Raw genomic sequence first — 141,267 nt, forward strand, 5'->3', positions numbered from 1 at the left:
TCCTTTAGCCAGCCACTGAGAAACCTGGGAGAGAGCTTTTCAAAAAGTGTTGCTACGGCTCTTAGAGAAAGTGCATTTTCCAGAACGGACATGCCACAAAAGCAACCGGAAGTGAAAGGCACTTTTTCTTCTAAATTGTTGCCTTCAATAATTTCACGAACTCTTGTCAACCATGTTTAGATGGGCCTGCTTATTAAAAATAAAAGATCTGTGCTGAGACCTCAGAGGATTTGACAAAGTTAACGCCCCTCGGAGAACACCTAGCATATCAGAATATAAAAACGATGTCTCCCAGAGTCTGATTTCTTTTAATCCCCGGTATCAGGTGAGCACACAGATGCTCTAGACATACGAGTGCTCTGCTGACACGACGAGGACAGCTTCCGGTGCGCACTAGAGCGGCTCAGGGCGGTCTGGTTTGCACTGGGGCCACCTGCTCCCCGGGGAACCTGCTCTTAGACCACACCAGGAGGCGGGAGGACTCTCGTGGGGCTGCCTGCACACACGCGCGGCCTGGCTTCGTCTTTTTCCTGTCGGTGTGGACAGTGCCATCAGGTCTAGCTCTGGGGCCGGGCACAGTCACTCTTCGGACTTGTACTCCCGACTCTGGTGCATCTTGGAAAGAACGCGCTCGTAGAACAGCAGGTAGGCGCTGGAGGACAGGACCTCCTGCAGGCTGGCCTTGCGGACAGTGTCGTCGGAAATCCACAGCCACTGGTTGCTGGTTGAGAGAGGGTTCTTGGCCGAAGGTGGGGATCGTCGGTAAGTCACGAAGTGTCCGGAGTGCATGTCTCCATGGTGGACAACAACTGCCATCAGCCGGAAGAGGTACGTGGAGGAGCTGACCGGTAGGAACAAATGCCAGTGGTTTATGAAAGCAAAAAGTAAAACAATCCTAGATATTCAACGATAAGGGGCTGATTCAATGGTACGTCCATATAAGTGAATGCTACACAACCATTAAAATACAGGCCTATATTTACTGGTACGATGTCCGTTCTATGAGCGTATGTATAAGTGCACGCACACACATTACAGAGTGGAAGACATTAAGGATTTAACTGGTGATCTAGGTAGTAGCCCAAGATATTAAAAATTTTCTGCTTTACACTTTTTCTACATGCATTCATACATGTATGCACACATACACATATATTTAAATTTTATAATTCTTATATTTATAGTGACTTCCACTTTGGACAAAAATAAACAGGAATGCCTAATAGTGAAGTTCCACCTTAAAATGAAAGACAGCCATGTCCACACTGTCATTCACTTCGCGAGGAGCTCATTTTGGAAACCCCAGAAAACCAGCAGCCTCCACGGAATGAAGGCTGCCTCTAAAGAGCGGCTCACCTGTAGTCCGGAACCACCGGGAGGGGGAAGGGCACTGGGGCTGGCAGGGTGGGCAACAAAGACGGGGAACAGGCACCATTCATAAAAATGTGGGTTTTGGGGCCCCCTGGCTGATTCAGAACTGCAAGAGAAAAAGGCCCGAGGCAGTTAAAATTAGCAATGGGTGTGGGTAAAGCAAAACATGGTTTTGATTACGCTGAAATGTAACTACCCAATAATGCTACAAAGAAAACACAAACATTTCTTTTTGTTACTGTCAAGCTTCCTGCCTTTTTGTCCCTGTTTTCATCACCAACAGCAAAAGCACCCGGAGTTCCCGGTCCCCTGTTCACTTTGATGGCTTTGTCAATGGCTGCCTGCTCACGGGCCCGGGTCAGAATTCAGCAGCTGAACCTACACCAACCTTGACCTACACCAACCTTGACATGCTCAACATTCGGGATGGGTAATTATCTGTTGTGGGGGCTGCCCTGTGCATTGCAGGAAATCTAACGTCATCTCTGGCCTCTACTACTGCATACCTGTGACATCCCTTCTCGGCCAGAAATGTCACCAGCCACGGCCCAATGTCCCCTGGGAGGCAAAATTCTTGTTTCGAACCACTGACCTAAACCTTCTCTCTCCTTTCATTGTCAGCTTCTAAGGAATACCAACATGTAACAGTATTAACACATGCTCATGGGAGTAGATAAAATAACTGAGGAGATATTTACCTCTCGTTTCCTCTCAAGTGTCACATGGGAGGGGCTTTAAGTACAAGGAGTTCACTGCTGGCCTCTAACCATGGCCACCACGCTGGGACCGTGAGCAGACCTGCGCTCCCACCCGGGAAGACGGCCGGGACTTGGGTGGGAGCAGCACGAGGTGGTGGTTCAGGCTTGGAGCACTTAACATCGGTGGGTTTCCTCCTCTCTAACTCTAAAGCTCTCAACAGATGCTATCAGAAGCATTTGTAACACTGCCCAACACTGCCCTCTAGTGCCCGTTCTCTGCGGTTTGCCTGGGGACCAATCATTTAACCTCTTGACGCCTAGATTTTCTCCTCCGTGAGACTGAGGGTAATAATAGCGACCTGCTTCACTGGGACCCCATTCAACGAGGGACCTCAAGTGGGGCCAGTAACGGAATTAGATAATAAGTTGTTCAGTAGAGGAGAGGATCAACCCCAATGAGACATACAGTGATCTCTACCCAGGACATTTCTTCCCCACAGTTTCTGTATAATTGAGATGACTGTGCTAGGGAAGAAAAGAGAAATTCACTGGGCCCTGGCTGGTGTGGCTCAGTAGGCTGGGCATCGTCCCCTGCACCAAAAGATCACAGGTTCCACTCTCAGTCAAGGCACATGTCCAGGCTGCGGGCCTGATCCCCAGTGGGGGGCCAATAGGGGCTGGGTGGGGGGCAACTGATCAATATTTCTCACATCAATGTTTCTCTCTCTCCCTCTCCCTTTCTCTCCCTCTCTAAATAAATAAATAAGTAAATAATCAATAAAAACATTTAGAAAAAAGAAAAAGCCTGACCGGCATGGCTCAGTGGTTGAGCGTCGACCTATGAACCCCAGAAGGTCATGGTTTAATTCCTGGTCAGGGCACATGCACAGGTTGTGGGCTCCATCAACAGTGTGGGGCGTGTAGGAGGCAGCCCATCAATGATTCCCTCTCATCACTGATGTTTCCATTGCTCTCTCCCTCTCCCTTCCTCTCTGAAATCAATAAAAATTTATTTAAAATAAAAAGAAGAAGAAATTCACTGGAGTGATATGTGAACCAATTATTACTTAGTCAAAAGACCAGACAGAAATCTTAAGCTTTTCTCCCTATATTTCTTCAACTGTGATCGTTTTTATTTATTTATTCATTTATTTAATTTTTAAATACAGGGCGTGCAGGAGGCAGCTGATCAATGATTCTTTCTCATCACTGATGAAATCAATTAAAACCAACAACAACAAAAACGATACCTCTCATTACTATATAATTTTAACTTCTTTTAAGAAACCTTAACCCCTCCAGCCCCAAACCTGCTGTTTTCAAGAATTTCAGCAACCGCTGGACAAGCCTTCAGGGCAGAAAGGCCCCAGAAGCTAGTGATGCCCAACTCCTTCTCTCTGCGCTGCAGGCCCCGCTGCCTTAGCTCCTCGGGCACATACCTGATCTGGGGGCCGCCGGCCCGTCCTGCAGGTCCAGCGCGGGCCCTGCCTTCTCCTTCCGTTCAGGACTGTGTTGGCCCGGTTTGTGTCCAAGGAGGTGGTACTTGTAGATGTCCATCATCAGGAACTCGTTGAACTGCACATGCTCGTGCCGCTTCAGGGGCGTGCCCTGGCTGGACCAGCTCAGCCGCTGCAGGTGGATGCACAGACACTGGGGGAGCTGCGGGTGGGAGAAAGCGGAAGTGCCGAGTGTTGGGAGCGGGCCCCCAAAAACAGGGCCAACAAGGTGTGTGGTGTGGGCTCACCTTCCCTAGTTTTAACTGCTTAACGAAAGTGGTCCTCTGGTGTTCCACCTTCTCCCCATTCAGCGTCCCTTTGGCTTCAATCTGGAATAAAAGAAACAACATCCATCGGCTGAAATTCTCGAAAGGACATCTCTGGAGAGCTGCCCATCAGGGTGGTGTTTATACCTGCACTCAACTGGCACTTGACTACCTGCTGACATGAACTCAGCTGCCCAATGACTTGTGGGTTTTCAGTGTTTTATTTTTATTTTTATTTTTTTTAAAGTACAGTTGAGTTTTTTTATTTATTTTTTTTATTTTATTGATTTTTTACAGAGAGGAAGAGAGAGGGATAGAGAGTTAGAAACATCGATGAGAGAGAAACATCGATCAGCTGCCTCCTGCACACCCCCTACTGGGGATGTGCCCGCAACCAAGGTACATGCCCTTGACCGGAATCGAACCTGGGACCCTTGAGTCCGCAGGCCGACGCTCTATCCACTGAGCCAAACCGGTTTCGGCAGTGTTTTATTTCTTAAGTACCAGCAACCATGGAGGCAGGAGAAAGAAAGAAGCTCTGACACTGGCATTTAACCTGTTCTGTTGTATCTTTAGAAATTCTGTTCCACAGAGTCCCTCTTAATTCAGCTGCTTAGGGAGGTAGGCAGGTGGCACAGGTAAGGCGGGTGTGAGACAAGTGGGAATGGAGGGGACTGGAGCAAGTCGGAAAGGGCATGCCCAATCTCAAAGCATGGTATCAAACTTCTTCTTTGAATAGTTGGTGGCTAAAACAAAACTCATCAGGGAGAGAGACTTGCTCCATGGGCTGCCAGGTGCCCAACCTGAGGTGGAAATGGCAGTGGCGGGAAGGACCCTCGGGGAATAGTCAGAAGAGCTCTGGGCCAATGGTGTGAGAGGCGCTACATCGGGGCACACAGACCACGGGGGAGATGACATTCGGGGCTGAAGGCCTACCTTTGTGCAGTTGTCACATACAACGTCCCGCACTGATTCTGATGAGATGAAGTGGTGAAGGCAGTGGTCCAGGGTCAGGGGATGACCCTACAGCACAAGAAGAAAACGCTTTGTCACAATTCAAAGGGGAGCTACTGACCCGGTGAACAGATGGCATCACGAGTCCCAGAGCTTTCTTTGTGCTCGTGGAGGCAAAAAAAAAGCATCACAGACACAACTGGCTGCCTTCTGAACCAAGATGGAGCTCACAGCACCCTAGACTGGCTACCGCGATGGAGTCAAGGGTATGAGGACATAATGCTGCAGACAATTATGGACTCCCACACTGTTTTAGGTATTTTTGAATTTGAGATTAATATGTGTGTGTATGTATTTTAAAAAGCCAAAATTTCTGCAGCAAGAGACAAACCGTCCACCTCCTCTCCCCCCAAACCGGGCCATGGTCCTACACATTCAAACTAAGACGGGTTCAGCCAACCACGGGTCTGAGGAACACATGGCCCCTGAGCTGCACAAAACGCCTCAAAGCCCGTTCAGACTCAGATGTCTCCGAAGCAGACCCCAAAGGAACCACAGGTCAGTACATACCCAGGTGGCAGCTGGAATACTTAGTGAAAGGCTATCAAAGGTATCGAATCGAACGGGACTCTGAAACAAATATTGCAGAAAATCCACAAAGGACTGAGGTTCAGTTCAAAACTTTATAGATGGGAAAATACATGCTTATTGAAGTTTAATATTTAGAAGTTCAACACTAACATAATGTACTTACCTAGAAGCAAATTCTACTGAAAACAACCTTGTAAACGTGAAATACAATAACATCAAACAGCTTGGAAACACTAAGATGACATGGCTGACCCAGAAATTTTGGGATTTTATCCTAAGGAAATAACCATGGACATAACTACAAAGATGATCATCACAGCATTATTGATAACAGCAAAATGTGATCATCGACATTTCTATGGAATGATTAAATAAATTCTATCATGTCCATGGAGTGGAGTGGAATACTACATTAAAAGTAGAGTAGGATAAGAATGTGTGATTATGTGGAAAGATGTGTGTTTTATTATTAATTGCAAAAGAAAAAAAAAAAAACCATGCTAAAATAGGGTAAGAGTTCCTGCATTTGGTGATGGCAGAGTAGCATGATTAGACGAACTCTCCTTGAGATAACAATTGTAGAATCTGGACCCAAACAAAACAAAACTATATGAATGACTGGAGAGCTAGCAAAAGCAGGCAGAAATTGAAGAGAAGTCATGTCTTGGAAAAATAGGAGCTCCATGGGTGAGATTTGCATTGTGTGGCTTTTTGTCTGAAGGTCTCCCTAAAACAATGTACAAATTTGGTGAAAAACATAGATGCACAGATTCAAGAAATGCAGCAAACTCTAAACAAATACAAAGAAAACTATGTTTATGTACTGAATGGGCAAACTAATGAAACCCCAAAAATGAAGAGGAAATCTTGTAAGCAGCCAGAGAAAAAGTGACACTTTCTATACAAAGGGATGAAATGACTGATGCTGACTCTGCATTAGAAAAAATGCACGTCAGAAGACAACAATGCCTATAAAGGGATGAATTTAAAATAAACCAAATGAAACTGAAACAACAGCAACCCCAAATTCTATACCCAGCAAAACTATTCTTAAAAAAAAAAAAGGCAAAACGAAAAACATTTTCATACAAATTAAATCTAAGTGAAACTGTTGCCAATAGATCTGCAAGAAATGTTGAAGGAATCCTTTTAGGCTGAATGGAAAAACCATCAAATGAACTTGGGTCTACAGAAAGGGCTGAAGAAAACTGAAAACAGCAAATGTAAAACTGTTTTCTTTTTTTTTTTCTTTTAAACATATTTAACTGTCTAAAGCAAAAAGTATGACAGTATTATGGGATCTGTGATGTATGTAGATGAAAACATATATGACAAAAATAACACACAAAGGATGTGGGGCTAGAACTATATTTTTATAAATTTCCTGTATTTCACATGCAATATAATATTAACTCTAAATGGTTAAAATTGCATGATTTCATCATAACCTGCCCCCCAAAAATTTAAAAAGTACAGCTAAAAGCCAACAGAGAAATTACAACAAAATACTAAAAAGTATTCTAAGGAATTTACAACAAAATTTCTGAAATCAGTAAATGAGTTTTTACAAGAACACAAGATAGAGGGTCAATATACAATTATATTTCCATATATTAGAAAAAGATTTTAAAATCCCACTTACAATAGTATCAAAATACAAATAAAATGCAATGATCAATGGGAAAGTTATAGATTAAAAGATATTTAAGACAATGAATTTTTAAGTTATGGACCTTTTTTTAATCCTCACCCATTATTGATTTTAGAGAGAAAGGAAGGCAGAGGGGAGGGGAGAGAGAAAGAGAAATGGGGAGTAACTGCCATAATAGATCCAGGTTTTTTTGGGGAGGTGGTTGATAATGAAAATATCCTAAAATGGTTTGAGGTGATAGTTGTACAATTCTCTATTTCTGTATTTACTTGGAAAATTTCCAAGTAAAAAAAATATTTTAAAACTTCAAAAGAAAAAACAAAACAACAGTCCTACCATCAGTTTAGACCCAAACTCAGGACCTGAATTCTTGCAACCCACAGGGGGTCTGTGGTTCTTGGTGCAGCAGATGCCGCCTGAAGATCAGTGAACATGTTAGTACTGACCACAGCGGGGTGGTCTGTCCACTAAGGGCCCAGGCAATCACAACGGATTATACCAAGGTTAGTCCACACTCCTCTTCTGACCCTTCATGAATCTTAACTTAAAAGAAGACATCGCGAGAAAATATAAAGCACTGGCGTTGTATTTACCTGGTGTTCACAGTGTTTGCAGACCATGTTACTAGTAAGTCTCCCATGAAAGGGATGCTGAGATTTCCAGTGATTGGACGTGGGATGAGGTGCCCCTGCAACACAAAACATCTTTGGATCTGCCACCTCCTTTTTATTTATTTATTTTTATTGATTATTATTTTTTTAATATGTTTAATTGATTTCAGAGAGGAAGGAGAGGGAGAGATAGAAACATCAATGATGAAAGAGAATCACTGACCGGCTGCCTCCTGCACACCTCCTATTGGGAATCGAGCCCGAAACCCAGGCATGTGCCCTGACCAGAATTCAAACTGTGACAGCCTTGCCCCACCGGCATGGCTCAGTGGTTGAGCATTGACCTATGAACCAGAGGTCACACGTTCGATCCCAATCCCGGTCAGGGCACATGCCCAGGTTGCGGGCTCGATCCCCAGTGTGGGACTTACAGGGGGCAGCCGATCAATGATTCTCTCTCATCATTGATTTTTCTATCCTTCTCTCCTTCTCCCTTCCTTTCTGAAATCAATAAAAATATATTCTAAAAATACAAACAAACAAACAAACAAACAAGAAAACCGTGACCTCCTGGTTCATAGGTCGATGATCAACCACTGAACCACACCGGCTGGGCTACCCTCCTTTTTAGTATGTGGTAGCAATGCTCTCTTTAGAAAAAAATACCCCTGAAAATTAAATTAAAAATAGCTTTTCTTATTGATGTACATAAAAAAGACAAGCCATTCCCTTCACAGGAGAACTTCTACAGGTCCTTAAATGTGGTTTCTGTATAATGGGTACAGCCACATTTTAGAAAGGAATTTGTGTTTAGTGACGTCTTTTCATAAACATATGCTTAAAATGTTTGAGATGTCAACAGGATACCATAAGTGAACATTCCATAAAGTAAGATGAACTTCTGAAATGCCATCAGAAGCAGCAAGTTCTGAAAGACACTTTTTAAAAACAGAATGGGGGCTAGTGGAATAAACACAGTGTGGTGTGCTCATTAGACACACAGGCCCTAGAGTATGGCTGCCCTGGGCTCATTAGCTAAATCATATCATCTCTACAAGCCTCAGTTTGCTGGCAATGGGAATAATTATTGTCCCATTATCACCAATATCATCTACTTTATAGAGAGGTTGTGAGACTTAAATGGGACAGTACACTGCCTGGCACACAGTACGGGTTCCAAAGATAATCGTGTGGGTTTTTAAAAATATATATATTTCTATTGATTTCAGAGAGGAAGGGAGAGGGAGACAGAAACATCAATGATGAGAGAGAATCACTGATCAGCTGCCTCCACATGCCCCACACTGGGGATCAAGCCCACAAACCAGGCATGATCCCAAAGGTAATCGTTCTTATAGCTACTAATGCACAAATAATTGATGTCTTTATTTTTTTATATATAAGTTTAAGTCTTAAGAAAACAACGATTTCCTTCTATTTGTAGTAAGCTGGCCAAGGTAGAAATGCTGAGAACATGAGCTTCAGCTTACTAAGTTCCTCACAGGATCACTTCAGGAAGGTAAAAAGAGCCTGGCTCGGTGGTTGAGCGTCAACCTGCGAACCAGGAGGTCACGGTTTGATTCCCTGTTGGGGTACAAGCCAGGACTGCAGGCTCGATCCTCTGTAGGGGGCGTGCAGGAGGCAGCTGATCAATGATTCTCTCTCATCATTGATGTTTCTATCTCTCCCTCTCCCTTCTCTCTGAAGTCAATAAAAATACATTCTTTTTTTAAAAAAGGAGGTAAAAATAAAACCCTCCCTTGTAGTTGAAATAAGTCCATTTGGAAGAAACTGAGCAGACTAAGATGGGAAGGAATTATTCAAGATGTTCACCGAGGGAACCATTTAAAGCTGTTTCCAAAACACAAATTCCTTTGGGAGTACACACAGTTCAAGCTGGATTAGATGTCACCAGAAAAAAAAAAAAAATGTAAATGAGCAAATGGTTGTCATATCTAGAAAGTACCCATCTTATGTGTTGCAGTTCAATGGACAATGACTACCTCTTGTGCGGCAGGTTATTTGTGTGGGAGTGACTTCCGGCTGCTGCTGTAAGGGAAAGAGAAACAGACTGGAGACCCTAGTGCAACCCTTTTATCCCCCTCAGCCCACTCCCAACCTCACAAGTTTCTGTGCTGACTGCACCACGAAACCAACTTTTCACAAAGGTTTCTAAAAGCAGCCTGGATCACGCTCTCTGGTTGGTTACTGTGCCTATTCCTTCATCAAATGCAATCAAAACACATTTCCTCTCTCGGGAACATTACCCCCCTTTACCAGTTAACTTTTATAATGTTTCAGGGAAATGAAGACTCACTTAGCATCCCCAGGACTCTGTGTTCCCCTGTATAAAAAAAGGGGGGAAATGCATTTTTTCCTTTTTCAAGCCAACACAAATTGCAGCCATGAATCATTTTTAAGTCTTCCAAGTCACTACCTGCAAAGACCCTCTCCCCGCCCAACCCCCACTGCCGATGGTTACTGAGTCTGACTTGTGAGTTTAAAGTTGTACAAAGATCATACTCGTGGTCCCTACACCTGTTAACCATGCCCGAACCACATTAAATGCATTGGAAATCTTCATGGTTTACCTCCAGGGAATGCACATCAAACAAATGTGTGACCCGGGGCTGGCGGTCGCGCTCATCTTCCAAGGACGAGGTGATGACGTGGAATAGCTCGTGAGCATCCTGCCAAAGGGCAAAGCATTCTTCAGAGAGGCCCGAGGAGGCCAGGGCAGCATCAGCACCACCCCCGTGTGGTCCACTGGGCAGCCCCCTCCAGCTAACGTGGGCAGGATTTGCTGTCCACCTTCTCAGGGCCCGGCTCCTTCAACGGAAACAGTTCCATCCTGGCCATTTTCTCAATGAAGACCCTCCCCAGACGGAGAGCTCACTGGTGGGAAGGAGTCTCTAAGTAAACCTGTTTTGAATGTTGTGTTCACCTGCTCTTCAAAGGAAGAGATCTGCCATCTGTACATCCTTAAGACGTCCAACAGGCAGCTTGCATCCAAGACCTCATCATCAGTAACTTCTTGGCAGGATAGAGCTGGAAACAAAAATGGTAACATAACTATTAAAATTCATCAGCGTAACAACTAACCAGAAAACCTGCACAGCACAACATACCAAAGCTAATTAAGAATTTGAGAACTGTAAAATTCACCTTGGAGTCATATCTCTTTCTTCATTCTTCCTTGTAACCTTAGTACACTATGAGGCGCCTGGTGTTTGTTGAATGAATGTAACTTTTCATAAGGCTGCAGCATTTAAATAAAGCAATTGCTTTTTAGTTACTTACTTGAATTATCCTCAACATAAATTTATTGTTGCAAGATTCTTACTGAATAAAATGATTTTAATTCGCAGCTCTCAGGGGACCCTTAACCACTCATCTCGTCCAACCCCACATTCAGTGCTTAATTCCTCTCCCATGGCCATAAGGCCTTCACTTGTATTTGTCTGCATGTGAGTTTCTGATTATCACAGCAAAGCATCAAGCTACACGTAGCAGCTCAAATGTGCCTGCTGAGTTCTTTACTTTTTAATCCTAAATAGAATCAAACCTAATAAACAAAAATAAAACTATGATGAGCTTGCAGGCCAGAAGGGAGTGGCACGAAATATTCAAAGTGATGAAAAGCAAAGACCTACGATGAAGATTACTCTACCCAGCAAGGCTATTATTTAGCACAGAAGGAGATAGAGTTTCCCAGACAAGAAAAAGCAAAAGGAGTTAATCAAACTAGTATTACAAGAAATGTTAAAGGGACTTAGAACAAGGAGGAGGAGAAATAAAAAAATATGAATAAAAAGGCAATACTGACATACCTATCAATAATTACTTTAAGTGAAAATGAATTAAATATGCCAATCAAAAGACATAGGATAGCTGAATGGATAGGAAAACAAGACACATAAATATACTGCCTACAAGAGACCCACTCCAGATAGAAGACACATACAGACTGAAAGTAAAGGGATGGAAAAAGATATTTCATGCAAACAGAAACAAGCAAACAAACAAACAAAAGCAGAGGTGGTAATACTTACATCAGACAAAACAGACTTTAAAACAAAGGTTATTAACAAGAGACAAAGAAGGACCCAGCAATTCCACTTCTGGGTATTTATCCGGAGAAACCCAAAACACTAAGTTAAAAAGACACACGCCTCCCTATGCTCACCGCTGCAGTATTTACAATAGCCAAGCTATGGAAGCCACCTCAGTGTCCACGGATGGACGAATGGATAGGGAAGAAGTGGCACACACTGTATTTTGGTTATTAACCCCTTGTCAGAGCTGTTGTTTGCAAGTATCTTCTCCTACTCACTTGTGACCAGTTTCTTTTGCTGTGCAAAAGTTTGATGTATTATTTAGTTTGATATACTACCCTAAAAATTTGAAAACATTTATTCGCAAAGATATACAGGGGAGGGCAAAAGTAGGTTTATAGTTGTTTGTATGGAAATAATACAAATAGATAATACAGTAATTGATCAATAATGATACAAGAATAAATTTCACAACTCTAAACCTACTTTTGCCCACCCCTGTCTACAAAATGGAGTCTTACTCCACCACAAAAAAAGAGTGGAATCTTGCCACTTGTGACAACATGCATGGGCCTAGAGCAGTGATGGCGAACCTATGACACGCATGTCAACACTGACACGCGTAGCCATTTCTGATGACACGCAGCGGCCGCATGCCGAGGATGAAACATTTGCTGCTCCTGAGGATGAAACATTTGCGAAATAATGTTTTTTTTCCCTCAAAGTGACACACTACTCGAGGTATGCTCAGTTTTTTGGCGAAGTTTGACACACCAAGCTCAAAAGGTTGTCCATCACTGGCCTAGAGGGTATTATGCTAAGTAAAATAAGTCAAACAGAGAAAGACAAATATGATATGATTTCACTTATATGTAGAATCTAAAACACAAAGGAACAAACTCAGAGAGAACAAACTGATGGTTTCCAGGTGGGAGAGGGGTTGGGAGGTTGGATGAAAAATATAAAAGGATTAAAAGTACGAATTGGTAGTTACAAAATAGTCACGGGGATGTAAAGTACAGCACAGGAAATATAGTCAATAATATTATAATAATTATGTGTGGCATCCGGGGTACTAGACTTACCAAGGTAAGTTACAGAAACGTCTGACCACTACGCTGTACACCTAAAATTAATATATTGGTTTTTTGTTGTTGTTAATCCTTACCCGAGGATATTTTTCCATTGATTTTTAGGAAGAGTGGAAGAGAGAGGAAAAGACAGAGAAACATCAATGTGAGAGAAACACATTGGTTGCCTCCTGAATGTGCCCTGACCAGGGCCTGGACAAGGGAGGAGCCTGCAACCACAGTACATGCCCTTGACTGGAATCGAACCCGGGACCCTTTGGTCTGCTGGCCGACGCTCTACCCACTGAGCCAAACTGGCTAGGGCTTACCATATTCTGTATCCTGCTCTTTTAAACTTAATATTATAGCTTATACCCTCTCCCAAATTAGGAAAAAACAAGACTTCATAAAGATGATTCTGAATGGCTATGTACTACTCATGGATTGCTTAATCATTCTACTGTGGGACACGCATACTCTCTCCTTTTCCCCCTTTATAAGGAGGTGTTGGAGATCTTTGTGCATACACCAGCAACTCCCAAACTGCGTTCTGTTGAATGCCCTCAGGATGTTAGCAGATGTCAATGTGGTGGGTAGGAGGAGGGACAGTTCTGCAGTCAAATGGTGGTTTAAAAATGAAGTTAGAGCCCGGCCTCCATGGCTCAGTGGTTGAGCATCGACCTGTGAACCAGGAGGTCATGGTTCGATTCCCCATCAGGGCATATGCCTGGGTTGTGGGCTCGATCCCCAGTGTGGGGTGTGCAGGGGCAGCCCATCAATGATTCTCTCTCATCATTGATGTTTCTATCTCTCTCTTCCTTTCCCTTTCTCTCTGAAATCAACAAAAACATATATAAGTATTTTTAAAATGAAGTTAGATAAGTGACTCTCCGGGCTCAGGGCCAGGGTCCAGCCATTCCCGCACTCTCCCGCCCCCACTCAGGCTGGTGGAAATCACAGTCTACATTTCTAACTGTTTCCTTAAGCCAGGCTTCCAGACAAGGCACTGCTAAGGCCAATGGTGCGGACCATTCGGCAAGCCATGACGGTGCAGTTCCAAACCGCTTCCCTGAAAGTTCCCCTCCCTCCCCACAGTGAGTAGGAACATGTCACCCAACAGCTGGTCATGACCGTGGAGTTGTTTTTCTATCCTTGCTGACAGGCAAAAAAAAACCACCACCACCCAGGGTGCCTCGCTGTTATTTCATGTCATATTTGAGCCCTAACCGGTTTGGCTCAGTGGCTAGAGCGTTGGCCTGCGGACTGAAGGGTCCCAGGTTCGATTCCGGTCAAGGGCATGTACCTTGGCTGCGGGCACATCCCCAGTGGGGAGTGTGCAGGAGGCAGCTGATCGATGTTTCTCTCTCATCGATGTTTCTATCCCTCTCCCTTCCTCTCTGTAAAAAAAAAAAAAAAATCAATAAAAAAATATATATATTTTTTTAAAAAGATGCATATTTGAGTGTCAGATACACTTTTTATCTATTGAAATACAATTTGTATTATTTTTCTTCCTTCCTAGGCTAACATACTTAAAAAAAAACACACACTTCAATGTTTTTGAAATCAGAGTATTCGATAATCAAAATGGTTATGTCGCCGAAACCGTTTTGGCTCAGTGGATAGAGCGTCGGCCTGCGGACTCGGGGGTCCCGGGTTCGATTCCGGTCAAGGGCATGTACCTTGGTTGTGGGCACATCCCCAGTGGGGGGTGTGCAGGAGGCAGCTGGTCGATGTTTCTCTCTCATCGATGTTTCTAACTCTCTATCCCTCTCTCTTCCTCTCTGTAAAAAATCAATAAAATATATTTTTAAAAAAAATGGTTATGTCGCAATGGGTTTTCTTCTTCCCTAGAAGTCTGTTACTAAGCTGATCATTTTTAGAATAGGTGGTAATATATTGGATTTGATTTTTAAAGCAGCTGTTTGTATCTACTGGGCTCTTAGTGGTTTTTCCCATAATGACCGGTATGATCTTTTCCTGCACAGAGGCTATTAGCCCTCTGCCTATCATCCGAGCTGCTGCTATGAAAATGCACACAGTCCCCCTTCAGTTCCCAGCTAGATACCTTTCAGGAGGTGCAACAGTGTCAAGGATAAATACTGGTGTGGGGGGGGCTCCTTGTGATCCCCGGTGTACTGCGTGGTGAACTCCTCCAGCCACCGGATGAAGGCGGGGCAGGCAGACAAGCCTTGCAGCAGGGAGTTCAGGAAGCAGGTGTTCCCCAAGTTGACGAGGCCAGGCACGAGCCCTAGAAGTGGGGGGATGGGGAAGAGAACATGCACATCACATTGGACCCACTCTCTTATTCTCTCCCATTCGTGGCCCAGAGTTCCTGCACCGTGGCCTGGGATTTGAAATCTGAACGTGAGAGAGTTCTCATCCACAGGGATCCGGAGCCAGGCGTTCTGTCCAGGCGGAGCCCTGTCCATGCACCGCTCCTTCAGGTCCCCGTCTGTCTGTGTTACTTTTGAAACCCACCACAGCGTCTGGTACAGTTTGGTTAACACTGAATGTACAAAACCCCACAGTAACATCTCCCTCTCCCTCCCTCACTCTCTCTCTCTCCTTTGATAAAAAAGCAATGTTTCTCAGCACAGAAGAAAACAATTGTTCTGTTGTTGCTCCTGGGACAATGACTGTGTTCTTATAATCAGTGGGAAAGACACCACAGCAATTCCGATCAGTCTTTCTGCAAAGAGACCGACAAAATCTGGCACACTTCCCTCTGCTGCTGACATTTAAAAAAAACCCAACTTTTTATTAGGAAAGTTCTCAAACATGCACAAAAGAAGAGAGGATATATAATGAATTCTAATAACCATCCTCAGATTTAACGAAGATCAACATTTTGCTACATCTATTCGCCCCCCCCTCAAAGCTGACTTTTAATCAATCAACAGAAGTAGAGCAACATTTACAAAAGGGCACATTTTTACAAATAAGGAAATAGATGTTTGTGTTAGTGAAGAAACTTGAAACATTTACTAGTGACTACCAGCTAGTCAGTGAAACCCCAAATGCGTCATATAATTAGTCAGTTCTACTCCTAAAAAACATAACTGCCATATTAATGAGAACGCTAGGCAATGCAGCCACTTTTCCTGCAGGGTATGAAATCTGGAACATGTAAGTACTATTTTGATCTCAGCTACTGGTGATACTAGGGACTCTCTCTTACAACTACCAACATTTTCCTAATGTCATCACTGGTATCATGCAAAAGAACACACTTCTGTTTAAAAGAAAGTACTGTTCAAAAGCTGAAGATACAAAAGAACCAAAAATGGTCTCCCTTTTTGTACTGTTTTGGGGGTAATAAGGGTTTGGGTCAAGTCTATAGACCATGGTGCCAAGTCTAAGTCTTACCTTTTCTACGCTTCTTTCTTTCTGTGATGGGACCCCAAATAACATATATTCCTGCTGCAAGAGCAGCGGCGAGTCCACCTATAACACCCCAGTTCTTCATGACTTTATACCTAAGAAAGAAAACCAGTTTACTGTCTCCCCTCATCACAAACACATTCTGTGTGTATACCGATATATGAAGAAATGGCATTCCCTCAAAATAATCCACTGGCTCCTGGCTGGTGTGGCTCAGTGGTTGAGCATCAACCTATGAACCAGGAGGTCATGGGTGGATTCTCAATCTGGGCTGCATGCTCCATCTCCAGAAGGGGGCGTGCAGGAGGCAGCTGATCTAGGATTCTCTCTCATCATTGATGTTTTTATCTCTTTCTCTCCCTCCCCCCTCCCCTTCTCTCTGAAATCAATATTAAAAAAATAATAATACCCCACTGGCCCACCAAATACCTAACTTTCAAGTTAAAGTAACATATAGCATAGGATAATGTCTTGAAAATCAGCACATTTAGACATTAGGATTTAAAACCTAAGTCAGACCACAACCTGCCAAAAGCCCCATCTCACTGAGAGGAGAAGCCAGGGTTTCCCTCCTCTGCCCTCACCCCCCCACACACTGCCCGTCACACCCCCTCAGGGCCTTTGCACTGCTGCCCCCTCCCCCTAAGCTCCTCCCCCAGACCCCTGCGTGGCTCACTCCTTCCCTTCCCCTCCACGTCTATTAGAAGCTGCACTCCTGGCCCCTTTTACCCAGTCTGACTTTTTCTTGTCATCTTCAACATAAAATTCACTTATTCACTATGTTTACTGTCTGTCTCTCTGAGATGGAATGCTAAGTCCTGAGGGCAGGGACCTTTGTCTATTTAGTCACTGACACATCCCGAGTGCCTAAATCAGTGGTCAGCAAACTTCGGCTCGCGAGCCACATGCGGCTCTTTGGCCCCTTGAGTGTGGCTCTTCCACAAAATACCACGTGCGGGCGCGCACGTTCAGTGTGATTGAAACTTCGTGGCCCAAGCGCAGAAGTCGGTTTCCGGCTCTCAGAAGAAATTTCAATCGTTGTACTGTTGATATTTGGCTCTGTTGACTAATGAGTTTGCCGACCACTGGCCTAGATCATTCTTGGCAGATAGTAGGTTCTCAAAAATATCCACTGAGTAGTTGTGTATTGGAGAAAACATAGAAATGGGTGTATCATTTGGAGTACTAATGGAGAGGGGGCATACAATAGTAAATAAGATCTGTTAAGTATTTATAAATATTCTTAATTTCAGGTTTGTCTTGGACACTGAAGTTCTTTTACTACACAGATAGAAATTTCACCAATTTAAGACTGTTTTTATACAAAGTTATGCATTTCCACTGAATAAAGCAAACCATATATGTATATACATATATGTGCAATATACACTTGTGTGTGTGTGTGTGTGTGTGTGTATATATATATATACATATATATATATATAAATATTAGGTATGTATGTGTATAATATATCTTTATTCCAATATCTGAAGCATGTAAATATTGTTTTGATCTCAGCTACTGGTGATACTAGGGATTCTATCTTACAACTACCTACATTTGCCTATTGTTATAACAGATACGATGCAGAACTGATAACTGAATTTCAAAATAACTATTTGTCTGCCCACGCAGTCAGTGGTGCAGAGAACTTGGTTAAGAAAGTGGAATCACATTAATCTGGTCCAACTCTGGCTCTGCTATTCCCTAAGGCAGTGGTCGGCAAACCGCGGCTCTCGAGCCACATGCGGCTCTTTGGCCCCTTGAGTGTGGCTCTTCCACAAAATACCACGGCCTGGGCGAGTCTATTTTGAAGAAGTGGTGTTAGAAGGAGTTTAAGTTTAAAAAATTGGGCTCTCAAAAGAAATTTCAATCTTTTGTGGGTTGTACTGTTGGTATTTGGCTCTGCTGACTAATGAGTTTGCCGACCACTGGCCTAAGGCATCATTTCACCTTCTAAGCTTCCGCTTCCTAATCTGTAAAATGGGGACACTCCTGAGCCCTCCTACCTCACAGGCTTCTGGTGAGGAAAACACAGGCGCGAATGCACAGGGTACATAGTAAGGGTAAACGTCACCTGCTGGGATAATGATTATAACCTTAGTTTATTTATGAAAGTTAGTCTTGCCCTAGCCGGTTTGGCTCAGTGGATAGAGCGTCGGCCTGCGAACTGAAAGGTTCCAGGTTCGATTCCAGTCAAGGGCACATGCCCGGGTTGTGGGCTCGATCCCCAGTGGGGGACCTGCAGGAGGCAACCGACCCATGATTCTCTCTCGTCATGGATGTTTCTCTCTCTCTCTCTCTCCCTTTTCCTTCCTCTCTGAAATCAATAAAAATATTTTTTTTAAAAAAAGGAAGTTATTCTTAAAGTTTCCTAAGGCACCGCTGTGCCGACTTTTACACAACAGGAGTATTCACCAAGTGCCTGGGAAGATGAAAAAGGACCGGCATTGAAATGGTAAAGCGCTTACACCTAGGCTGCCAAATCCCCTTTCCAAACACTAACGTTTCCGAGTGCGTGCTCTGTGTCGGGCACCGTGATCATCTCAGCTCATCCCCAAAACAATCCCACGGAGCGGGGTCCCATGACCGCCTCCTTTTTTATAGACGAGGAAACGAAGAGATGTAGCCAACTTGGTCAAAGAGGGTGAGGCCGTGTGGCTCTGAACTTCGGCCTGTCAGGCTGCCAACCCTGTGCTTGACACCACAGAGCTCACGAGGGAAACTGAAGGACAGCAGAGTGTTGAAGGGGTGGGACAGACGATTTGCCCGTGTGCTTAGCAGGGAGGGCAGGCAGGGCATGGACAAAAAAAAAAAAAAAAAAAAACACCTCTGGAGATGCCATTGCTCTGCAAAATGACAGCGTGAGGAGAGTATGGGCCCTGGGAGTGGAAAGCTCTGGCTTCTCCCCCGAGGTCGGCTGCAGGGCCATGGGCAAGGCCCACTCAAGACACGTTTCCCATCTACAGAAGGGGGGCACCGCAGAGCCAGCGATGGCTCCCGGCCGGCGACTGTAAGCTCTTTAGACCTGCTCCAGTTCCAGAGGCAGGAAGCTGACCTGAACAACAGGTCTCAGTCATTCAGGGACAGGACTGAGGGTGCAGGGCTCAGCTCTGCAGCCTGGAGCCCGTGGAGGGTGGATAAGAGGAGGGAAATAGGGGGTCTGAAAAGGGGGGCAATACTGCAGGGGGAGGGGGGGGAACCTGGCAGGACCTTAGCAGGACTGGGAGCTTTAATAGGTAAAGGGGTCCTGACTGGTTTAGGGACCCCCTTGCAAGACAATTAGTGACTAATAAGACTGGGGACCCAGACAGAATAGGCGATCCCGGGCATAACTGGGACGGGGACTGACAGGAATGGGGGATGGGGCGGGGATCGCGCTAGCCTGCACCCGGCATTTTACAGGATTGGAACCATGCAGGGCTGGAAAGCATGACAAGGCTGGGGAACCCTGGCAGGCCAGGGCCTGACATGGCTGGGAACCCATAAGGATTGGGGGGGATCCTGAAAGGATTAAGGGGACCTGGAAGGCCTGAGCAGCACCGAGAGGACGAGGGGCATTGAGAGAATCTAAAGCCTTGACAAGCCCGCGGGTTTCTAGAAGTTCTGGGGACAGTGACAGGCCTGGAGGAGGCACTGGCATGCTGGGGTGGGGCACTGATCAAATCTGGGGGCGCTAGTAGAACTGGGGGGTGCAGACAGAATTGGCATTGCCGAGGCCCCGGAGGCCCGTCGCCCCGCCCGCCTCGGGGCCTGGGCCGCGAACCCCGCAGGACGCAGAAGCCTCTAGAATGCTCGCTCCGGCCCGGGGACCCTGACTAGGACGTGAAAAGGCTTCCAGAGGCCCGAGCTGGGGACTCTGGACCCGGCCGCTCCGGCCGCCCCGCCCCCCCAAAGCTCACCTGACGGCCGCCCCAGTCCGCAGGAAGCGCTGGATGGCCCTGTCGGCCGCGCTCATCGCCTCCCGGGCCCGGGAGCTCAGCATCGCGGCCGCGCGGAAGGCCCGCCGCCCCCGCCGCCCACGCCGCCCCCGCCACTACCGCCGCTGACGGACAGAAGTCTCCGAGGGCTCCTGAGGCGGCGGAACCCGCGGTTACAGTCCCAGCTCTTCAGGGGAAGGGATACCGAAGGACCGGCTCCCGAGAGGACCGGAAACAGCCGCCCCCGGAGAGGAAAAACCGACGGACCACATCCTGTTTTTATTTTTTCCCCGGGGTAGCAATGGGCCCTGACGTCGGTTCCTAAAGGAATCCCTGCGGCCGGAGATCGCTTTGTTTTCAGGTTTTGCCAGGGCTCCGTTCATAAACACAAATGCCCCTGTTCCAGGAGGGAGCCTGTGTCATTTTCATCTTTTTTGGTGTGCAGAGGGCGGCCCCTCCCGAAAGCGGAGTCTGGCCTGGGGCAGCATATTGTTACGGTGCTCAGAGTTGTTAAGGTCGCAGAGGAAGGGCCTTGAATGATCTTGTGGCCCATCTCTGACGGCATCAATAAGAGAAACCAAGGCCTTTAATAATAGCCGCCAAACTTGCTTTTTAGATGCATTGCTAAGCATGTCACATGCATTATGCACTCACATGCTGTCTTCACACCAACCTTAACATGATCTAGCATTTTACATCCCAGGAAACCCAAGAACTTTAGAGAAGTAATGTCTTTTGACACAGCTTGTAATTGATGGAAACAAGATCGGCCATCAAGAATAGCGCTTTTCAATAGAAATACAATGCAGGCCACATTTTAAATTTTCTAGTAGCTACATTAAGTATAAGAAACAACGGGTGAAATGAACAATTCTTTCACTTGACCCAATATGTCCAAAATATTGCCAATTCTGTGTAAAAATTATTAGAGATATTTTACATTTTGTGTGTGTTAAGTACACTTCAATTTGGACCAGCCGCTCGATAGCCACACGTGGCCAGTGGCTACCATATTGGACAGCACAACTTATAACGCATTCGAGCCAGAGAGAATTTGCCCGCTCTATTAACCACTTCCCCCAACTCCAAACCAAACAACTGCAACTGTTTTAGTAAAGAAATCACTGCTTTAGGCTCAGTGATTCTCTAAGTTTTTGGTCTGATTACCCCTTGGTATGCTTATAGATTATTAGAGCTTTTGTTTATGTGGGTTATATCTATATTTATAGTATTAGAAATTAAAGAAATAACTATTATTTTTTTAAGTGAAGTACAATATATAGTAAAAGTCACCTAGTTTAGTGTATAGTTCTATGAATTTTTGGCAAATGCAGTCATCTAACTATTACCACAATCACCATATAGAATCATCACCACCACCCCAAATAACCCCCTGTCCCATTTAGTAAACTCCTCCACCCACCCTAAGTCTGGAAAATCACTTATCAAGCCTGAGAAAAAAATTTAAGCCCAATAATACCAAAGCATACATTCCATTAGACATCAGAGCCATGACTTCATCGAATTTTGTGTAGCTTCTGGAAAATTCCAGGGTACAACCATGAGTGAATGGGAGTGGGAAAGGCAAATAATATGTTACCATGAAAATAGTTTTTACTTCAATAACCACCTGAAGGGGGTTCCAAGGAGGGAATATACTTGCAGAACCTCTACTTGCAGAACCTCTACTTGCAGAACCTTATATACTTGCAGAACCTCTACTTGCAGAACCTCTACTTTAAATGGTTTTGAAAAATTCATTTTGAGAGAGAGAGGAAGGGAGAGGAATAGAGCTATGGAAACATTGATGAGGGAGAAATTTAATTGATCAGCTGCCTCCTGCATGCCCCCTACTAGGGATTAAGCCCGCAACCCAGACTTGTGCCCTGACCAGGAATCAAACTGGTGACCTCTTGTTTCCTGGGTCGACGCTCAACCACTGAGTCACACCGCCAGGAGAGAACCCCTACTTTAGCCTCTTGAGTGAATACCTTGCCATCCTATCCACAGATCTACTTAGAACTCTACATTGCAGACTAGTTTAAATAACATAGAGTATCCACAGCCAATCAACTCACAAGTATTTTTGAGCACTTTGCATGCCTTATCTCGATTTAATTCTTGCAACAGCCACATGAGTAATAACAGTACTTCACATTCATGAAGTGAATATCTCCTCCAGCCTGGCCCTTGCTGCTCCTCTAACCAGTAGGGGTATGGCTGTCCTTGACTAACAGATGTTCTTATTATTAAGGATATATTACTAATGATGGCAACAATGCCACAGCCAGGAACCAGCAGGGCCTGCTCTAACATCTATCTGGCAGATCAAGGGTTTGCAGAACTGAGGGCGAGCACACAGACACGATTTAGAGTCTTAGAGCTCTTTCAGCTGCTGGGATGATTCTGCAGGCAAATGGTTTATTCAGGACCCTCAGCTCCTGAGGGTTAAACACCAAAAGCAGCATTTTCCCAGCTGCCCTCATGTGTACTAAGTTGGACCTCTCCCTTTCACACCATGGAGTAGGGCCCTTGTAACGCAATTTTTATATCTACGTTTAGAGACTCCTCATCTCCTTTCCACAGATATATTAGTGTCCTCTTTATTTTTTAAATTTAAAACTCAAATCTGATTCAGAAGTCTTCTCCCTGGCCCCAGGGGAGTGAGTGTCCTAGGGAGAGAGAAGGATAGCTCTGTATTCCTTCTTCACTCCCTCTTCTGCTCTCCTGTGTGTCAGCAGGAAGAGCTCAGAAATTGTGATCAAGGTGTGACACAAAGTCACAAGAAAGATCTAGAATCCAATTAAGTATCTTTTTAGTATGTTTTAATATATTTGTATTGATTTCAGAGAGGAAGGGAGAGGGAGAGCGAGATAGAAACATCAATGATAAGAGATAATCATCGATCGGCTGCCTTCTGCATGCCCCACACTGGGGATCGAGCCTGCAACCCAGGTATGTGCCTTGACCGGGAATGCAACTGGTGGCCCTCCTGGTCCATGGGTCGATGCACAACCACTGAGACACACCGGCTGGGCATCTTTTTAATATTTAAAAAAATTATCATTGTTCTATATTTTCCTCCAGATAGTTAGGAATCAAAATAATAGGGGTATGGAGAGCTTCCACTTAGCAAAGACATCCACACCAGGAGGGTGACACCCCAACTCCATGGGGGCAGAGGCTCCTGCACACTCAGGACCCTCCCCGATCTCACCCTATGTATCTCTTTACCTGGCTGTTCATCTGTGTCCTTTATCATGTCCTTTCATTAAATGGTACATGTAATTAACTGGTAAATTACATTAAGTTAACTAAAGGATATGATAAAGGATACAGATGCTTCCCTGTAGTGTTCCCTAAGTATTTCCCTGAGTTTTAGGGAAGTTTCCCTGAACAACTCCAGCAAAGTAATCAAACTTGAGGAGAAAATCATGGGAACCTCCAATTTGTAGCCAAATCAGACAGAAGTTGTAAGTGACCTGAGGACCTACGGCTAGACATTGGCATCTGAAGTGGGTGGGAGCTGTCTTGTGAAACTATGCCCTTGATCGATTGGATATGACATTATCTCCAGGTAGATAGCATCAGAACTGACTTAAATTGTAGAACACCCAGCCTGGCTGATGTGGCTCAGTGGTTGAGTGTCAACCTATGACCCAAGAGATCACGGTTTGATTCCCGGTCAGGGCACATGCCTGGGTTATGGGCTTGATCCCCAGTAGGGGGCATGCAGGAGGCAACCAGTCAATGTTTCTCTCTCCCTCTCCCTTCCTCTCTGAAATCAATAAAATATATACACTGACTGGCCAGATTATTATGATCTCTGAACATATAATAATCTGGCCACTCAATGTGTGTGTGTGTGTGTGTGTGTGTGTGTGTGTGTGTGTGTGTGTATTAGAGGCCTGGTACATGAATTCGTGCATGGGTAGGGTCTGGCCAGCCTGGCCAGGGGAGGGGACATAGGCAGTTGGCCGGCCTGCCTGCTGGTCGAACTCCTGGTCGAGGGGACAATTTGCGTATTAGCCTTTTATTATATAGGATATACACTGAGTGGCCAGATTATTATGCATTCAGAGATCATAATAATCTGGCCACTCAGTGTGTGTGTGTGTGTGTGTGTGTGTGTGTGTGTGCGCGCGCGCACGCGTGCGCACGCGCGTGTGTGTATTTAAATTGTAGGACACCCAGCTGGTGTCACAGAGACTTGCTTGTGTGGGAGTAAAACCACACACAAGTCTGGTGTTAGCAGTGTTGGTGCAGGATGCTCCAACCAACTGACCCACCGGGCCAGGATGCCTTGACATTTTCAAACAAGGGCTTAACCTCCTAACCAAGCCTCCCCTTTCTGCTGGCTCCTGCGGTAAGTCAGGAGGTACTTACACTTCCCAGCACAATCCCAGGGACCTGGGAGTGACTCCGGGTGGCAGTGCCATCCCACCAGCATGGCTAGCAGAGCAGAGATCTACCACCAAAGTCTGAGTTTTCCCTTTTGGTCTTTTATCCAATGTCAGTTCTCAAAAAAAAAAAAAAAAAAAAAGGATAAATCTCTTTATGAATTTAAATCCATGGGCTTACCTTTTAAAATCAAGTGCCATTTTTATTACTAATAGAATATTGTCTTGATACAAAATAGGGTCTAAAACTCAGTTGATTGGAGAAATGCTTGTACATAGCACATGCCTTTTATATTCAGTATTTCAGGCTAAGGGGCAACTTGTCAGGCTCTATTCCAGCCTCTATTTAAAATTTTTTTAAATATTCATCTGAGGATATGTTTTTTAAAAATATATTTTTATTGATTTCAGAGAGAGGAAGGGAGAGGAAGAGATAGAAACATCAATGATGAGAGAATCATTGACTGGCTGCCTCCTGCATGCCCCCTACTGGGAATCGAGCCCACAACCCGGGTATGTGCCCTTGACCAGAATAGAACCTGGGACCGTTCAGTCCGCAGGCCAGCGTTCTATCCACTGAGCCAAACTGGCTAGGGCTGAGGATATGTTTTTTATTGACGAGGGGCGGGGGCAAGAGAGAGAGAGAGAAAAAAAAAAGAGAGAAAGACGTCTCACTGGTTGTCTCCTGTACGTGCCCAACAGGAGATTGAACCACAACCGAGGTATGTGCCCTCACCAGGAATCGAACCCACCACATTTTTGGTGTACAGGATGATGCTCCAAACAACTGGGCAACCTGGCTGGGGCGCCAGCCTCTATTTTAAGATGTTCACTTTATAAAAAAAAGAATCTGAAGGGGGAAATGATGGTGCTTTATACCGCCGTGAAATAAAACCCATCTGGCTTTTGGCATGCCCTCATTTCCCGGACAGATGGATAATGTGGTTAGCTGGAGGCAACTGCCTTTATAATATTCCTATCTGCCCAAGGATGTCTCAAAGATCAGAGGTATAACAACGCGAGCCATGTTTTTCTTGGCTGATAATGTCATCCAGATGTAACTTTAGAACAGGGATCCTCAATTCTCAGCAGCAGCAGCATCACCTGGGACCCTGTTACAAATGCAAACGCAGGCCTCTCCCCAGATCTGCTGAATTAGAAACCCCGAATGGGGCTCAGCTACCTGTGTGTTAACAAGCCCGTTGGGGGATGCTGACCCATGCTCAAAAGTAAGAAGCCATTGCTTTAGAAAAACTCACCCACATTTTTAAGAAAGACAAGAAAACATGATATTTTATAAGTGAATCAACACATGATATAGTAATTTACTTCTCTAAGACATTTTTTCAATGCCTGTTATATACTAAGTATTCTTCTCCCAGTGTTCAGGGGTGGAGCGTAGGAGTCCCCAGAGAGCAGGCAGAAAATATAAACGTGCAAAGCTTGCTCTGGCTGCAGCGTGGACAGTATGGAGCAGACTGTTTTGGGGCCTAGGTTGCTAGTGGCCAGAGAGAAAGAAAGACTCAGGAGTGAAATGCTATCCCCCCCACCCCTTACCCAAGAAGCTCACAATCCTATTACATAAAAAAATCTCTGTTTCAATGTTGGAAAAATTGGAAACAAATTTAAAAAGTATTAAAAAGGACAGCTTTATTGAGATATCATTCGCATGCCATATAGCCAGGGCTGTAGAAATCAGGTAATAATGCTTGTTGGGTAAATGAATGAGCGATATGTGGCCTTCTCACACTTGCCTTACTTTTTTTTTTTTTTTCTTGATTCATTTCACTAGACCTTCAGCGCCTGATGACCATGGCATGTCTAACTGGTTCTCTCTCCTATGCCCAGTGCCTATTATAGTAGGTGCTCAATAAACCGTTCTTTAATGCATGAACAAATTAAAATTTTTTTCTCCTATTCTGCATTTGTTATAGCAGCCTGCGCTTGAAGAATATTATACCCATAACGTTCATGAGTCCCTACAGATAAACATATACAAGAGGGCTCCTGGGTACCTCGACAGCCATTTCACAGGCGGGTGTGCCCTATGGGGCACCCCAATAAAACCCCACCAGCCACAGAGAGCCAGTAAATTCTTCTAACCAGAAGGGCTCTCCCCGCCCCCGCTCCCCGCACAGCTTGCTCTGCCCTCCGCCCCCTCCTCTCCGCCCACTCTCGCCGCGGTCTCCCGGCGGCGGCGGAGGCTTTGTCTCGTGGGCTGGTCCCCAGGCGGCTGCCTCCCCCGAAACAGCTGCCGCCAGAGGGAGGAAGCGGCGTGGGAGCTGTCCGGCGCCCCGGTGCTGAAACCCCGATCGCTCGTCATCCACCACCACCACCACCACCACCACCACCACCATGTAAGGGCCATGAGAAGGGCTCGTCCTGGCGCAGCGCGGACATGGAGGAGGACTTATTCCAGCTCAGGCAGCTGCCGTGAGTAGCAGGGGGGAGGCGAGTGAGAGGCAGGCCGGCTTTCCTTGCAAATATGAAACCCTGCAGGGGGGCATCGCTGCGTGGCTTCTTGAATGGAAAGGAAACTGTTTCAGGAGGAGAGAATTAGGCCTGGAGGAGAAAAGCCATTTTCCTACCCCAGGAGCCCAGCCTCTGTATCTGACTCAGTTCGATTTTTATTTATTTTTTTTCCCCTTCAGATCCGTCAGAATCTTATGGGGGAATCTACAGGGTGCTATGCTTCCCCTCTTAATTGCTCTCAGTCCTAAAGGGATTTTGAGGTCTGTGTTTTAAGAAAGCATTTGCCACGGTTGTGAAATGTGGACTGAATGTATGAGGTCCATGCAATGACATGGGGGGTGGGGGGGTCGGGCGGGGGGGGGGGAGTCTTTCCAGACCTTCTCCTGTGCTGTGAAATTCCTAATTTTTCTGCAAGGTTTTCTGGAAGCTGGAAGGGGGCGATGACTGATGTTGGAAACTGGTGTCTGAAAAGCTCAGGTGCCTTCCTAGAGGGGAGGCCAGGGCCAAGCCGGGTTGTGGATGAAGTGTGTGAATGAGAGGGCTGTGCACCCTGGCTGAAACCTCTTGCCTCCTTCTGAATGGGAGGTTTTTGTCACAGCTCGAGTGAGACTCACTGTCAACAGCTTTCCTTGGGAACATCAGCAATGCACGGCTTAGCGGATGGGCATTTTTAAAGCGATACCAAATTTGTTCTGAGACCTTTGGGGAAATACAACCAAGCAAAGGAAAGGACAGGGGCCTTGCAGAGGGGGGCTTAGGGATGTCTCCTACCACAAGCCGTCGGTGATTTCTTAAGCAAATCCCAAGAGTATGAGGTGGGCATTAAAAAGAACACGAAGGGGGACTGTTGTTTTAATTTTCAGAAGCACTAGCCATTTGGATAGTAGCAGTAGACACCATTCGGATTTGTTGGGAAGGATACAATATTGTTGGTGTGTGTGTATTTTCTCGACTTGAACATTTTTTTTTTCTCTCGCTAAGCCACTGAGGAATTCTCCCAAGTGACTTTTAGTGTGACTGACACAGCTCTCTGAGGCTCCGAGTCCTGAAGGATATTGCAATATTTACTTCTCAATCAGTGTAAAATTAATTTTCATTTCCAATGTTTAATTAATTCGAATGTTACTTTTAGGCTTTCATTAATTGATCCACAAATAGCATAGCTTATGTAACACAGCATTCTTTCACAAATGCTGAAGGATGCTCAGTTATCATAGCCAAAGGTCGATGTCTGAATACATAACAGTGCACCTATCTGAGTGCAAATCTGTCAAGGAAAACACCACTTCCATTGAAAATAAGTATCATGTTCAAAGCCAACCTGTTATCCCAAGTTGGAAAAATTAATTTAGAGACTGAAATATGAAATTCGGTCCCCACAATAACAATATGATTCATACCGGAGCTGCTGTTTTACTGGGATAAATTTTCAAATAATGTCAAAGCATGTGAACCTTGCAAGTTACTCAAAGATTCATGTATATTTAATTTACTGGTATGCAAGCAGGACACTATCGTGACAAGTCCTTCCTTAATTAAAAAAAAAAAAGGTAAAACAATAGGAGGCTTTTACTTCTTTAAATTTAAAAAATAATTCATTTTATGTTAATATATAAGATAAAGCACTATATCATCTATATTATAGGGCAAGTTCAAAAATAAGCACAAGATATCATCTATATTATAGGGCAAGATGATATATATATATATCATCTATTAAAGAGACCAAATTGTGTACTGGTTAAGAGCTTTGGCTATTGAGTAAGGGTCTTAGGTTCTGATCCTGACTCTGCCACTTCCTGGTTATGTGACTTTGAGCAAGTGACTTAATCTTTCTGATTCTGAGGTTCCCTGGCCATAAAATGGGGGTCACAACTGTACTTGGTTCTTAGGGTTATTGTGAAGCTAAAGTGAGATACTGTGTGCTACATACCTGACAGACACCAAACATTCAACCCACATTAACTATTATTATTACATCTGAAAGATCATTGGTAAAAGCAGTGTAGACTTCTTATGTTGGACTTCCAAAGATTGTCCTCTGAACACCCCAAATTACATTTGAATGGAGTCAAAATTAGCCCTGAAATGTGTTTACCTCGGTTTATTTAAAACAAATAAAAGGAACAGCCACGTGAATCTGAGTGGGATACAAGTCACGACTGAGATGGACTTAAGCCACACCCTGTGTATGTTATCCACAGATTGCAGGTAGCAGAGTTCCTGAGAGCAACACGGTTTAAAAAATCAGAGTGCCTTCTAGAGGGTTGGCAAGCGTGGGGTTTGTAATAGGCTCGGTCCCACGGGAGGCCAAGTGTTAATGGATAATAAGCCACTAAGTAGTTTACAGGTCAGGGGACGGGGAAAGGGGATGAGGGTGCCTAAGAAAACAGTCCTTCCTTGCACTTGGGGCTCCTTCACATAGCTCCAGGATGGTTCATTTGAGACCACGAACAACCTGTGCTTTTCACCTGCTGTCCACTCAGGCTCCAGACCATGTTCCAGGACGTTCCGGAGGCTGGGATTTTTTATCTAGTTCTGCCTTATTGTGTGCCCTTGTGCAAGTTAGACTTTTTTGGGTCTCTCCTTTCTAGGATGATTTCTTGAAAGCAAGTTTTGCAGACTACATTGATTGATGGATGGTTTGGTTGATTCATTTATTCATTTATTTAATTTACTTGGGCGCCATCCTTGATACAAGAGACTCTACAACTAAATAAGAGAAGCTTCTAACCTAGAGCTGCAATATATAATACAGTAATCACTAGCTCCATGTGGCTATTTAAATTTAAACATAGCCCTAGCCGGTTTGGCTCAGTGGATAGAGCGTCAGCCTGCGGACTGAAGGGTCCCAGGTTCAATTCTGGTCAAGGGCATGTACCTTGGTTGCAGGCTCCTCCCCGGCCTGGGCCCTGGTCAGGGCTCTTGCAGGAGGCAACCAATGGATGTGTTTCTCTGACATCGATGTTTCTCTCTCTTTCCCTCTCTCTTCCACTTTCTCTAAAAATTACTGGAAAAATTATCCTCATATGAGGATTTAAACAAAGTAATAAAAACATTTTAAACAAATTATGTCATTAGTATGTGAAATAACTTTTATAATATAATACATATTATAAATATAATTTATAAATAAAATATGTGAAATTTGAAAAACCAGTCCCTTGGTAGCACTGACCAAGGAGAAATGTTTCACTGTCACCCACTGCAGGCAACAAGTAGGGATAGCACAGGGACCCTCAAGGTTAACCCACCAAAGCCCTTTTCAACCTCAAGTTCAAAGCCACTCAGACCTCATTATTTCCAACACTTGGTAGCTAACTTCACTCTAAGGCAGAGGTTCTCGACCTTCCTAATGCCGCGACCCTTTAATACAGCTCCTCATGTTGTGGTGACCCCCAACCATAAAATTATTTTCGTTGCTACTTCATAACTGTAATTTTGCTACTGTTAATGAATCGTAATGTAAATATCTGATGGTCTTAGGCTCTCGACCCACGGGTTGAGAACCACTGCTGTAGAGAGGTAGTCTGGTAGCTTTCAGTCTGGTAGCTTCATGATCTCAGGGGATAGAAGTCCAGAAACTCAGATGGAAAGAGAAAAGAAAAAAAAAACAAACACAAAACCACTTCCTTGTCTAAAATACCCTAAAAATCAGGTCTCAGACCCTCACTTAAGGCACGAGGTGAATGAATTTCATGACGGTACAAACAAGATCTTGACTGTTGACAGCTAGTTCCTCAAGCTCTTCTCTCCTTTAAACAGCAAAATTATGTAAAATAAATGTTCCCAACTATTTTGGTGAATTATATTGCTATCTATACCCCACAAATGCCAGGGAGTTATGAGCCAGCCTGCTTGGAAGCCCTCATGTATTTAACATATGTCACTGCTATTTTCTTTCATATTTCTTTTTTCTCTCTTGGGAAGTCTTGGCTCGTGTATTCGATACATACTTTTAGAAACCCGACCCATTCAAAATGTGGCCCGGCTTTCTGAGTCTAATTTAATGTCAAAGGTCCCCTGTTATGTCTGCCTTAAAACAAGTGTTCGTAAATAAATAATGTGTGCATAAATACAGCTGCCCTGGCTTCTTGTGTTTTTGCCAGAGGAGGACTGTGAGCAGATTCTAGTTTAAAACTGCAGGGAGCTAAGCCACTTTCTCAAGGTCACATCTCGCGAAGGTCAACGTACTCCAGGTTCAAGGCCGAAAGGTGGCCTGAGTGAAGCCGGGTGGGAGGGAAGCTCATACTGACTCATTGCCTGCCACTGCCCATTCATCAGGCTCAGTGAAACTTCACGGCAGTCCTGCACGCCCGTCATCATTCCTATTTCACAGACGTAACATGCTCAGCAGGTGCTGCCCGATCAGCAAGAGCTCTGTACAGAGTCGCTATTGTTATGTATACTTATTATTATTTTTTTAAATATTTTTTATTGATTTTTTTTACAGAGAGGAAGGGAGGGGGATAGAGAGTTAGAAACATCGATGGGAGAGAAACATCGATCAGCTGCCTCCTGCACACCCCCTACTGGGGATGTGCCCTCAACCAAGGTACATGCCCTTGACCGGAATCGAACCTGGGACCTTTCAGTCCACAGGCCGACGCTCTATCCACTGAGCCAAACTGGTCAGGGCTGTATATGTATTATTAATGTACAGATGCCCAGGTTCAAAAATGCAACCATTACAGAGGGGTCCAAAATAAAAGTAAAGACTATTTCCTTTCCCTCGCAACTCCTCATTTCCATCCAGCCCTCCTCCCCAGAAGCAACCAGTCTTCAGCACTACGCCTCCTTTCAGACACTCTCGGCTGTAGGAGCTTAAATAATCCACAGCAGCACTTCTCAGACATGGCCCTGCACGCGCTGCCTGGGGACCTGGTTAAAATGCAGATGCTGACTTAGTAAGGCCTGGGTCAGGGCTCCAGACTGCAATTCTCATAATCCCCTGGGGCAGTGGTCGCCAACCTTTCAGATCTCAATAACCACCAGTGGACCATGGACCACCGATTGACAACCGCTGCCCTAGGGGACACTGGGCCTCTGGTTGGTGACCACACTCAGGTCTTTTTTTTTTTAAAGAATCCATTCTTTTTTTTTTTTTTTTTTTTCTTTTTTAAGATATATTTTATTGATTTTTTTACAGAGAGGAAGGGAGAGGGATAGAGAGTTAGAAACACCAGTGAGAGAGAAACATCCATCAGCTGCCTCCTGCACACCCCCTACTGGGGATGCGCCTGCAACCAAGGTACATGCCCTTGACTGGAATGGAACCCGGGACCCTTCAGTCCACAGGCCAACGCTCTATCCACTGAGCCAAACCGGTTAGGGCCACACTCAAGTCTTCATGGCAAGGACCTAGATCACAGTATCATATTCTAGCATATTTAATAATGAGCCCAACAGTTTTTTCCTGCTGGCTCTTACAGATCAACTTGTGTGCATGTTTATGTATGTGTGTTTATTGTGATACAATATGCATTACATAAACTTGACCATTTTGGTCATTTTACTAGTAAATGTACAGTTAGTGGCACTAAGTACATTCACATTGTGTAACCATCACCACTGTCCGTTCTCCAGAATTTTTTCATCTTCCCCAGCTGAAACTCTGTACCCATTAAACACTAACTCCCCCACTCCCCCTCCCTCCTGCACCTACTTTCTCTCTCTGTGAATTTGACTCTTTTTGGCCTCCTCATATAAGTGTACAATATTTGTCCTGGTGTGTAGGCTTATTTCCCCTAGTGTAACGTCTTCGAAGTTCATCCATGTTGTAGAACGCGTCAGAATTCCCTGCCTTTTCAGACCCACAATTGTTTTTGTCTTTGGCTATTGTGCTACAGATCAACTTACAAACAGTTTCTAAGACGTTTCCTTAAGTGGCTGTGCCATAATCTCTGTGGTTCCTCCTCTCCCGGTGATTGTTTCTGGGTTTTGTTCGTACTTATCACATTTAGAGAATAATTATCACATGCAAGGCTGCAAACAGCCTGTGAGCTTCCCAGGAGAAGAGCACCCGGGGAGGCTGCCAGTGGGGACGCCGGGAGGGCAGGTGGCGTTGCCAAAGCCTGGCTTCCACACCCACTGTGGGGCCTTGGGCGAGCTCCCAGCCCTTCCGCGCTCCAGCGTCCTCATCCGGAACTTGGGGACAGTGAAAGCGAAGGTGACATAAGATCATCGATGGAAAGTGCACACCCTGGGCCTGACACGCGGCACGCCGAGAATCCCCAGCGGGGCCGTTATGTGGGCGGTGAATCCTCGCCTGCTTGGATCTATCCCAGTGGTCGGCAAACTCATGAGTCAACAGAGCCGAATATCTACAGTACAACGATTGAAATTTCTTTGGAGAGCCACATTTTTAAAACTTAAACTTCTTCTAACGCCACTTCTTCAAAATAGACTCGCCCAGGCCGTGGTATTTTGTGGAAGAGCCACACTCAAGGGGCCCAAGAGCCGCATGTGGCTCGCGAGCCGCGGTTTGCCGACCACGGGTCTATCCCGACAGTGAACTGCCGGCACTGCCATTCTAAGTGGGCGCACAGAGCATGTTACCTGTTGAAAGCTATCACAGGTTGCCTTCCAGAAAGGTTGCAGAGGTTGCTATCAGTCACAGACCGAAGGGAGGACCCCCAGGCGGCCCTTGAGGAGAGGATGCGATCAAAGCCGTAGTTCAGGAAGATTTCCGGGCCACATAGCCATGTCCTTCTCGGATGCTATCCTCAGCGTCGAGGGTGACCCGCGGACCTTTCCTTCGTCCCTGAAGACGAAGTGATAATGTGCATGAATGTTCATGCCCTTCCTTTGCCTAATACGTATCGATGTGTTCGTCTTGTACAGATAGGTACCTAGGGGGGCTGTTTATGTTCTTATTTTGGGGTTGCTTCTGGGGGACAGAGAGTCCCTTCCTGGAACCCATGTCACACCACCCCTGACTCCGTGGGTTGCAGAGTGGAAATGTCTCAGCTACAGGGACCCTGCCCAGATCTTGCCGTACTAATTCCCTGAGAGCAGTGGTCGGCAAACCGCGGCTCGCGAGCCACATGCGGCTCTTGGGCCCCTTGAGTTTTTAGCAAAGGCCAGCTTAGGCGTACCCTAATTAAGTTAATAACAATATACCTACCTATAGAGTTTAAGTTTAAAAAATTGGGCTCTCAAAAGAAATTTCAATCATTGTACTGTTGATATTTGGCTCTGTGGACTCATGAGTTTGCCGACCACCGCCTTAGAGAGATGGGGCCCCCAGCTGGCCAGCTATCCTACTGCTGTAAGAGACATCAGAAGTCTTGCTTTTCATGTGAATTCTTTCAATTAAAAAAAAAAATTGGCGTCCACTTAAAAAAACACACAAACCATGTAGGCAACTTCTTGTGGGCATCATGTAACCTTAGCTGACCACGTGGTTCTCTCTGCTACAGAGAGATGAGTCTAAATTCTGAAACACACAAGCTCCCGAACTATTTAAGTCTAGAATAAAGCTCTCCCCATTCCCATAGCCTACCATGTGACTAGAGCCCCATTGGAGCTGTGCAGTGCCAAACCTGTGCAGCCATATGTGGCAGCCCTGGTGCACGACTTCGGAAGGTGTCAGCCTCTACAGGCCAACTCAATAGAAATGCCACCCTCCTACCCACCCAACTCCCCTGACCGTGAAAAAAAAAAAGCCTTTCACCTGTCTTGGGCACACGAGCTGTGCAGCAAGGCTGTTGAGGGGGAGTTCCAGCCTTCATGACCAGCTTTGCTCTGTCCTCCAGGGTGGTGAAATTTCGTCGCACGGGCGAGAGTGCAAGGTCAGAGGACGACACGGCTTCGGGAGAGCATGAGGTCCAGATCGAAGGGGTCCGCACGGGCCTACAGGCGGTCGAACTAGACGATGGGGCAGCTGTGCCCAAGGAGTTTGCCAATCCCACCGACGGTGAGGGGGCCCTGCCTTTGAGGCATCAGCCCAGGCCACGGTCAGGGGCTCTGAGGTGCCTGGGTTGCCTCCCCAGGTGGCACTCTCAGAGGGATCTCGGGAAGAGGCAAGTAGGAGGGCCCCGAGGACACAGGGGTGATACTGAAAGTGTGAGCTGAACCTACATGGCTTACTTCAGCAGGAAGGGCTACATCACAATCCCTGCCACCAGCATCATTGCATAGCACTTAGCTGAGGACAGCACAACAATGATGATGATGATGGTGATGATGATGGTGGTGGCTATGATGATGATGGTGATGATGATGGTGATGGTGATGGTGATGATGGTGGTGATAGTGTATTGATGATGTGATGGTGGTGATGATGGTGGTGGTGGTGGTGATGATGGTGGTGATGATGATGGTGGTGGTGGTGATGATGGTGGTGATAGTCTATTGATGATGTGATGATGGTGGTGGTGATGGTGGTGATGATGATGATGGTGATAGTGTATTGATGATTTGGTGATGATGATGGTGATGATTATGATAGTGGTGATGAAAGTGGTGATGATGAAGGTGGTGATGGTGATAATAATAATGATGATGGTGGTGGAGATGATGATGAAGGTGGTGGTGGTGATGGTGTCGGTGGTGATAATAATAGTGATGATGGTGGTGGTGGTGATGATGAAGGTGGTGATGATGATAATAATAGTGATGACGGTGGTGGTGATGATGAAGGTGGTGGTGGTGATGGTGTCGGTGGTGATGGTGATGATGATAATAGTGATGGGAACAGCTGACATTAGCTGAGGATTTACTCTGTGCCAGGCACTGTTGGAGGCACGTTATTCGAATTACCCGTGTAATCTGCACAACATTTCTAATTAAAACTATTACGATCATCTTCCCCTTCTTTGCAGAAGAGGCAACTGAGGCACAGAAGGGTTAAGTATCTTGCCATCGTCACACAGCTAGAAATTAGCCCCTGCTGGATTTACACCCCGATGATCTGACCTGGGAATCCACTCCTACCCAGGACCTTGGGCTGCCTCTGAGCAGAGCTGGGCAAACCCAGAGACCTGAGGTGGCGCTGTGGGATCTGGTCTCCCCTCATCACCAAACATCCCACGCATTCCTGAGAGGCCCCAGATTCCCAACAGGAGAGAGGATGAATGGCTTCGCCCCAAGGCCTGTTTGTTGGCAGAGCTAAGGAGGCCAGGACTGGGGATGGGGGGAGGCAGTGGTTAGGAGCAGAGGCTGGTCTGAGCTCAACTCCCAGATCTACCGTGTGCCAGCTGAGTGACATGGGAACGCCCACTTCCTCCTCTGTACAGGAGGCTAAGACCGGGACCTTAGCCAATAGTTGTGACAGGGACTAAAGGAGAGAATGCACGCCAAGCTCCTCGCGCAGCGCCTGGCACATGGTGAACACCCTTCTGTCATCATTACTCTTCATATTGTTGATGATGTCATAGGACTCGCGCTGCTGTCTCCTCAATATTTTTGCTGGAAAAAAAACCCAGAACCTGCTGGAGTGATAAACATCAGCTCACACTTCTGGAGAACGTTATGGCTGACGTTAGGGGCCCATGATTGAAATTCCCCAAAATTGGCAGCAGGGACGGTTGAGAGCCTGAGAGGCAGCCCACAGAAGGGCCACCAGCAGGATCCTTTAATATTTTTATTGTTCCATTAAATTAAAAACTTTAAAAAATACTTCATTAATTTTTAGAAAGAGAGGAAAGGAAAGGAGAGAGAGAGAGGAAGGGAGGGAGGGAGAAAGAGAGAGAGAGAGAGAGAGAGAGAGCGCTTCAGGGCCAGGGATCGAACCTGCAACCCAGGTACTTGCCCTTGACCGGGAATGGAACCCGCGACCCTTCGGTGCTCGGGCCGACGCTCTAACCACGGAGCCACACTGGCCAGGGCAGTTTTCCCTTCTGTAAACAACGTTGCCGTGGGTTTTGTAGCAAGGTATCTTTTCACACTTGCCGTAATGTTTTCCGAAGATAAATCCTAGAAGCGGCATGTGCTGCGTTTAAGGAGCTTGGCTGTGGACACCCCTCTCCCCGCCCCCGGATACCCCCATACTAGGACAACTGCAAGATGCCCTGACTCCGTCCTCCCCTCCCCCTTTCTCCTTTCCAGATACTTTCATGGTGGAAGATGCGGTGGAAGCCATTGGGTTTGGGAAATTCCAATGGAAGCTGTCCGTTCTCACCGGCTTGGCTTGGGCAAGTATTTCTGGGGCAGGGACCTCCCTTTCAGCCTCCGAGAAACCCTTCCTGATGCCGCTCCCCTGGGTTTCCATGATCGACGAGGCAGGACCCAGCTCTTTCCGCATAGAGCCTTGGCGTGAATCAGTCAGGGTTCTGATGAGTGACCCTGGTGGTCACAAAGGTCAGCGCTTGGGGGGAGCTGGGGAGGAGTGGGAGCTCCTGGCTCATTAAGTGGCTCTCAGTCCTCGGGGGCTCAGGGCTACGAGGAGATGGTGATGCCATCTGCGGAGCTCACCCTAGAAAAACACGCCCAGATGAGGGTGAGCCCTTCGCTTCCTGAGGCTCGAGGTCTCTTGTTAAAATCCCCGCATCTACCTGTTGCAAATAACGCATCTCGACCACGGATACAACCGAAGTAGATTTTGGGGAATCGTGCAAGAGGGCGACCTAATTAAATATTTCCCAAAATAGATGTTTCATTTCCCCACTAATGTGAAAGGCCACCTGCCTCGCCCATCACCTTCCCACGGCCACCTGGGTCTGCTTCCGGACTCTCATTTCTGCCCCCTCGTCCCATAAAGGATGTTTAATGACTGGGGCTTCCTAGTATGTTTGATTATATTATAAGGTCAGACTAGAGAATTCTATATGAACAATGACCTTTAAACCAAAGACAAACTAGTCTTTCATTGAACTAAAGAGAAAAGATTCTTGTCTCTCTCTGTAAAAAAAAAAAAAAAGTTTTTCTCAGATTTTTGAAATGTGATGTTTTCCCGCTTCATTCAGGGAATGCCTGTATTTTTTTAAATACGGAAAAACACACACAAAAAAAAGAATGCAGAATGGCTAGTTGTCAATTCCTGTATCACCACACCGCTTTAACTACTAGAGATTGTGATGTGTTTGATGTGTGGTAGGGAGCTCAGCAGGCAATGAAAGAGGGGTTCTTGCACACTCTCTCGGGGGTCCTTGAGTGAGGGGTCAGCCGTCCAGGCTCTCACGGGGGCGGGGGGTTCCTGAGCCAGGGGTCAGCTCTCCAGGCTCTCATGGGGACTGAGTGGGGGGGTCCCTGAGTGAGGTGTCAACCGTCCAGGCTCTCACGGGGGGGTGGGTCCCTGAGCCCGGGGTCAGCTCTCCACGCTCTCATGGGGACAGAGTGGGGAGGGGGGCTGAGTGAGGGGTCAGCCGCCCGGACACCAGGCAGCGTCCTGGCTCATGACACCTGCTTGCTCCCTGCAGATGGCCGACGCCATGGAAATGATGATCCTGAGCATCCTCGCGCCCCAGCTGCACTGCGAGTGGCGGCTGCCCAGCTGGCAGGTGGCCTTGCTGACCTCGGTAGGCAGCAGTGGCTCTCCCGCTGGGTACAGTTCCGGTCCACTGGGGTGATCTGTGGGGGGCCCCGCCCTCTGCTGCTGCCAGCCGCTCAGCAGAAAAAAAAATCAAATTCTCTGCATGGAAACACCGTGACCTCAGCTCCCTTTACTCCCCGGTCGGTGGGCAGCCACCTCTACTGCACCAGGGGCCCAAGTCCCTGGGGTCCCCAGACATCAATTGCTGGGAAGGTGCAAGCTACTTGGGTATCTATCCCTTAGACCTTATACACCTCACTCATCCAGAAAGGATGTGCCAATACCTCCCACAGGAGGGTGATTGAGGGTTTTATTTTTTAAATAAGTTTTTGATTTTAGAGAGAAAGATAGACACATCGATGAGAGAGAAACATCAATATCGATTGGCTGCCTCCTGCACACCCCCTGCTGGGAATCGAGCCCAAAACCCAGGCATGTGCCCTGACCGGGAATTGAACCGTGACCTCCTGGTTCATAGGTCGATGCTCAATCACTGAGCCATGCCGGCCAGGCCTGAGCAGGTTTCTTAACCCTTCTGAGCCTCAGGCTCCCCTTCTATAAAATGGATAGGATGAGTCCAGCCTCATTAGCTCTGTTCAAGGATTAATAATGTAACAGTGACTTTGCCCGAGCACAGTCGGTGCTCCATGAATGCTTTCTCTTCTAAAGGGTTACAGCTCCCACCCCAACCTCCTGTCTCCTGTTTTCGTACTCTCCAAACTCTGCCTTGCAACCTTGGATATTTTCTTAGCAACAGGACAAGAAATCCATAATACTGCAGCCATACTGCCTGAGTCCAGCCTGGGCTGCAACCACTCACAGATGTGCGACCTCCCCCTCTCTGAGTCTCAGTTTGCTCATCTGTAAAATGGGGCCAATAACAGCACCCACCCCCTCGGATTGTTGTGAGGTTTCAACAGTAGCATGAAGCACACAGAATCGTGTTTGCCCCTTAGTAGCCGGATCTCAGTGAAGGCTGGGTGCATTGTTATCGCTAGGGTGTGACGTCACAGGTTCAATCTGTCGTTCCCTTTCTCTGCGATCAATGCTCCGTGTCACCGTCTAACAGAAACCCTGTTTCCACCCGCAGGTGGTCTTTATCGGCATGATGTCCAGCTCCACCCTCTGGGGAAACATCTCGGACCAGTACGGCAGGAAAACAGTAAGGCGATCTCTCCTGAGCGCCTGCCCCCTAGCCTAGGTGATCTCCGTGGTGACGGCGGCAAGTAGCAACACTTAGGCTGCTTGAGCACGTGGGAGGCCTAGTGAGGAGCCATGTTGACGTGCTATGAGAAGACATTGCTCTGAGGCCACTGTGGAGTCTTGAAGTCACACATTCCCCGGGGGCGCCCAAGCTCGTGCATTTCAAGCCTCTTTGGGTTCCCAGGAGGAAAATCTCCATTGAGCTAGCTTACGCCCCAAGAAAGGAATGAAGGATATGTGTGGCAGGCACCGATTTCATAGTCATGGGCGTAGGGGGGCATCAGTGTTGCTTTATTATTATTATTTTTATATATAATTTATTGATTTTTTTTTTTTTACACAGAGAGTAAGGGAGAGGGATAGAGAGTTAGAAACATCGATGAGAGAGAAACATCGATCAGCTGCCTCCTGCACACCCCTATTGGGGATGTGCCCGCAACCAAGGTACATGCCCTTGACCGGAATCGAACCCGGGACCCTTCAGTCCACAGGCCAATGCTCTAGCCACTGAGCCAAACCGGTTAGGGCAGTGTTGCTTTATTATTATTGCAATAGATCCAGGGTTTCCTACTTGAATAATTCCTGTCCTACCTGTTCTCTTAGGTACACAATACTTTTATTTGTATCAGTTGTTGTGTGTGTAGTTTCATGACATGAATTTTTTTTTTAAAAGAAACTTTACAGAGTGTCTTAAATGGGAAATCAGTCACAATTGCCCTAAGGAAATATCTGCAAAAGTAAATACAATGAAAATAAAACAATGCTATTAAGTTCTAGCCGCTTACCATTGACCCACTGCTCTCTTGGTTAGAAAGAGAGATTGGTAGGTGATCCAAAAGGTATTAAAGACAGGCTGGCACCACACGGATGCTTCCTTTGGCCATAACCAGAAGAATGAATATTTTTTTTTTTTATTGATTTTTTACAGAGAGGAAGAGAGAGGGATAGAGAGTTAGAAACATCGATGAGAGAGAAACATCGATCAGCTGCCTCTTGCACACCCCCTACTGGGGATGTGCCCGCAACCAAAGTACATGCCCTTGACCGGAATCGAACCTGGGACCTTTCAGTCCGCAGGCCGACGCTCTATCCACTGAGCCAAACCGGTTTCGGCAAGAATGAATATTAAAATGAAAAAGAAATCACTTTCTTGCAAGGTGATTCACAGTTATTTGAAATATTCTCTCTATTAGTTAAAGTCATGTTCCCATAGACCCGAAATCAACTGGTAGACCTCCAAATTTCCTCTCTAATCCTTTTAATTTAGTTTAAGGTTTTTAAAATATATATATATATTTATTGATTTCAGAGAGAAAGGGAGAGGGAAAGAGAGAAACATCAATGATCAGAGAGAACCATTGATCGGCTGCCTTGGGGATCGAGCCCACAACCTGGGCATGTGCCCTGACCGGGAATTGAACCGTGACCTCCTGGTTCACAGTTCGATGCTCAACCACTGAGCAGCACTGGCCGGGAGGACAAGTCTTCCTGGGTCTCACGCACCGTGGGGCATCTTACACCTCTGGGCCCTGGCTATACCTGCCAATCCTTGGGACAACCGAGAAAGCCCCACAGTTTGGCCACATCCCGCCTAGGGGTGGGCAGCACCCCCACAGAGAATCCTTGGTTGTATTGGGTTCCCCTTAAACAGGACCCTAATGGTGACTTTAAATGTGGGGGGTGGGGCCCTGAGACCTGGAGGTGCCGAGCAGCCCTGTGACTTGGTGTCTCCCATGTGTGCAGGGGCTGAAGATCAGCGTGCTCTGGACTCTGTACTACGGGATCCTCAGTGCTTTCGCGCCCGTGTACAGCTGGATCTTGGTGCTCCGGGGCCTGGTGGGCTTCGGGATCGGAGGGGTCCCCCAGTCGTAAGTAAATACCCAGCTCTGGCCTTGCAGCCAGGCGGCCAGGCACCTGTGTCAGGGCCTCGAGGTCTCTCACCGCTAGTAAACAGCAGAGCTGAGATTCAAACATCACTTGATCCTCCAAACATCTTACCGTAACCGCATCCTATAACTCTTTTGTCTGTGAGGAAAGCACATAAAAGCCACAAACGAAATTACAGAAGAAATATTTAACCACCCAAGAGAGCCACTGGCCTCCCAGCTCCTTCGCTTCAGCCATTTACATAAAAATAATCGTCTTAATCAGGCAATGTTCTTATCTAGTTATAAAATGGCTCCCCTAAGTTCATTATTTGGAAACATTTAGTTGAAGATATTTGTACGTAATTAAATGTAACTAAGAGTTTCCCTTCATTTAGAATAGCTTTACCCAATGGCACCACCTCACCAAACCACGTGAGTAGGATTTTGCTGTGTAGTTTTTAAGGGCCCCACAATGAGAAGTGCTTATAACGTACTCTACATTTTTAGTATAAATGCAAATTGTAGTACTAAAATGTTTTTTTTTTTTTTGTTTTTTTTTTTTTTTTTTTTAATGAATCTTTATTGTTCAGATTACAATTGTTTCTCCTTTTTCCCCACATATCTCCCCACCACCCAGTTCCTACCCCCCCCCTCTTCCCTTACCTCCCCCCCCCCTGCTGTCCTTATCCATAGGTGTATGATTTTTGTCCAGTCTCTTCCCATACTCCCCACACAGACACCCCTTTCCCCCTGAGAATTATCAATCCACTCCCATTCTATGCCTGATTCTATTAAGTTCACCAGTTTATTCTGTTCCTCAGATTTTTAATTCACTTGACTTTTAGATTCACTTGTTGATAGATATGTATTTGTTGTTCATAATTTTTATCTTCTTCTTTTTCCTCTTTTTAAAGAATACCTTTCAGCATTTCATATAATACTGGTTTGGTGGTGATGAACTCCTTTAGCTTTTTCTTATCTGTGAAGCTCTTTATCTGCCCTTCAATTCTGAATGATAACTTTGCTGGGTAGAGTAGTCTTGGTTGTAGGTTCCTGCTATTCATCACTTTGAATATTTCTTGCCACTCCCGTCTGGCCTGCATGGTTTCTGTTGAGAAATTAGCTGATAATCGTATGGGAGCTCCCTTGTAGGTAACTAACTGTTTTTCTCTTGCTGCTTGTAAGATTCTCTCTTTGTCTTTTGCTCTTGGCATTTTAATTATGATGTGTCTTGGTGTGGTCCTCTTTGGATTCCTTTTGTTTGGGGTTCTGTGCGCTTCCTGGACTTGTAAGTCTATTTCTTTCATCAGGTGGGGGAAGTTTTCGTTCATTATTTCTTCAAATAGGTTTTCAGCATCTTGCTCTCTCTCTTCTTCTGGTACCCCCATAATTCTGATGTTGGTACGCTTGAAGTTGTCCCAGAGGCTTCTTACACTATCTTCAACTTTCTGAATTCTCTTCTCTTCATGCTTCTCTGGAGGAGTGTCCTTGGCCTCTTTGTATTCCAAATCTTTGAGTTGATTCTTGCAATCCTCTAGTCTGCTTTTGGGTCTCTGTATAATATTTTTTATCTCAGTCAGTGTATGTTTAATTTCTAGTTGGTCCTCATGGAATTTATCAGCCTTTTCCATGAAATTCTTGAAAAACCTTATAACCGTGGTTTTGAACTCTATGTCCAGTTGCTTGTTCTCCTCCATTTCTTTGGTTTGTGATCTGTTTTCTTGCCTTCTCATATTCTCTGCTTCCCTAAGTTGGTAGGGTAGTTTTGTGTACTAGGTGTCCTATTGGTTCAACGGGTCAGCCTCCCAGTTACTTGAGGTGGACACTCTTGGTGTACCCTTGTGTACTGTGTGTCCCCCAGCAGGAGCTACAGCAAGGGCTAGTTTTCTCCTCCTTTGCTTGGGCGGTTTTGGAGCAGTCTGACTGGAGCTGCAGTTGGTTAAGCTGCTCCAGAACAGGCCACTTATATGCAAAAGCCGCTGTGTGGAGCCTGGGCGGGTTTGTAGAATGTGTGGGGCGGGGCCTCAGGGCGGGGCCTCAGGGCTGGGCGGGGTCTCAGGGCGTCACTAGGCTGGGGCGTGGCCAACGGCGATGGCTGCCGTCAGCCGTCTCTGCCTTTCCACGTTTCCAAGTCCCTGCGGCCGCGCTCCAGCGCAGTAAACAATGATTGCTGGGCGCACCACCGCAAAAAAGTCACTCTCACTTTCCGACCCGATGGCCGAGAGTCCAGCTTCTCCCCGTAGGCGTCTGGGTCCCCTGAGTGTCCCCAGAAACTGGATTTCAGAGTGATCGGGAGCTTGTCTCCCTGCGGGTTGAAGAAAAGCCGCGCACCCAGCCGCCCGCCGTCGGCCCGATTCGCGTGCCTCCGTACCTCAGCTTTTCAGGGATTGTGCTTCTTTCTCTTCTTAGTTGTAAATCTTCCACTCAGCCAGCTTTCCCGTGGTTTTGGGTGGTAGACGTTTTTGTCTTTTAGTTGTATTTTTGAAATTGTTGTGTGAGGCAGCAGATTAGTTGTTTAACTATGCCGCCATCTTGGTTCCTCCTCCAGTACTAAAATGTTTTAATTAAAATTTTTTTCTTTCAGTTTTATTGATATATAATCAATATACACCAGTTTACGGAGTACAACATAATGACTTGACTTACATAGCTTGCAAAATGATTACCTCAATAAGTTTAGATAATATCCATCATCTCATATACAAATTATATTATTATTATTATTTTCTTGCTTATTGATTAATACATTATTTTTTTTTCCATTTTTTTGAGGTATTATATGTGTACATATCTTACCATTACCCCCCCACCCCACACCCATACATGCCCTCACCCCCCAGAGTTTTGCGTCCATTGTTTATGCTTATATGCACGCATACAAGTCCTTCGTTTGATTTCTTATCTCCCCCACCTCTCCCTAACCTTCCCCCTGTAATTTGAAAGTCTGTTTGTTGCTTTACTGTCTCTGTATCTATCTTTTTGTTCATCAGTTTATAATGTTCTTTATTATCCATAAATGAGTGAGATCATGTGGTATTTTTCTTTCATTGACTGGCTTATTTCACTTAGCATAATGTTCTCCAATTCCATCCAGGTTGCTTCAAATGATGAGAATTCCTTCTTTTTTATGGCAGCATAGTATTCCATTGTGTAGATGTACCACAGTTTTCTGATCCAGTCATCTGCTGACGGGCACCTAGGTTGTTTCCAAATCTTAGCTATTGTAAATTGTGCTGCTATGAACATAGGGGTGCATATATCCTTTCTGATTGGTGTTTCTAGTTTCTTCGGATATATTCCCAGGAGTGGGATTACTGGGTCAAATAGGAGTTCCATTTTCAGTTTTTTGAGGAAACTCCATACTGTTCTCCACAGTGGCTGCACCAGTCTGCATTCCCACCAGCCGTGCACGAGGGTTCCTTTTTCTCCGCATCCTCGCCAACACTTGTTGTTTGTTGATTTGTTGATGATAGCCATTCTGACAGGTCAAATTATATTATTAATAAGGAGCCAGATCATCTCTCTGCTCTGATCTGTGCCTTTCCATGTCCCTCCTTCTCTTTCTCTTTCTTTTTTTCTCTTTTCTTTATTTCTTCCCTCAAAGTAGGTATTCACATCAGTTCTTGGTGATAGCAACAATATTAGCATTAATAGTGATGATGATGATGATATTAATTGAGTGTTTACCAAGTGCTAGGCCTGTGCTAGATGCTCTCTTCACACTATCTCATCTTGTCCATTGAACAATTATCCCTATTTTACAGATGAGAAAACTGAGGCTCAGAGATCAGGTGGTTCTTAAGTGGGGTGTGGAAGTTGCTTTTGCTTTGTAACAAACTATCCCAACCCTGATGGCTTAAAATAATGATTTCTTTAACTCGTGATTCTGCAGTTTGTCAGATCGGTTGTTCTGGTCTCGGTGGGGCTTCCTTATGTGTCTTCAGTCAACTGGTGAATTGAATGGGGGCTGGCTAGGCTAGCACGGCCACAGCTGACTCCCCTGCGTTCCACAAGCCTCTCATCCTCCAGCCGGCTAGCCCAGGCACCTGGTCACATGGTACCTGGGCAGGGGTCCAAGAGCAAGCAGAAGCCACAAAGCCTCTTGAGGCCCAATCTTGGGACTGGCACAGCATCCCTTCTGCAACATTCTATTGATCAAAAGCAAGTCACAGAGCCCAGGCTGGAGGGATGGGGACATAGACTCTGGATGGAGTGCGCTGCCAAGTCTCATTGCGAGGGAGCATAGGCGCAGGGAGGGGAAATTGTACGGCAACGTTTGCAAACCATCTACGGGTTCCAGTCCAGGTCGCCCAATGCCAAAGCTCTTTCACTTGAACAAATATTGGGGAAGGGTTCTGAGCGTGCGGAGTCAGAGGTCCCGGTAAATCAGTAACGCCCCTGGGGCCCAAGTACTGATTTGGGGAGGATTCTGGGAACGGAGAATGGGTGGTTCTGAGCAGGTGGTATTCTTTTTTAAATTATTAAAAAAATTTTTAAATTGATTTCAGAGAAAGAGAGAGAGGGAGAGAGACATTGATTTAGTGTTCCACTCATGTATGCATTTATTAGAAAGCAATGACCTGTGATCATTTGACTCTTGTACGTGCCCTGAGGGGGGACCCAACTGGCCACTTTGGTGTATCGGGATGATACTCTGACCAACTGAGCCACTGGCAGGTGCTATTCTTTTAATTAAGGCAGGAAAGAGGAATCACATTTAGGATACTAATAATTCCATTTTCTGTATAGGAAGGAGCATTAAAAGAGACTTTAATTCAAGCAAGGGAGTTCAATGTAGCTTTCTTTTTTTTAATATATATTTTATTAATTTTTTACAGAGAGGAAGAGAGAGTGATAGAGTTAGAAACATCGATGTGAGAGAAACATCGATCAGCTGCCTCCTGCACACCCCCTACTGGGGATGTGCCCGCAACCAAGGTACATGCCCTTGATCGGAATCAAACCTGGGACCCTTGAGTCCGCAGGCCGACGCTCTATCCACTGAGCCAAACCGGTTTTGGCAATGTAGCTTTCTTTATATCGTTACAGACCATACATTTTTGTCTTAGAAAAAAATTTCAGTGCAGATAAGCATCCTCCCCACCCCCAAATGATAATCGCCTCTAATTGAACCCACCTGGGCACATCACTTCTTCTTTCCAGTAGAGGGTGCTGTGTGCTTCAGCAGACACGCCACTTTCCCAAGAGGCTGGATGGAAACCTTCCTTAACTGGCGCCTGACTTGTGTTTTAGCCGCTCTTAAAAAAATGCATGCGCACCCCCAGGTAGCTGCCCACCCGTTCCACCTTGCCATCGGCCTCAGAAGGTTCTTCAGATTGGTGTCTACTACGAGCTGGCTCCCAAACCTGTCCTCGGCACGGCTTTTTCTCCCAAAGATTAAGCAGAAATGAGGCGTGGAGATCACAGGTCATTTCTTTCTAAGCTGGGATCCAGATGGCAAGTCTCAATGGCCAACGCGCCGCCATAAACGCGATGGCTTGCAGCGAGGGTTTGTTTACGCCAGTATCAGCTGCTTCTTGGCATGGCTGATTTTGTTGCTCATTCTTTTACTTTTCAGTGTCATTGTAATCATAATCACCACACATTGGATGAAGATCAAACAGCTCGTTTTCATTGTAAACTGCTATGAATCATGGCCAAGTGTGGGGCACAACAATGCCAGGAAAAGATGTTTCTTGTGGCATTGGTTGCAAAAAAAAAAAACACACCAGGAAATGGCAAACATCTACATGTTGACCAACAGGGTTGTGGCTGTTAGAAAATAATGCTATAGATCTATGTATATGGATATGGAAAGATTCCCAAACTGTCTTATGAGAAGCAGGTCCTGACACAGATTCAGGAACAAGTACAGTTGAGCCTTGAACAATGCGGGGGGAGGTTAGGGACCCTACCACTCTGCAGCAGAAAATTCTAATATAACTTTTGACTGCCCACTGGCCTAGTAAAGGGATCCCAGGAGATCTAGAAGGGTCCTGAGCATCATCTGCCTCGAAAGGGGTCCTGGAAATTAGCGTCCCTCTACCCCCACCTCCCTTATGAGGAGCCAGGAGAGTAACAGGAGGCCACCAAGTAGCTCGGATGCCGGGCTTAGGTGGGAGATGAGGGGAAAGAGAAGGTCTCCTCTTCCTAGCAACGTGGAAGGCAGCGTGGGGGCGTGGTCTAGGCATTTTCTTCTCCTCCAGCCTGTCCAGGGGCTGAGGAAGGGAAAGGGCGGGGAGGGGCGTGGGGAGGCAGTGGATGGAGGAGGCTGCTGGTGCGGTTAAGACGTTGGTTCCATTGAGCACACAAGTAAATTGACTGACCAGATACATAAATATATTGAGGATAATGAGACCCAGGTGTTTCAATGTTTTGGAGAAGGGATTTGCAAACATGGAAACTGGAAGGTTAGAAAGAACCCTAACCTTTGGTTGGACTGGGATAGAAAGTATCGGTATGAGCTCATTGGTTGTTGTTTTTTTAAAATACGTGTACATGGATATAGATATAGATGTATGGTATGTATGTGGGGGGAGAGAGAAATGGACAGTGATAAATAGATGATAGATAAATAGATAGATGATAGATAAATAGATAGATGGTAGGTAGGTAGATAGATAGATAGATAGATAGATAGATAGATATATAGATAGATGATAGATCTCTTAGCTGTGTTCACTGAGTGGGCCTAGATGCAGTGACTTCCCAGTAGCAGTGAGCACATTGAGCACCCAGATCTTGGTTTCTAAATACCATCATCGGCCAAAAGGAACCCGGGCTTCTTAGAAAAAATGGCTGACACCAGGGCTGAGGCAAGGACGTCTTGCCATGCCAATAAGTGAGAAAGAGCTCAAGGAACGATGGAGGCAGCAAAAATACATAGGCATTGGCTTAAAAGGGCTTGCACTGCGCAGATCTACCGCAGTCTGAGAATCCAATTAATAATGGCAGAAATGGGTCACAATCCATTGAATAAAACAGAAACCCACAAATCCTCATTGATTAAATGAATAGGTAGGTGAGTAGGTAGGTAGGTAGGTAGGTAGGTAGGTAGGTAGATAGAGATAAAGGGGAGCAGGGAACCCTTTTCCTCATAGTAGAATGTCAACCAATGACTGTAGACAGAAGAATGGAAATAAAAATACCATTTGTGACCGTCATCATGGTGATTTATTCAGGCAGAAATAATCCATGGATGGGATGCTTACGCTGGTGGGTAGAGGTCCTTTGAGTAACAGGATTTAGGGTAATCTCTGAATGTTCCCTCACAGAGGACTTACTCATCACAAATGGAAAATAATAGCTGTAGGGTGGGGAGATCTGTCTGACACCAACTTAATCCGGGGATGACGCTTGATATCACCAGGGATAAGAGGGGTTGACATCATGTCCCCCGACATCAGGGAAGGGTTTGGCATTATTTCTGTGAATATCTGGCCTGAGTCTGGTCACAAGGGGACATCAGATGGACCCAGGATGCAGGGCACCCCACAGAATGAAAGGCCTGTACTCTTTCACATTATTTGGGACTTGAGGGATAGGGAGAACCTGAGGAACAGTCCTAGAATGCAGTTGTCGATCACCCCACCACCCGATTTCCCCCTGGGTTGTGGAGAGGGCTCAATGAAAGCAATTATTACATTTGAGAATCGTTTGGGGAGCTAGTTAAAAATGCAGATGCCAGGGCCCCACCCCTTGGAGCCTGTTTCTGAAGGTCTAGGGTGGGACGTGGGGATCTACATCTAAAGTCATCATCCCAGGAAATTCTGATGTAAGTGGTCCATGGACCACACTCAGGGGAACGTTGGCCTAGAACTTCAGAGAGCGGTAGCAATCTTCCTACTCAGTCCCGGCCTTAACCCCCTTTCTGTCTCTTTGCTTCCCCAGGGTGACGCTGTATGCTGAGTTCCTTCCCATGAAAGCCAGAGCCAAGTGTATTTTGCTGATCGAGGTAAGGAGGGTGGCTGGATTTGTGGAGAATTCTCAGTCTCTGGCATGAGATTCTCAGGTGTCTTGAGCCACAGGACAAGGAAAAGCGAGTTTAAGAAAAATATAAAAGCCCTAACTGGTTTGAGTCTGTGGATAGAGCATCAGTCCTCAGACTGAAGGGTCATGGGTTCAATTCCGGTCAAGGGCACATATCTCAGTTGCAGGCTTGATCCTCGGCCCTAGTCAGGGCACATGCAGGAGGTAACCAATCGATGTGTCTCTATCACATTGATGTTTCTCTCTCTCTCTTTCTCTCTCTCTCCCTCTCTCTCTCTCCTCCGCCTCCTCCTCCTCCCTTCTATTCTCTCTAAAATCAATGGGAAAATATCCTCAGGTGAGGATTAACAACCAATATATATATATAACAGACTCAATATGCAAAGACTTAAATGGATCAGCTATGTTGATTGACCTGGTTGTTTTGAAAGTTCTTCAATTGACGAGAGAGAGAGAGAGAGAGAGAGAGAGAGAGAGAGAGAGAGAGGGGGGGGGGGTCCCCATTGGCTGTACTGAATGGGAAGCCACAGGACAGGAAGCCTGTAGATACGAGGTGAAAAACGACAGAGAGTGACTTGGAGAAGCAAACAGAGGATATGCAGCCCCACAGGGAAGAGGCAATTCATATATATGTAAATATATATATATTTATATTTTTATATATATATATTTAATTTTTACAGAGAGGAAGGGAGAGGGACAGAGAGTTAGAAACATCGATGAGAGAGAAACATCGATCCGCTGCCTCCCGCACACTCCCCCCTGGGTATGTGCCCACAACCAATGTACATGCCCTTGACCCAAATCGAACCCGGGACCCCTGAGTCCGCTCTATCCACTGAGCCAAACCGGTCAGGGCCAAGAGGCAATTCTGCTAAAGGACACCGGAGCACTGCTGGGCAGGGGAGATGGCTGCCCATGGACAAAAACCAATGTGTTCACAACCATACTGACCTTGCACGATCTTGGCCATATTGGTCTCCTTAAGCAGAGCTGCCCTAGCACACACTCCCATGGGTGCCCTGCAAATGTTCTAGACTGCGGATGGGCAAGAAGGTGGCTCTGGCCCAGCCATAGAAACCACAGGAAAAGGGATGGCCATTCTGACCTCGCTGACCCCAAGGACCCCGTACCCCCATGGGTCATCGTGTCTGCAGTGACCCTGAAATTGCTCCCTGTGCTGACCAATGCTGGCCCCCTTTCTCCTGTCCAGGTGTTCTGGGCCATCGGGACCGTGTTCGAGGTCGCCCTGGCGGTGTTCGTGATGCCCAGCCTGGGCTGGCGATGGCTGCTCCTCCTCTCGGCTGTCCCGCTCCTCATCTTTGCCGTCCTGTGTTTTGTAGGTACCCCTTTAAGAGACCCCAGCCTTTGCTACGGACCTTCTGCTGTTCACTGTATTTTGATAGGGAGGGTGTGTAGGACAGCACCAAAGCTACCTTTTTCGATTTTTTTTTTTTTTTAAATCAGGACACGAGACAAAGGAACTGGGCCTGGGGCAGGCTCGGTGTGGAGTACTGGGTTTCCTCCAGACAAACACTGCTGGGATGCTCTTTAGGGAGATAGCGGGGGATGCAGGAGGGGTACCCAGGTCCCACCACTGCAAGATGCACCCTGGAGGTAACTGTATTAGAAGAGTTGGGACTCGTACGTTGTAAGTGACAGAATCCCAACTCACACTGGGTCCAGAAGTTCAAATGATCTCTCCATCTCCACTCAGCTCTGCATAAACTACACCCTCCCTCACCCCCCTAACCCCACCAGTGAGATCATGCCCTTTATCCATTTTATGGATGAGCAGGTGGAGGCACAGAGAGGTTGGGTAATTGCTCAAGGTCACACAGCCAACATACTCAATGGCAGAGCCAGGCTCTGAAGCCAGTCCTCTGGTTCCAGAGCCCCCACCCTTCAGGTCTCTCTACACACAGATGAGTGTGAGGCTGCAACCCGGGGTTCTGTTCCCCCCTAACCTGCCACGCCTGGCTGTCCTGTCCCCACAGTGGCTGCCGGAGAGCGCAAGGTATGATGTGCTGTCGGGGAACCAGGAAAAGGCCATCGCCACCCTAAAGAGGATAGCGACGGAAAACGGCGCCCCCATGCCGCTGGGGAAACTCATCATCTCCAGGCAGGTCAGTGCCTGGTCCACCGATCCTGCGGCCCGCATGTCCCTGCGCGGGCACAGGACCCAGCTGCCAATGCCATCTAATTGGCTAACTTGTCAAATCTTTGCCTTACACATTCTCTTTTTTTAAAAAAATACATTCTATGACTGATTATATGCTTCTTCGATATAGTTAATGAACTTTCTTTTTCTTAGTAGCAGTGTGAGAAGTGCTTACTTACTTAAACATGCTAACAGTGAAAAAAAAAAATATATTACAGGCCACAGGTGGCTTAGCCTGTGAGTATTGCCTTCATGAATAAAAATATTTTGGTAATATATGCTTCCATGAAAAGATAGCATTCATGAAATACGCTTACTGGATATATTTGAGAATGCATTTATTGAATATATTTAGGAATATTAGGCAGAATATATTGATGAATAAATGTATTCATATGTACATAGAGAAAATATATTCCTGTTTACTAAATATATTTAAAGAGAATAACCCTTAAGACACATTTTTGGTAAATGGATACGTTAGCAAGTTAATTCAGGAAAATCTGCCTTTGGAAAACTGGTCTGCCCTTCTCTCCTCTTTTTGCTGTGCCTGTGTGGGGCGGGCGTGTGTGTGATCGCGGGCGTCCATGGAGTGGGTCGGGGTGCGGGGAGCAGATCCTGCAAGGTGAACCTGGCAGCTGCGATCGGTGTGTTCTCACTGCCAAGCCCTGAAAGTGCCACCTGGAGAATGCGTCCCGTGATTAGAGAAACGGAACGCAGTGCCCACTAATGGATCCCGTAACTGCTCCTGCTTCGGTTTCACCTTTCAGCGCCCATTACGTCTGATTAGCAAATGTGATTGATCGCCAAAGGCCGGACAATAAAACCGCATTAGAAAGTGCCGTGATAGGCTTAGATCCAGGGCGCCACACTGCACTTGGAAGACGCCCTTAATGGAGGGCGCATCGCTCGGATGGCGACACCAGCAGGGAATCCACCGCAGGGAGAATGTACTAGTAGGAGCACCTCCCACGCGCATGCGCACCGAGTGCGGAGTGGGGGGTGGGAGGTGGGAGGTGGGAGGTGGGGGGAGAAGGCAGTCAGATTAAAGGCTGCGGTTCCTGACCTCAGAGGTGACAGATACCCTTAAGCAAACAGCAGACCCTACAAGGAAATTATCTTTCAAAATAAAATCATATGTCTGATTGTTTTTATATTATGCAAAAAAGAACTTGGATGAAATTTCCCCACATTGCGGGGCGGTGTTTTGCATGGTACATAGGCCAAAGGACACACCCAAATCCACTTCCAGAAACAGGATGGTCCAGGAAGGCTCCAAGGAGGTGGTGAATTTTGAGACAAGCAAAAAGAGGAGAGAAGGGCAGACCAGTTTTCCAAAGGCAGATTTTCCTGAATTAACTTGCTAACGTATCCATTTACCAAAAATGTGTCTTAAGGGTTATTCTCTTTAAATATATTTAGTAAACAGGAATATATTTTCTCTATGTACATATGAATACATGTATTCATCAATATATTCTGCCTACTATTCCTAAATATATTCAATAAATGCATTCTCAAATATATCCAGTAAGCGTATTTCATGAATGCTATCTTTTCATGGAAGAATATATTACCAAAATATTTTTATTCATGAAGGCAATACTCACAGGCTAAGCCACCTGTGGCCTGTAATATATTTTTTTTTCACTGTTAGCATGTTTAAGTAAGCAAGCACTTCTCAAACTGCTACTAAGAAAAAGAAAGTTCATTAAATATATCGAAGAAGCATATAATCAGTCATAGAATACATTTTTAAAAAAAGAGAATGTGTAAGGCAAAGATTTGACAAGTTAGCCAATTAGATGGCATTGGCAGCTGGGTCCTTTAGCCAATCTGTCTCTCGGCAAATGGCTTTTGGTGATCGATTGGCACCTTCGTTTTTGTCCCCTTGGGGGCGAGACGTGATATGGTTGGACACCCCTTGGACTGGTTTTCCGCTCCCGGGGCCCATGGAATTACCTAAGGGGTGTCAGGGGGCCCAAGCCCAAGGCGTCTGCTTCCCAGCGCCAGGATTCCAGGTTGGGGTGGGAAGCCCGTGGACATTGCTGGGTTCCGGCTGGAGGGGCTGAATTGGCCGCACTGGGCTGGAGGTTTGAGTCCTGGGTCCTTGGAGCCTGAGTGTCCAGCCCACGAGAAACCTTCCTCTTGGCCACGGGTGTCCACCAGTCTCCGGCCACCAGCCAGGACCCACGCACCTGCCTGTTTTTTTTGTCTTGAAACAGGAAGACCGAGGCAAACTGAGGGACCTCTTCACGCCCCATTTTAGATGGACAACCTTGTTGCTGTGGTTCATATGGTAAGAGCCATGTGTCGACACGTTGATCCCCTTCGTCTGTGCCCTGTTTGGGGGTTTTTGTTCCAACACAAAGCACAGAGAACGTTTTGATCTCGGGCAGCGTTTGCAAAATTCAGGAGGTGGGAGCATCGCTTTCCCGACCGCTGTCGTGCCCAGATAGCGCCTGGACTATTATTTTCCCAGTTGTTTTCTTTCATTGGACTCACTTTTTAACCCAGATAAATGCATTTGAAAAGGAAACTTTATATGTCTTCTTTAAAGGGGAAAAAAAAAAAAACACACACACACACACACCTTAATTTCAGGCCATAGATAGAAGGCGCTCTTAAAGATACCGTGAACAGTTGCCAGGTTGATGGTTTGCCAAGGCGCTGAGTGGCTGTATTTAAGAGATAGAGAAGCAGACAGAGAGGGGAGGTGCTAAGGACTCACCAACATAAGTAACTCATCACTTGAGACGGAGATACAATCAAAAGAATTGAAAGGAAATTGAAAAGGGATTTTTTTTCCCCCCACAATGAGACTTCGTGTTGATGCTGTATCAGTTCCCCGCTCCACTCCTATTGCCTTGGGTACCACCAGGACCCCTAGTTTGGGAAGCATCGATTTGGTTGCCATGGGCATTCTTAGAACTTTCCGTCCTGATCCTATTCTACTTTTCTTAATAACAGGGGCGGGGGTGGGGCTTTTAACTCCACAACCAGTCCCATTTCAGCTGTTCTTCCAACTCTCTTTCTACCCAGCCGTGCACACAACATCAACAGTGCAGGCACTGGGCCTGGCTCAGGCTTTGTGTTCCGTTTCAACTAGTTCTCACCTTTCCTCTTCACCTTTGAGCAGAGGTACTAGTTAGCGGAGGCGGGGGGGAGGGGGTGGAGAGAAGGGTATGAGTGGAAGTGGTTAATTGTAGGGAGGAGGAGGGGAAAAACTTTGATAATATATAGAACGGGGCTCCGTTTACAGAATTCCATACACAGAACTCTGACCCCGCCTTCCCGAGAGCTGAAATCAACCCACTTGTGAAACACCTGCTGTGTGGCCAGGCTGTCAGATTGTTAAAGGCGTTTGGAGGGGTACAGAGTTGAGGGGGTCTGTCTTTGAGAGCACATGATTCTGTTGAGCCGACACCAGGCGAGTACGGAAGCAACGAGGTAGAGGCTAATTTTAGTGCACTGTCGAAATCGCTGCATTTGCCAGCACATATTGTAGCCCAAGGAAGTGAATCAGTGGCGTCTGGTTATGCCGGGGTTCCCACATACTGTACTGGATGAGAGTGATCGGTCCTACAGACTTGAGTATCTGGGTTCTTGGGACAGTCGGGAATGAATGAATTGCCTCGTTCTGACCTGAGAGCCGAGTGAATTCTGCAGACTCCACCCCTGTACGGGGCACACAGCAGTTGTTTAATACATACGGTGCATTGATTTAGCTCTCAGGCATTCGGGGAGGGAGCGGGAGCCCCGTTCTGTATATTATTAAAGCTTCCCCCCCCCCTCTTCCCCGTCCAAGTGGACCAGACCAACTCAACCCAGAAGCCCGGACAGGTGTCAACGCTGTGCTTTCTTCTAAATGTTGGTCCCCGCTCCCCCAAAACACCCCCCTGTTGCCGGTTGAGTAAACAGCCTTGGGGGTGGCATGTCTGTGGCAGAATCCAGCTCTTGAGCTTGCAAAGGACACAGGATGAATCCCCTTCATCACACCACTGTGGTTTGCACCTGCCATCTTCCCGCTCAAGGGCCCCAGGGAAGCCCCCGAAGGCCCATGTCTTTCCCTCTCTTGCTTCCTTCCTGGCAGGTTTTCCAATGCGTTTTCTTACTACGGATTAGTCCTGCTCACCACGGAGCTCTTCCAGGCAGGAGACGTCTGCAGCAGTGAGTATGGCAGCCCGTGGACCAGTTACCACGCCTGCTCCCAACACACACCACACGCACACACGCCCACCCCAGGTTCTGCCCTCACAGGGCCTGGCCTTGCACAAATCCCACTGACTTTACCCCACCAACTCCAGGGAGAAACTTTGTGCAAAATCTGAGCCTAGCCCTGACTGGTTTGGCTCAGTGGATAGAGCGTCGGCCTGTGGACTCAAGGGTCCTGGGTTCGATTCGGTTTCTAACTCTCTATCCCTCTCCCTTCCTCTCTGTAAAAAATCAATAAAATACATTTTTTTAAATCGATGTTTCTAACTCTTCCTTCCTCTCTGTAAAAAAATCAATAAAATATATATTATTTTAAAAAATAAAATATATTTTATTGATTTTTTTACAGAGAGGAAGGGAGAGTTAGAAACATCGATGAGAGAGAAACATCGATCAGTTGCCTCCTGCACACCCCCTACTGGGGATGTACCCGCAACCAAGGTACATGCCCTTGACCGGAATCAAACCTGGGACCCTTGAGTCCGCAGGCCGACGCTCTATCCACTGAGCCAAACCGGTTTTGGCAAAAAATATATTTTTTTAAAAATCTGAGCCTAGACTATCTGGGCTGTGGTTTCCAAGACGCTGTACAGAGATCTAGACAGTCCTGTCGTTATAGAAGTTACACGACAGCAGAGTGACTCTTTTTTTAATTAAAAAAAAAATACTTTTATTGATTTCAGAGAGGAAGGGAGAGGGAGAGAGAGATAGAAACATCAATGGATGAGAAGCATGGATCGGCTGCCTCCTGCAGGCCCCCACCAGGGGTCAAGCCCACAACCCGGGCATGTGTCCTGACTAGGAATCGAACCATGACCTCCTGGTTCATAGGTTGACGCTCAACCACGGAGCCACGCTGGCCGGGCCAGGGTCATATCTTACCGAGCTCCATGAAGTACAGCACTGAGTTGAACCGCTAGGACTCTGTGCACATTAAGTCTGAGAACCAGGTTGGAGCTCAATCCTGGCCACACAAGAGAATCGCCTGGGGGAGCTTTTCAACAATGCCAGAGCCAGTTAAACAATGCCCAGCCCAATTTAATCAGCATCCCTGGGGTGGAGCTGGGCATTCGTGGGTTATAAAAGCTTTCCAGGTGATTCTGTTGTGTAGCTGGAGGTGGGGACCGCTGGACAAAAGAAACGAATAAAAAGCGAAGTCTAGATGCCAATGCCTGGGCTTTCAAATCGTGCTGTCCTTAAGATAATGCTAACTTCCTAGCATTGAGCCCAGGATGGGGGGGATAAAGGGATCAAGTTCTCGATTGTCTGCAGGACTTGCCCAATTATCTTTTTCTGTGTTAAGCCGCTTTCATCGCGGATAATAGTTTTGTTTATTTGGTATAAGGATTTAGTGACAAGGCGGAGTCACATCTCACTGTGGGGGGTGTGGGAGTCTAAATTAACTGCTCCGAGGAGGCAGCTCGGTTGTAGATTTGGAGTTTGGGGTTGATGGAGCATAATTGCATGCCCCTCACAGTGGACCTGCTTCAGCCAAGCAGAGGGTCCGGTGAAAGGTTACAAAGCAGGGGTTGGAACTCTTTCTATGAAGGGCCAGATAGTGAACACGGTAGGCGTGGCGAGCCAGGTGGCTCGAACACTATAGCAGTGAAGCAGCTATGGGCAATGGGTAACGACAAACCTTGCTCGTGGTCCGATAAAACCTTATTTGTGAACACAGATTTGAACTTCATGTCATTTTTATGCCATGAAGTGTTCTTCTTTTTTTAAAAAAAAATATTTTATTGATTTTTTTACAGAGAGGAAGGGAGAGGGATAGAGAGTTAGAAACACTGATGAGAGAGAAGCATCGATCAGCTGCCTCCTGCACAGCTCCTACTGGGGATGTGCCCGCAACCAAGGTACATGCCCCTGACCAGAATTGAACCTGGGATCTTTCAGTCCACAGGCCGATGCTCTATCCACTAAGCCAAACCGGTTAGGGCCTCCTTTTTATTTATTTTTTTTAACATATTTTTATTGATTTCAGAAAGGAAATGAGCGAAAGAGAGATAGGAACATCAGTGATGAGAATCATTGGTTGGCTGCCACTTCTCTGCCCTCTACTGGGGATCAAATGCACAACCCCGGGCACGTGCCCAGATCTGGAATCGAACTGTGACCTCCTGGTCACCGAGCCACGCTGGCTGGGCTCTGCGTTTGTTTTTTTTTTAAATAATTTAAATATAAAATAAAAAAAATATATATATATACTACTCTTATCCAGTGGACCAGGCAGAAACAGGCAGGAGATCAGATTCGGCCCCAGGTGGTATTCCCAACCCCGTTAAAAAGCGCTCTCTTATACCTGGTGGGAAAGTAATTCTGTGGAACGAGTTCACAGCCAGAAACCAGGGAGCCCGGTAGCTGTGGGACCTTGGGCAAGTCATTCGCTCAGTATTTTCTTAGTACCTGCCAGGTATGGTCCAGGTGTTAGGATAGATCCGTGAACACAAAAGACAAATCTCCTGGCCTATGAGCTTGCATTTTGGTGTAGAGAGAGGAAAAAGAGAGAACGAGAGAATGGCGAAATAAGGAAGGAAATTATAGAGTGTGCTAGAAAGTGATCCGTGTGTTCCAGGGAAAACTTTAAAGAAGTGTCTAAGCACATTCATATGCACAGCTTGCTTTCATTCCCTCCACCATCTTGCCCAGTGATTTTATTAGCCCCAATTAAAAAAAATACATTTTTATTGACTGCAGAGTGGAAGAGAGAGGGAGAGAGCGACAGAAACATCCATGATAAGAGAGAATCATTGATCTGCTGCCTCCTGCATGCCCCACACTGGGGATCGAGCCCACAACCCGGGCATGTGCCCTGACCTGGAATCAAACCTGTGACCTGTTGGTTCATAGGTCAATGCTCAACCACTTGAGCCGTGCCAGCCGGGCTGGGCTGTCCCCGTTTTTTGAGGAAACAGATACTCAGAGAGATGACGCTATAGAATGCTGGTCGGGATTTAGACAGAGTCTGTCTGACTCCTGAGGCTGGCTAGGTGCTTTTCACGGCACGCCAGCCAAATCAGACTCTGCAGAGAAGGAGGTATGGGGAGCAGGAGTGTGTGACTCCAGACTCTGCACGTGGCTGATCCTCTCCCTCTGCCGCCCACCTCCCAGTTTCCAGCAGTAAGAAGGCAGTGGAGGCCAAGTGCAGCCTGGCCTGCGAGTACCTGAGTGAGGAGGATTACATGGACCTGCTGTGGACCACCCTCTCTGAGTTCCCAGGTGAGGGACGCGTGGGAAGTGGGGTTGGGGCAAGGAAGCCTGAGAATATGGCGGCCATCCAGAGCCACCTTCTTTATTTTATTTTTCCTCCTTTTGGCAAAGCTGATGAGATTTTTGTGGTTAAAAGAGTCCAATTATTATGAGGCATTTCTGTTGGAGTCCCAGGTGGTGCCACATTCCTGGTGCCACCTGGAAGCAAATCCTATTTCCAAGGGAGCTGGGGATTGTTTTATCCACCCTGAGCTACACATTGTCAAGAACGGTGAAGGGGCTGAGATGTCACTCCACTTGAAGGCTAACAAGTTTAAGCTGCCCAGTTCCGTGCATGCTGGCAGGAGACATGAAACTCCTGGGTCAGGGACAAAGGACTCATGAGCACAGCAAACAGCACGAGTAGCATATTAATGCCAGGTCCCCCTGCCCCAAGTCCCAGGGGGATGATGAGGAAGGGGCCAGGGAGATACTACAGTGCAGTGGATCTGCCCCCAGCTGAGGAATTCGGGAACCTACATCCTATCTAATAAAGAGGGGGACATGCTAATTGACCCTAACGCCGTCGCAAAGATGGTGGCGCCCACAGTCAATAAGGAGGGAATATGCTAATTGACTGCCACGTCCTCAAAGATGGCAGCGCCCACAACCACAAGGTGGCAGTGCCCAGTCCCCTCAGCCCTGCTGGGGCGGCAGGCGCACGGCATGGCCTTGCCGCTCACCTGCCTCCGGAGCCCCCCACTCCCCTCAGCCCCCCAGCCACCCAGGGCCAGCCCGAGGCGCAGGCAAGCCTCAGATGGCAGCTTCCCAGCCGCCCAGGGCCTCCCGAGGCTCAGGTAACCAGGGCCGGCCAAGGCTTGCACTGCCAGCAGTGGCAGCAACAGAGATGTGAGGGGCGTCGCCTTCCCCTGATCACCGGGTCGCCTCCCGCCCCTGAGGGCTCCCGGACTGTGAGAGGGGGCAGGCCGGGCTGAGGGACCGCCCCCCTGCTCTCCAGTGCATGAATTTTCACGCACTGGGCCTCTAGTCTTTTATAATAGGCTGACAGCAACCTGCCCAACCTGCGTCCCCGAGAGCGAGACATCACCTTTATTAAATCGGACAGTAAACAAACATGCCCTGTGCTCTAGAAGGAGACTATATCTTTATCTTTCAAGGCTGTTTCTATACAAATAACCTTGAAATGATAGCCTGGAACGAAAGGGCAGCTGGTACCTCTCTCTGCTCACAAGATGTAGAGAAATATGAGAGACCAACAGAGAATTGTCCTCCAACACCAGTCACGCTGGGAAGGTTGAAAAATCCAAACCTGCACATAAAGCAAGGGTGATCCATCTCTTTCCTCCAGAAGGAATAACGATTATTATAATGACAGCAATACGCAGTATTTATTGAGCGCTTATTGTATTTCAGGCATGGTGCTAAATATTTCACAGATAAGTTCTCATTGAATCTTTGAAGTTGTTTAGTTATTCCCTTTTTAAAAAAATATTTTTTGTAGATGTTTATTTTTTATAACTTTTTAATGTTTTTATTGGTTTGAGAGAGAGAGGGAGGGGAAGGGAGAGAGAAACATCCATGTGAGAGAGAGGAAACATCCATCAGTTGCCTCCTGCAAGCACCCCCAACTGGGGAATCCAATCCACAACCTGGATGTGTGCCCTGACCAGGAATTGAACCCACCACCTTTTGATGTTTGGGACAACGCTCCAACCAACGGAGCCACGCCGGCTAGGGCTAGTGATTCCCTTTTTACGGCTGGAGACCGTGAGACTTGGAGAGGTGCAGCAGAAGCTGATCCTGCAACTGGCTGCGGCCAGGACCTGCATCTCGGTGCCCAAGGGCTGTCCCAGGAGGAAGGGGAAGCCGAAAAGCAAGCAAAGTGGCCGGACGTGCCAGGGAATTAACGCCTGGGAACAGCCTTCGGCCAATGACTGAACGCTCGTGTGGGGCAGGATCTGCTCTCACGCTCACTCACGTGGTTGTTGGCAGGATTCGGTTCCTCCACGGGGTTGTAGGGCTGAGGGCCTCAAGTTCCTCATTGGCTGTTGGCCAGAGGTCACCTTCAGTTCCTTTCCAGGTGGCCAACAAGGCAAGCACATGAGAAGAGCCAGGGAGAGAGAGAATGCTCCCTCCCCCACCACAAGGTCACAGCCTTTATTAAAAAAAATATTTTTTTAATTGATTTCTGAGAGAAAGGGAGAGGGAGATAGAAACATCAATGGGTGAGAATCATGGGTCGGCTGCCTCCTGCACGCCCCACACTGGAGATCAAGCCTGCAACCCAGGCGTGTGCCCTGACTGGGAATCGAACCGTGACCTCCTGGTTCATAGGCTGACGCTCAACCCCTGAGCCGTGCTGGCCGGGCAGTCACAGCCTTTTATAACCTCATTTCAGAAGTGACGTTCCATCACTTGTGCTGTATTGTCATCATTAGGAGTAAGCCACCAGGTTGGCCCCCTCTCAAGGGGATTGCACAGGGTGTGACTGCCAGGGGCTGGGGGTCCTTGGCGGTCGCGTCAGAAGCTGCCTGCCACGGTGCCCTGCTCCCTTCCAGGTGTCCTTGTGACTCTGTGGATCATCGACCGCCTGGGCCGCAAGAAGACCATGGCGCTGTGCTTCGTCGTCTTCTCTCTGTGCAGCCTCCTGCTGTTTATCTGTGTCGGCAGGTGGGTGGTGACACAGCTCTCTCTGGCCAGCAGGCGGATGGCTCCGGTCCTGGGCAGTGGCCTCTGATCCTGTGGGCCGGAGATTGCACCCACGGGGGGTCATCAGAGGGATTCCCGCCAGCCTCTCACTGGCGCTGAGGCTCTTGGCTGCCTGAAAGCTGACCAAAAAGATCGGGCTCAAAGTTGGGGCCCCCGGTGTGGGGTTTGGTCCAGGTTCTCCGCCAATACCCTCACATTTAGACCTTTGATATTATCTCCCAGTAAAATCATGCATCTAGCTGTTGGATTTATGTATGGGTTTAAGATGTTCATTTGTCCCATGGAAATATTTTAAATCGGCCCTGTTTCATAATCCCTTTTCGGCTCAAAATATGGAAGTGGCCGGTGCTTCTTTTGACCTGTGAGAGGCCCCAGACAAAGCCTGATGAGGAATCTGGGGAAGGTCTGAAGATACAGCTTAGAGCACGAAATGCCGATATTCTGAGATGTTTATGGGAACAATAGACAGAAGGTTGGGGATCAGGATTCTCCTAAAAATACTGAACAGAAGTTTATTTTCCTTGGCTCATTTTGTTCCTGGCTCAATATCTGCAATACCGGGTCCTTTCTGGATTTCTGATTATTTATATCACTTCTCCCCAACCTGGGCACACAACAGATGTTTCTAGCTCTCAGCCTGGTGCTTTGGAGAATGAGAAACATTGAAAAAGCAGGCCTTAGGGAGGGCACTGGGATGTGAGTGCCCACATGCCTGCATCCATTATGTTGGGTGGAGGTGGGCTTTGCCAATTGCTGGGGTGTAAATTCTGCCTGGGCAGATAGGACTTTGCTGAAACAAGCTGACAGAAAAAAAATACCTGCTGGTCTTCGTTTTGTTTTGTTTTTTTTCCTCCACCTAGAACTATGCTCACTCTGTTACTCTTCGTTGCAAGAGCGTTTATTTCTGGAGGCTTCCAAGCGGCCTATGTTTACACACCTGAGGTAGGAGGGGTGTCTGGGAGCAGCTGGGCAGTGAGGGAGGTGCAGAAAGGTGACCACATCTAGTGGGTGGAGGCCAGGGATGGTGCTAAACAGCCTGCAGTGCACAGGACTGCCCCCCTCCCCGCCCCTATGGAGACTGGCCACTCCTGGCTATGAAGCGAGACGCCCTGTAAACATTTCAGTCTCTCTCTGTCTGAAATGCCTTTAACATCCGTGACCAGTGAGTGCTTCAAGGTCAACTAGTGGGGAGTGGCAGGTAGGACAGTCCCTGGGCCCTGAGCGGAGTTCCCGGCGGAGTCTTGGGCGACCACCAAGGGGGCAGGAGGGCCTCCTTGCTGGGTTCCCACCCGCAGCTCAGCCTCTCGCCTTCTTGCTCAGTTGAATTTCCTATCTCCTTTGGGGTAAGAATCTTTACCCCCCCCTCCCCCCCAGTATCCCACCCCTTCCTGGGGTCACCAACACCTGAGGGATTCACCCTAACTTCAGGCCCACCCTTGGGGCCTCAGTCCCATCATTCCTGAGCTGGGGCAGCAGGAGGGACCTGCATTTTCTCAAGGCCACACCTGGTGGCTGTGTTTCAGGTCTACCCCACGGCGACGCGAGCGCTGGGCCTGGGCACCTGCAGTGGCATGGCAAGAGTGGGTGCCCTCATCACTCCGTTCATTGCTCAGGTAGGTATCCCCCCCAAATACAGAGGGGGTGGGCATGGCAGGCAGCTACGATATGCTGAGCCTTCTGTGGAGCCCTCCCCGTGTGCCTTATGGTATTTCATCCTAACAACCCATCTTATGAGAAAAGAAATACGGCTCGCAGATGGGAAAACTCAAGCTCAGAAGGGTCACGGGACTTGCCCAAGGTCACACAGCTGGGAAGCAGAGAAGCTGGGGATCAAACCCAGGTCTTTCCCACGCAGAAGACCCCTGGGGTGTCATATGACTTGGCCAAAAATAATTTGGATGGAAACAAGTCGGCCAGCATGATTCGTGGGAAACGAATGTCCCCGCCCCTGGTTTCTGAGTTGGGTCATTAGACGTAATTGTAGAATTTTGCAACCCGATGTGTATCTTGAAGCATTTCAACCCATTTTCAGGGATTTTTTAAAAAATATTTTGTAATTGATTTCAGAGAGAGAGAGGGAGAGAAAGAGATAGAAATATCAGTGATGAGAGAGAGCCATTGATCAGCTGCCTTCTGCATGCCCCACCCTGGGGATCGAGCCAGCAACCCAGGCATGTGCCCTTGACTGGAATCGAACTCGGGACCCTTCAGGCCGCAGGCTGACGCTCTATCCCCTGAGCCAAACCGGCTAGGGATGTTTTTTTGAAATATTTTTACTTTTTACATATCTAATTTATTTTCTCCCTCTTTTTGTCACTTTTTAAAATGGAGACAAAAGTTGTATCACACACAAAAAAACGAGCCATTTTGCACCAACAATTCAGTGGCATTGAGCACATTCCTCATGCTGTGCAGCCACCACCCCTAGTTGGTTCCAAAACATTTTCGTCACCCCAAAAGCTCTGTACCCACGAAGCAGCTCCCCCCCACTTCCCTCTCCCTGCCGCCCCTGGCAACCACCGCGCTGCAGTCTGTCCGTGTGGACTTATCTATTCTGGGTACTTCGTGCACCTGGGATTCCAACACGGGCTTGAGCCGAGCAGTTCTGTCCTGCGCTGCTGTGTTTGGCCATTGTACGTCGCTGCTAACTAATACTGGTTGAGAGCCTGCCATGCGCCCGCCCCGTGCCAAGTGCTGCTACGGTATCTTCTCATTAGGAGGCGGACACTGCCCTCGTGCCCGTTTGCCAAAGGGAGGAAATGAGGCTCAGCCCTGCTGTGATTTTCCTGGTGCCGTTGAGCTCGGAAGTCAGCAGAGGCACTGCTCCGGGAGAGAGGGTTGAGATAAGGAAAGCAGACGCGTTGGGCCTGTGGGGGTCTGGGTTCAAATCCCAATCCCATCCTTCGTATCTCTGTGAACCTGGGCATGATACTGAACCCCCTCTGAGCCTCAGTTTTCCCCTCTGTGAAATGGGGACAAGGAACTTACCTCATGGAGCTGTCATGAGGACTAAATGGGACCATCAGCACAGTGCTTACAAGAGGGCCCGGCGTCATCAGTATCGTCTGAAAGGTTGGTGGTCCATTCAGAAAGGATGCTCTCATGGACACACATCTTCTCCCCCCTCCCCCCCCACAGGTGATGTTGGAATCCTCCGTGTACCTGTCGCTAGCGGTTTACAGCGGCTGCTGCCTCCTGGCTGCACTGGCCTCCTGCTTTTTGCCCATCGAGACCAAGGGCCGCGGGCTGCAGGAATCCAGCCACCGGGAGTGGGGCCAGGAGATGGTGGGCCGAGGGACGCACGGCACGGGCGTCGCCAGGTCGAACTCGGGCTCTCAGGAGTAGTGACCTCTGGGGGGGGGGCTGAGCTGGTCTTTGAGGCCGCGGAGCGCGGGGAGCTGGTGGAGCCCGTCTGGGGCCCCAACCGTCACTGCCGACACCAAGAACTCACCCAAGAGCACAACCTGGACCCCGGCTGCTCCTGTTCACTGAGACCCACCCACGGATGGGGAAGCCTTTGCTCCGGGGGAAGGTTCTGGATGTTTACTTGGGGTGGGAGGTTTGTCAATAACCTGTGGATCTGCATGGGAAAACTGCCACTCTGGTGACCCTGGTGGCCAGCCAGACACCATCCAGGGTTAGCCGGCCACACCCGTGGTGAGCAACAGCCAGGAGGTCTCCACAGACACAGTCCAGGCCCCGGCCCCTGTGAGACCTGCCGCCCACCAGCCAGACCTGGTCAGTAGGTTCCTCCTACGCCCCAGGCCCCCGGCTTGCTTCTTTGAAATCGCAGGTGACGCGGGTGTGGCCTGAGCAGCTTTTTCTTGGGTTTGAGAAACGCTCCCTCGGAAGGGGCCTCTCGGTTTGCCTCCCCAGGCGGGGCCTGACTCGTGGAGACTCTGGCAGACGGACCTGCATTTGACCTCGAGCCACGTGCCCCACCTGGCCCCCTTGGGAGTTGCTGTCCCTGGTTCCAGGGGATCCAGATGTGTCCATAGGGACCGCTGGGCTTGCATCAGATGGCAACCCCGGAAAGCTGTTACCCCAGGCACTGGGGACTGGAGCCAAAGGGAGGCGCGAATCAAGCCCAAAGCCAAAACAGGGCCCTCCGGCTCAGAAGCAGCGAAGGCCCCGTGGGGGCTTCTTTTTCGGCCCCCTCCTCGGTCAGGCGGATTGGGGACTCTTGGGGAAAGAGGACAGTTAACTCAGGTCTCGGCGCTGTGGACTCTGAGCTCGGGTGAACGGAGGAAACCAAATGATGCTACGCCAACCGCCCCCTCCCGTTGGCGTCCGGGGGCCAGGAATCCTTCCCCCTGGTTCCTCTGCCGCCCTTGCTATCGAGGTTGGCTTGGTCTCTGCACAGAGGCAGCTCTTGGGATTCCAGCAATGGACCCACAGCAGGGGTGCCACGAGCTGGGGAGGAATGGGGGGGACCCAGATATGTGAAACGTGTACATTTTCAAAGGAAGAGGAGGAAGGTCCTTTGGATTTGGGGTTGGCCTGGGAAGGAAGGGCTGACACCCACCTCCTGGATTTGAGTTCCAGGAGCCTCTTGCCCACCGGGAAGGCAGGGGACCTAGGAGAGGAGGGAGGAAGCTGCTGGGTCCCAACAAAGGCCAGAGAAGCTTGACCCTCTTGCCTGGAGGTATCTGCTTGACGTCAACATTGCGAGGAAGCCAAATGTGTACGTTCATCTCTTATTAAAACATGTTGGCCCTGGCCGGTTTGGCTCAGTGGATAGAGCGTCAGCCTGTGGACTGAAGCGTCCTGGGTTCGATTCCGGTCAAGGTTGCGGGCTTGATCCCCGGCCCTGGGTTGGGGGCGCATGCAGGAGGCAACCAGTTGATGTATCTCTCTCTCTCTCTGTGTCTCCCCCTCTCCCTCCCCACTCCCCTGTACCCCCACTCTCTCTACAAATCAATGGAAAAATATCCTCGGGCGAGGATAAAAAAAACATGTTGGTGATGGACATGGCGAGGGACGAAGTTTGTCCGTTTGTCATAATGTCCTAGTGACAGCTCAGCCTAATGGTCTTGCCAACTCTGTCCATCCAGGGTCATCTCCACGCTCCCATGTGCTCTGATAGGATCATCTTTCCCGTAAGGGGGAACCATTCTACCGTTGGCTGCCACCATCGTGACTTTGGGTCTGTCGGAGGCAACACTCTCCCCTCACGGCGTTGAGGTCACAGTGGGCGACTTCGCCAGGCTCAAGTCCTAGGTCGACTACAAACAATCCAGTGTCCCTGGAATAGGGGCTGCTGCCCCCTCGGCCCAGGCAGCCAGTCAGGGAGGAGGCAGCTTGGCGGATCCTCCGCTCCCTGGCACTGGGGGTGTGCCCTTGAACCCCGAGTGGCTATAGCTCTGATTACTTCTGGTCTGCTGAGCTCTCCTGGGTAACACAGACCCTTCGCTTGTCTTTTTTTGCCTTCCAGCTGGCCAGACGCTGCCGGATGAGCGTGTCCACTCCCTTTACCCTCAAATAACCCGGAGGGGTGGGGGGCTGGGGTGGGGAAGGAGTGCTTGGTGGGCTGAAATGTTTTTCCAGGGGCCGGAGTCGAGAGGCCTGTGACGGAGAGCTTTCTCTTCCTGAGAAAATGCAAGTGAAAAAAATTCTTTGCCTTCTAAATCGCTTGCCCTTTCCAAAAAAAAAAATCAATATTCCTGAACGACACACGAGCTGCCACTAAAGTTGCCCAAGCCTCTCGCTGAGGACATTTGCATCTAATTTTGAACTATCCGAAAGCTCCTGTTTCCATTAGTGGAAATGTCATCTGTTCCTCTGTGTTAGGAAAGATTTCAGAAAATGGCCAAGGATGTTCAGTGTAGCCGGGGCTGCGTAATTTCTTCCCCTTACTTCACATATTCCCAGGAACACATCAATGACCCTGGCGGTGTTGGCAACGGGATGAAAGACTCTCTTAGCGATGGACTTTGACGTGAATACGGACAGCCTTTATTTTTAAGGAATATTAAGCCGCAGAGAGCCTTGAAGGATGAGGTTAAGAGTCTCCCTTAGTTACCACCCACAGACACCCAAGGACCGGCGACCTTGAGCTGCAAGCAGCAGTAAAACCAGTCCATGGTCGCTTCAACCGTTCACATAGTCGTTGTTCATCCAGCAACAAGCCCAGAGTCAGGCAGTTCTAGGAAAGGCCCAGCAGCTCGACCGTGTCACCCAAGACCCAGCTTCTTTCTGCCTTTCTCCCCTGCTCTCCTCTGCATGTTGGCCATTCGCAGCCTCATGGTCACAGGGGGACTACCGCGGGGCCCGGGCATCGGGCATCGTATTGATTCTCAGAGGAGGAGTAGAATGGGGAAGGAGCAGTCACCGAAGGGTTTCCTTCCAACGGGTCTGTTGCTTTGGGTTCAAAAGGAAGCCCTTCAGCAGATTTACCGTTGCTTCACATTGATCAGACCTGGGTCCCATGCCCATCCCAGCATGAATTCTTCCCTAGGGCTGGGGGGGGAAAGACCCATTTCTCACAGGAGCTTCTTGAAACAGAATTGGGATTCTGTTAGCGTGGGAGAAGGAAGATGGTGGTGGTGGGATGGGGTGTGGGGGGCAGGAGCCTTGCCACAGAGTTCCCATCAAGGCTGTGTTAATGGCAAGGAATAGCGATTGGATTCGGGTTACTTCATACGAAGAAGTACAGGAAGAGGGAAGGACAGCACAGAGCAAGGAGACAGGCCCCCAGAAAAGGGGCGGCCACTACTCAGTGGTAGCTGATTTTGTGTGTGTGTGTGTGTGTGTGTGTGTGTGTGTGTGTGTGTGCATGATGGGATCTCCCAATTTTCAAGACAGGAATCTGGATTTTCATGTCAAATCTCCAAATTTTAGTAGGTCGGGCCAAACAGTTTTCAGTGATGTGTGAGCCCGGTAAAATCCACCGCAGGCCAGGTTTGGTGAAGGGGCCGCCCGTTGGCAGCCTCTGGAAGTGCCTCCTCGTGGTTGCTGCCTATGCCTACCCTGCACATGGCTTCCACGCACCGTGGCTCGGCTCTGCAAACATATCTGACTCTGCTGTTCAGTGTGTCCCACTTCCAAATCCTCAGGGGAGGAAGCCGATCGGTCCAGTTTAGTGTCCGTTATCGTCCTGGCCCAATGAAGATGGGTTGGGAAGATTGGGTCAAGAGGTGCAAACCAAGGTGGCTCCTAGGCTCATGGAAGGCTCTCAGAAACGTCTGGAAGCCTGTTTGCCATCTCAGAGGGTGCCAGCCAGAAGGCAGAGAGATGCTGAGCAAGCAAGGAGCGTGCTTGGTGCGTTTATTCTCTGTGAAGGGGTTCCTTGTGGGGCCCCTTCTTAAGGATTTACATGGTGTCCCTGGGGCCACTCAGTGGGCCGCTGATGCCATTCGGGATCCTGGATGTGAAACAGGCATCATATGTTGGTAGTTTCATGCCTCATCTCTTCTGCCTCCTCTGTAATCCAGTTCGACATATAACTTCCTGTGAAATCTGTTACAGCATTCCCCGAGGTTCATTCTGTGGCGTTAGGGCTGGGCAAAAGGCTTCCATAGGTTTAGGAAGACACAACATCAGATACGAGTCTTTGCTGCAGGACTTTTCAGAACCTTTCATATGTTAGTGCAACATGTCACCGAGTGGCTTCACCTCAACGACCTCATTTTCCTGCTCGCCTCTTAGACTTTCTGAGATTTCCTTCCTCCTGAGGACTCATGAAGTAAGCTTTAGCAAGGCCAGCCCCAGAGAGAGAGGTCAAAGCGTGCCCAGATGGGGCTGGACTCACCTCCAGGAATTGACCTTCACCTCATGCTTCTTGTGCACAGGAGCCAGGGGCGGGGTGGGGGGTAAGTGATGACTTAGAGAGAAGCACATTGATTAGTTGGCCGAGGAAAGCGGGAAGTCCTTGTGGGGGGAGAGGGGGATGATGGTCATTGGCACCTTCAGAGGTGAGATGGTGGCATCCTGAGCAACTTCCTTTCTTCCAAGACCTCGCCAAAGAGCTTGGCCGCCTCTAGGGCACAGCCCCAGTGGATGGTGAGCCCGTAGCCTCCATGGCCGTAGTTGTGGATGACCTGGGAGAGGAAGAGAGGAGGTGGCCTGGTCTGCCCTGAAAGATTCAGGAACTTTCTGAAGAGTCCTGGACAAAGCCAGAGGACACAGAAACTCTTCTCGGCACCCTGGCGGGAGGGTGGGGACTCCTGGAACAGCAGTAAGGGGATTGTTTGGGGAACTGGAGGTTGACACCCTAGACTCCTCTTCTACTTAGAAGATGAACCTGCTTTATACACTCAGCACAGGAAATGCAGAATCATCTAAAACTTGAGGTCAGATATTTCCCCCAACACACACATAAAATGGTTTGAAGTTCTCTAAATCATCTTCCTCGTTCCCACCCTGCTCCGGATTGCTGAACCTCCTGTGTTAATAGACGACTCTTCTACCCACCTGGGGAGGAAAGAAAGCCAGGGGCACCCTAGGAGTGGGGTCTGGGGAACGTGCTTATTCATCCTGGAGACAGAGACAAGACCTTGGGGCCCTTTTCAAAGCTAAAACCGTTAGCTGGGATTTTAAAACTCCATGCGTGACTCTCCCGATTGTACACACATCCACAGGATAAGAAAGGACGGGTGACCTAGATGGGGAAGATTGCTTTCCTGATGGGAGCCCAACCCCCACCCATTCAGGTCCATGCCTTCAGCCCAGGACAGCACCTCCCATCATTTCAATAAGCCCATTCCTACCCTATGGGAGAGGACAGGAGAGGGGACCCCAGAGAGACAATGGAGCAGCCACAAATGGACATCTGGGAAATGGGGCTGGACTCCCATTCAGATCACATCCCAAGCCTGTCCCTCACCAGTGATCGGATGTAGGCGAACGACTCCACCTCTTGGAGCCCCTGTTTGCTCATCTGAAGCACAGGGAGGACAGTCCCCGCCCCAAAGAGCCGTAGGGGAGATTCCCTAAGGTCGTTCGTGTCATGGGCATAAAGCAGATGTTCAATGAGTGCCCATTTCCTTCTGCTTGACCACAGGTTCCAGCAAACCGAGGCACTGCCCTCTGTGTAACCTTGAGTGGGTCCTTTCCCATCACTGAGCCTCATTTATAGAGGAGGGGACATTAGCCAGCTCTGCCAAGAGCCCTCTTAGAGGTGGGGAGGGCATTGCTTTCCATGCCAGGAAAGCGTACCTCTGTGTTTGAAGATCCGAAGCAAAGCTGTTCTCTTTCTAGCCGAATCTGGGGGCGTACTGGCCGGAAGCCAGTCAATTCAGCAACAATTTTGGCATCCTGGAGAGAAAAGTGTTCGTAATTCATCTCTGGATTATTTTTTTGTTCAGCTGCTATTTTTAGGGGATAGAGAGTTCACTTTTGGGACCTCGGTATCATTACCACCACCTTGATCACCATCACTGTCTGTCTTATTCATCCCCACTGCCATCATCACCACCTTTGTCAGCCACCAACATCATTACTATCACTCGTTCCCCCCACTTCTATCAGCTTCTCCATCTTTATCCACCACCAGTCACCAACATGATATTGTCAACAGTCACCACCTCATCACCATCCTTATTACCATCCGCAGCATTTTCATCACCATCAATACCAACCGCTACCTCCACCTGCTCGTCACACCCTCATCACCGTCAGTGTTGTCATTGCCACTAACAGGTGAGATGGTGGCATCCTGTGAAAACTGAAATTTCTGCACCAAATACATCTGCTCCTCGTGAACACTGAATAAGGTGTTTTGAGGATGTCACCTCAGCAGAGAGTAAGTCTTAGTCATGGTCATATTGGTTTCATCAGCCCATAGCAGGACTTCCCTGGACATGATCAAATTAGGGTGTATTCCACAGACCCTTGCTGGAATTAACTCGCCCAGTTATCCCGTAGTGAAATCTTCTCCTCACGTGTCCTCCTGATCAAGCTACCCGGAGCCTGGTGCAGGGACCGGATACCTCTCCCCCTTACCTTCAGTGTGGGCTCCAATCTGCAGCAGCCTTCCCAGATGGTGTTGTGGTCTTCACTGTTGTTCACCTCGCTCCAGTTCCCCAGCTGGAAGATGCCTCCAAGAGTCACTGCCTGGATCCTACATAAAAGTAAGGAGGGTCAAGGAGGAAGGGAAACAAAGCCTTTGAGACGAGTGGGGGTCATCACCATGCTAACCCTTACCACCACCTCTACCTAACTCGCTCCTACCATCAACATCCCTGCTCACAATACCACCAACACCACGGCCATTGCCATTGTCATCACCATCAACCACCACTTCCGCCATCACTGTTATTGGCATCTCTTCACGTGTACAGCATGGCGACTATGGTTAACAATACTGTATGAATACTTGAAAATTGCTAAGAGAATAGATTTTATATATATATATATATTGATTTCAGAGAAGAAGGGAGATGTAGAGAGAGATAGAAGCATCAATGATGAGAGAGGCTCATTGATCGGCTGCCTCCTGCATGCAACCTGGGTATGTGACCTGACTGGGAACTGAATCCGGGACCTCTTGGTCCATGGGTCGACGCTCAATCCACTCAGCCAACCACGGCCAGGCAAGAGAGTAGATTTTAATTGTTCTCACCACACACAATGTAATTTTGTGAGGTAATGAATGTCTTAACTAACCTTATTGTGGCAATCATTTCATAATATATACATATATCAAATCAGATTACGCATCTCAAATGAGCACAACGTATGTGTCAATTATATCTCAATAAACCTGGAAAAAAATATTGTCATATCCATCAACAACACCATCTGCACTCCTTCCTTCCTTAAGATGTCATCACCATCATCCCCCAGTCACCATTTCCACCACCGTCATTATTAGCCATGGATATTGTCATCTCCTGCAATATCAACCTCACCATTGAGACAGTCAGCACAGCCACAGAGTTAACATGGCCTCTGAGCCTGTCACCTCTGCCACTCTGTTAACGTTATCATTGTTACTGTCATCCCCATCAGCATTGCCTACCTCCCCACTCCCAGCCACCACCATCATCAACCCTGATCTCCTCATCAATAGCAGTACTATCTTTACTACCAACATCGTTGTCATCGCATCAACACCACCGCCATATTCATTAACATCAGCACCTCTGTCCTTACTGTCACCATCAACGCCAATCACCCTTCCCACCACCCTTCCTACTATTGCCATCCACAGGCTTCTAGTGTCGCCGCCATCACGTCTTTGTCTCTAGCATCACACTCATCCAAAAGCATGTTCAAGCCTGGCCGGCATGGCGTGGCTCGGTAGTTGGTGTTTCCATCTCTGTTGCCCTCTCCCGGGCACTTAATGACTCAACCACACTTTAAAAAAAGCATTTGAAGAAAAAAGCTGAAGAGACTAAGCAAGGGGCCTGGGGCAGGCAGCAGGAGCTTAAGGAGGGCATAAAGATGGCCCCTCTTCTGCCTAGGATGCCAGCTTGTTACCCTGGGATGATGTACGGGGACTTGTAGATGCCTCTGTCTAGGTCATGGGTGATGATGAAGTGCTTCATCCAAGGAGCATCCACCTGTGGGGAGAGGACGGAGAAGTCTCCTCAGGGGAGAGGGATCAGCGGGCCCCTGCCCTGCTCCCCTCCAAGACCATGAGGTCTGATAAGAGTGGACAGTTCCCAGGACCCCCTGCCACCGTCTGCCCCTGACTGCCTGCGCTTGCAGGAAGAGCACTCTGACTGAGAGCCCACCTGTTTTCACCCACATACCCACAGAAAAGCCCAGCACACATGTGCAAACACACACACACACACGAACACACACGCCATCCCCACACACCTGCACGCCTACGAATGCACACGTGTACATTCACAAATAGGCATGCCTCACGCACATGTACACGTACCCCGTGAGAGGTGGTGTGGACTGATGCTTAGACCCAGGCTCTTAATCCAGGCTGCCTGGGTTCTAATCCCAGCTGCACCGCTTACTGCTGCGTGAAATTGTGCATGTTCCTTAATTCCTCCGTGCCTCAGTTTCCCCATCGGCGAGAGGGCGATGGTGATATGATAGACCCCCATCTCAAAGCGTTGTGGTAAGGATTCAGTGATGGGCACAACGAAGTCCTCTTTTCGTTATAATAATAGGCATGCTCGCACATCTATGCAGCTCCCATATATGCACAAGCATATATATACATGCTTTGCTATTAAGAAGAAATCTCGAAAGAGAACATTTGGGAGGGTCGTGTTGCTTCTTCACCATGCAATTCCTCTGACAGATGTCCCTGACCCACGCTCTGTCTTTGGAGACGAAATAAGCAGGCAGCTACCATCTTCCTAGCAACAAAAGCCGGAGGTCTCATCCCTCACCTCCACACTCACCTTAATGATCTGCCCCCGGCCTGGCTGCAGCAGCGGGTCCGGCTGCAGCGCCCCGGCCCACACGCCGGTGCAGTTGATAATCACATCAGCACCTCCTCTTGCCACCTGGCAGCAACCAACAGGGCAGGCAGGGTGGAAGGGGGTAAGGATCCTGGTACCCCCTCCCCCTTCCCCTCCCCTCCTTTCACCTCAAAGCTCTCAGCTCCCTGTGGCACAGCAGGGCGGAGGCTCAAGGAGGAATTCCTGGGCCTGACTCCTAATGTCTGCTCTGCCCTTGACCTGCCGTGTGGCCTCCGAAATGTCCTGTCACCTCCTCTAGGCTCAGCTGCCTTAGCAATAAAACGGGGCTGGTAATGCACATTCACAAGCCACGGTGAGGATCCAGTGTGGCTCTGGGTGTAAAAGTGCTTAGAAAGGCGTACCGTGGAAAAGGGGGAACCTTTCTGGAACCTTCCAGAAGAAGTCAGAAAGCAAGCAGAGCTAGTTCTCTTCCTCTTTCTGACCCACCCCCCCCTTTTTAAAATATATTTTATTGATTTTTTACAGAGAGGAAGGGAGAGTTAGAAACATCGATGAGAGACAAACATCAATCAGCTAGTTGCCTCCTGCACACCCACTACTGGGGATGTGCCCATAACCAAGGTACATGCCCTTGACCGGAATCGAACCTGGGACCCTTGAGTCCGCAGGCTGACGCTCTATCCACTGAGCCAAACCGGTTAGGGCTCTTTCTGACTCCTTTCCCTTTCATTCCCTTGCCTTCTCTTATGCCAAGACATCTTCAGGAGGCACGTTGGAACCCCTAGTGCTGGGCATGGATGGGATACTCGGCAGGTCCAGGATGGAGCCTGATGGGCACCCAGCCCCCCAGCCCCGCTCCCGTGATGCCCCTCAGAGGTCAGTCCTGGGGCATGCCCATCGCAGGGGACTGTTATTGTTCATGAGCTAGTGTTTGCTACACCGGACTGTCATCTCTTTGGGAATGAGGGCTGCGTCTGAGTCAGCCCATCAGGGCTGGGCGCAGAGCGATGCTTACTATAGAATGCTAGTAGCTGCGGGTACTGAGCGCCTTCCCCGAGCCGAGCACTACCCTAGCTGCCGGGATGGAGTGAAGTCATAGCACAAAGCTCCTGGGGCCAGGCCAGCGGCTGATGGGGGCTGCTCCTGTCATGATTACTGGTGGTGGTGTTACTCGGGCAGTGAGTCAGCCGGGCCCGTGACTTTGCAGAAGCATCAACCCAGATGTCGGTAGGAGGCAACCCAAGTGTCTGGAACGTGGGGGTGGGGAGCAGCTGATACTGGGAAGAAGCAGCTAGCTCTCTGAGGCTTTAATATAGATCAGCCCTTCGTGGTCCCCTGTCCCTCCACTTCTGCCACCAATATCAAGGCAAAATGCCCGAGTCCTTCTGGGGTCGACAAACGTTCAGAGTCTGGGATGGGCCTCAAAGGGATCCTAGAAGACTGAGGAGGGGGCCCTCAACTCAGCAACAGGAAGCAAAGGCCCGCCTGCCCCCTTCCCCTCCCTCCCACACCCAGCCCCCGCCAGCCCTGCAGCTCACCTCCTCAAAGGACTCCACCTTCTGCTGGACGAACCTCACTCCCCTCTCGGTTAACCTGGGATGATCAGACACACGGAAAAGCTCATTACTCAACCCTCTCTCCCACCTCTCCACAAGGACGGCGTGGGGGACACGTCCCAAAGACCCTCTGTCCCATGGGGTGCTCCTTGAGAAAACGGCTGGTGCCCCAGGGGGCCGTGAAATGTCCCTTGGGAAACCTGAGACGGTCCACGCTCCTCATCGGGCAGATGGAGATGGGAGAAGGGCCTTGCTGAAGGTCATACTGTGAGTCAGTGACGGGGCTGGGACTCAAACTAAATGCAGGGTGGAGGGGGGACAGGGTTGGACCAATGCACCCCTTTGTCAGAAGCACAGCATGAGCGGGGAGGTAGGCTAGAGACACTCACCCCTCCCTCTAAACGTCCCAGCTGAAAAATATTTGTCACTATTAGAAATATAGTAGAAACATCAACAGAACAAGAAATAAACCATATAAAGGCTGAAGTCTAACCTCAGGACTATTTTATCTACACAGTTTCCTCCAGGAAGAAAAACTTGGAGCATTTGTTCCAGGAAGAGCCTAGACAGGAGTCATTAAGTGTTCCAAGGTTAGAAGAAAGAACCGGGTTTTAGCACAATAGTTTGTAAACCTGGTTGATCATTAGAATCGCCCAGGGGACTTCCTAAAATGTAAATTTCTGAGCCCCATCCCAGAGGTTTTGATTCAGAAGATATGACGTAAGGTCCTGAAATCGATGTTTTTAAAAACACCCCAGGTCACCTGATTAAAAGCCACCGTCTATTCTATAGTTTTCAACATCACAACGAAATAGCAATATGTAGGAAATATATGGAATCTTTCCTAATATGAAGGCACGTGGATGTAAATCACAAATGTATCTCTCACGCTAATGTAGAACACTTCAAGATTCCTATCAACATCAGGAACAAGACAGGGACATCCACTATCACCCGTATTATTTCACATTGTTCTGGAGGTACTGGCCCTAGCAGTTAGACAAGAAGAAAAAAAAAAAAAAAGGTGAGGTGTAAAAATAAAAGGCAACTTATGTTTTGTAGATGATGTAAAGAGACCTGGAAAACTTAAGAGAATCCGTTTAAAGCTACTACACAAACACTATGGGTTTTCAGTGAGGTCGATAACGAACATCACATGTACAGGGTTTCCCCGGTGGTTCTGTGGCCCAACCAGACGTGGGAACCGCTGCACAGTGGTTAACTCCCACCACACCAAAAGGTTAACATTTGGGGTTGTTCAACACAAAGACGAATACCATGAACAATCATCTACTACAGCCCTGGTCCCTGGGAGGTGTTTTGCTGAAGCTCACGTTGAACACCTCACCTTTCAGTCAGCCACTGCAGATACCTCCTCCCCTCCAGAGTCAGGCTTGTGTTGAACCAGCCATAGCTAGAGTCACAGCAGGCAAAGGTGGGAATAAAGGATCAGAATCAGAAGGCTAGCAAATGGAGACGGGAGCAGTGTTGGGGTGTGTGTTTTTTTTGGGGGGGGAGGGGGGGGAAGGGAGGGAGGGAGGTGGTGGTGGTGTGGGCCCAAGGGTCAAGACAGGACCACTGGGAGAAGGTCAAGTGGGAAGTGGTTTTTAGCTCAATGCCAGGAATTTTGTTCTGTCATACAAAGCCATCCCTGACATAGGGATGTGCAAGCGGAGACCGGATGTACATTTGTAGAGGGGATTCCAGCATTGGGTGGGGCGAGGAGAGGACCAGAAAGACACTGGGCTGTAGGGAAAAGAATAGAGGGGTTTGGAGTCGCACAGACTGGATTGGAATCCCATTTTGGTCCCTTGGCTGTGTGACCTTAGGAAGGAACATAGCCTCTTTAAAGGGATACGGAGCGTCTGGCCTTGGGATCTGTGGTTCCATGACCTCCACTTTCTTAGCCCAAGACCCAGTATGGGTGGGTTTCTTCTTGGAAGGAGCTGAACAGAGCACCAGGGGACCAAGATACGAGGGGCTCTAGGCATAGGATGGGACAGGAACTTTGGTGACTCCATCTTCTGCTGCCTTCTGGACAGGTCTGTCTGAATTGTGGGGCCTCCATCTCTTTGCCCATGACAGTAACCTTACCTGTAATCGGGGAACATGTCCAGCTCCCTGGGGGTCAGCTTCCGAAATCCCAGAACTATGTCCTTCCAGGAAGGGTCCTGCAGAAGAAGGAGAGGAGGGGACACAGGGATGGGTGCAAGTTAAGAGTAACTATAACAAAAATTTTATATCATGTTCACTGTGTGTAAGGCTCTGTTCCAAGCATTTTACTTATACCACTCCATTTAGGCTTCACAACAACCCATCGAGGTAGATACTATTATTATCCCCATTTTATAGATGGGCCCATTGAGGCATAGAGAGTTTAAGTGACTCGTCTAAGATCACACAACTAATAAATGGTGGAGCTGAGATCTGAACCCATACAGTTTGGCTTCAGAGTCCAAAGTCTTAACCATTATGCTATACTAAGGGTAAGAGTTAAGACTTGGGGTGAGTGATAGGGTAAGGGTTGGAAATATGGGAGACAAAAGGGGAGGCAGTGAGAGTCACCAAGGAGTGAGAGTGGGGTCAGACAACATAAATGGAAATTTCTATCTCACCCCTGAACACCTTGGATTCTCTGAGACTCAGTTTTCTGGTCTGTATCATGGAGTTCATAGTCACTCTTGGTCCCACAGGAAGGTAATAGATAATGTGGGCAATGCTCTTAGCACAGGGTTAAATGTTGACTAAACCTTGGAGAGTTGGCTTGAGGTTGTGGGCACCCAGCCAAATCACCCTCTCCAAGCAACCTGAGAACATCCCCCATGCTGTCTGGGTTCAAATCCCAGCTCTGCCACTAATTTAAAGCTTTGTGAGCTCAAGTAAGGTACGCCATTTCATCTGCAAAAGGAAGATAATAATAACACTTACTTCCTGGTTATTGTGAGAGTCGAGTCACTATTTGTAAAGTAGTTAGGACAGGGCCTGGCACACAGTAGGTGCTTTAGAAGTGTGCACCACGATGAGTGTGTTAGTCCATCTTGATGAAAAACCCGGGGACCACCTCCAGGGTCACAGGACATATTTTGGCCTCAGCACCAAGTAAGTGCCCACCACTACAGAACCTGACTAAGCGTTACCCATGCCCATCAAAGGCCAGTCCCCTCTGTTTGTCAGAAGGTTCTTGGGTCTCTGCCAATTTAATAGCAACATGGGAAACAAACAAACAAAAAAAATCATTTTAAAAGCAAGAAATAGGATTTCAAGTAAACTTGTTTTGGACACTGGAGTCTGTCGCCTTTGAGACTCAAAGTACTCCCCGGACTCGAGGCCCCGCTGGCCTGTGATCAAGGCTCAGCCCCACGGTCAAGGGCTCCTTGCTCACCGGAACAGCTTCGTGGAAGAGGTTGTAGCCCGAGATCGGGGCCAGGCCCATGTTCGCAGCATTGGGAGAATGGATGTGGCCCAGGAGGTAGTCGAAGGTCTGCCGGTTCCAATGCCTGGAAGAGTTCACCAGAGTCTTATCACGTCAGACCCTGAGCTGGATGAGACAGCTCTGAGGGCCAGCTTGCCCAGAGCTGTGGCCAGGCTGGTGGGGGGGTGTCCAAACCCAGAAATCCGTCATGTTCCACTCCTGCAGCACACCTCATGCCTATGGGTCTTCCCCTTCCCCAAGCTTCCCCAAGCTTTCCAATATGTCCAAATCAATGGGATAGAGACGAGGGAAACAGAGGATGCTCCCTCACAACCTTCCGGAACCTACCTCCCACTTAGGATCACGTAGTTGCCACACTTCAATGAAGGCTTTGACCTGCTTCGGAGACTGTGAGCCACTCAGTTCAAGCTCTCTCTAGGCACCGCCCCACTGTAAACACCAGCTTGCACTCCCAAATGCTTCCTCTGCTTTCTGGGCTCACAGCTCAACTACATTTCCCAGACTCCTTTGCAGCTAGGCATGACCACGTGACTGCCTTCTAGCCAGAAGACCCCAGAAACTGTGCACATGGAGTCTTCATGCCATGCTCCTTGTGCAGGTGCTGGCCCAGGGGAAGGGCAACGTTGGAAGCCACGGAGGAGAATGAACAGAGCCACGAGCTGGAAAGGAGCCTGATCCCTGAATTGTCACCCACCGATCAGGAACATGGGTTTGGAATTTGTGGGAAGAATAAAACGTCTGTTTGAGCTGCTACTCATCTGAGGCTTCCTTTGTTGAATCAGCTGGGGGTTTCAAAACTGACATCATGACCTTTGCAACGTCTTTGCTCAACCTGAGCATTGATCGACTCCCTTAGAAGTACTCCTGATTTGCCGACTCATCTGGCATCGACAGCCACCTGGTTTAGGGGAGGAATGGAGACAGAGCCTCCATCGGTCTGGCACATGTCACTTCTATCACTGCCCAGATCCAGTGTAACATCTGTCTATCACCTGGAAGGGGCTTCCTATTTATTATTTTCTTCACATCGTGCCAGGCCATAGCCTCCACAATGGGCATCCCCTCTGCAGACCCAGCTCCTCCCTCTGACCACCCGGCCAACCTCTGGGACCCTCACTCACGCCTCCTGTTGGCTGCCGGGGTCGGAGAGGTAGGGCTGCCACAGGCCAGCAGCCACGTCGGTGTTGGTGAGCGGGGTGAAGCGGTCTGCGTAGACCATCAAGTCCAGCGACTGCAGGACCGAGTGGTAGCGCTCGTGGATGCAGAGGGCGGTGGACAGCCCAATGACGCCCGCTCCAATCACCACCACGCGCATGGTGCCAGCCTGCAGGACGGAAGGGTGGAGGCGTGCCATCATCACCGTCATCTCCATCATCTCCATCACCATCACCACCATCACCACCATCACCACCATCTCCATCTCCATCTCCATCACCACCACCATCACCATCACCACCACCCACTGGAGGCTTAGAGAGTGGCGGATACTGCCAGGCCCTTGTAACACTCAGTCCTTGCCATGACCCTGACAAAGGGGAAAACAGGCATGGAGAGGCGAAGCCCAAGGTCACACAGAGGGTCAGTGATACCACTTTCTATGGGAAGCCTCCCCAAATGTACTGTATCATCTGGGAACATTAAAAGGGCCTAACCCCGGCGGGTGTGGCTCAGTGGTTGAGCATCAACCCATGAAACAGGAGGGCAAGATTTGGTACCCAGTCAGGGCACATGCCCAGGTGGTGGGCTCGATCCCCAGTGTGGGGCGTGCAGGAGGCAGCCGATCAATGATTTTCATCATTGATGTTCCTATCCCTCTCTCCCTCTCCCTTCCTCTCTCTGAAATCCATAAAAACATATTTTAAAGGGCGTAGGCAGAGTACCTGGCTAACTCTAGGCTGGGGAGTCTAATGGTTAGAACAGTGGTCGACAAACTCATAAGTCAACAGAGCCAAATATCAACAGTACAACGATTGAAATTTCTTTGGAGAGCCAGATTTTTTAAACTTAACCTTCTTCTAACGCCACTTCTTCAAAATAGACTCGCCCAGGCCGTGGTATTTTGTGGAAGAGCCACACTCCAGGGGCCAAAGAGCCACATGTGTCTCGCGAGCCGCGGTTTGCCGACCACTGGAATGGGCTCTGGCTTCAAATCTCAAATCTCAGCTCTGCTGCCTACTGGCCATTGACCTTGGGCAAGACGCGTCCCAAGTCTCAATTTCTTCTGGAAAATGGGGGAATGAACTCATGCCTCCGAGGGTAGATGGAAGACTTACCAAGATGGCACATGTAAGAAGTTGAACCCAGTGTCTAGTACAAAAGGAGCGACTTACTGACATTTGCAGAGCACCTACTGTGTGCTGGCCTCAGCGCTAAGCGCTTCCCACGCATCATTTCAAGTAAGTCTCCCAACATTCTGTGAAGTAGGGACTAGTGTTATTGGCTCCACTTTCCACGTGAGGAAACTGAGGCTCAGAGAGATTAAGGTCACTTCCCGGAGGTCACAGAGCCAGGAAGGAGTGCTGCTGGGATTTCATTTCAAGTAAACTCACACGCAGTTTTTGCACACCTACTGTGTGCCGGGCTGGCCGCTAGTGGATGCAGATCTAAGCAGATCAGCTGCATCCACTGCATCAAAGGCTGGCCTCAGAACTCAGGTCCTCCAGCGCACCCCCTCACAGCCTGCCTTGGGGTGCTGGGCTGCCTGGGCCCTCAGAAGCTTAGAAGGCCTAGCAGCTTTTGACCTTGAAGCTGGTTGGGCCCGCACAGCAGGGAAATATTCTACTGGCTCCTGCTGAGGCAGAACAAGGGGACATTTGTGCCCAAAAGGGCCAAATTCAACTTTCCCTCCTCTTTACTCACAACTCTCCTCCCACAGACCTTGGCTCCCCGCCTGTGGCCCTGAACGCAGGACATTCTCAGTATGGCCTAGTTTTGTAGAGGAGGAAGCGGCTCCAGGCCACAAAAACCGTACTCTGTGAGGATTTCAGCAGCCAAGTGGAAGATAAAAATGCCAAAACAAAAGAATCGCATCGTTGCTCTGGGCGATTCTTCTTCCAGCTGCCAACCTGGGCTTGGCTGGGGGTGGGGGGGGCGTGGGGGGGTGGTAGGCAGACCCTCCCAGGGACCCCCAGCCTCCTCCTGTAATTTCCTCATCAATAAAATAGGAGGAACCTGGTCTCAAGGGGTTGTCCCAAGGATTAAATGAGCAGCATGGCAACAGTTCCTGGTACAGTGCCTGGCACGAGTAGGCCCTCAATACATGGCAGCCTCCTTCGGTCCCCCAGCACTTTGGAAATGACAAAGGAGAGAACGCTGGGTGTGGAGGCGGGGAGAGGAAGAAGGGAGGGTCAGGCCTGGCTTCACTTCCGCCTCGCTGTGTGACCTTGGCTAAGTTACTTCCCCTCTCTGGGCCTTCTGACTGTCTTTGCATAACGTCCAGAGAGTTGAGCACCTTTGCACATTAACAATAAGAAGGCAGGGATAGAGGGCTTGTCTGTATTGCCCAAATTCCCCACAGTGAATCCACGAGGCGGCACTGCATGGGGAAGTGGCAGTCACAGCCCAGGCCGTGGGTCAGACACACCCAGGTTCCCAGCTGGCTCTGGCGCGGACCAACGGTGTGACCCTGGACAAGTCACGTAACCTGACTGAGCAAGGGTGGCCAGCCTCCCGCTATCCCAGGACTGAGGGTGTCCCCAGGATGTGGGGTCTGAGTGCTAACACCAGGAGGGTCCCCTGGCAAACCGGGAGGAGGAGTTGCTCATTGTAACAGCCTCAGTTTCCTCTTCGATAAACTTTTGAGGGTTCACCAAGCTCCCTGCCGATGGTCTCCCCACCAGAATATCAGCTCCAGGAGAGCAGGGACTTATGTCTACTGCTCCGTCCCCATGCCCTCGAACAGGACCTGGCCGGAGCAAGGACTCAGGAATGAATGAATAAATGAATGAATAGAGTTCTTAGAGGAGCAAAAGAGAAAATACTTGTAAAGCGCTAGGCAGCTCATAAATTAAACCAGTGATTGATTATCGTTGTCCCTAGTTCGCAGATGAGGCAGCTGAGGCTGGGAGAAGGCAAGGCTATTAGAAGTCACAGCAAGGGTTGGAAGAAGCTGGGGAGCGGGGGGGGGGGGAGGGGGGGGGGCAGGGTTGGGGAGCCCAGTTCTGCTTTTTCTAGGGCCCAAGTTTTTCTCATTCTCATGTCACCTAGAAAACCAGTGAGTAATTGGGGGGGTGGGGGGAGGAGCTGCTTATATAATAGAAGTATGTGAGATGAGAGAAGAGAGTGTCTGAAAACCCTTAAGAGGTTTCCTTTTTTTTGTTTGTTTCTTTTTTTTTTAAATGTCTAATTGATAGTCAGATGATGGATTATCTAGCCATGTGGGATGATTTTTTTTTTTAAATATATTTTATCGATTTTTTTCAGAGAGGAAGGGAGAGGGATAGAGAGTTAGAAACATCGATGAGAGAGAAACATCGATCAGCTGCCTCCTGCACACCCCCTACTGGGGATGTGCCGGCAACCAAGGTACATGCCCTTGACCGGAATCGAACCTGGGACCTTTCAGTCCAAAGGCCGACGCTCTATCCACTGAGCCAAACCGGTTTTGGCAAGAGGTTTCTGGGCAGGGAGAAAGAGGCTTCGAACAGGGGGCACGTGGCATGTCTAGGATAACAAGAAAAGCCTCTGGGTAGGTGTGGTGTCACACCTCCAAGAGAAGAGCAGGAGGGGGAGGGGGTCCCAGAGTAACTTCCGGTACCAGCTGGCAGGTTAAAGGGATAAGTCCCAGCGCGGGGCTCAGGTTCTGCAGTATGTAAAATTCTAAAGGTGAGCAAGATGTCCTCATGCCGATGGGGAAACTGAGGCTGGAAGAAGAGGAGGGACTCAGCTGAAGTCACACATCGGTGAAAACAGATTTGTGGGCCTTAGCCAGCGTGGCTCGGTTGGAGCGTCATCCCATGTAGGGGGGTCGCAGGTTTGATTCCCCGTCGGGACACATACCCAGGTTGAAGGTTCAATCCCCAGTCGGGGCACACATGGATGTTTCTCTCTCACATCAACGTTTCTCCCTCCCTCTCCGTCTCTCAAAAACCAATAAAAACATATTCTTGGGTATTAAAAAAAAAAAAAAAAGAGTTGTAGGGTCTTGAGGTTAAAAAGACCCCGTGAAAGGCAGGAATAGGTCCCATCCAGAAAAGAACTACAATGTGGAGAGAAACAGCAATGACAGCAGCTGCTAGTTTCAACTCCTAGGATTATGCTGAGAAGTTCACATGCACTATCTACTTTAACCTTCTCCCAACCCTTGGCATTATCATTATGCCCATTTTACAGAGGAGGCGACTGAGCCTCAGATAGCCCCTGGTAAGAAGCAGGGCCCAGGCCAGCCTGACTCACACGTGAAAAATCTGAAGGTCAAACAGGCGAAGAGAAACCCCAATGTTTCAAGGTCCTACATTGGGGGAAAGAAAAAACCCCACATAAAATACAACAATTGCAGGAATGTTTAGTGTGTTGGTGATAGGCATAGAAGTGATGAGGGAATGTGTCTGTCCTAAATCAACTATCTTTTTGTTTGTTTTGTTTTGTTTTTTTGCAATGAGTGGGGAAGGTATAAATTAACTATCTTAACAAAGTAAGTGAATCAAATTGGACACGGGTTACAGTAACTTGGTGTGTGTGTCCAATTATCATGTCTATTTAAGGATGGAGCCGGAAGGGGACCATTTTGGTCATCTGCCACTTGCCAGACACATGTAGATGCCCGAGAGACATCCTCTCACTTAATCCTCTCACCTGCTCCAGAAGGTTCTACAGAAGTGAAACTGCAGTGTAGGGAGAGAAAGCCACTCTCCCACAGTCCCCCAGCCAGTGTGGGCCGGTGTTCAGACCTGCGCTTTCCGCACTGTGCAGCCGCAATACATATGGACACGGACACTTTCGCCCTGTCCCGTGTTTCTTTGCTAATCCTCTCTCTCTTTTCCCTAGAAAGTAGCTTGAGGCGGCTCCTGCCTTGGATGGGCACAGGCGCTCGGCAAAGAATAGGAAAGATTGTCCTGAAAAAAATCAGCAAGTCCCGGGGGGAGGTATTTGAATGAACATTATTAGCGCCTCCAAGTTGCCCCCTAGGGCTACTTCTGGTGAAGTGGATGTTTCCAGAGTTTATATTTAAAATGGAACAGGTTTTATAAACGCTTGACAGCCAGGCTACCAGCTCCCCGCCCCCCCCCCCCCCCCCCAAATAATAATGACCATGTATTGAGTACTTGCTACGCGCCCAGTTCTATGCTAGGCACTTTACATTAATCACCCGTTTGAATCCTCAGCTCAACCCTGTAAGAGGCGGGTTAGGATCCCATCTTCCAGATGAGGAAACTGAGGCTTAGAAAGGCGAAGGTGCTTACCTGAGGTCCCTGCCCGACGACGAGGCTCTCACCTGCCTCAGGCTCTAAAGTGGAGCCGTCTCTGTTGACACCAGGAGAACATGAGTTCTACTGTTCCTCTCCCGACCCCCCCCCAAAAAAAAAAAACAACCCCACTCACCTGGTGTGCCAAACTTCTGGAGAAATGCAGCAGCTGCTGTGGGTGCAGGGTCCTGTCTCCTGAGGGGAAGCTCCTGATTCTGGGGAGTCCTGTCCTCAGTCCTCTGCCTGCCAGCCGGGACTGGAGCTCAGGGTCAAAGTCCGGAGTTATAGACAGGGCACAGCTTGGCGCTGTGCTGCTGGCAGGGGCTGGGCCCAGGCCAGGCGGGGAGACCTCCCCTCCCCTCGCTCCCAGTCCCTGAAAAGCTGCCTGACTTTTCTGGCTGATCCCAAGCCCCTGTGTCCAGTCCTCGGTGGAAGGGAGGGGGCAGGCGGGGGTTCTTGGAGGGCTGATGGGCACAAGCAGGCCTGTCTCCCGGGCCAGCTGGAGGCGATCCTCTTTCTTCTCTCTTTCTGCCGCCACCCTGGGAGAGGGAGGGTCGTTTCCTGGCCTGCAGGGGGTGGGAGGGGTGGTCATCTTGGCAGCACCGGAGGGGAGGCCAGAGGTACTGGACAGGGCTCCCCGGGCCAGCCGGCCAGCCCAGTGCCATTCTGGGACGCCAGGTGGATAAGGCCAAGGAGAGACCACGAGGAGACGTGGCTCTTTGCTCGGTATCCCAGGGATACTAGCCGCAGGGCTCCAGGTCCCTCCTCTGCAGAGCTAGACCTGGAGCTCTGATTATTAAAGCCCAAAGGTCATCGGGCACCTCACTGTATGGACGGGGAGACTGAGGCTCAGAGAGAAAAACCAGCCAGCCCTCGGTGAGGCATCGTTTGGGTCAGTTTTGAAGTACCAGCCTCTACCGGGCCCCTCCCTTCAGCATCACCAAATAAAAAGGTAAAGATGACCATCGGCCCTCGAACTGAAGGGTTCCGGGTTTGATTCCGGTCAAGGGCACGTACCTTGGTTGCAGGTTCCCCAGCCTTGGTCGGGGCGAGTATGGGAGGCAACCAATTGATGTGTCTCTCTCACATCAATGTTTCTCTCTCTCTCTCTGTCTCTCCCACTCCCTTCCACTTTCTCTAAAAATCAATTGGGGGTGGGGGTAGGGGTGGGGAGAAAGGCACCCTGTATTTTATCTGGCGACCCCTCACACAGGCGGTCTGTACCCACAGCTGGAGCACCAGGCCACCACACTAAGAGAGCCTCACTGAGTGGGATCAGTGAAGGGTCTCAGGGACCACACAGGGACTTCCCACACGGTCGGGCTGGATGTGGGCTGTGGTTTCAGAGAGTCCTGTGCTGTGTGTAAAAAGCATATGCAGTATTGTTACTTAACTTTGGAAAATGAGGTGCGGGGACACCTATTGTTTTCATGATACAAAGCACAGAGAGTAATGTTCCACAGAATATTCCTGGCTATTGGATTAAAATGTCCCCCGGGTGTGTGTGTGTGTGTGTGTGTGTGTGTGTGCAATTTTAAAAATCTTTATCAGAAGAAGGCAGGAGATTTAAAAAAAGGAAAAAAAAAAGGAAAAGGAAAAGCTGAGAAACACTGAACTGGATGAATGTGCCCATTTTACAGCTGAGTAAACTGAGGCCCAAAGAGAGGAAGGGAGGTACCCTGAGTCCCCACAGGGTATATGGCTCACTCGGTGGGTTGATGGCAAGGTTTTTGAGAAACTATTCTGAAGTCCAAATTTCACTGATCATGCTAGCAGGCCCCAAAGAACCTTTGGAAGCATTTTTTTTTGTGTTTTTTTTTGTTTGTTTCTGTTTATTAGGCTGGAATGTTCGGGATCAAGGCTTTCTCTGGCCTACTGGCTGATTGATAACCAACGTGGCTTCCTCACAGCTCTGAAATTCACTCAGGCCAGGGCAAAAGAATCATTTACTAGGAGGCAGAACTCTGGTGGGGGCCACGTGAAGTTATAGAGTAACAAGTTAACCCCCGCCCCCACACGCACTCTCTCTCAGACAAAATTAGCTTTATTATACCTTTTCTGAGGACTGACATAATCATAACCTCTCTAGTTTATACAAAACAGGAGATAGAAAGCAGAAAGCACTAAATCCCCTGGAACCAATCCCACCACCAGGGAAGAGGGGCCAATTCACATTTGGGGCAAATATCCCCAAACATTAACATAAACACACCACTTCGCGTGCCAAAAGTGGGATCACGTCGGACGTGCTGCTTCGGCTCCCAGTTCACGTATCAATATGGTCTGTCCTGAACACGTTTCCTCTCGACTCATAAACCAGTGGCCCACTCACACAGGACCATGGAATATGGGTATCACGGTTTTTATTTTTATTATTATTTTTTTTAAATATATTTTTATTGATTTTTTACAGAGAGGAAGAGAGAGGGATAGAGAGTTAGAAACATCGATGATAGAGAAACATCGATCAGCTGCCTCTTGCACACCCCCTACTGGGGATGTGCCCGCAACCAAGGTACATGCCCTTGACTGGAATCGAACCCAGGACCTTTCAGTCCACAGGCCGACGCTCTATCCACTGAGCCAAACCGGTTTCGGCGGTATCACGGTTTTTAAAGGCAGATCCTCGGGGGACCGTCTCGGTAATGTTTTCGATATTACGAACAAGTGTTACAGAAAACCAGAGACGAACCAAGCAACACTTAGAGCGATGGAGTTCCATTTATTACGCGCGGGTCCAGAGGAAAATGTCTCTCAAATTCTGGGCCCCAACATGGAGGAACTTGCTCTATTTATATGTTTTTACCTTCTTTGTCTCCCAAATATGGGGTGTTTCCGGCCCCCTTTGCAAGTTCTTAAAGAGCCCCTATGTGCTGGGGCCTTGAGACCTCAACCAGAGGCCTGGCCTGGTGCCAGCACTGATGATTTCATCCGGGGAAGGTTTAATGGCCTCTCCGAAGTGGGAGTAGTCTTATTTTCCTTATTATTTAAGCAAGCAAGCACTTACAGACGCCAAATAGCAGGGTTAACATTTCAAACAGCGGTTTTTCTATAAGATGGATGCTTCCCAAGTATCCTGGCTGTGACCCTTGGCACATGTGTCTAATTATGTCCTTGGGGTCAAGTCCTAAGAAATGGAATCACATCCCCCTGTCCAGAGAGATGCCTTCGCAGGAGCCCTGGATACCGGTGACATCTGGACGCCACGGGCCAAGGGGCCAAGGCTTCACGTCCCACACATCATCCCCTGAACACGGGGGCGTGTCCGAACTGTCACCTCCCCGGCAAGAAAGGCCAGGAACCTGGACATGGGCTCTGAGGTCTGGTTGGCCTGGGTTCAAGTCCTGCCTCTGCTCAGAGCCTCCATGTCTGCATCCCAGGAGATAATAACCATCCCAGGTGTGTTTGTTTCCTGGAGATGCTTTAGGAAAGAACTACAGACTGGGTGGTTCAAACAGCACAAATGTGTCGCCTCACAGATCTGGAGGCCAGGGTTGGTTCCATCCGAGGCCTGTGAGAATCTATCCCAGGCTTCTCTCCCGGTTTCTAAGGTTTGCTGCTGGCAATCTAGGCTGTTCCCTGGCTGGTGACAGCAAGACTCCAACCTCCACATGGCGATTACCCTGTGTCTCTGTCTTTGCGGCCAAATTCCCCCTTTTGGTGAGGACATAGTCATATTGGACTGGGGCCCGCCCTAATGATCTCATCTTAACTCGGTGACATCTGCACAGACCCTACTTCCAAATAAGGTCACATTCACAGGTCATGGGGGTTAGGACTCCAGCTCATAACCAAGCCATGAAATAAGGCTCCAGCAAACCCTTGAGGCACAGGGATTCCCCTTCACAAAAGGAGGAAGTAAGCCTCAGGCAGAGGAAGTGCCTGCCCTTATTTCTAACTCCGAAGGCCCAAGGCCCGTTTGAAGCTGGCAGATTCCAGGGTTAGGACATCAACCTGGTGGGGTTGTCGTGGGATCCCTCTGCTCAAATGTCACCTTGTCCAGAGGTTCCCTGGCCACTTGCCTAAACGGCCCCCTCCTCACCCTCTCGCCTTAGCCTGCTTTTCTCCACCTCCGTTTGTTCATTCTCACCTGAGGATATTTTTTTCCATTGATTTGTAGACAGAGGAGAAGGGTGGGGGGAGAGACAGAGGGAAAGAAACACTGATGTGAGAGAGACACATCGATTGGTTGCCTCCCTCACATGCCCCAGGCATGGAGCCTGCCCTTGACAGGAATCAAACCCAGGACCCTTCAGTCTGAGGGCCGATGCTCTAAGCACTGAGCAAACCATTTAGGGCTCTCAAGCCCTCCCCCCCTCCCCCTTTTTAAAATATATTTTATTAATTTTTTACAAAGAGGAAGAGAAAGGGATAGAGAGTTAGAAACATTGATCAGCTGCCTCCTGCACACCTCCTACTGGGGATGTGCCCGCAACCAAGCCCTTTTTACTACTTGATATCCTATTTCATTTATTTGAATCTGTGCCTGTCTTGTTCTAAGAACTTTACCAATATTAATTCATTTAAATATAACATATTTTGCATATATTATACTAATGGCTTACACGGTTTGACTCTATTCCCGCTTCCTTTCCCCCCTCGGAGGCTGTACTGGAAGAACCTCTGTCTTTTGCTTGAATTCTAAAGTAGAAAAACGTGGGTTCAAACCCCAGCTTCATCACTCCCTAGCTAAGTGACCTTGTAGGTGTGACTTAACCACTCCATGCATCATCAATTTCTTCATCCATGAAAGGAGAATCAGAACAGTGTGACAGGAAATAAATGAAGAGGCCTAACCCAGTAACAGACACAGGGACTGCAGGAGCACAGATAAGGGATATCTGATCTTCCGGTAGGAGGCGACCCCGACCCTGGAGCATGCACGGAAGACATTTAGATGTTTTTGTTGTTGTTGTTGTTTTTTAATATATTTTATTGATTTTTTACAGAGAGGAAGAGAGAGGGATAGAGAGCTAGAAACACCGATGAGAGAGAAACATCGATCAGCTGCCTCCTGCACACCCCCTACTGGGGATGTGCCCGCAACCAAGGTACATGCCCTTGACCGGAATCGAACCTGGGACCTTTGAGTCCGCAGGCCAAAGCTCTATCCACTGAGCCAAACCGGTTTCGGCGACATTTAGATGTTAATAAACCACATCCCTCAACACCCTGGCAAATCACTTTGCATAATGGCCTAGCAGACAGCAAATAATTTGCTGTTCTTTTGGTAAAAAAATATATTTTTATTAATTTCAGAGAGGAAGGGCAAGGGAGAGAGAGTTAGAAACACCAATGATGAGAGAGACTCATGGATGCCTCCTGCACCCCACAACCTGGGCATGTGCCCTGACCAGGAATTGAACCGTGACCTCCTGGTTCATAGGTCAACGCTCAACCGCTGAGCCATGCCGGACAGGCAACTTGCTGTTCTTAATAGATGCAAACTGAGCTGAGACTATAAGAATGAAGTGAAAAATGATTAGATAAATTATGATGAAAAAAAAAATTAAGATGGGATCAGATGGAAAGGGCTCCACTGGGTGCAAGGAAACTTTGGGGGTGCAAGGAAACTTCTAGCTGGTTCCCCTTCTCCAAACCCGGTTCTGTAAGGCCTAGAGACTAAAAAGCCAGGGGGCTTTGACTTCTTTCCCCTCCCACCCCAGCCCCTTTCACTAAAGGGTTTAGAATGGCCAAAATTATAAAGAAATATAGGGTTGAATCAAGACAGGGATCAGTAAAAGTAGCTTGCTGTGCCATATTGGCTCCTGAAGCAAAAGGAAAAATCAGCAATACAGTACTGATCCTGTCGTTAAAGAAAAAAAAAAAGTTGATATTTCCTGCATTGTGGATTTTTTAAAATATAACTTTTTTTAAAAAATGTTACACTAGAATATTATTTTTCACCCTGGCCAGGTAGCTCAGTTGGTCAGAGCATCGTCCGATATGCCAAGGTTGCAGGTTTGATCCCCAATCAGGGCACATACAAGCAGCAACCAATGAATGCATAAATAAGTAGAACAACAAATCGATGTCTCTCTCTCTCTCTCTCTCTCTCTTTCTCTCTCAAAATCCATTTAAAATATTTCCATACATTTCCTCCAAAAAGCACTTCAGAGGGACTATAGTGCCTCCATTGAGAATCACCTTTGAGACAAATGATGCAGGAGGTCCTAACCCATGGGTCTGAGGGAGGCAGGGGGAGGGACCCAGGAGCTGCCTGGGTTTCTGGTTGATTCGTGAGATGGATGGTGGAGCCAGTTTGCTAAGGTGGGGAGGAGGATCGGACCACTGCGTTTGGGGGTGTTTGTGCAATGTGCACGCGGAGACTGAGGCGAGGGAAGGGATTTGGGATGAAAGAAAAGCTTTCTATTACCGAGTCAAGCCGGTACCTTGACTGATCCTTCTTGGTATGTTACTCCATGTCCCTATCTCCATCCCCCCCATACTGGCTACCTCTTCCCAGGATGACAACAGCAGCATATGTATTGGTCTCCCTTCACTCCCCTGCCCCACAATCCATTCTGCACGCAGCAGCCAGAGCTTTCTACAGTGTCCCCTTATTCTTGCCATTGGTTCTCAGGAAAGCCTTTCCTGACCTCCCTGCCCCCCAAGCATTGACTGGTGAGGAGCCAAGAGAAGAAATAAAATGGAGTCACTACAGTCAAGCTGCTAAATGACTGAAATCAAGTAGGTTAAAGTGTGAGGAAATGATTCTATGTTTGTTTTAACTAGCCTGGGAACTTGGAACTTATGAACTTTGCAGTCCTGTGCCAATGCCTGGATATACATCAGACCTCCAGATTACCCTGTGGTTACCCACCAAAGTACTCACGTATCCAGACCATCTGGCATCCAAACTGCCTCTCATCTGACTGATAATGGTGCTGGACCAATCCTGGGGCTAAGAATGCAGGGTTGAGTCTTCTCAAGAACGTACTTTTTGTTATAAGAAGTTTTAACTTTCCTCTTTGGAATGTTTCTGGGTTTTTGCCTAGCTGTGTTTCCGGTTTGCAAACCCTAAGGCCCTTGAATAAATCTTTATCACTTATTTCTAGCCAAGGTTTCCCGATTCACTTATGCTCAGTTGACACTGGGTTTCTGGTCACATAGAAGAATTCACATAAAAATGTTAGCAAAATAATTTTGAAAATGTGCCTAGTACAGTAGTCACCCCTTTATCTATAGGAAATATGTTCCAAGACCCCCAGTGAATGTCTGAAAATGGATAGTACCAAATCTTTTTTTATGCTATGTTTCTTCCTGTATCTACATACCTAGGATAAAGTTTAATTTATATAGCAGGCACAGTAAGAGATGAACAACAATAACTAATAATAAAATAGAATAATTATAACAGTATACTGTAATAAAAGATGTGTGAATGTGGTCTCTCTCACTCTCTCTCAATATATCTTATTGTACTCATCTTTCTTGTAATGATGTGAGATGATAAAATTCAAACCTAAATCTGTGTAACCATCTCTTATGTGCCGTGAATGGTTTGGTGTTTACTCATTTGAGGGGTCTCTTGCTGAAGTCTTTTTTTTTTATTCTTTTTTTAAAAATTTTTTTATTGATGTCAGAGAGGAAGGGAGAGAGAGAGAGAAACATCCATGATGAGCGAGAGTCATGGATCGGCTGCCTCCTGCACGCCCCCCACTGGGGATCGAGCCTGCAACCCAGGCATGTGCCCTTGACAGGAATCGAACCCGGGACCTTTCAGTCCGCAGGCCGACGCTCTATCCACTGAGCCACACCGGCCAGGGCTCTTGCTGAAGTCTTACTAGGGGGTCAGTGCTTTTGGCACAACACTTTTTCTGTTCATGACCCCCCCCCCCCCAAATTTACTGTCTTTCCATCTTCACTAAGCACTCACCACACTGTGCGGCTATCATTTTTGCAGTTTGAGGTGCGACAACAAAACTAGCGCGGATTTCTTATTCCTTCTTCACAATCCCATGGATGGAAGAGCCTTTCTTACCCTAGGTCTTAGCAACCTCAGCATACAATTTTTTTTTTCTTTCCTTCACCTTGTCACTTACAGGAAGTGCTTTAGGGCTTCTCTTTGGCACGTCCGAATTGTGATCGTCGCTATCCTAGCACTTTGGGGCCCTTATTAAGTAAAATAAGGGTCACTTAAACAGTAGCACTGTGATACCGAAGCAGTTGATCTGATAACCGGCTACTAAGTGACTAACAGGCAGGGAGCGACACTGGACAAAGAGATGATTCATGTCCTGGCAGGACTGAGCGGGGTAGCTTGAGATTTCATCCCGATCCTCAGACGGGCGCACAATTTAAAGCTTATGAATTGTCCGTTTCTGAAATCTCCCACTTAATATTTTCGGACTGCGGGTAACTGTAAGGAAGGATCACTATCCTGCGACTCGCTTTTGTAAAATCCCCGAGGGCGGTCCTAATCTATTTCGCTCACGGTTCAGTACTCCATGCTTTACAGTAGGTGCTCAGTAAATATTTCATCCATGAATGAATGGACAATGAATGAATGAATGAATGAATGAATTTCTGCAAAGACTGCCTGTCGGGTGCTGGGCAGGGATGAGGGAGGCTTTAATTTTCTGCCTCCCCACCCTCTCCCGGGCAGTCCCGGCTGCGCGGCCACCTGGCCTCAGTTTCCCCGCCAGTGCAGCCCCCCGAGCCTCAGGAGCCGGACTTGATGTCCGGCGCGCGCAGCCGCGTCCCCCAAGCCGGGGGGGCGGGGGCCGGGCGCGCGGGCAAGAGCGCGTGTGCTGGGCGCGCGGGGAACGTGACTGGCGAGCCAGCCAGGGCCGCCCCGTCGCTGTGGCTCCCGCGCCGCGCACGCGCACGCGCGCCGCCCCACGCCCCGCCCCTCGCGCCCGCCCCGCCCGCCCCCCCGCCCCCGCTCCAGGCCTGGCGCGCGCCGGCGGGGGAGGCGGGAGGCGGAAGGCGGGGGGCGGGGGCGGTGGACGCGGACGGGGAGGGGCGGGCCCGGCCCGGCGCGGCTCGGCCCGGCCGCCGGTGCGCGGCTCTAGGAGCGCCCCGGGCCCGGCCCGGGCGGCTGCGGCGGCGGCTCTAGCCCGAGGCCTCGGTGGCACCCGCGCGCCGCGCCGCAGCCATGGCCCTGGTGACCCTGCAGCGCTCGCCGACGCCCAGCGCCGCCTCCTCCGCCAGCAACAGCGAGGTGAGCCCGGGCCGGCCGAGCAGCCGCCGCGCCAGGCCTGGGCCGCGAGTGCGGGGCGGAGGGCTCCCGGCGGCGAGGGGGCTGCTGCGAGCGAGCGGGCCGGGGCCTGCGGGGCGGCGCTGTACGACCCCGCCTGGGCAGCCGGACTGGGGGGCCAGGGGGGCCCTGTGCGCAACTGTGTGAAGTTGTGGCCCCGGCTGAGGGTGACGGCAGGACCTGAGGGTGACTGTGTTTGCGGGTGTGACTCCCGTCTCAGGGTGACTGTGTATGTGGGTGTGACTCCCGTCTCAGGGTGACTGTATGTGCGGGTGTCACCCCGACTGGGGCTGACTGTGCAGTGAAGCTGTCTCTCTGTGACCCCAGCCTGGGGGTGACTGTGCAGACACTGTGTCTGGCAGTGACCCCTGCCTGGGGGTGACTGTGCAGACACTGTGTGTGGCAGTGACCCCGTCTGGGGGGTGACTGTATGTGCGGGTGTCACCCCGACTGGGGCTGACTATGCAGTGAAGCTGTCTGTGACCCCAGCCTGGGGGTGACTGTGCAGACACTGTGTGTGACAGTGACCCCCGTCTGGGGGGTGACTGTGCAGGAGACTGGATGTGCGCCTGGGACACCTAATGGGGCGACTGTGTGAGAGGCGGGTTCTGAGATTTGTGTCCCTGTGGCTGGTCTCGGCCCTTTCCCTGAGCGCCTGGCGGTGTGTCTGTGAGGCTGTGTGTGACTTTCGCTGCCTGTGACTCTGTGGCCTGTGTTCCGGAAACTGCCTGTGTGATGCTGTGAGAGAGGCCACCGGGTGCCCTGTGACTGTGTGAGATTGTGTCCCCCGATGGCACGCCCCTGGGGTTCTGGCTCCCGGTGGCAGTGGCTGTGCCTGTGTCCCTGTGGCAGTGACCGTGTGTCTTATGTCTTTGTGTGCAGCCCAGTCTGGGTCTTTCCTTTTTGTCATATCACTGGCGGCTGCATGTTTTACGTGCATCGGGCTGTGTGGCAGAGGCTGATGCTGGGGCTTCCCCGGCTGCACAGATGCATTCTGGGGATGCATGGTTGCCCTGCACGGGTTTCTGTGAGACTGTGTGTGACCTGGCCTATGTGTGTGGCTGGCTCCTTGTCCCGGGGTCAGTTGGGGAATTGGTCCTCTGAGTCTCCACAGTCGGGCTGGACGGGGCCAGGCTGGGTCTGGACCCTCTGAGCAGGTCACTGCTGCAGCTGCAGGGCTGAGGCTCTTGTCTCTGCCCTTGCTCACCTTCTCTTGGAGAACCAGTTAAGGCCTCTGGTCTAAACTCATCTCCACGGCCAGGCTGAGTGTTGGCTTGCAGACGGAGCAGCTGGAGGAGGAGACCAGGCACTGTTTGGAGAAGGGAGAGAAGGCTGGAGGAGGAGGAGCCCCCGGCGGCCCAGGAAGTGGCCCCTCCAGCATCTGCGAGTCAGGCCCCTGCTCTGCGGGGGAAGTTGACCGATAGCAGGGAAGGTTTTGTGTGTGTCTGCGAGAGACGGAGAGATGAGGGCCTGTATTTGGCTTAAGCGGCCCGGTCTGTCCCACCGGCTCCTGGTGGGGTAGCTCTTTCGCCTGGCAGGAACATTCTCAGAGTGGCTTGCCCCCTCCTCACGCGGAAAGGCCGCTGATGAGTTGTCTTGGCTACAGACAGAAGATTCTAACAGTTCCCTCCTCTGCACACTGAGAAAGAACCTGGAAGTCAGGCTGCAGCACTAGCAGCTTCTGTCCTGTCCACAGAGACATCTGTCCTCCCATCATGGCTGCCCTGCAGTTGACCAAGTGCCTCTATGCACTTAATCTCGTGTTTCCTTCTCAAAAACGATGTGAGAGGCATGAAGGCTTCAGCTCCAGGAAGGGCCTCTCAGCCTGGGTCTCTGCTTCCAGACCCCATGTTCCCTGTGTTACTCGCCCCTGATCTAGCCCTGACTTAAGACACATTTAGAAATTTCTATTTTTTAGCATACATATATGCATATAAGTTCACCATTGAACGTGTATAATTCAGTGGTTTTTAGGGTATTTCACAAGGTTGTGCAATCATCACCTCTGTCTAATTCCAGAACATTTTCATCACCCCCAGAAAGAAGCCCCCACCCTTAGCTATCACCCAGAGCCTTCCTCCCCCCCGACCCTTGACCCCCCACACTGCTCTCACCAGCTCTAGACAACCACTAATGCACTTCCTGTCTCTATGGATTTGCCTATTCTGGGCATGTCCTATAAGTGGGATAATAGACTGTGGTCTTTTTTATGTTTGGCTTCTTTCACTTAACCTCATGTTTTCAAGGCTTATCCACATTGTGCCACATGTCAGCACTTCATTCCTTTTTATTTCCGTGGTGGAGATGTACCCCCATTTTATTGGACATTTGGGGTTTTTCCACTAGAGGCATTTTACGTGATTCTATGAAGCATTATTTTCTCAAGGTGCCCGGGACCTGGTAAACATAGAATCACCCTCAGCCAGCTTTTATTGGACTTGAGATAAGTCCATCAGCAGCATGAGTTGCCCAGTGAGCCAGCCGAGGCAGGGAGATTTCCTGGACGGCAAGGCTTCCAGGTGGGATGAGGCATGAAGAAGAAGCAAGACCGAACAGAGAGCGAGCAGGCTTGGGCCAGAGAGACTCTGCCTCCAGCCCGACCTCCCTCCGGCTACTTCCCCTCTCTGGGCCTCGACTCATTTGCGTTCCCTCTTGTGTATGCTCTTTTGACATATGTGGTTTGTCAGACTGACCTTCCCTTGCCTTTTATCCAGAGAATCTCACACACACACACAGATAATTCAATGGTCTTGAAGTATCTACCCCCAGATCACTTCCTCATTCATCAAAATTCTTCTTGGAGTGAGAGATACTTAGGACAGCTGTTTCCTGACCCAGCCTGTCCTGCCGAGTGGCGTGGGAACGGAGGGAAATCACGGCCTGGCCAGCAGAGCAACACTCCTCGCACTTTTGATTGTTTTCTCTTCCCCCCCACCCCCATCTTTCATGATCTCACTTACAGCATTTTAAGGTTAACCTTGGCTCATCCCTTTATGAGGACAGGTAGCACCAGAGTAGATAAATCAATAACCTTCAGGAATGGATCATCACATTATGCTTGACAAACATTCAAGATGACTAATTTTCAGGGGCAAATCTCCAGTTTCGTTTTGGGGGGGGGGGTTGGGTCAAGATTTCTGTACATTGGCACTGCTGACATTGGGGCCTGAGATTTCTTTCTTTCTTTTTTCTTTTTTTTTTTTAATATATATTTACTGATTTTTTTTACAGAGAGAAAGGGAGAGGGATAGAGAGTTAGAAACATCGATCCACTGCCTCCTGCACACCTCCTACTGGGGATGTGCCCGCAACCAAGGCATAGGCCCTTGACTGGACTCGAACCTGGGACCTTTCAGTCCGAAGGCCGACGCTCTATCCACTGAGCCAAACCGGATAGGGAGGGGCTGTCTTGCGGATTGTAGGCTGTTCAGTAGCACTCTGTCCTCTACCCACTAGATGCCAGTAGCACCCTCCAAAAAAAGGCTCCAGACATTGCCCAGGGTCCCCTTCTGAGAAACATTGCCCCTGGGTGAGAACCACTGCGTCAGACCCAGCCTTCTCTCTGAAGTCTGTGGTGTTGGTGGTGGTGTGAGTGGTTTTGCATACGCTTCACTTCGAGACCCAGCCTCACAGCTCTGTGGCCAGCAAAGCCCTCCTTGATTTGTCTACTTCTTCTGTATGGAGTAGGAAAGTGTGAGAACTTGCCACCAGTGCATGCCTGTGCCTACTTATATATACTTAATAAATATAGTTAATAAAATGAAGGGGCTCCAGAACCCTCTGGCAGGTGTCCCTTAATGCCCAGGCCCCTCCCTACATCAGCTCTGTACCCCTTTCCCATCCCTGTCAGGTTTCTGTCCTCCATCAGCCCTGCATCTCTCCCAGCTATCTCTGCTTTCCAGGTTTCTCTTTCCCATTCAATGGGCTCCTCTGTGTGACATACAAAACACGCCAAGTCCCAGTGGTGCCGTTGTTTGGTGTGTGTGTGTGTGTGTGTGTGTGTGTGTGTGTGTATTCTCATTTCAGTTTTCTCCTTGAAGGGCGGGGCGGGAGAAAGAAAAATTGCAGTTAGGGCTTAAGTCATGGTTACTTTTGGAGACTCCCCTCTTGGCCTTTGAACTTTTAGAAAATATTAAACGTCCCTTTCTTTCATGTATATAAATAAATCAATCGCCCAGAAGGTTTTATACTCAACATTTAAGCCTTTTTGAGACTCACCAAGAGCTTTTCAGACCCACAGACAGACGGCCTGATCCTGGCCACCTTCCACTGTGAAAGACTTGCCTGGAGTGTGTTGGGTTGGGTTTTTTTCTTTAAAACCCGTCTGTTGAGGCTTAGAACGGTGTTGATCACTCAGTTATGGCCTAGCTCAGTGGTCGGCAAACTCATTAGTCAACAGAGCCAAATATCAACAGTACAACGATTGAGATTTCTTTGGAGAGCCAAATTTTTTAAACTTAAACTTCTAACACCACTTCAAAATAGACTCGCCCAGGCCGTGGTATTTTGTGGAAGAGCCACACTCAAGGGGCCAAAGAGCCGCATGTGGCTCGCGAGCCGCAGTTTGCCGACCACTGGCCCTAGCTTGAAGGAGGAAATGGATTCTCTGAAAACACAGCCCCCCTCCCTTAAAAAAGAAAAACAGGATAAGATCCAGCCCGCCCGCCCCCCCCCAGGAAAGTTGAGACCCGAGGGCTGCTGAGTGCCTTGACAGCAATGCCAGATAGCAACGTTCTGTTACCAGATATTGATCCAAGATACTGTGGAAGGAATGTGGGTAAACATTGGGAAACTTCTGAATTCCTCCGTGGGAATGACCCCGAGGAACAGCCCAGCAGGCTTGGCGAGGAAAGGGTGCGGCTGTTTAGAAATCGCCAGGTTTCCTGGACGTCGGTCTGTATCTTCTTCAGACACCAGAGCAGGGAATGTGGGACTCGTGTGGCAGGCTGGCTGCTCGTGCTGTCTGTGATGTGACGTTCTCTCTCTTCTCTGTAGTTGGAGGCTGGCAGCGATGAGGATCGGAAGTTAAACCTCAGGTAAGCAGGCTTTTCATTTTCCTTCTGAAGTCTTCTTCCAAGCAGGTAAGAAATACTCTTGTGTGGTTTTTTTTTTTCCAAAAGGGAGAACCCTCAAAATAGGATACACCAATTTTTTAGTAGCACCTTAATTATAAACAGTTTTAATAGCATTATGTAATGTTTAGAAAAGAAGGAAAAGAATTGCCATTATCCTGCCGCCCTTGCTTTACCATTATATACTTCCTTCCCTTTGCTTTTTAAAAAAAATCATGTGATATGCTCTCACATTTCTATCCTGCTTTTGGTAGGATCTTTCTTTTGAGGTAAGGACATGGCTGATTTAAAACAGACATTCAGTGCTCTAAGTTTATTAATTCAAGGTGTGTTTTTTTGTTGTTGTTTTTTGGTGCTTGTGAGAAATCTCTAGCTATGCTCATTACAAAAATCCCTGAAGCTACCCATAGTCCTCAGTTGCTATATTCAATAGTAGACACCAGAAGCATTTTTGTTTTTCCCTGCCCCCAAAATTAAGGCTTTCCCCTTTGGGTATTTTGTTGGTTTGCAGAAGATTTAGCGCTTCGTTATATAATGTATTCCTCTGTGCCAGGGAACCATTCTTAAACTCTGACTCTTACAGTTCAGAAGAGTAAACAGTTTCTGGGACATGGTCCTTTAAAAAAAAAAAAAATCGGTTTCATCTTGTGCGGAGGAGGAAAATTAATTGGAAAAGGAAATATGTGATCAGAAGCTGGCATTCATTCCCGAGAGCAGGATGTTCCCCGGGTTAAAACCCGAGTAGTACAGCGTGCAGACGCGGTTAGGAATATGCTCAGCCCGTGGGTGAAGTTTCTGCGTGTTTGAGGGAAGGGAGGGAGAATGCTTTTATTGTGGCACACGTGACTTCCAAACATCCTATGCGTGTGGGGAAACCATAGCCTGCAGAAATCAAAGAGATGCCATATCTCCATCGCTGGGCCCTCATTTTCACGTGATGCTCGAGGAAGCACCGGTGACGGTGACACGTTGACTCTTTAACCTGGTGTTTTTGGTAGCTCAGGGTCTCGGGCCAGGGCCGGCAGGCTGGAATCAGCCAGGTTCCCAAGTGGGGGCAGTCACGGGCCGTGGTGCAGAGCACACTGGCATGCGGCTCTCTGCTTGGAGGCAGGGAGGGGAGGCGTGGAGGTCTGCTCCTCAGAGACTGTGTAGGGGCAGCACTGGGAGTAGGGCTGTCACCGTGACCTCCGTGCGGGGCCCTCAGAGCAGCTGCAGGCGCCCGTGTCCCTGCCCCCAGCCTCCCTCCAGCCCTTACCTGGAGTCAGAATCTCTTTCACCCTTTAACCCCCCATTCCTTTCCTTCAGGGCTCTGGCCCAGGACAGAGATCTCTCAATGAGATGGTCTTTGGGGCAAAGAGCTATTTTTGGTTTTCTTTCATTGCCCTTCATTGGCGGACAGCATAGTGTTTTGCAGTGTTTTCAGTTAAGAACTTACAAACAGGCCTGGCTGGTGTGATTCACTGGTTGAGTGTCGACCGATGAACCAGAGGTCATGGTTGGATTCCCGGTCAGGGCACATGCCTGGCTTGCAGGCTTCATCCCCAGTGTGGGGCTTGCAGGAGGCAGCCAATCAATGATTCTTTCTCATCACTGATGTTTCTCTCTCTCTCTCTCTCTCCCTCTCCCTTCCTCTCTGAAATCAATAAATATATATATATTATTTTTTTTTAAAGAGAACTTACAAACAGCTGTGATATGAAAGTATGTATTTGCCCTTCTGGCCATAGAAGGCCCCATTCTCTTCACAGTTTGGAGCTGGAGAGGACCTCACGAGGAAAGGAAGCCCCATGATACACACTCAGTGGCCAGATTGTTATGATCTCTGAACGCATAATAATCTGGCCACTCAGTGTATATCCTCCTATATAATAAAAGGCTAATATGCAAATTGTCCCCTTGACCAGGAGTTCAACCAGCAGGCAGGCTGGCCAACTGCCCATGTCCCCTCCCTCTGGCTAGGCTGGCCGGACCCCACCCCCATGCACGAATTCATGCACCAGGCCTCTAATATATATATATATACACATATATACTGAGTGGCCAGATTATTATGCGTTCAGAGATCATCATAATCTGGCCACTCAGTGTATGTTGCCATCGTTAATCCCACAACAATCCTATGGGGGGAGTATTTTCCCAGTTCACAGAGGAGGAGCCTGAGGCCCCAAGTTATACGTGGGACGAGCTGCATTCAAAGCAAGGCCTCCCGTGTCTCTAGCACCTGCGCCTATCTTCCTGCTCTGCCTTTTGGAACCACTTCAGTTCAGTTGGATCACTGTCTCCTACAGGGAGAGAACCTGCCTGAGGTCACCCAGGTGTCCAGAGGCAGCACCCAGCCGGACCGAGGGCCACCACTGACTTGTGGTGCTGCTTCCCAGGATGCCAGGTCCCTCTGAGGACCACTCTGAGTTCCCCTCCCCCGCTCTCAGCGGGTCCCCAGTGCCACTGTGAGCCTGGGGGACCCTGGCTGGAGTTGGGGACCGAATTCTGAGCTTGTCCTCTTAGATTCCTTTTCCCGTCCCTCTGCCCTCCTCATGTTCAGGCAGAGACACCAACCTGCTCTCTCACCTTCTAGCCAGACAAGAACAGTTCTGGTGTCCCGGTTTAAGCTTTGACCGACACTCAACCGCATCCATGTAATAACTTGCATTTTCAGGCCTTTTCTCTCCAAGCCTGCCCTAGAGAAAAAAATGTATGGAATAGTCTGTTGGTTTGGCTTGTTTTGGGGGAGGAAAGTTAGGGAGAGCAGATTTCTCTTTGCTTCAAATTGATCCCGAAGGTAAACTGACATGATTTAGTTTCTAAAGGATGTTGGTAAGTGAGAAAAACTGGGGGCAACAGGTTATTTCTCTCTCTCCTCTCTCTCTCTCTCCCTCCCCTCCCCTCCCCTCCCTCTCCCCTCCCCTCCCCTCCGTCTACCCTTAATTGATGGTTTCATCTATGGGGTCATCCCCTCTTGCACATGCTGTTTTTCAGTCCTTCTCCCTGCTCCCCGACCACGCTCTTTCTCTTAAGCCAGTTCTTTTTCACCTGGCCACATCCTCACAGCCAGGTCCACGGGCTCCCACCCCACAGGCTTGCCACTCCCCTCTCTGCAGAGGCAACAGGTAGCTCTGGGTTTCTCCATCTCTTCCAAGTACCACACCGGCCTAAGGTGGCAGGTACTTGTGCTTTCGTGCCTGGTGCTTCCCTCAGTGGCAGGGCCTTGTTCCCTGCCTGCACGTAGCATTTCAGCAGTTTAAATATATTAACGTAGTTTTGAGCCTGCAGTAAATTACGTACACGTACGAGAACGAGCAAGGTCCCGTGGAGGAAAAATGTGGGGTTCAGGGCCAGGCAGATGTAGGTTGGGGGGTCTGGCTCCTGCTCTAGCCGCCCAGTTCCTGCGCCTCTGCGCGTGCCCGCACCTCTGCGCGTGCCTGCACCTCTGCGCGTTCCTGCACTTCTGTGTGTTCCTGCCACCTCTGCGCGTGCCTGCACTTCTGTGTGTTCCTGCACTTCTGTGTGTTCCTGCACTTCTGTGTGTTCCTGCCACCTCTGCGCGTGCCTGCTCCTCTGCGCGTTCCTGCACTTCTGTGTGTTCCTGCCACCTCTGCGCGTGCCTGCACTTCTGTGTGTTCCTGCACTTCTGTGTGTTCCTGCCACCTCTGCGCGTGCCTGCTCCTCTGCGCGTTCCTGCACTTCTGTGTGTTCCTGCCACCTCTGCGCGTGCCTGCACCTCTGCGCGTGCCTGCTCCTCTGCGCGTGCCTGCTCCTCTGCGCGTGCCTGCTCCTCTGCGCGTGCCTGCACCTCTGCGCGTGCCTGCACCTCTGCGCGTGCCTGCACCTCTGCGCGTGCCTGCACCTCTGCGGGTCTCAGTTGTCCATCTAAGACAGAGGTAAACGACGACCTTTCAGGTCATCAGTAGATGGCATGGGCTCCTCTCCCAGAGTCAGGTCCACGATGGGCTTGGAGAGCCGTTGCTGGGTTTGGTCTTCCTAAGATGCTGCTCAGATCGGTTGGTTCACAGCATTGAACTAGAGGGGCCGACCCCCTGCAGGAGTCGTGTCTGTGGTGTCACGCTGGGCCGGCTCCGAGAAGTTCCACCACCGCGTGCTCTGCACCCCTTACCTGGCTGCATCCCCCTCACATGCAGCTAGCAGCGCACACTTGCAGAATCAGTGTTGCTGTTCCGACGGTTTCTCTGCAGGCCGCCTGGAAAACTTCTCAGGAACCGATCATCTCCCGCCCAGAATGGAGCTGACGCCGCAGAGCAGTGCCGGCCCCGTTCCCTCTCCTCTCCCCGGCTCTGCATGCGCAGACTGCCCCGGCCTCCGGCAATCCCCTTTTGGAAGCCGTGCCGTTCAGACTGTGGGAATTGGTGAGCAGATGGCCCTGCTGGCAGCGGCTCCTGGCTCCCTCGCCGTCCTGGGAGCTGCCTCCGCCTGGCAGGCGATGTGCGTGGTTGTGTGCCAGGCGGGGCCCCAGGAGAGAAGATGGTTGTGAGGATCAGGAGTGAATGTTGTTGTTGTTGCTTTTCAGCATTTCCAAATCAAGCACATGAACATGTTCATGAGAGTTCTTTTAATTTTTCTCTTGCCTGGCCAAGCAAATGTTTGGGCCAGAGCAGCAGGATTTAGTCTTCTCTATTTTATCTGGTTTCAGTGGTCAACTGTCAAGTCCCTTACCGCTCTGCCTTTTCCTCCACGATTCCCTCCCCTTGTGGTCTTGACCTGGAATTCCTCAGAGGACCCCATTCTCCTTAGAACAGTGGTCAGCAAACCGCGGCTCGCGAGCCACATGCGGCTCTTTGACCCCTTGAGTTTTTAGCACAGGCCAGCTTAGGAGTACCCTAATTAAGTTAATAACAATGTACCTACCTATATAGTTTAAGTTTAAAAAATTTGGCTCTCAAAAGAAATTTCAGTCGTTGTACTGTTGATATTTGGCTCTGTTGACGAATGAGTTTGCCGACCACTGCCTTAGAACTTTTAGAAGTGCTGCTGTGCCTTCTCTTCCTCCCCCTTAGCATCCGGGTGGTCTCCACAGACCACGCCTCCTCATCTCCATTTAGCACCACTTCTCTTACGCCCCGCCCACCCTCTGGGGTGCCTTCCTGCCTTTCTTGGCGATTTCTCAGCCTGGACTTGATCATCCCTGATGATAAGCTGCCAGGCTAAGTTCTGCCCAGAGGTGTCCAGCATCCGCTGCATCCCGGCTCTTTGCAGCGAGCTGCTGTTTCAGTTAGCTGTTGCTGTGTAACAAGTTACCACACACTCTGGGCCCAAAACAGTGTCTGGCTATCATCTCCCAGTTTCCATGAGTCAGGAATCCGGACACGGTTTAGCTGGATCCTCTGCTTGGGGTCTCACGTGGCTGCAAGTCAAGATGTTGGCCAGTCCAGGGTCTCATCCAAGGCTCGGGTCCTTTTCCAAAGACACACTGGTTCGTGGCAGAGTTCGTTTCCTTTCGGCTGTCGCAGCTGAGGCAGCTCGCTGCTTCAAGGCCGACAGGAGGAACTGAATGCCATCTCGGAAGTGCCCAGCCATCACCTTCCCCGGACAGGGTCACCTAACGAAGGGAGCCGCTCTCCCACCTTGTCCCCTTACCCCACAACAGTTGGGATAGGGACTCAGCTGTGGTGCCTGCACCAGGGGCCGGGGAGTTCTTGAGATGCCCCCATCCAATGTCGAGAAAGCAATCGTGCACCAGAGCAGGTGTCCATTCAGTGTTACAGAAGGAGCAGGTGTGTCTGGTGTGAAGGTGAGGCCACGTCAGGGATGCTCAGTCCTGGTGGGAAGAGGAGCATCAGGACGCCACAGGGATCGACCACCACACAGGCGACCACCGTGATCTCTGCTCACACCGACACCCTCGCCCGCATCGGGAGGCGTGGCATCACCCGGATTCGCACCCACTTTGAATATTGGCCTCTGAAATAACCATCTCCACTGACCCCTCACCGATTTTCCCCTAAGCTTTGGTCTTAGGGAGAAACAGGGCTGGCTCCGACCTCTGTCATCTGTCACTCAGCCGGCTCTTCTGTGACCTTGGGCAGGCCTCCGTTTCCAGTGAACAAGACCATACACAGCTCGTAGGTTGCTGTCAGAATTAAATGTGATCACTGCACGAATCTCTTCTCCCACGGTAGACATCCGACAGATGCCCCTCTCTGTGCCTCCCTCCGGGCCCAGCTTCCGTGGGGGTGATTCATGCCTTCCATTTCCTTCCCACAGGCATTTCTCTCTCTTTAGTGTTGCCTGGGGACTTGGTCCTTGCTCTGTAGTATGATGGCCACTTGCCCACCAGACCACATGCCCACCTTAAGGACAGGGCCTTCCTGCCTCCTAGCCTCCTAGCACCCGGCACCCTCTGGATGGGCCATCGAGGTCTCGTAAATGGAGTCCTCTGTGTCTGTTTCATGTCGAGGAACTCAGAGTGGGCTTGGAACAGACAGCAACAAGAGACCGAGATTTTTTCCTGCAATTCCCCAGTGCGGTTTGGCACTGTTAGATGTCCCTTCCTTTCTGATCTGGTTCCTCACAGGAGACATGCAAATATGTGTTCACCTCGTCCCTTCCTGTCCCCACCCCATGGCTTCATAGGCAGCGGCCTCCCATTGACTCCAAATTTAAAATATTGGAGCACACAAACCTTTAAAATTCTGGAGCCATTATATAGTTTTGTCGTTCCTTTTGGTTTAACCCAGGTATTATTCCTGGTAGTTTGGTGGAACATTTGATTTTAAAATCAGAATTTGCCTTCTGTATCCATTAAATACATTTTTTAATGTATTTTTATTGATTTCAGAGAGGAATGGAAAGGGAGAGAGAAATAGAAAGACCAATGATGAGAGAGAATCACTGATCGGCGGCCTCCTGAACACCCCCTACTGGGGATGAAGCCCGCAGCCCGGGCACGTGCCCTGACCAGGAATTGAACCATGACCTCCTTCCTGGTTTGGAGGTCAATACTCAACCACTGAGCCACACCAGCTGGCATGTTGTTGGAAAACTAATCCTAGAGTGGGGACCAATGAGAACAGAGCTGAAGTTAATTTGATTCTGTTGAAACTTAATTAACTTTATTATTAAGGTTAACTTAAAATGAATTTTGCTCCGAGTAGTAGGTTTCATTAAACTTTCTAAATACTAGTACTTAGACTTCAAAAGAGTGCCTCGGGGCCCCTGTCTCATTCTTCCCACACACTTGGCACGCCAGGGGAGCGTGTGACATAACAGGAATGCTCCTGCAAGCTCTTCATCGTAACAGTGGTGACCAGTGATCACCCTCCTAGTAAACGGAACAAAGCTGTGAGAGGGAATCGGAAAGCCTAGGTTCTGTCCCGAGATATAGCATCTGCTGTGCGACCTTAGGCAAGTTGCTAAATGGGCCCCCATTTCCTCCTTTGCAAAGTGAAGAGATGGATTAGATGATGGTTTCCAAATCCAAGAAGGAGTCCTCAGACCCACCAGTCTAGTCCTGTGTTACATTGTGCTTCTGATCGTTCATAGTAAATTTGTAACATGCTGTCAAGAGTTTCTCCTTTATTCCTACACTAAGAGCCAGGTCACATGTTTGTGGGGCACCTAGCCAGGTCAGTGTTAGGGTTTGACCCTGAGACGGAGCAAACAGGTTGACCCCTGAGAAGAAGTGGGGTCACTCGTCAGGCACGCCTGGCCCTCCCCTCAGGAGTGGCCGTTTGGAAAAAAGAGACTCGCCTTCAGATCTCGTCGTTGGCATGGGTTTCGCTGCGGTCAGATCTCTGGGTTTGGACAGCTTATTAGAAAATTCCTAGGGCTGGAGCATCCAAAAGAGTTGTTCTGCTTCAAGGAAAGCCACAAGAAAGAAACAGGATTAATCAAAATAGGATTAATCACAATAAGGAGGAGTCTTCTTCAAGATGTGCAGAGGGATTGGGCCAGGGACGGGGGCAAGACCCTGAGTCTGGCCTGTGGGGGTCCCACTTGGGGGGCGGGCATGGTATTGTTGATGGTTCCCATGGTGGAGGCGATGTGCTGATGAGAAAACCTAGCTGGCCTGCCTGTGGGCGTGGCCCGAGCATCGGGGTGAGATGGGCGAGACAGCTGTGTGGATTACGTAGGTCACACAGGCTGGCCTGTGCCTGACAGTGGGGTCTCTGGGGGGGTGTAGGTCCCGCCCCCTGACCACCTGCATGACCATGACCTTGGGCCAGCCACCTGCCCTCCCTGACACTGAGGGTCTTTGTGAGGCTTAGAGAGTCTTGTGCTGTGTGTAGTGCCTCGTCCTTGCCTGATGCCGCCTGACACATGGTACCATGAGTTATTTTCATTGATGGGAGTGAGGGCCCCTCCTGTCACCCTTCCTGACCGTCTTCTCCTCCATTGGTGGACTCAAGGCCAGTTCCCCACGAAGGTCAAAAGGTCATCCAAGTGGAAGCTAAGAGGAAAAACAAGCAATGCTTGACCTAATTCCCTCCAAGTTCTACTGAACTTTGTACCCACTTTCACCATGTTTTGTATTTTTATTTCTGCAGATTTTTTTTTTTCTTGAACGGCTACTTTAGTAGCTATTTTTAAAAAGACTTTGTTTCAAAGAAGGTTGTCGGAGGTCCCCTCAGGAAAGGTCTGGTGCTCTCCCGACGGGCCACCCTGTGCTGGCAGAAGGAATTCCCGGTCAGGGCTTGGCACATGTTTGCCAGGAGTTCTCCAGGCGTTTCCCCAAAGCTGGGCCCAGTCGGAACTCCCACAAACGAGGGGACCGTCGGTATGGTTTGGAGACAACCAGGCCAGCTGCCACCTCTGTAAATCCCTGGTCACTTCCCACATGTCCAGACCCACCTGTTCCGTGCGGGTCTATGGCAGGGGACGTTTAGGAGTGGCTCTTTAAGGCTGGGGTTGAGGCCACTGAACTGGACGCAGGACGGCTTCCTACGGCCCCTGCTCCCCAAGCCCTGGGCCCCACCATGCCCAGTAGGAGGGAGAGATGCCTCTTGTGAAGCAGCCTGGTAGTGGAAGCAGTTTTTATCTAACCGTTTGCTCTCTTTATCCATTTAGGGGATTTAAATGTGGGGCCTGTGTGTGTCGTGGGTCCTGTGCCGAATGCTGGGGATTCCATGTTAAGTTAAAAAAAAGAGTCTACCTTCTAGAGGTAGCATGTGAGTGCTGGTTCGGCCATAGCTCTGTTGGAAAGGGATTTGAAACAGCTTAGTAATTTCATTGAAACAATGTAATTTAAAATTAGAAAAGTGAGCCCGGCCCATGGCTCCGTGGTTGAGTGTCGACCTGGGAACCAAGAGGACACGGTTCGATTTCCGGTCAGGGCACATGGGTTGCAGGCTCCGTCCCCAGTAGGGGTGTGAGGCAGCCAATCAATGATTCTCTCTCATCATCGATGTTTCTCTCTCTCTCTCTCTCTCTCTCTAACTTTCTCTCTGAAATCAATAATATATATTATAAAATTAGAAACATGGGACAGGGAGAAAGTGGGGGAAGTAAGCTGAAGTCAGGAAGGTTTATATGTGGAATGTATGGCATAGTGTTGCTACAGTTACCAGAGTTTGGCTACCAACCTGACCGTGAGCTTCCTAGGAGTCAAAACAAAGGGAGAAACAAGGTCAGTTGCTTGATTCATGGTGTCCTTAAAATACCGCCAGGTCAGTGCCTCTGAAGAACAATTCCTGACAGACACCCTGATAGATAATCCAGATAAGTAGTGGGTGTTCATAAGGAAGCCCAGGGTGAGGGGTGGACAGTCAGGGCGTGGGCCCTGCAGCCCGCAGGGAGAGCTGATGCCGTGTGTCCATCCCACCCATTAACCTGGTGTTTGTGGTCCTGCGAGGTGAAGTCAGCTGCAGGGTTCGGCGCCAAAGCTGCTGGTCGCCCCAAACATTGAAAACAGGATGCTGAGTCACATCCTGCGGGCCTGCGGCATCCTGACTTTGCGTGCCCTTCACAATGGGAGGCTCGCACGGGCAGGTTGGCCCCTCGCTGTTCCAGAGTGTGGTCTCAGAGCAGGAAAACGTTAAAATTAGGTCTTGCAGGAGCCGAGTGTGTGTGTGTGTGTGTGTGTGTGTGTGTGTGTGTGTGTGTGTGTGAAGTCCACACAACCTGACGCACACATAGACCAAGAGGAACAGGGAGGGCAGGGCTTCCCATCATGCCCCACCGCCTGGCACACCTTGCCATTCTGGGAAACACAAGAGGGAAAAGGGTCCTGAGGCGGAGAGGTCTCCGTTGGTGAGGGAGGAAGTATCTGAGATGGGAGGAGAAAGCCAGGAAGTCCGCCTGTGACAATAACCAGGGAGATGGTCCTAAGCTTTTACCACCTGCCAGTGCAGAGTAAGTAGTCTTTTACCAAAAGCCAATTAAGTGGAAGTTGAAAAATACATTTATTTATATATATATATTTTTAAATGTATTTTTACTGGTTTCAGAGAGGAAGGGAGAGGGAGAGAGAAACATCAGTGATGAGAGAGAATCATTGATCGGCTGCCTCCTGCATGCCCCCTCCTGGAGAGTCAAGCCCACAGCCCAGGCATGTGCCCTGACCGGGAATTGAACCGTGACCTGGTTCCTAGGTCGACACTCAACCACTGAGCCATGCCGGCCGGGCTGAAACATGGGACAAAATGTTATTTTTTTAACATTTTGAAACAAAACGTACAGGAAAGTGACAAGTACAGTACAAAGAACTTTTTTTCTGAACTGCTCTGAGAGAAAGCTGCCAGCCGATGCCCTTTGAATACCGGCCTCTTCTTGGCCGTGCAAACTTGGCAAGTGCCATAACCTCTCTGAGCCTCAGTTTGCCTGTGTATCAGATGCAGGTGGATGCTGAGGATTTGGTTAGGTGATATGTATACAGTGCTCAGCGTGGTCACTCTACAGAGATGTTTTACCGTCAGTGTTTCATTGAGGGCACGCTGTCTTCTGGGCACTGAGAGGGACTGGACACTCGGGTGCGGTGGAGAACTTAGTTCTGTGTTGTTCGAAGCACTTGTTTGCCTAGAGCAGTGGTCGGCAAGCTGCGGCTCTCGAGCCACATGCGGCTCTTTGGCCCCTTGAGTGTGGTGGCTCTTCCACAAAATACCACCGCCTGGGCGAGTCTGTTTTGAAGAAGTGGCGTTAGAAGAAGTTTAAGTTTAAAAAATTTGGCTCTCCGAAGAAACTTCAATCGTTGTACTGTTGATATTTGGCTCTGTTGACTAATGAGTTTGCCGACCACTGGCCTAGAGGACCCGGCCGCCAGGGCCTGTAACTCCAGCTGCAGGTTTATTTGGTGAGTCCTTCTCGTCCCGTTCATCCTGCACGTGGTGAGCGCCGAGTCCCAGCCTCTCGGAGAGGACCAGGGGGATTTCGTCATGAAGTAAAATGCTCGGAGCTGGAGAGGAGGACAAGCTCCTTTAGGCATGCGTGCTTACTTAGAATCGCCGCACGTCAGACCGGGAAGGAGACTTGGAACATTCTGTGCGTCCTGGCCGTCGAGTCCCATTGTGATGTTCAAGTGCCCTGATGTGACACGACCCCGTCACCACCAGTTAGTAGGTACATAGGTCTAGGAATTGAAGGTCTGGGAGTCAGCTTAGGGCGTGGTGACCTTGAATAGGGGATGGGCTGCCTGTACCAAAGGGAGGACGAAGAACCTGGGACGGTGGAGATGCACCATGGGTGGGATTTTTGAGTCGTTTCAAAGACATTTCCTTCACGTGCCTGCTCCTTCTGGCTGGCTCGGCGGTCGTTGCTGCCACTGCATTTCCTGCACGTGGCCTCGCTGGGGTCTTCGACCCTGGTGTACCGGATGTCCAGAGGAAGGTGGCACCAGCTCTGGCTCCCAGAGGCAGGGCCCAAGGCACTTGGGGGGCCATCGAGAAACTACCCTAAGGGTTATCAAGCCAACGCAAGGCACCTCATCTGCTGTCTTACTTATGCACTGGGGGAACCCTGCTTTGGCGAGCTTGCTAGTGTATTCAGCTGCTTGCTCCTAGCCGTCGGTATGAAGGGGAGCTGTGGAGCTGGCTTCAGAGAATGTCTCTCACTGTCTGAAATGCTTCTGGACATTCCTTCTGTCTGAGAGAAGCCTACGCCTTCTAGCCAAACAATACATGGCCCGGCAGCACAGACATTTGTAATGAGCCCTGCCAGCATTTCTTGCCGGTGACCCCGTTCCTGAGTGTAATGCCCCGCGGAGCTGGAATTTCCCTGTTCTCCGCACCCTGTATTGCAGGAAACGGTTTGGGAGCTCTAGCCGAGAGCTGTGTCAGGTGAGGTCCCTGTTCGCTTGTGCCCTGAGGGATGGTGCTTGGAACAAGGCCCTGCCGAACTGCGAACTGCGGGAGCACAAAACAGAAAGACCACGGCCTTGGTGCCACTCGGGGTCTTTGCGACTTGGACATGAATTCAAAGTGAGGGGAGAAGCTGTGGGAGAGCGGTGGAAGGGGTCTCCTGTCTCCACCTGCCGCCGTCTTCGCCTTCTCCCGCTAGGACGTCTCCCATCTCCTTCACATCTCCATAAGCGTCACTTTGCTGCGAGCGGGGTTCTCTATGGTTCTGAGGTCCATCTGTATCCACCCAGCTTGACCTGCTGCTCCTGCTGCTGCAGGTCAGCGCATCCCGCCCTCGGGCCTGGGGCTTGTGCCCCGGACTTGGAGCCTCTCCGTCCGGTCCTGCCCCTTGTTAGACAGGTGACCACAGATAAGTCCTTTATCTTCTCTGTCTTGGTTCTTTCATTAGAAGAGTGGAAACTCGTTCTTCTAAGAAACAACAGCAGAAACGGAGGGACAAGCCCCCTGGAAACTGGAAAGCACCATTCCGATGGCCGGTAGCATTTACTTACCGGAAACAAAGCTCAGTGCGTGCTGCTGCTGTGCCGGGCATTCCGGTGCCGAGAACTTCTTAGGCTGACGGTTGGATGCTCAACCAGAAGCCCACGGTTTGGTTCTTAGCTGTGCACGTTCTGAAACGAGAATTTATTACTACACTCAGGGATGACCAACTTCCGAGAAGCCAACTTATATTAACCAAATGGATAAGAAACTGACTTAGAAACCAGAATAGACATTTATGAGTTCACAGAGGGGCCTTTTACAAATACTCCTCTGTTCACTACAGGGGAGGCGTAACGTGATCTTCCAAGTGCACGCGTGTGTGCGCGTGTACACGTGCACCCGCAGCACCCAGTATGTTCCTCTACCGTGCCACCTGCTGCCTTACATCGCAGTTACTGCCCTGTGTCCGTCTGACCCACTAGCACATAATGTTGCCCCAGGGCAGGAGCCATGTCTGTTTCATTTCTGAATGCCCAGGGCTTAGCCCTGACCATATATTTGTGAATCTACATGGAATTAGCAGAACCTCCCCTTGGGAGTGGTCAGTGGTGCCCACCTTTGCATTTGTTCCCTTTTTTTTCCTGGAATTATCATCACGTCTGCTAACCTGACCACAGCCCACTCAGTAGTCATGGTGCAGAGCTACTGCAATCGAGGGCTGGTTCTGTCCATGTAAAAGTGGTTTCAACCAGTCCAGTCACTTTGGACCCTTTTCAGAGCCTGTACTTGAGGCTCATCGTCTCTGATTTTGTGCGTGATGTGTGTCAGGAATCCTAAAATCACAGCGTTGAAGCGCCTTCCTGTTTCCTCGTCTATAAAACGAGCGTAGTGATGCCTGCTCGGTCCTCCTGGAAGCGTTCCTAGAAGATCAAATCCGTTGACATTCGCTCGAGTGCTTTGTCCACAGCCGAGCTCACCAGAGCTCTGATCTGTCAGCGCTGATGCCATTTCACACCGTGCAACGCGGCTGCCTTTCGAGGGCAGGGCCACTTGTGACCGAAAGCATTTGGTGGACGATGGGCAGGCGCACCTCCCTGCCAACCTGTTCTGCCGCTTCCAAGGAGGGTGTGGTTTTGTGCTCTGGCCTGGCGTGACCTCCCTTCACGGTACCCAGTTGCGCTCCTCTCCTGAGAGGACCCCGCGCTCTCCGTGGTGGAATCGTTCACCAGCTGGAAACATTGATCGTGCGCCTACTATGTGGGAGGTATAGAACCTACTATGTGGGAGGTATAGAACCTACTATGTGGGAGGTATAGAACCTACTATGTGGGAGGTATAGAACCTACTATGTGGGAGGTATAGAACCTACTATGTGGGAGGTATAGAACCTACTATGTGGGAGGTATAGAACCTACTATGTGGGAGGTGTTTTTATGAGTGGGGTTCCCGTGTCTCCTGCCACTGTAAGGTTCGGGGGTTCGCCCTGGCTATGGGTCCGAAGCCCTTCGGGAACTTTAAAAAAGCAGGTGCTCAGACTTACTGCAGACCTTTTGAATTAGAATCAGTTAAGGGTAGACCTGGGCATGGATATGCTTTAGAACAGGGGTCCTCAAACGTTTTAAACAGGAGCCAGTTCACTGTCCCTCAGACCGTGGGAGGGCCGGACTATAGTTTAAAAAAAAACTATGAACAAATTCCTATGCACACGGCACATATCTTATTTTGAAGTAAAAAAACAAAACAGCAAAAACACCCGCATGTGGCCCGCGGGCCGTAGTTTGAGGACGCCTGCTTTAGAAGGTCCATAGGTTCTTCAGGTGGACGGCCAGGGCTGGACGGCGGGGCACTCGGATAATATTCTACAACGTGGTGTTGCTACACTTCGTATTTCTGTTTTTCAAGGAATTAAGTTTCTAAGTGGCCTGGCGCACACCCAAACCACCCAAACACACACCCGTCCCTTAGAGAGGGTCATTACCTTCGCCCTGGTGGACCCGTGCGCAGGCGTGGCTTAGCATGTACTTCTTAATCTGCAAATATTTGCTATATGCACGAATGAACAGAACCCTGTAAGTGAATATCAGAACATACATGTATAGTAGACCACGAATCACAGCCCAGACCCGTGTATTTTATTTTCTTAAACGTCGGTGTACACCGTTCCAGGAGTTTGACGGGCTTCCTGCAGTTGTCACGTAGAGAAGGGCTTGCCTGCCCCTCAGAGCTGTGGGAGCTGGACACCGTGCACAGCTGAGTGCCTGGCACAGCCCCTGCCACGTGGCAGGAGCTTGGTAATGGCAGTAATGTAATGCTTGTCAATGGGGAGCAGCTCGGCCAGCGTGGCCGTGCCACCCGCAGAACTCTGCAGGATTCCCACTCAGTCGGAAGGACGGAAGGATGTGTCCTGTGCAGGTGGCCCTGGGCAGGGTGATTGGGGTGACCCCCCTCTCTCCCCCCCGCCAAGCCCTCCGCCTATCCCCAGGCTGGTGGAAGAACTCTAACGCCGAGGCTTCTCTTCCTGAGGCCTGTTTCCTGCTGATGCTTCTCTCTGCATCCTGCAAGCGATGCTTCCACGTGCCGGGAACCAGCACCGAGGAAGAGGAGTCCGGGCTCCGACTCCTCGGTGACGTGTGCTGTAGCAGAAAAGAACCAGCCACGTTGCAGTTAGCCATCTGGACGGTTAGGGACGACGGGCAGTCCAGGGATTGAGAAGGTGGACGTGGGGCACACATACTTGTCTAATCCCATCTTGTAAAGTCGTCTGCCCCTGGGCAGGCTGTATCCTCCGCTGCCAAATAAGCATCGTCATGTCTGTGTCTCACTTAATCCTTTTGTGAGCATTTGGGAGCTGGGGGGAGCTTCCAGATAAGACCTTCCCGAGTTCCTCTCTTAGGGCACAGATCCCATCCCGCCCTGCACTGTGGTTATTCGAACCCTCAATTCATTTCCCCGGCTGAAAGCAGACAGCTCCTGGCTGGCTCCTGCGGGTGGGGTCCGGGACCGGGGCCTGCTTTACCTGCGCAGCCTGGCCTGTCCTGAGCACCTTGCGTGCATTTCTCACACGTGCACACGGGAGGGTCCCTCTACCTGGAACGCCCTCTCCCCAGACTTGCCTCCTCGGGGAGCAGTTAGCACGACCGCAGAATTTCCAGAATGTAAGCGCGCTTTTGCAAGTGCCCCGTAACTGTGGCAGCTGCCCACGGTCACGGCTGGGTGAGTGGACGGTGTTCTGAAAGAAACAGAAGTCCCTCAGTGTGACGATGGCGGCCAGCACGGGCCCAGTCACACGGCCATGTGCCTGGGCGGCCAGCTGTTTTCCCTCCCGGTTTCTGATGCGCACCCTCTGGCCTGCCGCTGAGGCCGCCACGCAGCGTGGGAGGGAAGTGATTAGAGGAACTTCAGCTGCCTCGCTCCCTCTGAATGGCCCTTTCATCGGGATGTGCAGGGACAAGGGCCTTGTTCAACCCAAATATCAGGGGGAGACGACACTGCCACCAGAGCCATTTGCTCTCTGGGCGGAAGCATCGTCCGAGGCCGAGGACTCCTCGCCGGAGGACTCCAGCCTCTTCCTCTCCTGCCTGCCTTCTCCTGGGGCGTGGAAGGCAGGAGCGCGGGGTCGCCGACCATGTGATCGCCGCAGTCATGAAGCTTTTCTATTTCACCGACTTCTGCGTCTCCCTGCAGCCACCTCCTTACTTCTGCTCTTCAGAGGCTTCCAGCCCAAATTAGTACGTATCCCCTGCTGGTCTCTGTTCTCCTGCCCCACCCGGTGACGGCTCGGAGACGGGACGAGTGGCTGCTGATGCTCTGAGGGCTGGGGGTTTTTGAGGAGCAGCAATTGAGGTTTTCCTCTCTGTCTTCAGTGCCTTGTAGAGACTTTAATCTCGCGGCGGCGTCTGAAGCAGCAGGAGCCAGTGTCTGAGGACACGTTTGTCCCTTGGAGATGACAAAGTTGGGGGTGGGGGTCGGGAGGGCAGAAGTTGGCTTTGTTTTTACTCCAAGATTTTCCTTACAGCGACGGAGGGAAACAGTTCCGTTTTGTTTGTCTGGGTCTGACCCTCTGGAACTTGAGTTGTTCTTTTTAGGACACCAGCATCTTTGAGAAGATGCAGGTTTTCTGGAGCTGGGATGGATGGTTGGTGGGTTAGTGCTTTCTGCCCCCCGACTACCCAGGAAAGAGTGTGCCATGGCCAACGTGGGTTTGTTACAGGGCCTCCTTCCCCAGAGGGGCGCCTTGAGACCCATGAATCGGGGTACGTTGCCCCTGGGTATTAGAGGCCTGGCAGAGACCCCCACGGCGCCCTGGCGGTGGGAAACAGGGTTCGCATCAGCCACGCCGAGGGCGCCTGAGGCTCTGGGCCTGCAGTGAGCTAGGCACAGGAGACGGGAAACAGGGTCCGGGAGAAATATCCGTGTCTTGGCCCCCGAGAGTCATCTTGTGCGGCCATCCTTGTGCTGTGTCCTCTCACTGCCTCCCAGGCGCAGGCGAGGGCTCAGGGCTGCCCCCCCCACCCCCCCCACCCCGGCTTCTCTCGCGGATGGGAGGCCCTGGTTCTTTATCAGTCCCAGGGACCCCGAGGAACAACTGGCCTAGTCAGCGATCACAGGATAAAGCCGGTCTGTTCTTTTGCATTGTTCCCCTTTTTTTCCAAAGGAAGTGAGAGGGAAACCAAGGGGAATTTTTGCCCGTGATTTCCAAGGCGAAGGTCATGGTTCATGGCTGGCTGTTTCCAGAGTGCTTGGGGTTTGGGTCAGGGCGGATTTTTGTTTTTCTGAGGTTGTCGGTTTTTTGTTTTGTTTTGCTTTTTTAACTCGTGGACATAAGAGGCTGATGTTGCCTTGCAAAAATTTCCCCCAGCTGCTTCGACGAGCTGGTGGTTGCGTTTGTTTCGTGGGTTTTGGAGTCCCTTGGGCAGCTCTTCCAGATTTCACTGAGCATCAGCAGTGAGTGATCTGAGTTCTGAAAATAAAGTTGGTTGTGAAATTCTAAGGAAGGAGAGGGGGACAAATGAGGAGGGTGGGAGAGTGCTGGGTGATTCTGCCGCCTGCTGAAACACGACAACCTGGACTTCAGACGGGCCAGGTGGGTGCCAAAGAGCCTCTTGCCTCCCATGGGTGACAGCGAGTCAGCAAAGGAAGGGTGCCTCCCGCTTCCTCCATCGTTTAGAGTCCTGAGCACTTGTCACTTGCAGTACAAATATCTGACGCATCGGTGGGAAGGATGGCTTGGCTGTGCACTCGCAATCATAAATAAAGAAGTTGTACAGAGGTATTGGTGTTACAAAGTCTGTAAAGCCGGTTATCAGCAATTCAGAGGCCCCAGTGAGAGAGGCAGTCGGAGCCTTCCTATTTGATATTTGAGCAGTCCCTATTTTTAGCATGGGAATTCAACCAGGAGAACCAGCAGGTGGGATTGTGGACTTGCATTCTGGAAGATAACCGATTCTGATTCCAGGATCTGCTGGCTTGCTTGCTAGTTTGTGGGGTGAGTTTTCGTAGCACCCAGAGTTACTTGTTAGACGCGGCCGCCTTTCTTACTCCAGGATTAGGAGGTTTACTCACAGGGGATGTCTGGGGCAGAGGCGATCTTACTTTCTAACGTTACCGAAGACGTTGTTGTGTTTCTACCAGGAACTGATTTGCTCTCTGTTAAAACCAAAAAAGTGCCGCATTTTCTTAAGAGATTTTCCTTTCAAATCATTTGTATATTAATCGGTTGCTCAAGAGAGAATTGATCATTTTTACAGTTTATAAAATTTGTGATCTTTCACAAAATTAGTAAGAATAAAATTTTTTTTCATTATAACGTACATGTTTTCTATTACTTTTGAAAGTCAAGCAAAAATAATCATTTAAAAAAGTTAATATTTGCTCAGTGTACAAGATTTGGAAGATACTAAGAGGTAGAAAGAAGATAATCATAAGTAGTCCAACCCCTCAAAAAACAGATAATAATTTTGGAGTATTTTTTGGGTAGTTTTCAGAGTTGACAGTATTTTTGAATAATTAGGAGTAATTAATAGATAATGCAGTCTACCACTTTGTGCAGTTTTAATTTCTGCATAAGCTAAAGGTTTTTTTAGAGCATTTGGAAACCTTGAAAAGGTTTTCATTGCAAACTTTTAAGTTATAGGTTGAATATTATTGTTTTGGGTAGTTAAAATAACTAAAGACCAAAGATTCATTCTGCTGAGAAATTCATTGGGTCGACTTGAGGTTTTCTGCAGCAACAGTGGACACAGCACTCTTGACCAAGTTAAATCCCAGGTCAACAGCCACTCAGCTTCCCTTAAGATGCAAACAAATGGTGACAGTGCCCCTTCCTCTCGCTTGGATTCCATCAAAGGAAGGCAGCAAGAAGCAGTGAAGCTGTTAGAAGACACAGAGCTAGAAACAGGTCAACAGCAAGGCTACGAAAAATACACCCCCTGCCCTCAGCAGAGAGTCAGTCCCTGTTTTTGTTTTTTAAATATATTTTATTGATTTTTTTTCAGAGAGGAAGGGAGAGGGATAGAGAGTTAGAAACATCGATGAGAGAGAAACATCGATCAGCTGCCTCCTGCACACCTCTCACTGGGGATGTGCCCGCAACCAAGGCACATGCCCTTGACTGGAATCGAACCTGGGACCCCTCAGTCCGCAGGCCGACGCTCTATCCACTGAGCCAAACCGGCCAGGGCTCAGTCCCTGTTTTTAGAGGCTGTTGTATCACAGTGAGATCCCTCCCAGTGTCCTGCACCTGGATGTTGGAGCGGAAGCGTCGTTTTCACTTGCACACTCTCCGGCAGCCAGCTTGTAGCAAAGGTCCGGGAAGACAGCTCAGTGAAATGTTTCCAAAAGCTGTTTTATCCCATTTGAACTGCATGTGCTCTTTGTCCGCACCCCGGCTTTTCAGCCCTGTAGCATGTCTTTGCCCATTTTCCTCTCTGAGTTCCAGCCTGACTGTGCTCCGGTTTCGTTCTCCCCAGCTTAAGCGAGAGCTTTTTCATGGTGAAAGGAGCAGCCCTCTTCTTACAGCAGGGAAGCAGCCCTCAAGGCCAGCGAAGCCTGCAGCATCCCCACAAGCACGCAGGTAAGCCGATGCCCTAACACTGGAACTCGTTTTCTCTGCCACTGGAGGCACCTCCCGCTCCTGGTGGGGAGCCATGTGTGGGTTTTCAAGGCCAGAGAACTAGTGGGACCGGGGCTGTAACAGCTGACACAGGGAGAAGCCCCATCTGTGCAGGCTCGCCAGGCAGGGTTTCCGGGTGGCGCGGGGAGCAAGCGGCCCTCCTGAGCACGGTGTCTACCTGACAAGTGAGGGGCCGGCGGCACTGGGTTTGGATGTAAAGATATCTTACTTACAGTTTATCAGCTGCGTATTCTAAGTTGAAGCAGGACTTTTTAAACAGATGCACCAGCATACGTTATAGTCAGGTGTTGTACCCTTGAAAACAGCCACCTCGGGGTGCTCTGTACCCAGTCTGGGGCTGCTGTCACTCCTCCGAGCATTTGGACAACTCTCATTTGGAGAATTTCTTTCTCTCCCCCTAGCCCCCACATTCTCTATAATACCAAAAGAAAAAAACACCTGTTTTTATAAAAGACAGTGGAATGAAAAAAGAGTAATTATTAAACTTTGCTAAGACAAAGTTTAGTGACACATCTGACATGAGCATCTGATAGCCTGCCTAGCCTTATTAAGCAACATGTGTCCAAACTGTGTATCCTCCCCCCACCCCCTTTCTTGCACCCCATAGCTGGGAAAAGAGGGTACCCAGGGATAGAACGCGTGAGATCTTCATTTATTTGGCCAGCGGCCCAGGGAACCCCAGGGCCAACAGAGAGAGAGAGAGATCCTTAACTGGTCTTCGAGTCGAACAAAGCCGAGACGCTGGTCGTCTCCAGGTGTTGGGCCTCTGGGTGATAACGTTTTTTTTAATTCTAGTTTTGAAACTTTCTGTAACAGGATGTATTCCTTTCACACTGCAGAGAGGGCTCCAGCCAGCCTCGTTAGGGGAATTTCTTTATGAGCCCTTGGCACGCCCTGAGATGGAAAGTCTTTCTCTTTTAATGGTGGGTTTGGTTTGAGGAAATAGGGAAGTGGTAAAGTAAGGGATCAAACCTGGTGTCAGTTTAGGTTCAGAAAGCAAACAAACAAGGAGAGCCTATGAAGTAAACGCACCGGTGTTCTTTGGTGATGGACTCCGGCGCCGAAGGCAGTTTGAAAAGGAGCCGCGAGAAAACGTGCTGTGGGCAGCGCTCCCGGCGCTCCCGGGCGGGCAGCACACACACGGAGTGCCAGCCGGGCCGCCCTCTGACCCAGAGCAGCAGGTGGAGGCAGCTAGCCACTGGGGCCAGTGCTCCTGTCACTGGGATCATGCTGTTTGTCTAACCTCGAGTCACCCCGCCTCGTTTTGGATCCGAGTGCTGGGGTTAGAACTTTGCATCTTACAATTGATAGCAAACACCAAGACCCGATCGATATTTTCACATAATGACATTTGTAATCAAGATTGAAGTCTGTCTAAAGCCAGGACAACAGTTGTTCTACACAAGGAGGCAGTGTGGTGTGGGGAAAGGACCTGGCTTCTGATCCCAGTTCTGGAACTGACTGTGTTGTCGTAGTCAACCTCTGAGCCTCAGTTTCCTGGTCTTTAAAATGGGCATCACATACCAGTACCTTGGAGGTCATGGAATTTGAAATTTACTCAGATAACATACTTACCTCCTCGTAAGTGCTCCGGGTATGGTCGCTATAATGATTACCTACGGTGACTTCTGGCACAATAAAGCTATAAACAGAATCTTTATTTTTGAATTTGCTATCGGCTTTGCTCTGATAGGAATTGAACCATTGTTTATGTCTGAACAGTAATGCGTATAGCAAAGCAGATGCTCAAGCTTTGCTCACTCTGTATACATTTGTCTCCTTCCTCTAAATCCAGCGGTATTTTCCTACTGTGTGAACTTGATTTGTTGGTCCGATAGGTGACTTGCCCCAGCATCTGCAAGTGATGATCAACCTTCTGCGTTGTGAAGATAGAATCAAGCTGGTAAGAAGAGACGAGAGTGGCAAGTTTTAATTTTTAATTGTGAAATTTGGTAGGGAATTACTGATGAGCAGTGGGTGGGGTGGTGGGGGGAGGGGGAGTAGGTGAGTTTTTATATTTTAGCCAGAGAAAGGATGTGTGGGGTCTCTGTCAGTCTATCAGTCTGTGCTGAGTCGGCGTCTTCAGTGTCTGGATTTTATTATTCACCCATTTAACACACTTGGGGAGGGGCCCCCCTGCGCCAGGCACTGTCCCTCGTGTTGGGGGATAAATGAGATGCGGCTCTTGTGCCTGAGAATCTCATCTTAGACAGCAGATGTCCTTGACCTTGGTTGGGCGGAGGAAGGGGGCACGACCCGGGAGGGCGGGCCATGAAAACCTCTCTGCCGTGCAGGCCGTGCGCCTGGAGAGCGCCTGGGCGGAGCGGGTCCGGTACATGGTGGTGGTGGACAGCAGCGGGCGCCAGGACACGGAGGAGAGCATCTTGCTGGGCGTCGACTTTTCCAGTAAGGAAAGGTGAGTCTGACGGGACAGGAGTTGCTGCTGGAAAGAGATTTCTGTGGCCCCGTATCCTTGGGAGTTGACGGTAGGATGCGCGATGGCGGGTGGCGGGGTGGCCAGGAACAGTAGGGCACGGCATTTCCGCTCTTGTGTGCGGCACTGTGCCAGATCCAGTCTCTGCTCTGAGCTCAGGGCCTCCTGAGAGGAGAGAAAGTTACACTGTGCTCGGAGGTCTAACACTGGGTGCCACTGGGGTGCTCTAGACGAGGGCACTTAGCCAGGAGGGCTTCCTGAAGGAGGTGACGGCTGTGGTGAACACCCAGTCAATGCAGGAGCCAGTCCGGTGAAGCAGGGAGGACGCCCTCCAGGCAGACGGGCCTGTCTGAGAAGCATGTGCTCCATAGGCAGCGCGTCGAGTGCCTTACCCAGTGTTGCTGTCCCACGGATCCCCAAACTTGGAGACGGTCCCGGGTCAGAGGCTTAAAGAGAGGTTTGGAATGTCCCAATAACTAGAGGCCAAGTTCGGTGTATCACAGGCCCTATTACTTGTGTGAAATGAAGGCGAATGGCTCTTCTTACATCCAGGATAAGTTAATACATGTGAGATCACTGCGAAGCCTGGATTCGTTAAAACTAGCTTAAATGGGCTCCCCTTAGTCACCATTCATTAATCTACTCATTCATTAAGCAAACAGTTTGCATTCTCCTGTGTATGAGGCAACAGGCAAGGCCCAGGTAAACAAAGAAGCAGCAGTACACACAGTTCTTGACCTCAGAGAGCCCGTGAGCTCAGTGAAGAAGAGCCATCATCAGATGCTGGGGGGTGGCTCAGGGATGCAGAGACGTGGGGGGGGGGGCGGCGGTCGTGGGAGCACAGGAGGGGGGTGGGTGTAGAGGGGCCATGCCAAAGGCCTCTGCAACCTGCAGTGGCTAAGCCAGGTCTCAGAGGACGAGCAGGCAGTTGGGCAAGTCCAGGGGAAGGGACGTGTCGGTCTGGGGCTCTGAGGGGTCCCCTCCTTGCCTCGCCCCAGCCCTGACACAGCCGAGAAGTTCCAGGAGCCCTGGGTCTCAGCACAGGTTTTACTTTGCAGCTCTGCAAAGGAAGTGTAATCAGCCCATCGAGGACGGGGAGGACGGCAGGGTGGGACGAGAACTGGCCTAACACGAAAGGCTGGAGGAGTCCGGCAGGGGCAGGGGCAGGGGCAGGGCAGGGCCGCAGGTGCCCAGGGCTCCCTGTCTGCACAGTCGCACGCTCGTCACGTTACTCCCTGGGCGGGCTGCTAAGTGGCAGCAGAGATGTAAGCTGGAGGCTGTGGCGCTGGTCTTGGCACAGTCACAGCGGTTCCTCACAGCCGACTCTTTCAAATTCCTGAGGAATGTTCATGAGAATCCGAGGAGCCCCTGTGATAAGCCCTTTGGTTCCCTCGGCGTGTTCCAGCGGCGCCAGTCCCTGAAGTATCATTTCACCGTTAGGATGGGCAAAACAAAAGCGGATCAGGCTGGTTCTGAAACAGCAGCTGCACAAAAGGTGCAGAAACAGAGGTCTGGCACTGAACTCCGGCAGTGGTGTTGGCACGCTGCCCTCCCCCCTCACCCTAGGACCGGAGTCTGGGTTGGCTGCCTCCACTCGTCTGTGTCCCCCAGAGCGCGCATGGCTTTGCGCCAGGAGCGCGCCAGCCATCGGCGGCTTCACCCCTGCTGCCGTGAGGTCGCGTGGTCAGCCGGTTGCTCCTTTCCCCCTGAGAGCTGCCGCTGAGACCTGGTGTTTATGAAACTGCAACCACATCAAACCATGGGGTCAGAGTCCCCCGTGACTGTCTCCAAGCTGGGGTCACTGGCAACTCCCTCTGGTGGGGCCATCGCAGACCCGTGTCTTCTAGAATTCAGTGGTGAACAGTCCCTACTCACAGCCTACGAGCAACTCCCAGGGACACACCCGGGAGCTGGACCCGGGTCAGGCTGGGTGAAGACACAGGGAAGTCCGTGTGTGAGCAGGTCACAGATAATGTGACTCTAACCCTAGACATCTCCCTTTCCTCCTGCGCAGTAAAAGCTGCACCATTGGGATGGTTCTCCGACTGTGGAGCGACACGAAAATCCACCTTGATGGCGACGGGTAAGCAGTTCTCTTTAAAGGGTTCTTTTAGCCCAGCCAGCGTGGCTCAGTGGTTGAGCATCAATCAACCTATGAACCAGGAGGTCACGGTTCAATCTCCAGTAAGGGCACATGCCCAGGTTGTGGGCTCTATCTCCAAGGTGGGACGTGCAAAAGGCAGCCAATCAATGATTCTCATCATTGATGTTTCTATCTCTCTCTCTCTCTCTTCTTCTCCCTTCCTCTCTGAAATCAATAAAAATATATTTAAAAAAATAAAAGGTTATTTTAGTCACTGTAAACTCTGAAACACGAGTTGGTTTGGGCATCATTGGGTAATCATTAGCAAAAGAATCATATGTATGACGTGTCTATTGCATCAAGAGAAGTGATGTTGCCCTCCAATGAGCCACACAAGGAAAGGGACATCCTGGTCATTGTGTGGGGAGTTTGGGTCATGTCGTAGCCACAGAAGCACCTTACAGGAGATCACTGCTGTGTGACGTTCAACAGCAGCAGTAAGCGGACATTCATTCATTCACCTGTCGTTGGTCAAAGAGTACCCACAATGTGCCCTCCCTTTGGGGCTGGTCCCTGAAAGCTCACAGATAAATGTGACAGCAGGAGCTCACCGTTTCGGGGGTGCAGGGACAACCGATGGGGGGGAGGGGGAGGGGGGCTGCAGAGGAAGAAGCATTTAGTTCGTCCTGGGCTCTTCATACGTTTGTCCCCAGGGGAACTCATGGGTTCTGAGAGGAGGGGTGGAAGGAGGCAGGATGGACATTGTCCCCGCTAGGATTCCGGCAGTAAAAGTTATGCCACCTCAGATGGGACTGGGAGAAATAATCATTCGATTTCTTGAAGACATAGGACTATGGTAATATTTTCCTTTTTTAAATTGTGTCTTCCATTAATATATTTTCTGTGCAATTCCGAAAAAAATGTTGATGGGACACAGCAGGTGGGTTGGGCCATTGCCAAGCATAAACGAGGTGGGGTCGAATGCTGTCATTGCCTCGCACCCTGTGCTGGGGTTTTCCTTTTGGTAGACCTCGCGTTGCGGGGTTGAGAACGAGTCTCCCCGGATGGAGAGCCCATCTTGGCCCCTGTCTGATGCAGCCGGCCGGTGGTCCCTCATCAGACAGCATGAGGCACGCCGGCCCTGAGAGTGTCCCCGGAGGGCCTGCCCTCCCCGCCTCGCAGGGGTGTGGTGGGAGGGGCTGGTTTCTCACCGCGCTCTCTTTCTGTTTTTCACTCTTAGTGGCTTCAGCGTCAGCACCGCAGGAAGGATGCACGTCTTCAAGCCCGTATCTGTCCAGGCCATGTGGTGAGTGTGGTTTTAGGGACTTTCAGCTCCTTGGAAATGGTGTCCCAGCTGACCGCAGGACTAGAAAACCCCCTGCTAGGGGTTTTAGGTACATTTGTTTTGTACATTTGTTTGGTGTGTATGACAAGCTCTACCTGACAGAATTGACCACTTTCACCATTTCTACTAGTAAGCATGTGACTCAGCGGCATTAAGTACGTTCACAATGTCGTGCAGCCATCACCACCATCCATCCCCAGAACTTCTCCACCATCCCAAACAGAAACTCTGTACCCCCTTCCTGCAGCCCCCGGTCACCTCTATTCTCTCTCTCTGGGAATGTGCCTGTTCGAGTCCTCGTGTCAGTGGAATCCTTTGTTCCTGCCTCTGGCATCTTGCACTTAGCATCATGCTTTCTGGGTGCATCCATGCTGTAGCATGTGTCAGAATTTACTTTTCATGGCTGAATACTGCTCCATGATATGGCTACACCACGTTTTGTTTATTTGTTGATGGACTTCGGAGTTGTTGCCACCGTTTGGCTATTGTGAGTAGAGCCACTGTGAATATTGGTGAGCAAAGCATCTGTTTGTGGTTCCTGCTTTCATTTCTTTTGGGTATATACCTAGAAGTTATCATGTGACTTTCTAGATCATGTGATGATTTTCTGGTTAATTTTTTGAGGAGCCACCAAACTGTTTTCCACAGCAGCGGCACCATTTTACAGTCCCACCAGCAGTGCACGCAGATTTTGCTTCCTCCACATCCTAGTTAATGTAACACTTGTTATTGTCTGGTGGGGTTGTGTTTTTTTTTTTCATACTAATGGATGTGAAGTGGTACCTCATTATGGTTTGGTTGCATTTCCCTAATTAGTTAATGTTGAGCATCATTTGATGTGCTTATTGGCCATTTATATATCTTCTTTGGGAAAATGTCTAGTTTTTCCTTTGGCGACTTTTTAATTTGGTCGATTTCTGTTGTGGAAGGTGTGTTGTTTTTGCATGTGTATGTACAGTCCCTCCTGACAGATGTCATTCCAGCATGAATTCACCTGCTCATTGTACCTGGCACACAGTAGGCATTCAGTTTGCACCATGAAGGGAAGGCCACTCTGCTAGGCACTGAGCATCTTGGGAGGCATGAAATGGACATAATTTCTCTCCCCGTGGAGTTTAAAGTCTGTGAAGGGAGGTGGCCATAAACACAAAACAAAGCCACGTGTTACATGGAGGGGTGCTGGGCTGGGGGGTGCTTTCTACAGCGTGCAGGGGCCTGGGTAGGGGCAGGGCCTCCCAAACATTCTGCTTTAAGGATGAGGTCCCCGTGGGTCAAGGCTGCGTTAGGCAAAATGACTCACATCCAGAGCTTCCCCGAACCCGGCACACACATCCTAGAGCCTTCCTCACCCCTGGAGGGTTGCACCACCCGCGCATGCAGCAAACTCGCGGCCTGTCGTGAATAATCTGGAAAAGGCTCGGGAGCAAGCTAGTGGCACCTGAGAGAAGACCCGTCTTCTCTGCCCCGTCTTCCTTCCAGGACAGAGAGAGGTTTGCAGGAGTCTGCCATGGGCTTCGCTCTTCCTAGTCTCTCTCCTGCTGCTCACTCTGCAGTCTGTTCAGGGTCATCTGGGGGAAGTCATGAAACCATCCTTCTCCAGGTGTCCCAGGTGTTCTCTGTGTCCCTGGGTGATTTTTTTTTTAATCTCTTTTTCTACAGTGAGTAAAAAATAGGCCCACGTGCTTTTCCAAAACTTCAGAACCAGAACTAAATTTCATAACTCCCCAGCCCACGTTTGTTCCCTCAACCAGCCTATACAGCCGTGTGCCGTTGGGAAAGGGCCGCGGACCGCCGTGGCTCTTACCCCACGTTGAGCGCTCTCTGCTGGCTCTCCCTCCTCCCAGGGCTGCGCTCTCCCACCCCCCCCCCCACACACACCCGTGCACCCCATTCGCTGAGAAACGTTCCACTATCCTTTTGTTAAAAGAAGTAAAAGAAGAATGACTGAATTGACCATTATAATATACATTTTTAATATTGTTCCTTCTGTCCCACCACCTTCCCAAACCTCTTCTTCAGTTGGATTCTGCATTAAAATGACTTTCTAGAACATGTTTCCTTAGGAGATCTAAGCTATTAAAACATTGATGGGAGGGGGTTGGAAGTTGTTAAGGAAGCAGTAAAAGGTCTCTGCTGCATGGTAATGAGCTCCCTTCCAACAGCGAGGCTAATTGTAGCTCCTACGTTTGAGATGCCCACGGCCTCCCTCGGAAGTAACCTCAGTCCTTGGGAGTTAGTCAGTGGACTATAAACGGGTGTGTGAACCAGCGGGGGCTGGGGAGGGAGGGGGAGAAAGAGGAAGTTGTTGTTTCCTTGTTGGGAAAGGTGAAGGATGTTCTATCTGCTCTCTGGTCAGTGCGTGTGTCCCGGAGACTAGCCATGTTGCCTGGCAGGCTGGGAGCCCCAGGAGCCAGTCCTGTATGACCTGCCCTTCCCCGCCCCGTTTAAAACCCTTTGCTGAGGGGAGCACCCAGCACGCCTGTGCCTCCCAGGCCTGACCCCCTCCCCTCCTCACCCCAGGTCCGCCCTGCAGGTCCTTCACAAGGCCTGCGAGGTGGCAAGGAGGCACAACTACTTCCCCGGGGGCGTGGCTCTCCTCTGGGCCACCTACTACGAGAGCTGCATCGGCTCCGAGCAGAGCTGCATCAACGAGTGGAACGCCATGCAGGACCTGGAGTCCACGCGGCCCGACTCCCCCGCCCTGTTTGTCGACAAGTGAGTGGGGTGCCTCCTCACCCCCGCCCACCCCGCCTTGTGCCTGACTGTGTCCCCGCGATGTCACGCCTGCTCTGGTCGCACCACCTCTCCCAGAGCCAGCCTCTCAGGCAGAGGTCCCTGACTGGTGGCCTGTGGGTGGCCTGTGGGAGGTCTGCGACCACACCTCACTTTCGAAATTACAGACAAATGTGGGTGTGACTGTGTCTCTGCGTCCCAGCCCCCTCGTGCCCTGTTGCCCTGCGGCACTGCAGGCTCCTGTGGGGGGGAGCTCTGGACACAGCGCAGACTCTGTCCCTCTCCCCCGCCTGCTGAGGTCACACACTAGGACGTCACCTCTGTGGACCCAAGCCACGTTCTGGTTATCCTCCTGGGGTCTCTGTGAACTCCGACCTCAGGCTTCCTGTATAAAGTTCTGCACTCTCCTCCGTTCCCTCCAGGCCAACGGAAGGGGCGAGGACCGAGCGCCTCATCAAAGCCAAGCTCCGCAGCATCATGATGAGCCAGGACCTGGAGAACGTGACCTCCAAAGAAGTAAGAGCTCTCCCCTTCCTAGCGGGCCGGAGGCCGCGGGGCCTCCTTTGTCCCGTTGCCCAGGCCCGGCCTCCTTTTCCGGGAGGCCACCGGCTCTCGGGGGCTTTTTCCTGCAGGACTTGGCGAAAAGAGCACAGCCCCGCCACGTGCCCGCTGTGAGGCTTGGGCAAGCTTCCTGGGCTCACTCAGCCTCTAAGGCCATAGTGAGAGTTCCATGGACCCCTAGATGGCACCAGGAAGCAGTTCCTGGGAGCACCCTCTCTGCCCCACGTCGCCTCCCCAGCAAGTCGCTAACCCTGGACGGCTCTCCTCCTGCCTCTTGCTGTTTCTCTGGTCACATCCCCCCCCCCCCCCCCCCAGTTGCTTTCGGTTCAAAGAATGCAATGGATTTTAATAGCAGCGTAACCAAGGTAGATCTAAGAGGTTGAAATGGCCATTTCTAAATATACAATCTTTTTATTTATTAATAACATACAACATCATATTGTGATACCTTCCAAAGCAAGATGAAACTGACTTGGGATTTTCACGGCGATGTGTTTGATGTTTAATTGTACAGACATAAGTGCTTTCCACTCAGGAAAGATCCCCTGGGAATCAGATTCCTCGTGTGAAACCGTGTCATATTTACTTTGAGGCGGAGTAGCCTGCATTCCCACCACCCACGCCTGTGCGCCGCTCGGCACAAAAAAATGCAAAAAAAAAACCCACATTTTTTTGGAAAACAGCCTCGGTTGGCATCGTGAATGTACTTCTTTGGGGGCGACAACTATCTTCTTGAACAAATCGCTTTTCTTAATCTTTCCCCCTCCACAGATCCGCAATGAATTGGAGAAACAGATGAACTGTAACTTGAAAGAATTCAAGGAATTCATAGACAACGAGATGCTGCTCATCCTGGGGCAGATGGACAAGCCCTCCCTCATCTTCGATCACCTTTATCTCGTAAGAGGCTCAGCCCGCGTCGGGGTCTGGCTCGGGGAACATCAATCGGACCTTGGTTGTTTAGAGCAGGTCAGAGAGGGGGACACCCGAGTCACTGGGGCTTCGATCCTGACTTTTGCGGGAACCCCCACCTCCTCCTCTGGCTGCCGCCTCGTGGTTTGCTCTCCAGCCGGCTGCTTGCGATGTTGCCACAGCTGGGCTGTGGGGGGCTGTTTGATCGTTAACTGGCAACCGTTCTCAGACTCTTGCCATCCATCCCCTCTTCGGGGACTAGCACAGGCCCCATCCAGATCCCTCCGAATGGGCTGCAGGCTAAAACCCCCCGTTACTGAAGGGAGCGTGCTTACCAAACCCCAGAAGTATGCCTGGGAGTCCCGAGACGTGAGACACGGCACGGAAGGCACACTGGACAGACACCTGGAGGGCAGCGTGCCCTCTGCGTGGCCAGGCAGCCGTGGCCGTCCGCAGAGTCCAGTGATGCGGCCTCCGTCGCTCACTCAGATTTTCTTAAAGCTGTAAATCTCCATAGAAGGCAACTGGCAAGTTTTCAAAGTCAGAGACTGTAGAAGAGGGCACGTTACTAAAATTAGAGGCAGCACAGCGTCGTAATGAAAGCCCGCCCCCTCGGGGCCCAGTTCCCACTCCCCGGCCTGACGGTCCTCCACACGCATGTGTCGTGAGCGATAGCTAATGGGTTAACTATACGTATGTAATGTGTTTACAGATGTCTACATACATATTTCATGCTCAGATGCATATGAATGTGTGGGTTTGAAGCCCGTTTCTAGATGAAAGCTCTGTGGCAGTGCTGGCCTCTGTCCCTGGTGGAGACAGCACCAGGCACCGCCAGCCCGTCTGCCCACTAGGTGGCGATCACGGCAAGAGGACGCTCCCAGGCGTAGGGAAGCGCTGGTTCTTTTCCGGTGCGGTTGGTGCTTTATGTCACTTTTTCCATGAGAGATACCAAAGGAATTTCTGTGTTGGAGCCTCTCCCTCCAACATGAAAGTCCAACTGGCACCCACACGTGGCCGGTCCCCGCAGGTCCCTGAAGGCCCTGCCTCTGAGGGGTCTGCATCCGGGAAAGGCAGTTCATAGGGAGACTACGCAGGGTTGTTGCTCTTTGTGACTCGATGTTGCTGGCATTTCCGAAGAGCAAAGTGGTGGCTTTTTTCTTTGTGTTTTTTTTTTCTTCCATGTTTTTTGCATGCTCAGAAATGGAGGGTTTGTTGTGTGTGTTTTTTTAATACCATTTTTTAAGTATTAAAATGTTATAGAAAGCTGGGAATATAAGTAAGTCTGAAGAAGAAAATTAAAGGCATTCCTAATTCCACAATCTAGAGGTAGTCACAGTTAGCGTTCTGGTATATTTATTTTTCTACCTCCTGGGTTTTCTTAACGCATGTGTAACTTTTTTAAAAAGGAAAAGAAAAGGGAAGAACCGTGCTGTTTATGTTTACATAGACTTGTGTCCTTTAGTTTTTTGTTGTCATTATCGGTGTTTCCCTGTGTTGTGAAATACCCTCCAAAAGTATGAGTTGTCTTCATGGCTCCATCCTGCGGACCCATCATCATTTGTCTTACCAATTTCTCCCTGTTGTTTACCCTATTTTGTTATTGTGAATAACTTTAAATATCTTTGTACATAAATCTCTGTGCAAATGCTGGGTATTTCATTGGGGTAAGGTTTTGTAAGTGGAATTTCCGGGTCAGAATATTACTATTACCAAGAAACCTCCCGGAAAAGGTAGGCTGATTTCTGCTGTAATTAGAGGTCTGGGAAAGTGCCTCCTCTTGAGTGGGAGGTCGGAGGTCACTGCCTCCCATGAGACCCCGCTGGAGTCTCAGGAAAGGAAGTGGTGAGAGCGGGACAGGTTTTCCCGAGCTTGCCCTTCCCCTGTTGTGCTGTGGATGCCTCGGGAACTTGCCTTCAAACCTCTGTTCTCTGAGGCCAGGGGCCCGTGTACTCACCATCACCATGAGGGCTAGCATCCCGCATCCCGTAAGCAGTCTGAGGCTGACATGTGACACTCACGGGGGTTTGTGTGATCTGTCCCCCAGGGCTCTGAATGGAATGCATCCAATCTGGAGGAGCTGCAGGGCTCAGGGTGAGTCTGCTCCCCTTGTCTTCCCCTATCCCTCTAAGCAGCCTAGAAACCTGGGCTCTGCCCCCGAGGTCAGGTCCAGCCCCCCCGTGCTACCTGCCTGTGCCTGTAATTGCCTGCACCCCAGCAGCCAGGCTGATCTGCATAGCTACACAGGTGGGCTTCAGAATGCCACCTCCTGAGTAATTCATGGGTTTAGATTTTCCTGGAGTTTGTGTGATGGTGTGTGTGTCCCAGAGAATGGTCCTAAATCACAGTCCAGTGGGATAGACAGCCTGGATGCCGTGCTGGTAGGGCCATGAGCCCCCTCCTACCGGCCCACTGCCCTGCAGAGCTGCTGAGAGTCCCGGGGTGGACATGCCTAGCTGTTGGCCAGTCAGCACCTCTGACCCCTGGACCACTGCTGGTTCTATCTGAGCTTCTCCCTTTGGGCCTGGAGGGAACCTTGAGCTAAATACTCAGCATTGGGCAGAAACACATGCCTGCCTTGGTCTGAGAAATGCCCAGCAGCAGGAATAAAAAATCTTTAAATCTAGACCTCCAAGAACAGATGTCTGGACATTCAAAAAAACAACAACAACACAGCCACAAAATCACTGTCCTGTGGATCTGACATGATGACATCCTTGAATTACTGCATTTAAAAGTCAAGACTAAACAAATCTTAAAATATACCTTTAGAACTGCCGGTTAAGATGTGTTCTCTCAACAGAAAGGATTCTTAAAATGTAGGGTGATACTGTCTATGCTTTCTGTTTTGCTTGGAAGAAGTAAATTATTTTAAAGATTTTTTTTTTAAGCATTTGTTAAGTATTCACTTATAAAATCTACTTGAGGTATTTTCAACCTCCTGAAATTACTTTGGCCTTCCAGGAATATAAGTATTAAGTTTAGAGACCTACAAGACCTGGTCGGCAGACCCTTCCAGCTATTTATTTATTTATGGCCTGCCTTGTTTTAAAAAGGATGTAAAGTAGTTCCCAAGGACATAAGTAATGGACAGATGTATTCTGCTTTTTAACTGTTTAAAAGTGGAGACTTTGTTTTTTCTTAAAGTCTCTGTATGCTTGTAATAGTTATGAATTTTGAGATTTTGAGTTTACTAGGTGTACCGGTTAATAATGCGGATTTTTATCAATAGATGGAGTTACACTTATGTTGATATATATGCTATTTGATATGCATGCTGTTTCATTATATTGATAACAAGCTTCAAAACTTCATATGTCAAATTTGCTGAAGGTGTTAACATCATAGATATTTTTATGCTTAAAAATGTCAAATTTAGTGCCAAAAAAGAGCATTTGCGGGTACTTTTAATTCATTACTTTATTTTGAAGAAAAGCGCTGCTGAAAGTTATCGTATACTTAAGGAAGCTTATGGTGAACATGCTCCATCTCAAGATACTTGTGAATGCTGGTTTAAATGCTTTAAAAGTGATGATTTATATGTGAAAGACAAAGAACGTCCAGGTCAACCGAAAAAGTTTGAAGATCAACAATTACAAGCATTATTGGATGAAGATGCGTGTCAAACTCAAAAACAATTTGCAGAAAGATTAAACATTGCTCAGCAAACAATTTCCGATCGTTTACAAGCAATGGGAAAAATTTTAAAGGAAGGAAAATGGGTGCCACATCAACTGAACGAAAGACAAGTGGAAAACCGAAAAGTCATCAGTAAAATGTTGCTTCAGTGGCACGAAAGAAAGTCTTTTTTGCATCGAATTGTGACTGGTGATGAAAAGTGGATTTATTTTGAGAATCCCAAATGCACAAAATCATGGGTTGATTCAGGTCAACCATCAACATCGAATGCAAGGCCTAATCGCTTTGGAAAGAAGACACTGCTCTGCGTTTGATGGGATCTGGAAGGTGTGGTGTATTATGAGCTTCTAAAACCAGATGGAACCATTAATACTGATCGCTACCAACAAGAAATAATCAATTTGAACCACACTTCGATTGTAAAATGGCCAGAATGGGCCAGAAGACACGGCAGAGTAATTTTGCTTCATGATGACGCACCATCACACACTTCAAAACCAGTTAAAGACACATTAAAAGATCTTGCCTGGGAAGTATTAACCCACCTGCCATATTCACCAGACCTTGCTCCTTCAGATGACCACTTGTTCCAATCGATGGCACACACACTTTCTGAGCAGCACTTCAAAACGTACGAAGAAGTGGAAAATTGGGTCTCTGAATGGTCTGCCTCAAAACAAGAAAAGTTCTATTGGGACGGTATCCACAAATTACCTGAAAGATGGGGGAAATGTGTAGCTAGCGCTGGACATTACTTTGAATAAAGCACTTTTGATGTTTCTCTTGAAATTACTGTGTTTTCTTTTATTACAAAATCCACATTTTTAACCGGTATCTGCATTTTTAACCAGTTAATAGCTAACCCACATACCATTTAAAAATTCGGATTAGCGCCCTGACCGGTTTGGCTCAGTGGATAGAGCATCGGCCTGTGGACTGAAGGGTCCCAGGTTCGATTCCGGTCAAGGGCATGTACCTTGGTTGTGGGCACATCCCCAGTAGGGGGGTGTGCAGGAGACAGCTGATCGATGTTTCTAACTCTCTATCCTTCTCCCTTCCTCTCTGTAAAAAAGCAATAAAATATATATTTTTTAAATCCGAATTAGCTATTAACCGGTTAAAAATGTGGATTTTGTAATCAAAGAAAACATGATAATTTCAAGAGAAACATCAAAAGTGCTTTATTCAAAGTAATGTCCATCGCTAGCTTCACATTTCCCCCATCTTTCAGGTAATTTGTGGAGACCGTCCCAATAGAACTTTTCTTGTTTTGAGGCAGACCATTCGGAGACACAAGTTTCCACTTCTTCGTACGTTTTGAAGTGCTGCTCAGAAAGTGTGTGTGCCATCGATTGGAACAAGTGGTCATCTGAAGGAGCAATACAACAGGATAGCATACATATCAAATCGCATATTTATCAACATATGTGTAACTCCATCTATTGAAAAAACCCACATTATTAACCGGAACATCTAGTAAAAATGCATTTAAGTAATAGATATCTACCTTCCAGAGTTAACATTGCTTAGCAATGCTTTGAACTGTTTTTGTAAGTTTTTTATAAAGAAGTTTGTTTTTTATTATAAATATAATACATTCTCTTCAGAGAGAGGGCATTTAGAAAATACCAAAGAAATTACTATTAAGAAAGAAATAGAAGTCCTACCATAAAAACATATGTCCTTTAATAATGTATATTGGATTTTTTTTCTCTGTTCAATTTATTGTTACTTTGTTTTTCATAGCTCCTCTTTCTGGTTCTCCAAATGTGTTCTTTTTTTCTTTTTTTGTCATTGCAGTGTTGACTACATCTTAAATGTCACTAGAGAAATAGATAATTTTTTCCCTGGCTTATTTGCATATCATAACATCCGAGTCTATGATGAAGAGACAACAGACCTTCTCGCCCACTGGAACGAGGCGTACCACTTTATAAACAAAGCCAAGTAAGTGGGCCGAGAAGCCAAAGAAACCGGTCTGAGGGAGAAACTGGCAGGTGCTGGGTGGGCAGAAATTCATGACAGCCCTGGACACAGACACCTCCTGGCGCAGGGAGCCCGGGTGTCTGCTGGCCCTCTGATTTCAGACCACAGGACCCCTCAGAGTTGTTGATCTCCAGGTGGGGGCCCGAATGAGCTGGTTCTCTCTCACCTATCATTGGCTGTGACATTTGACCCGTTTCATCCTCAGCACTGGTTCCAGTTAAGAATCCAGTACCACATGGACACTCTTGGGAGGCTATGCCCCGGGGGCGTCGCTGAGCCAAAGGAGAGAGACGGGAGGGCCACCTGTATGTGGGCTTAGAGCACCTTTGGGACTGCTCCCTCAGAGAAGTCTGCTCAGGCGATGCCCTGAGCTATGGCTGCCTTCTCCCCCCCCCCGAGCTGGCGCGATTGTCCTGTCCCAGCAGAATGGGACAGACCGTGAGCCCGTCATGGTTTCACGCAACGCTGGTCCTCACTGTATTCTCCTGCAGAACAGCTCTGCCTTACGCAGTCAGAGCAGAAAGAGAGGACCCCTTGGAACCCTACCTGGCTCTGCACCCCTCCAGGTCAAAGCTACATAACCTGCTCTTCCCCTCGTGTCCTCATAGTTTGCATTCCTGGGCCAGACTGCAGACCAGCAGTCCAAAAAAAAAAAGGCGCTCAGATTTGGTGATAATTTTAAGCCTGAGGTAGGAGAAAGGAGCCTGCTCCACTGACAGGCTGGCTCCTCCTAACGTAAACAGGCAGGCAGGTGGGCTTGCCTCGCGTGCAGGCAGAGCTCCAGCCCGGTGCTCCCTCCCATTCCCCAGCAAGCGATACCGGGGAGACACTGTGTCTGGCCTTGTCCTGTCTGTTCAGTCAGCCGCGCCCGGGCCAGCACTGCCTCCTCACAACCTAGGGCCCCATCCTCCCCTGGCCTTGCTCTGTCTCGGCCAAGTCCGTGGTGCTGCTAGCCTCGCCCTGGCTCCTTGACCCCCTGTCTCCCGAGGGCCTTGCGGCTTCCCGTTCTCTGACCCCATTCTTCTGTAGTAACCCGTTTCCCGTGTCCATCTGCTCTAGCTGCTGTGTATCTAGAACTCCCTCTTACAGATCTCTCTTTCGCTGCCCACTTGCTTCCCACAAAAGGGTTCTTGGTCTCTGAGCCTGTCCCAGAGATGTGGGAAGATACCCACCTTGTCCCTGAAGTCCGCCCAGATTTTGAGCTCTCCCTGCAAAACTTGCTGGGCGAGGAGCGGTTTATCTTGATTTCCCATTGTGCGCTAATGGATTTCGCAGGGAAGTGATTTCCTTTAGAGGGTGTGTGGACGTGTGCTGCGTAAACATCGGGCCTGGGAGCATTTGGGCATTTGGGCAATGACGTAACGTCAGGCTTTAAAGCTGTCCGTTGTGTCAAACCAGAGAGAACGAAGTCCAGCTTCTTTAAAACTCTCTCCCCCGCCAGGAGGAACCACTCCAAATGCCTGGTACATTGCAAAATGGGTGTCAGCCGCTCCGCTTCCACGGTCATAGCTTATGCGATGAAGGAATTCGGCTGGCCCCTGGAAAAAGCGTACAACTACGTGAAGCAGAAGCGCAGCATCACGCGCCCCAACGCCGGCTTTATGAGGCAGCTGTCTGAGTATGAAGGCATCTTGGACGCGAGGTGGGTGACTGTCTGCGAGGATTGGCAGGGCCGAGCTGGAGGAGCCGCCGTCCGCAGCGAGCAGTGGCTTCCGCAGCCAAAACCCTGACGCAGGGGAGGGGGGGGAACCGGTCTGAGAAAAACAACCATTGTTTGGCGTTTGATGAGTGGTTTCCAGGAGGGATCTGCTCTGATTTTGTTGGCACGCACGGCTGTTTTGCTGCGGGAGAGAACGGTGCCTAACTCCTATCCGAAGGCACGGCTTTGTGTGCGGCACGGGCATGTGGGTGCCCGGCTTCCTGAGCATCTGCTTTGGGCCCAGCGCTGTGCCAGGGCTTCGCCGCAGGGCAGTGCCAAGGACTGCGGGGCAGACGGGGTCCCCCCACTCATGAGCAGGGCAGCTCAGGGCAGGCTCGTCAGTCCCCCCAGCCTCTCTTTCTGAGTAAAGAGTCAGCAGCCACCTGGTAGGGTGGTTGTGAGATGCACATGGGTACTGCCCAGGTTCACCTTGTAGAGGCTCTGCTAGACCTGGCTACAGTAGATAGGATGTCGTTTTTCTACATTTCTAACCCCACCTGGGAAGGCCTGCTGCAGGTACAGGCTACCCCCACTTACGGGAGAATAGGGACTGACTGACGCTGGAGGTTAGCTTGCCCCGCACCTCACAGCCAGGGACAGCAGAAGGGGGCACCTGCCCAGGTGTGTTGACCTCCAAGGCAGGGAGGCCCCGAGGTCCTCCCGCCCCCAGCGGTAGGGGTCCTCCAGCCACCCCGGAGGATCCCTGCTGTACCCCGGAACTCTCTGTCTCTGTCCCCCTCCCCCCTTTCTGTTGCGTCTGTAGGAGGCCTCCCTGGTTATTTCCGACTGGTGCTGTGAGGGAGCCGCAGGCTAAGTCTTGGCCTCTGGCTGCTTTGGGGAAGCAGGCTTGGACAGGGTCCAGAGGACAGCTCCGGACATCTCCACTGTCAAGCAGAGAGTGGCTGGACAGATCCCCAGGCAGGGCCGAGGCGGAGGTGGAGAAGTGTGCATCCCGGAGCCCTTCAGCCACTCACTGCACCGGTGCCCTTTTAGCCCATCCAGGGGGTTCCAGGCTGGGTTCATAGCTGCGTGGTATTGACCTTGAATCACAGCCCCACCTGAGGGCCCCTGGCCTCGCCCAGAGCATGCCCAGGGAGCAAACAGTCATGAGTGATCGTGCCACTCTCTTAAATTGACCGATAATAGCAGATCCTTAATTTACGTTTAATTCTCTCATCTCAACCCTTACAACCCCATGATGTCTGTATTGCTCCGAGGCTCGTGGAGGTGACTTCTTTACCTTACTTCACTGTAAGCCTTTCTCTTTTTACCTTTATGTTTTAAAAATGCATCATAAAAATAACACCATACTATTAGAAGACAGATTTTTAAAACTGACCTGTAATCTCTGTGACCTGAACTAACGAAGCAGAATTTTTGGACTGGGCAGGATGCCCCGGATTCTTTGTCTGCCAGAGTCGAAGAATGAATCCACAGACAGAAGATGGTATAGCAAAGGTGGAGCTTTATTGAGGAACAAGTACAGACTCCTCGTGGGAAAGGGTCCTGCTGAGTTCCTTTTCCCTACAGCTTACAAAGGCTGCAGATCCTGGTGCCTTGTTATCCCCTCTGATTGGTCACTATTCCCTTGGACTGGTTACTATAGTAACTCCTGAGCTCAAGGTCGAACCTCACATGGGACATGTGAGGTTCTCCCCCCTCCTTCCTTATTGTTTTCCTATTCCCTTCGGGCTTTCTTCTTCTCCTTCTGGATAAAGGGCTTCCTTCCTTATTTTGTAAATATAGACCTTTTCCTGTTCCCAGCTCCCTCATTCTATGGAATTGGACCTGTTGCAGCTTTTCAGCTTCCCTGTTCTATGGAAATAGACCTTCTGCTCTGTAGCCCTGTGCTGCTTCCCTGGTCCTCTTAATTTCTAAAATTTCCTAAAACCTGTCTTTTTCACCCCCAAAAATTCCTATTGCACTAATATTTATAGTTTCCTGGAATCTTTCCAACTTCATTCACGTGCATTACGTACTTACATTGCTATATTAGTATAATTGTGTATGTATATAAATATTTCTACTGACAGATGGAGAAACTGAGAGGTGGGACCTTAAGTGGTGTGACCCAATGAGATGGGACACGAGGCTCCTGATAGCGTTTCAGGCCGAGGTGCCCTTCCCCTGTCTGCCACGTTGTCGTCACGTGACAGAAAGCCCTTTAAGGTTTCTTGTGAGGGCCACGATGGTTTTTGGGCCTAGTGCTGTTTCTCTCATCCTTTTATTTCTTGGGGACAGTTGAACAGAGAGAGGCCTTACGCCAGCCTTGCTGGCTACCCCTACCCCTACCCCTCTCCCCAGGAGCGGCTGGGCCCTGGCCTCTGATGACCTTCCTCTGCCCTTGCTCCCCCAGCAAACAAAGGCACAACAAGCTCTGGCGCCAGCAGACCGAGAGCCGCCTCCAGCAGCCTGGGGATGACCTCGCGGGGTCCGGGGACTTCTTGCCGGAGACCCTGGGTGACACCCGGGAAGCCCGGCTGTCCTGCTTGGACGATGCTGCCCAGCCTGGGTTCCCAGGAGGAGGAGGAGGACCCTCTCTCTCCTGCTGCTTCCGGCGGCTCTCAGACCCCCTCCTGCGTTCCCCCAGCGACGAAACCGGCGGCCTGGTCCAGCTGGAGGATCTGGAGAAGGATGCTCTGTTGGATGAAGCAGCTCAGCCTCCAGCAGCGCCCAAGCCAGCCCGACCTCCCCAGGAAGGCCCCGGGCCCTGTGAGAAGGAGGTGAAGAAGAAAGCAGAGTTTGGAAGCCCGAAAGCCCAGAGTGGCCCCTTGCCGCCGGTAGAGGAGATGGAAAGGGAGGAGGCTCCCGGAGGAGGGAGGTGCGGCAGGTCCCCGGCCCAGCTGCCTAAGAACCTGCTCAACCGGGAAAACCTAAATAATAACAATAGCAAGAGGAGCTGTCCGGACGACTTTGAGGTAGGTGTGGGGCAAACCGGCCACCTCACTTCTGTTCTGCCCCCAGAGCAGCCCCCTCCCAGCCGCCTCTGCTACTGCCAGCTCGGCAGTTCTTAGCCCCAGGGACTCCTGGGTTTGTTTCAGAGCGAGCGGTCCCTATTCCTGCTGTGAGAGCGCCATCCCTCCAGGGCCCCCTTCCCCCCCGCCCCGCCCATGCGCCCTCCTGGTATGTTGTGGTCTTTGGCTGTATCGCACTCTCACGACGTTCTTGTCCCCTTCCAGCACGATGCTCTCTTTGGGATCCTCAACAAAGTGAAGCCTTCCTACAACTCCTGTGCCGACTGCATGTACCCTACAGCCAGCGGGGCTCCCGAGGCCTTCGGGGAGCGGCGCGAGGCCCCTGGGGCCCCCGCCATCTGCACCCAGCCAACCTTCCTGCCCCACCTCACGTCCTCCCCGGTGGCCCACACAGCCAGCCGGTCCCGAGCCCTGGCCCTGGAGAAGCTGGCCTCCGGCCCCCCCGAAACTCCCCCACTCCTGCCACCAGCAGGCCCCAGGAGGCCGGACCCCGGGGGCCCTGGGCCCAGGGCTGCCCCAGAGCCGCCGGCCAGCCCTTTGGAACCTTCCAGAGAGACCCCAAAAGTCCTGCCAAAGTCCCTCCTTTTGAAGAATGCTCACTGTGATAAGAACCCTCCCGGCATGGAAGTGGTAAAGGAGGAATCGCCACCCAAGAAGGACGTGAAGCCGGCCAAGGACCTGCGGCTGCTGTTCAGTAAGGAAGCCGAGAAGCCGAGCGCACACAGCTACCTGATGCAGCACCAGGAGTCCATCATCCAGCTGCAGAAGGCGGGCTTGGTCCGCAAGCACACCAAAGAGCTCGAGAGGCTGAAGGGCGCGCCCGCAGACCCGGCGGCCCCCCTCAGGGACGGCCCCGCCAGCAGGCTGGAGGCCAGCATCCCCGAGGAGAGCCAGGACCTGGCTCCTGACCTGCTGCCGCCGGGGGCGAGCGACGAGAAGCCAGAAGCCACCCCCGTCCCGCTGGAGGGAGCCTCGCTGAAGAGCCCCTCTCCCTTCCTCTGCCGCCTGGACCACACCAGTCACTTCTCGAAAGACTTCCTGAAGACCATCTGCTACACGCCCACCTCGTCCTCCATGAGCTCCAACCTGACCCGGAGCTCCAGCAGCGACAGCATCCACAGCGTCCGCGGGAAGCCGGGGCTGGTGAAGCAGCGGACGCAGGAGATCGAGACGCGGCTCCGGCTGGCGGGCCTCACCGTCTCGTCCCCGCTCAAGCGCTCACACTCTCTTGCCAAGCTCGGAAGCCTCGACTTCTCCACAGAAGACCTGACCA

At 49.5% G+C, this 141,267-nt stretch overlaps 4 protein-coding genes across 6 annotated transcripts in view; 2 read left to right on the forward strand and 2 right to left on the reverse strand.

Annotated features, from left to right (window-relative positions):
* Window positions 1-289: 289 nt before the first annotated feature.
* Window positions 290-34,979, reverse strand: USP30 (ubiquitin specific peptidase 30). Of its 2 annotated transcripts, XM_054712587.1 has the most exons (14): window positions 34,616-34,979; window positions 33,499-33,703; window positions 16,133-16,242; window positions 14,832-15,014; window positions 10,583-10,686; window positions 10,230-10,328; window positions 9,642-9,687; window positions 7,621-7,715; window positions 5,356-5,415; window positions 4,768-4,854; window positions 3,814-3,894; window positions 3,509-3,728; window positions 1,357-1,477; window positions 290-841 (listed from the first exon to the last, which is right to left on the reverse strand). In XM_054712587.1, the coding sequence occupies exons 3-14, from the start codon at window positions 16,230-16,232 to the stop codon at window positions 580-582; spliced, it is 1,458 nt and encodes a 485-aa protein (XP_054568562.1). In that variant the 5' UTR covers window positions 16,233-16,242; window positions 33,499-33,703; window positions 34,616-34,979; the 3' UTR covers window positions 290-579. The 2 variants fall into 2 exon arrangements, with proteins under 2 accessions (XP_054568562.1, XP_028002648.2); XM_028146847.2 differs by lacking the exons at window positions 33,499-33,703; window positions 34,616-34,979 and adding an exon at window positions 20,051-20,176.
* Window positions 26,867-65,116, forward strand: SVOP (SV2 related protein). The gene is made up of 16 exons (XM_008142509.3): window positions 26,867-26,901; window positions 34,698-34,858; window positions 36,991-37,076; window positions 38,301-38,399; window positions 39,504-39,575; window positions 41,360-41,484; window positions 49,375-49,438; window positions 50,687-50,812; window positions 51,471-51,599; window positions 53,860-53,933; window positions 55,728-55,804; window positions 58,964-59,071; window positions 61,621-61,732; window positions 62,632-62,713; window positions 63,295-63,384; window positions 64,910-65,116. Exons 1-16 carry the CDS (start codon window positions 26,867-26,869, stop codon window positions 65,114-65,116), a joined length of 1,647 nt encoding a protein of 548 aa, XP_008140731.1.
* Window positions 65,117-69,678: 4,562 nt separating this feature from the next.
* On the reverse strand, window positions 69,679-80,407 carry DAO (D-amino acid oxidase). 2 transcript variants are annotated; one of them, XM_008142508.3, is made up of 10 exons: window positions 80,214-80,407; window positions 79,042-79,156; window positions 77,754-77,830; window positions 77,008-77,073; window positions 75,642-75,696; window positions 74,083-74,187; window positions 73,193-73,275; window positions 71,714-71,831; window positions 70,928-71,026; window positions 69,679-69,810 (listed from the first exon to the last, which is right to left on the reverse strand). In XM_008142508.3, the coding sequence occupies exons 1-10, from the start codon at window positions 80,405-80,407 to the stop codon at window positions 69,679-69,681; spliced, it is 1,044 nt and encodes a 347-aa protein (XP_008140730.2). The 2 variants fall into 2 exon arrangements, with proteins under 2 accessions (XP_008140730.2, XP_054568723.1); XM_054712748.1 differs by lacking the exons at window positions 69,679-69,810; window positions 71,714-71,831 and having other exon boundaries at window positions 71,002-71,026.
* A 14,074-nt stretch (window positions 80,408-94,481) lies between these two features.
* The window catches only part of SSH1 (slingshot protein phosphatase 1), a 50,159-nt gene continuing 3,373 nt past the window's right edge, over window positions 94,482-141,267 (forward strand). The window contains exons 1-15 of the mRNA XM_054712532.1: window positions 94,482-94,662; window positions 99,694-99,734; window positions 119,464-119,567; window positions 121,466-121,530; window positions 121,922-122,043; window positions 124,076-124,144; window positions 125,385-125,450; window positions 128,010-128,204; window positions 128,645-128,738; window positions 129,555-129,683; window positions 131,743-131,789; window positions 135,135-135,281; window positions 136,762-136,962; window positions 139,376-139,937; window positions 140,199-141,267. The exon at window positions 140,199-141,267 is cut by the window's right edge and continues 3,373 nt beyond it. Of these exons, the coding sequence (XP_054568507.1) occupies window positions 94,597-94,662; window positions 99,694-99,734; window positions 119,464-119,567; window positions 121,466-121,530; window positions 121,922-122,043; window positions 124,076-124,144; window positions 125,385-125,450; window positions 128,010-128,204; window positions 128,645-128,738; window positions 129,555-129,683; window positions 131,743-131,789; window positions 135,135-135,281; window positions 136,762-136,962; window positions 139,376-139,937; window positions 140,199-141,267 (2,977 nt within the window). The 5' untranslated portion in view covers window positions 94,482-94,596. The remainder of the gene's footprint in view (window positions 94,663-99,693; window positions 99,735-119,463; window positions 119,568-121,465; window positions 121,531-121,921; window positions 122,044-124,075; window positions 124,145-125,384; window positions 125,451-128,009; window positions 128,205-128,644; window positions 128,739-129,554; window positions 129,684-131,742; window positions 131,790-135,134; window positions 135,282-136,761; window positions 136,963-139,375; window positions 139,938-140,198) is intronic.

Source organism: Eptesicus fuscus, chromosome 23 (genome assembly GCF_027574615.1).
Source record: "Eptesicus fuscus isolate TK198812 chromosome 23, DD_ASM_mEF_20220401, whole genome shotgun sequence".
Lineage (NCBI taxonomy): Eukaryota > Metazoa > Chordata > Mammalia > Chiroptera > Vespertilionidae > Eptesicus > Eptesicus fuscus.

Bases quoted from the DNA above. Each gene is read 5' to 3' on its own strand.
- DAO (XM_008142508.3), bottom strand. From the start codon at position 80,407: ATGCGCGTGGTGGTGATTGGAGCGGGCGTCATTGGGCTGTCCACCGCC. The intron at 74,188-75,641 runs GTGAGCTGCAGG...GGTTGCTGCCAG, and splicing joins AGGTGGAGTCCTTTGAGGAG to GTGGCAAGAGGAGGTGCTGA. The intron at 73,276-74,082 runs GTGAGTGTGGAG...CTCTCCCCACAG, and splicing joins GCCGGGGGCAGATCATTAAG to GTGGATGCTCCTTGGATGAA.
- USP30 (XM_028146847.2), bottom strand. From the start codon at position 20,133: ATGCTGAGCTCCCGGGCCCGGGAGGCGATGAGCGCGGCCGACAGGGCC. The intron at 16,243-20,050 runs GTGAGCTTTGGG...TTTCTTTCTTAG, and splicing joins CGGACTGGGGCGGCCGTCAG to GTATAAAGTCATGAAGAACT. The intron at 4,855-5,355 runs GTATGTACTGAC...CTTGTGCTGTAG, and splicing joins GTATTCCAGCTGCCACCTGG to GGTCATCCCCTGACCCTGGA.
- SVOP (XM_008142509.3), top strand. From the start codon at position 26,867: ATGGAGGAGGACTTATTCCAGCTCAGGCAGCTGCC. The intron at 34,859-36,990 runs GTGAGGGGGCCC...TCTCCTTTCCAG, and splicing joins GTTTGCCAATCCCACCGACG to ATACTTTCATGGTGGAAGAT. The intron at 39,576-41,359 runs GTAAGGCGATCT...CCATGTGTGCAG, and splicing joins ACCAGTACGGCAGGAAAACA to GGGCTGAAGATCAGCGTGCT.